The 124,760-nt window shown below is 36.2% G+C and overlaps 10 protein-coding genes and 1 long non-coding RNA gene across 21 annotated transcripts; 5 read left to right on the top strand and 6 right to left on the bottom strand.

The window, feature by feature from the left end:
• The first annotated feature begins 3,587 nt into the window (after nt 1–3,587).
• Nucleotides 3,588–17,002, top strand: LOC131003737 (mediator of RNA polymerase II transcription subunit 23). 4 transcript variants are annotated; one of them, XM_057930281.1, is made up of 22 exons: nt 3,588–3,880; nt 3,977–4,165; nt 4,240–4,283; nt 4,998–5,097; nt 5,200–6,171; nt 6,508–6,742; nt 6,968–7,185; nt 7,392–7,599; nt 9,290–9,567; nt 9,853–9,936; nt 11,051–11,145; nt 11,272–11,434; nt 11,527–11,772; nt 12,135–12,305; nt 12,429–12,542; nt 12,649–12,774; nt 13,779–13,927; nt 14,459–14,699; nt 14,782–15,538; nt 15,948–16,129; nt 16,428–16,531; nt 16,610–17,002. In XM_057930281.1, exons 2-22 carry the CDS (start codon nt 4,019–4,021, stop codon nt 16,809–16,811), a joined length of 4,836 nt encoding a protein of 1,611 aa, XP_057786264.1. In that variant the 5' UTR covers nt 3,588–3,880; nt 3,977–4,018; the 3' UTR covers nt 16,812–17,002. The 4 variants fall into 4 exon arrangements, with proteins under 4 accessions (XP_057786264.1, XP_057786263.1, XP_057786265.1 ...); XM_057930280.1 differs by having other exon boundaries at nt 3,967–4,165; XM_057930282.1 differs by having other exon boundaries at nt 3,588–3,902.
• A 316-nt stretch (nt 17,003–17,318) lies between these two features.
• On the bottom strand, nt 17,319–21,132 carry LOC131003740 (plasmodesmata-located protein 6-like). 4 transcript variants are annotated; one of them, XM_057930288.1, is made up of 4 exons: nt 20,050–21,132; nt 17,878–17,994; nt 17,750–17,795; nt 17,319–17,669 (listed from the first exon to the last, which is right to left on the bottom strand). In XM_057930288.1, exons 1-3 carry the CDS (start codon nt 20,777–20,779, stop codon nt 17,785–17,787), a joined length of 858 nt encoding a protein of 285 aa, XP_057786271.1. In that variant the 5' UTR covers nt 20,780–21,132; the 3' UTR covers nt 17,319–17,669; nt 17,750–17,784. The 4 variants fall into 4 exon arrangements, with proteins under 4 accessions (XP_057786271.1, XP_057786272.1, XP_057786269.1 ...); XM_057930289.1 differs by having other exon boundaries at nt 17,319–17,795; nt 20,050–20,795; nt 21,016–21,103; XM_057930286.1 differs by having other exon boundaries at nt 17,319–17,994; nt 20,050–20,795; nt 21,016–21,120.
• Nucleotides 21,133–25,221: 4,089 nt separating this feature from the next.
• On the bottom strand, nt 25,222–30,804 carry LOC131003739 (protein WEAK CHLOROPLAST MOVEMENT UNDER BLUE LIGHT 1-like). 2 transcript variants are annotated; one of them, XM_057930283.1, is made up of 3 exons: nt 30,670–30,804; nt 27,818–29,126; nt 25,222–27,345 (listed from the first exon to the last, which is right to left on the bottom strand). In XM_057930283.1, exons 2-3 carry the CDS (start codon nt 29,090–29,092, stop codon nt 25,525–25,527), a joined length of 3,096 nt encoding a protein of 1,031 aa, XP_057786266.1. In that variant the 5' UTR covers nt 29,093–29,126; nt 30,670–30,804; the 3' UTR covers nt 25,222–25,524. The 2 variants fall into 2 exon arrangements, with proteins under 2 accessions (XP_057786266.1, XP_057786267.1); XM_057930284.1 differs by having other exon boundaries at nt 27,818–29,122; nt 30,670–30,782.
• Nucleotides 30,805–43,947: 13,143 nt separating this feature from the next.
• Nucleotides 43,948–53,565, bottom strand: LOC131003736 (lysine-specific demethylase JMJ21). 2 transcript variants are annotated; one of them, XM_057930278.1, is made up of 16 exons: nt 53,196–53,565; nt 52,117–52,227; nt 51,954–52,009; nt 51,715–51,857; nt 51,030–51,227; nt 50,740–50,939; nt 49,235–49,334; nt 48,567–49,133; nt 48,031–48,153; nt 47,552–47,632; nt 47,125–47,450; nt 46,767–47,030; nt 45,960–46,044; nt 45,635–45,848; nt 44,713–44,878; nt 43,948–44,255 (listed from the first exon to the last, which is right to left on the bottom strand). In XM_057930278.1, exons 1-16 carry the CDS (start codon nt 53,363–53,365, stop codon nt 44,126–44,128), a joined length of 2,934 nt encoding a protein of 977 aa, XP_057786261.1. In that variant the 5' UTR covers nt 53,366–53,565; the 3' UTR covers nt 43,948–44,125. The 2 variants fall into 2 exon arrangements, 1 of the variants encoding a protein (XP_057786261.1); XR_009094781.1 differs by lacking the exons at nt 43,948–44,255; nt 44,713–44,878 and having other exon boundaries at nt 45,710–45,848; nt 46,738–47,030.
• A 2,672-nt stretch (nt 53,566–56,237) lies between these two features.
• LOC131003735 (uncharacterized) lies at nt 56,238–60,551 on the bottom strand. 2 transcript variants are annotated; one of them, XM_057930276.1, is made up of 4 exons: nt 60,245–60,551; nt 57,921–58,317; nt 56,998–57,355; nt 56,238–56,533 (listed from the first exon to the last, which is right to left on the bottom strand). In XM_057930276.1, the coding sequence occupies exons 2-4, from the start codon at nt 58,293–58,295 to the stop codon at nt 56,352–56,354; spliced, it is 915 nt and encodes a 304-aa protein (XP_057786259.1). In that variant the 5' UTR covers nt 58,296–58,317; nt 60,245–60,551; the 3' UTR covers nt 56,238–56,351. The 2 variants fall into 2 exon arrangements, with proteins under 2 accessions (XP_057786259.1, XP_057786260.1); XM_057930277.1 differs by having other exon boundaries at nt 57,921–58,314; nt 60,245–60,437.
• A 735-nt stretch (nt 60,552–61,286) lies between these two features.
• On the bottom strand, nt 61,287–63,058 carry LOC131003768 (14-3-3-like protein B). Its single transcript, XM_057930317.1, has 4 exons — nt 62,357–63,058; nt 62,158–62,280; nt 61,941–62,057; nt 61,287–61,597 (listed from the first exon to the last, which is right to left on the bottom strand). The coding sequence occupies exons 1-4, from the start codon at nt 62,837–62,839 to the stop codon at nt 61,538–61,540; spliced, it is 783 nt and encodes a 260-aa protein (XP_057786300.1). The 5' UTR covers nt 62,840–63,058; the 3' UTR covers nt 61,287–61,537.
• A 4,076-nt stretch (nt 63,059–67,134) lies between these two features.
• On the top strand, nt 67,135–68,256 carry LOC131003755 (uncharacterized). Its single transcript, XM_057930304.1, has 2 exons — nt 67,135–67,405; nt 67,548–68,256. The coding sequence occupies exons 1-2, from the start codon at nt 67,244–67,246 to the stop codon at nt 67,956–67,958; spliced, it is 573 nt and encodes a 190-aa protein (XP_057786287.1). The 5' UTR covers nt 67,135–67,243; the 3' UTR covers nt 67,959–68,256.
• Nucleotides 68,257–90,431: 22,175 nt separating this feature from the next.
• LOC131003759 (probable carboxylesterase 2) lies at nt 90,432–91,702 on the top strand. The gene has a single exon (XM_057930308.1). It carries the CDS (start codon nt 90,721–90,723, stop codon nt 91,678–91,680), a length of 960 nt encoding a protein of 319 aa, XP_057786291.1. The 5' UTR covers nt 90,432–90,720; the 3' UTR covers nt 91,681–91,702.
• Nucleotides 91,703–94,857: 3,155 nt separating this feature from the next.
• Nucleotides 94,858–96,360, bottom strand: LOC131003748 (uncharacterized). Its single transcript, XM_057930295.1, has 2 exons — nt 95,554–96,360; nt 94,858–95,454 (listed from the first exon to the last, which is right to left on the bottom strand). Exons 1-2 carry the CDS (start codon nt 96,358–96,360, stop codon nt 94,858–94,860), a joined length of 1,404 nt encoding a protein of 467 aa, XP_057786278.1.
• A 10,692-nt stretch (nt 96,361–107,052) lies between these two features.
• LOC131003765 (probable mitochondrial adenine nucleotide transporter BTL3) lies at nt 107,053–111,296 on the top strand. Of its 2 annotated transcripts, XM_057930315.1 has the most exons (4): nt 107,053–107,642; nt 107,949–108,252; nt 108,937–109,404; nt 110,511–111,296. In XM_057930315.1, exons 1-4 carry the CDS (start codon nt 107,239–107,241, stop codon nt 110,577–110,579), a joined length of 1,245 nt encoding a protein of 414 aa, XP_057786298.1. In that variant the 5' UTR covers nt 107,053–107,238; the 3' UTR covers nt 110,580–111,296. The 2 variants fall into 2 exon arrangements, with proteins under 2 accessions (XP_057786298.1, XP_057786297.1); XM_057930314.1 differs by having other exon boundaries at nt 107,059–107,642; nt 108,937–111,296.
• A 4,419-nt stretch (nt 111,297–115,715) lies between these two features.
• On the top strand, nt 115,716–117,857 carry LOC131003758 (uncharacterized). The gene is made up of 2 exons (XR_009094785.1): nt 115,716–115,928; nt 117,110–117,857. It is a non-coding gene; the product is annotated as an uncharacterized LOC131003758 (long non-coding RNA).
• Nucleotides 117,858–124,760: the final 6,903 nt, after the last annotated feature.

Raw genomic sequence — 124,760 nt, 5'->3', positions numbered from 1 at the left:
TTGGACTAGGGAAGAGTATTGGACCAGAGGAGTTAATGATAATTGGGCCAACTCTCCACATGGACGCCACAAAAATCAAGCTAGCAAATTAAGTGTTTCAATGAAGAAATTAGCAGAGAGATAATAACCTTGAGATTGACGATCTCATCATGGTCTTCATTCCGAGCATCGGACGTGGGAGGTCAGTTTATGCATGGAATGCCTTTTACTCCTATTCCATCGAAATCCAAAATTAAGAGATCACAATTGGTTGACTGATGTTTGGCGATGAGACTAGTGTTGGACAACACTTTTGCATTCCTTTTCCAATTCTAACCCACTTTACCCTTAGGCTGCGCTTAGGGTTGACAATTTTTGACACGATACGAAAGCACGATACGAAATCGCACGAAATTAATGGGTTAGTGACACGCACGATAAAGGTTCGGATCCTTATCGGGTCGACCTAATAAGGGCCTGATAATTTCGTGTCGGGTTCAGGTAACCCGATAGAATTAAATTTTTATTAAATATTTATTTTTAATTTTTTATTCATGATTTCTTTCTACATTTTAGTTTAGACTTTATTAAATTTTTACTTGTATTTTTTATTATTATTATTGATGTGAATGAACTTGGGCAAATCAAATCAGGTTGTTATCAGATCAGCTCCAAATTCGTGTTGTTATCAGGTTGTAATCAGATCGTATCGCTATCGTGTCGTGTCAACACGCTTTGAATAAGATTGTTATCGGGTTTGTGTCGGGTTCGTGTCAGATCCGGGTTTAGGTAAATCATGTCGGGTTTGGGCATTCCCTTAACATGTCGTGTTCGGGTTTGGCCTAATCAGGTCGGATCGATATCAGGTCAATTCGATAACGATCCGACCCGCACGGTTTGCCAGCCCTAGCTGCGTTTACTTTTATGGATAAATTTATTTATGGAAAATGATGGATAACACAAATTTATGCCTTTAAATGTCTCATTTCTTTTTCAACATTTGACACACAAGAGATGCTCACCATTTTTCCTTCCTTATTTTTACTTCAAGGATGGATAATATTATCACACCCAAATCTATAAATTCACAACTAAATATTCTTGAATTCACAACCAGATCTATGAATTCACAACTAAATGTTCTTGAATTCACAACCGACTTTATTGCTAGTTGTGAATTCAAATTTTAAAATTTGATTCACAACTAGTTGTTTTGGTTGTAAATTCAAACTTTAAAATTCAAAATCACGATTACTTGAATTCACAATCAAAATAAATCATGGTTGTGAATTCGAGTTTTAAAACTCGAATTCACAACTAGTTGTTTTGGTTGTGAATTCAAACTTTAAAATTCAAATTCACGACTACTTGAATTCACAACCAAAATAAATCATAGTTGAATTTAACAATAATGGCCAACTTTACTGGGTTCGAATTCTCGAGAGAACAAAAATTTTACTAATTTTTTAATATCATTATTCAACACTATATACTGCATTATTCATCATTATATACTAACTTATTAGCTAGTCTCATATCTCACGAAAAAATAGCAATCTCACTAGAACCTAACCATATATATATATATATATATATATATATATATATATGTGTGTGTGTGTGTGTGTGTGTGTGTGTGTGGTTGAGTTCCGGTAGTACTGTGTCCTTAGTTAGTAGTAGTACCAAATTTGGAACAAACATTATGTACATGTGGCGCATTAAGAACGCGATATGTAGCCGAAAACTTTCAAAACAAAATATACGCAGAGGTAAAATAGGAATACAATTTGAGATATTAAAAAAATTATTTCTTTTTTATTCGATTTTTTTAAGGCATGTATATAAGAGTGGATTTTGAAAATAACCTATTTCTTTTGATAAACTTAAAAATTACCCACTAAAATAAAAACTTAAAAAAAATACTCACACTTACCATTTTACCCTTGAATATAGAAAAATTTAAACACCACCCTTTAAAAAATTCGCGTATATTTTCTAGTTCGATTACGGTTATGATCGATTAACCGAACCCATTTTACCAGCCCTAATTACTACAGTGAATTTAGTATAATAATGCATGACGTAAATTTGATAAAAAGTCACCAACTAATTTATATTGGCATACAAATACAATCGGAGAAAAAAAAATCAACAAACAAGAAAGCGCGTTTTGAGTTGAATTGAAGAAGGTTTGAGGCTACACAAAAACAGAAAAGAGATAAACATTCGTATTATAGCTTAATTTATGGTATGATAATCATGTCTGTAATTGATATAGAAATTGAGCATGAATTACATGTGTGGTGAATTAATATGATATTCGTGAAGGGGTAATAGTCTAAAAATACATAAGATTTTTTCATTTTATAGTTTATATTATAACCTTTTAATTTGACATTAAAATACATCAATTTATAATTTATTCGCAATTTTCCTATAAATTTCAAGTTTGGCCAAATCAAATCTTATTTGGCAGCCAGAATGCTAACGTAGCAGTCAAAATATCAATGTGGCAGTTGGGATCACCAAATCACACACACACACACACCACTCTATCTCTTTCACACGTGAAATTAACACACACACACACACACACACGTCACACCCATATCCACCCCCACCCCACACCCACTCCCGGCAAACCTCCCCCCTACTCCAGCAGACCCTTCACGGTCGCCCCTCCCAGATTAAGCAAAGGTGGTAGAACCATCACTAGAGTTGCAGAGGACTTCTGTCACGTCTTCCTCCGTTGGCGAACCCTCTCCCTTCCTCCACGACCTCCCCCACCTCCCCCCAACAAACCCTCATCCTCCTCCGCCTTCCCCAGCAAACTCTCCTTCTCATCCGCTACCTCATATCTAGCCTTGCGAACCATCTCATTTTCCCACGACCTCCACCGTGTTTTCTCCAATCAACGAACCCTCCCTCTTCTTCCATGACCTCCGTTGCTCAATAAGATCTGCAAGACCCAAGTAACTAAGAAAAACAACAAAAAATTCAATATTTTCCGATTGAAAATTTTTAAATCACAAAAATCAAACTTATCTTACAAACCAATCCAACATCGCTTCATCACAGAAATTCAATCTTCACAGAAAAAGTCAATTTCTCTTTATGAGTAGAAGATTGGGTGAAGGCGACAAAGATCGAGAGGGGATTCAGGGCTCGACTTTGAGTGAAGGTGGGGGTGGAAGAGTGGCAATAGGGGAGGTCGTGGATGAATGGGGGATTTGCTAGTTGAAGAAGACGCGGCGACACAGTGGTGGAGGAGGGGAGGGAGAGAGTGAATATATTATGTTTTAAATTTTTAATGAAACGTCGTTTTGTCTAAAAAATTGATACATCATTTTCGATTTTGCCATGTCTGTAGATATCAGTTTCAATTTTGACGGAGGCTTTTGCCGTGGGATAATTACGAATAAATTATAAATTAATATATTTATTGATCAAATTTAATTCTTTATGTAAATTAATACTCCCTCCGTCCCATTATAAACACGAACATCAAGAAATATATAGAAAGTAAATAAAGTGAGTTGGTGAAAATTATTTAAATATTAAAAAAAAAAAGAATATATTCCATTATAGAAAGTTGAACATTTTGTTAATGGTCCGGATGGAGTACAAGAAAAACCAACACCAACTAATTATACGGCGCTTATCAGTCGACGGCGTCTTCTCCAGCTCCTCCGCCAATTAAGAATACAAAATCAAAAGAAAAATCAGCCTCGCCCTGCCGCCGACCGCCGCCGCTCAGTCTTTTCTTCGCCACCCAACCTCGCTCTGTCGCGTCCGTCCCTATTCGCCTCAACTGAAATTCCGAAATCAGAAATAATCCAAGGGCGCCGCTGCGCTGCACAGTCTCGCCCTGTCGCCGAGCGTCGCCGCCGCCAGTTTGACGGTTAGGAAAATCCAACAGTTTGGTAACTCATAGCAGAGTAGGTGTGGTGTGTGAATTGTGATCGGAGTAATACTTGATATTTCCAGTATGATGCAGCGGGCTCCAACTCCGGGCCTCCCGTCCCAGCCCTTGCCAGAGATGGAACAACTCAACAATACGCCGCCGCCGCCGCCGCCGCAGCAGCAGCAGCAGCAACACCGACCTTCTTCCTCCTCCTCTTCCCGTGCCCACCACTTCCATCCCGCCCGGCCCGCCATTCTCGACCTCTTCAATCTCTACCTGGGCGTCTGTATATACTATTTTCTTTATTGCTTTTGCGTTCCGATTTTACATTCTAATTTTGTTTTTCGTCTTCGCAGAGGAGTTCGCGGCAGAAAACAGATGAATCAGTTAGAGAACCCCCGTGAGTAATTATTAATTATATCATTCTCAGTATTCGCACAAGCTCCTACTTGTTTCCCTGAAAATTCGTAAAAAAAATTATCATTATAAAAGTTACATGCTGCTGTTGGTTGTTGGCTAAGTATATGTGATGCACAATGTTCTATTTTGATAATCCACTATGTTTCTTCGTTAATTCTGTAATTCATATAGCTGTACTGCTCAAAGTGATGAAATGAGGAAAAATGATCTATTGATGTTTAGCGATTGAAAAGGAATGATTACAACTACGAAATATGAATGAACAATTACTTTCCTTCAACATGATACAACCCTTCGACAATCAGAAAGTAACTATATGTATAAGCTGGTTTCTGACTCTATTAGCAAACTTTCAGGGGATCACTAAATATGAACATAATTATGCACATGAGATGTTCAAGCATTGCAGAAATGAGAAGCATTAGTGAAGTCCCATTATTGGATAAGAAACACGTATTAATATACTTATAAATTTATATACATCAATATGACATAATTTGGGGATGTTACACATTGATGCTTCAAAACGCAGAACTCATCAAGTTTTGCTTTTATCTTTTACTTGTTTTTTATTGACTACATCAAAGAACATATTCTTGCTGGAAGCCATTCTATGTCCTCAGTGCTCCTTAAATTTATGGGCTATCATATGAGTTATTCTCCTGATAGATTTGTTTGTTAATGGAAATTACAGGAACAAGACACAGAAACGGGTTACTGCTATTAACAGAGAGCTTCCTCCCCCTAATGAACAGTTCCTCGTTGATTTTGAGCAGATACAGAGCCAATTTCCTGTAAGCTTTTAGTAGTTGCTTCAAACTTCATAAAATGTTAACTTTCAAAATTCGAACTTTGGTTGGTTGATATAGTCTCTTCTCTGATGTATTTTTTTTCAGGACCAGGAACAACTACGCGCTGTAACAGAATCTGTCCTAATATTTCTTGTTATTCAATGCTGTAATCATGCTCCTAGGGCAGAGTTTCTGCTATTTGCTTTGCGTAGTTTGTGCAATATAGGATACATAAACTGGGATGCATTCTTGCCATCTCTTCTTTCTTCAGTTTCATCTGCAGAGACCCCAGTTGGTCAGGGCAGTCAAGCTATGGCGGCTGTTGCTTCTGCAACTTCATCACAGTCAGGAGTCCCACCACCTTCAAATGCCATTCCTAATTCCGCTAATTTCCAGTCATCAAATCCTACATCTCCTTTGCCTTCAATTCATGGTATTGGATCCCCTGCACAATCAGCTGCTGAGCCATCCACGTTGTCTCCTATGAAGTCAAATGATGTCATGTGTGCTGGTCAACAGTCAGCCAGGGTGAATATGTCTGTCAGGGAAAATGTTATGAGCAGTTTACGTCAACTTTCCTGCAAGATAATTTTGATAGGCCTTGAGTCTAATCTAATGCCAGTCACACGCTTTGATATCTTTAACCACATGTTGCATTGGCTAGTCAATTGGGATCAAAAACAGCAAGGGCTTGATGAATTTGATAGTGCACAGTTCTGGAAGCCTGATAAAGCCCTAATTGAATGGTTACATGATTGTTTAGATGTGATTTGGCTGTTAGTTGATGATAATAAATGCCGTGTGCCCTTTTATGAGCTCATACGCAGCGGCTTGCAATTTATTGATAACATACCAGATGATGAGGCACTCTTTACCCTTATTTTGGAAATTCATAGAAGGAGAGATATGATGGCGACCCACATGCAAATGTTAGATCAACATCTGCATTGCCCTACATTTGGAACTCCTCGACTCTTACCGCAGGCAACTACCAATATCTCTGGTGAGACAGGGACAAACATGAGATATTCACCAATCACATATCCAAGTGTACTTGGAGAACCTTTGCATGGAGAGGTATGCCAATTGTTAATTGTTGGGAATTTATACTGTATCTTTCATTTGAAATATAATATATTTGCAACTGTCAAAATGAGGGCATGCGGACCTGATGAATTTGAAAATGAACCTACAATAACTTTGGTCTGAAAAATGAAACATAATGATAGTGTTTTGCTTCTTTCTGAAGCTATTTAATAATTTGTGTAGGCTTCATAAAAAGTTGGGTCATTAATATGTTGGTGATTGTGATTCCTTGTCAGTTAACTGTAGCAAAATGAAAATCAGCTGTCGCAAAGATCATAGTATCAGTAAATACAACTTGTTAGACCACTCTTTTCATTACCTGGATAGGAACTTGCAGCATCCATTCAGAGAGGAAGTATTGACTGGGAGCGAGCTATGCGATGTCTGAGACATGCCTTTCGCAACACTCCATCTCCAGACTGGTGGAGACGTGTGCTGCTTGTAGCACCCTGCCACAGGGTTGTTGCACAAGGACTTACCCCAGGTGCTGTTTTTACTTCCGAAATGATTAGTGAGGCAACAATTGATAGAATTGTGGAATTGCTGAAGCTGACTAATGCAGGCAAGTTTTAATGTTATTGTATTAATCAAGTATTGCAAATGTATATTTTTCTTACATGTGACTCTGTGAGTGTAACCATGCTTTGTTGTGTTTATAATCTCTCCAAAAGAACTCTTTTACATGCTTTTTTGGAGAGATGGAACACATTGTTTGTCTGAGATGTTATTATTGTTTGTTTTTTTATTAATTGTCCTATTTATAATTTTCCATACTGTTAACTTGCAGAAACAAATTGCTGGCAGGAGTGGCTTATTATTTCTGATGTATTCTTTTTTCTCATGAAGCATGGGTGCATTGATTTTGTTGATTTTGTTGACAAACTAGTGTCTCGACTTCAAGACGGTGATCAACATATCCTCAGGACCAATCATGTTACATGGTTGCTTGCACAAGTTATCCGTGTTGAGCTTGTGATGAATGCTCTAAATACAGACTCAAGAAAGGTAGTCCCTCATTTTACTGTGCCATGGCATACTTTCCCGTCGTGTTGTGTCCTCTTGTTATTTTGGTGCTTATTTGGATTGAACTTCAGCGCTTACCGTCTAATTTATGTTTTCTGTCTTATTTGTTAATTGTCAAGGTAGTTGATCATCTACTATTCAATCAATGAATATTCTGATTTAACATATTCTCACAATCTGCTGGGTAGGTGGAGACAACCCGGAAAATTCTTTCATTCCATAAAGAAGACCGAAGTTCTGACCCTAATAACCCCCAAAGTATCTTGCTGGACTTCATTAGCAGTTGTCAGAATTTGCGTATTTGGTCATTAAATACATCAACAAGAGAATATTTGAACAACGAACAGCTTCAAAAAGGAAAACAAATTGATGAATGGTGGAGGCAAGTTAGCAAAGGTACTTATCCCTTATTGTGCAAGCCATTTATCTTTTCTTCCAAGGATATTTTTATAGCTTACTATCAATATCAATTGAATGTTGATTATGCAATATGGCTGTCCTAATTAGAGAGTTACTCTAGGGGAATAATACAACAGAAACGCAGCTAGTGCTTTCAATTTAAGAAGTAATTATACATTTGCCATCTGAACTAACACCATTTTTAGATAATACCTTCCGAACTTGTCATCTTCTTGTTATTCTGTCTTTCTATCTTTTTATCTTTCATCCTTTATTTCTTTCTTGCTTTGGGTTTACACTTTGACATTCGAACTATAAATATTTTACTTTTTTCCTTTCATTGTCCAATGGTAGCGACTATAGCCACTATACCATTGAGATTCATGCATGTGTATTGTGTGCATTACCTGCAATTCTCTAGGAAAAAATATCCTATAAAGTCAAAACTAGTGCACTTTTCCAACCAAACTGCGTAAAATTTCTCACTTCACCACTTAAAAAATGTATTGCATGCATTTTATTTTTGTTCAACCTCCCTTACTAATTGACAAAAACTAAATCTTACTAATCCATTTTCATTTCCAAATATTGTAGTAAAATACACTTCGCTAACTGAACTTTTTAACGATTTGCCCTTTCCACTATAAAGTTGTATTTATGTGCATTCATCCTTTACCTTACTCACTTACTCATTGACAAAAGCTGAATCTAGCTAATACTTGTGTCCACTTGTAAATTTTATTGTGAATGAGCAATGCATTTATTAGATACTGTTGTTATAATAATATTTATCCTGAGGTGACAAGGACTTTAGGTGGCAAGTCCAACAATTTTGACATGAAATCACAGTTTTACTTTTGGAATTTCATGTGCCCTCACCATGCATGTGATAGAATCATTGCCAGTGGAAAATATATGACAAATTGCAAAGTTCATACATTTGAGAAGGCATAGTGTAAATTAAAAAAATAATGCTAAATTACTTTACTGATATGTGAATTGCTGTTTATATAACAAGAGACAAATTGCACAACTTTCTCTCCCTCTTGCTCTCCAAAATGCCGCACACTCTCTCCATACAACAATAAGCTAACATTTTTTCCATCTTCTCCCCCCATTCCTTCTCCTGGGAGAACGGGGAAAGTTGGTTGAGTAAATTAAGTTCTTGCATTTTTCTTTCTTGCCTTTTATTCTAGTATTCTCATTATCCCCCTTTTGTGGGAGTTGTTTCCTTCTTTTTTTCTTTTTGAGTTGTCAGTAGAATTTTATTTCTCCCCTTTTTTTGTGAGAGAGTTCTCTTTGTTTCGATTCATATGAATTGGTTCTTTCATCAGGAAGGTTTCGATCTTGAATTGATTGTTTCTCATGTGGAGCTGGAAACAGTGACTCTACCAGCTCAAAATATAGAGCCCCATGTTTTAAAATTTCATAGGCTTTCATCTAATACATTTTTCTTTTGTCCTTGTCGTCCGTCATTTGTTTGTTGGATATGTTTTAATCTGCTGAATTTGTGCTTGTAGATTTTTCTGATATTTTTTTTAGAACGATTTTTCTGATATTTATATCAATACTATTTCTATATCTAAAGAACACATCCTATAAATTTTACGTCACTCAGTTAGGCGCTTCTTGAAATCTAGTTAGTTTTTTGTTAATAGTGCCTTAACAAAAATGTGTTGTCTCTCAGGTGAACGGATCATGGACTATATGAATATGGATGAAAGGTCAATTGGGATGTTTTGGGTTGTCTCATACACCATGGCACAGCCCGCTTGTGAAACAGTCATGAACTGGTTAACCTCTGCTGGAGTAACAGAGATACCAGGAACAAATCTGCAGTCAAATGAAAGGTTGATGGTGATGCAGGAAGTCAGCCCATTGCCATTATCGTTGTTATCTGGGTTTTCAATAAATTTATGTCTGAAACTTGCATATCAGATGGAAGAGTCTATGTTTTCTGGACAGGTAAAATGATGTCAGCATTACTTACGTGAAAGCATATTAAAGTGGATGAACGCCAATATAAGTTTCCTTCGGATGGTTCGAACATCCTTTGGAAAAGAGTAATTTGGTGGGTTCTACCTTGTTGACAAGTTGTCTGCTCCTGTGTGCCTCTTACTTCCATTATAAGTTGATGATATTCCTTGAGTTCATTTCATTTTTTATGATGATGCATACTTTGATGGACGCATACAATATTTAATGGCTTAATCGCTAGGCTAAATTTGACTATGTTGTACATTTGAACAGGTTGTGCCTAGCATTGCAATGGTAGAAACATATGTTCGAGTAATGCTCATTGCACCTCATGCATTATTTCGTTCACTCATGGCGGTAAGTTTTCCCTGCACTCCAACTATTTTTGTGCTTTACATCAATCTCTGTCTCAGATAATGGTGTTTTTCAGTACATATAGTAAATGCCCGGTATTTTTATTTATATTTCATTATATTTTTAACATTGTTATGCTATCCCGTGGCTTTCATTTGGTATACAAGGAATTGATTCCACCTGGAAATAGGATGGGATTTTATCAGCTGATATCAATTCCAATTAGGGGTGAGCATTTGGCTTGTTCAGTTAAAAACCAAACTGGAAACTAAAAACCGAACAATCTGAGTTCTTTTTGAACAGTCAACTCTGCCAACCAGCTATTTTCTTCAAATTGAACCTATCCAAACCTAACTTCCAACTTCGGTTGACTGAAGTTTTACAATGCATGTCAATTTTTTAAATCAAAACCTGTTGTGAAAAATAGCCCAAAATCCATATAAAATTAAAAACAAATCAAGTGTCTCTATCACCATATCAATTAAACAACCAAACCATCAATCCAGCAACAATGAAACCATAAATCCAAGTCCAATTATCCAAGATTAATTAAAAAACTATTATTATCCTATCCATAATTATGCCAGTTCGTTTTGGACCGAATTTCTTAGGTTGAAAACCATATTGATCCAAAAAAAATTGATTTTGAAAATTTCAACCGAGCAGAAACCAAATCAAGGTTTTGAAAGGTGTTTTTAAGCCTTGAGGCGTTACCAATGGCCCTGCGAGGCATAAGCCTCAAGGCTCGAGCATTAAAAGCAAAAAAACAGAAAGAAATTGGCTAGGAAGACCTAAACGCGAGCCGTGCGCGTCGTTCGCAGCGGTGAGTCACTGCCTCCTAGGCCTTTTCAGGGTATCTCGCGCGCGCCTCAAGAACACCTTTTAAAACCATGGACCAAATTAGCTAGAAACTGAACCAAACTGACCAAAGTGTTATGGATTGGTTTGGCTTGGATTTTCAAATTGTGAATATTTGTTCTTAGAATTGATTTGGTCTGAGGGTATCAATAACCAGCATATGACTTTATTTCGTATTCAACAAAATAAAATTTTATACTCATACTTTTGTTTTCTCGTAGTATAAGCATTAACTAGCTGTCTTCATATTCAATTGCAGCTACTGTCACAGAAAAATCAAAACCCACTGAACAAACCTGCTGCTTCTATTTTGGTGTTTGAAATTCTGAACTATCGTTTACTTTCACTCTACAGGTAACGAAATTTACCCGGTTTCTTGTGTTTGTTCAGTGCTTTATGTTCTTACTGAAGCAGAGAGTTTTTTGGCATGCTGTCAAATGGAAATGGTGAATTCTTCTTCTTACATTTATGCTTTTTTAGGTACCAAGGGAAGAACAAAGGCTTAATTCATGACGTCACAAAAATTATTGCTACACTGAAGGGAAAACGTGGTGACCATCGTGCTTTTAGGCTGGCTGAGAATTTATGCATGAATCTTATATTATCAATGAGGGAATTTTTCTCAGTGAAGAGGGATGGAAAGGTGGTAGACAATATTAATTTATTTTGCTTTTATAGATTGCCTTGGCAATCCCAGGTCAGACTTACTTTTGTTTTGTCAATGCACTCTCTCAGGGTCCAACCGAGTTCACAGAAACTATAAATCGGATAACAATAACTACTCTTGCCATCATTATTAAAACTCATGGGATTGCGGAGGTTGAACATCTGCTATACCTTCAAACGATTCTGGAACAGATACTTGCCACCAGCCAACATGCATGGTCAGAGAAGACCCTCCGCCACTTCCCTCCTATTTTGCGAGATGCCTTAGCTGGACGGATAGATAATAGGGGCTTGGCCATTCAAACATGGCAACAGGTACTTGATATGGTGTCTCTCTCTTAACCACCCACCCACTTGCAGTCTATAGAGGCAATAATTAGCCTTGAAGCCTTCCTGATGCAAATCCAATAGGCTCCGGTTAATTCCCTGAAGAGGTTTCCAATGGTTGCAAGATGTTCTTCAGCTTATGCTAAAAGTTGTTAATGCTTTTCAGTTTCTTTACTGTCATCATCCTTTTTTCTTTTTTTTCTTTTTTTTTGTGGTGGGAGGGTAGTTGTCCATTCATCATTTTGGAGGCACCATGGTTATATCTTTGTATGATTCGCTGTCTTCTCTTTATAATTCTGAAATCTATGCCTTATGGTTATATAATTCTAATTATATATGGCCATTGACAGGCAGAAACAACTGTGATTAATCAATGCACCCAGCTTCTTTCTTCATCTGCTGATCCCACGTATGTCATGACTTACATTAATCACAGTTTTCCTCAACACCGTCAATATCTTTGTGCTGGTGCATGGATACTGATGTATGGCCACCCCGAGAGCATTAACAGTTTACATCTTGTAAGTTTCTTTAGGTATAAAAATGTAAGAAATATATTGTTTTTGTAAGCATTGCAAGAAATATATTATTATTGTAAGTTTGCTGTCTCACGTGCACGCATATAATTGTTTGATGTCATACAGGGTCGCGTCCTGAGGGAATTTTCCCCTGAAGAAGTTACTGCTAATATCTATACAATGGTGGATGTCCTGTTGCATCACTTTAATTTAGAACTTCAGCGCGGACGGTCTTTGCAGGTCTGTTCTCTCCTTCCTGAAATTCCAACTCCAATGCTCTACTTTTTGCTGCTATTGGTATGATGTCAAGTATATGTGTTCAAGGTACAATTTTCTCTCTGATCAGGATCTTATGCTAAAAGCTTGCGCCAACCTTGCATTCTTCATTTGGACCCATGAGCTATTGCCTTTAGACATTTTACTTCTTGCACTTATTGATAGAGATGACGACCCCCATGCTCTGCGAATTGTGGTATGTTCACTTCATTGGCTTGTTTCGTATTTTCGTATTGTTTCTGATTTGTACTCCACTAAAACACTACTATTAATGATGCTGGTATTTATTTAAATTTTAATCTTGATTTCCACCAAAGCTAACATTTGTAACTATACTAGAAGTGTTTGCTGGAAGTCTATGTTTCTCTTCTCGGATGTAGAGCTCTCTCTCTCTCTCTCTCTCTCTCTCTCTCTCCCCCCCCCCCCTCCTTCTCTAAATCATATGGATTAGATGTGGCTGAAAAACATAATATGTTGGCATTCAACATTGCATCCTTTCGTTTGAAATCGAACTTTGAAAGGATAGGCTTTTTGCTGCTTGTAAAGCATCTGATTGTGGTAACAGAGACCAAGATGTAGATGAGTCATGTTAGGCCCCACTTGAGCATGATTTGTAGTATACAAAAACTATGTTAGATCAATTCATTATATCTTGATTCTTGGTACTTCGGTACTGTTTTATCTATTATTCTTAGATAATAACTGCAAAGAAGCTGAGTCTTGTTCTCCAGTTCTGAGATTTATGTTATATATGTTCTTTTCTTTCTCCTTTATAGCATTGATACTTCCATTATTATTAGGTAGTTGGTCTTCGGGATAGTAGGGCACTGGTAGTTCTGAGATATTGCTTAGGGTTACATAAGAATTTGTTGAGTTTATGACATGGTTGCCGTTGTCGTGCTGGAATTTGTTAAACATCGCTTTCATTGAAGATTGTCAAGGTAGATTTTGAACAATTGTCTGTGGGAACAATAGCTTGTGGCTGGGATGACTAATTCTACCTTTTTAGATTTTCTTGTCTGCCATGGATACCTTCAGTCTGTGGATTCTCTCGTTCTCTATCTCTCTTTGATGTTACTAGAGATTGAGATTCCATACGTTTTTCGATTTATGGACTTCTTTTTCCAAATTTTTAAGGTTGCGACTTACAAGATGTGCTGACAGAGATATGTAACAAAATTTCCTTTTTTCCTCCAATAGATAAGCATACTTGACAGCAAAGAGCTTCAACAAAGGGTGAAACTGTATCTTATGAATCGTGGCCCAGCCGAGCATTGGCTCTTCTCTGGAGTCTTTAAGCGTGCTGAATTGCAAAAGGCCCTTGGAAATCATCTGTCATGGAAGGAAAGGTGATATTCTTCATATTATTACTTTGATTGTAAAATATGCAATCTAATTGGTGATGATATTTCCTTCAAGCTATTGGGTTTTAGGGGAAAGTAGCTTAGTTTTGTGAGTTTTTCTATGTTAAATTTGGGAATATCTGAGCTCATGTTGTTTCCTGGAGAGAAAGTGCGGCGGCATGGAGAATTCTGAAAGCTGGGGTAGCATGGTCGGTTCTAACTTTAGAGAACTCAAAGCCTACCTTGTGTCTGATAGTACAAGACTTTGTATTCCTCATCCCTTTGTACTCAATCTTTCTTCTTGTTCATTACCCCCCTCTCCCCTTCCCGTAAACTTTTTTAAGAAGGGTTAGGTACTGCAATGCATATCTGCCTCTGCCTGCTTTGTATTGGCTGCAACTTTTTGCACCTTAGGTTATAGACCATATGTTTTTATCTTATTACTAAAGGCCAGCTGTCACCTCATTGCTCATACAGTCTGATTTCTCACTTTCAGTTTATAGAATCCAGTATTTTGACATTATCTAATGTTACCAGGTACCCGACATTTTTTGATGATATTGCTGCAAGATTGCTCCCGGTGATTCCCTTAATCATTTATAGGCTTATCGAGAATGATGCTATTGATGCTGCTGACAGAGTTCTGCAAGTTTATTCAACATTCCTTCATTATTATCCTTTGAATTTCACGTTTGTGCGTGATATACTTGCCTATTTCTATGGTCATCTTCCAGGCAAACTTATCATTCGGATATTAACTGTTTTAGACGTGAAAAAGGTGATGATGGCTCCTTATCCTAGATCTATTTAATCTTTTTTAAGGGATCATTGTTATCATCTTCCTGTATTTCTTTTTTCAGATTCCATTTTCTGAATCCTTCCCTCAGCATATCAACTCATCTAATGCTCCTCCACTAGACTATTTTGCTACCCTTCTACTGGGCCTGGTGAATCATGTAATTCCTCCCCTAAATAATTCCTCCAAGAATGGGCAAGTTGGAGAAGCCTCACACGGCTCTGTGCGAGCACCACATAACAAGGCTCAAGTAACATCACAGGGTGGTCCATCTGTTGCTCCTGAAGGTCAGAAACCATTCTATCAGCTCCAGGATCCTGGCACACATACACAGTTGATTCTTGAAACAGCTGTCATGGAAATCCTCTCTCTTCCTATAACTGCATCCCAGATTGTATCATCACTTGTTCAAATAGTTGTTCACATACAACCAACTCTAGTTCAATCCAGCAATGGGTTACACCCCACTAGCGTTGGCCAAAGTTCTGTGTTGCCTACTTCTCCATCAGGGGGAAGCACTGATTCCTTGGGCGCGAGTAGGACTTCTTCAGCAGCAGGATTGAGTACGTCTAACTTTGTTTGGCGAAGTGGTTATACATGTCAACAGTTGTCTTGCTTGTTGATCCAAGCTTGTGGTCTTCTTTTGGCTCAGCTTCCTCCTGAGTTTCATATTCAACTCTATATAGAGGCGGCACGTGTAATAAAGGAGAGTTGGTGGCTTTCTGATGGGAAAAGATCAGTCACTGAATTAGAATCCGCTGTTTGCTATGCTTTATTAGATCCAACATGGGCTGCCCAGGACAACACCTCTACAGCCATTGGTATGAGTACTACTTCTCAAGTTGGCCATTCTGAGTTGCCAGGCATATCATCATTTTAGTTATTCTTACTGGTTATACCTGTTGCCCAGTCTTTTATTGATTTTCCTGATTAAATGAAGGAAAAAGCTATTTTACAATGAACTGCATAAGTGATAGGTATTATCTTAGTCTCACTTATGTGATGGAACCAACTGACTTGAACTGGTGAAAGCTAGACATTTTCGTCTGGCAGTCAGTTCATATATACAAGTCCAAAGTTTATACAAAAGAGGTTAATCAAGAAGTTCAAAATGGTTGTTACTTTTTTGTGCCAATCTAGTGTAGCTATCACGGAAAGAATTAAATTATAGGACTTATTTTCAGATTGCATGACTAGAGCTCAGATCATTGTTCATATTGGTATATACAGGTAATGTGGTGGCACTGCTACATGCTTTCTTCAGTAACCTTCCTCTAGAGTGGCTAGAGGGGACACATCTCATTATTAAGCATCTCAGACCTGTGACTTCAATAGCTGGATTGAGAATAGCTTTCCGTATTATGGGCCCTTTGCTCCCCCGGTTGGCCAATGCTCACACCCTCTTCAGTAAGGTATGTGTGTATGTTTGCTCATTCATGAGTTTCAAATTCTTGTTGCTAAACTTTGAAAGAAAGATTCGTGTGGTACAGGTTATGCCTTTATTTTGGCATTTACTCGTAGAGGCAAAAGTTGTATCTACTTTAACTCACATCATTTTAAACTACATACTATTCTGGATTTTTATTTGACCTTTCTCTGTTTCATATATGGTAGAACTCATACTTTGAAATGCTACACTTGTGTCGGATTATATTAGTCTTGTGTTGATTGTAGAAATAGCCATTACTTACATTTCAACATTATTGGCAGACGCTATCAGTGCTCTTAAGTGTAATGGCTGATGTGTTTGGAAGGAATTCACAGCCGTCAGCTCCTGTTGAAGCGTCGGAGATAGCTGATATTATAGACTTCCTGTAAGCGGATGGTTTAAAGTAAGAGTAGGAAATTCCAGAGTTTATGGATGATGAAATAATGAGCGGATTTGTGTGCAGGCATCATGTAGTTCATTATGAAGGGCAAGGAGGCCCCGTGCAAGCAAGCAGCAAACCAAGAGCGGAAGTGCTGGCTCTCATTGGAAGAGCAGCTGAAAATTTCTGCCCGGATGTACAGCATCTTATGACTCACTTAAAAGCTGATGTCAACTCTTCAATATATGCAGCTACACACCCCAAGTTTGTTCACAACACCAATTAACTCGCGCTAACAATCATGCCCATGTCTCAACTTTTGATCTTCTCACCCAACCCAACCCAACCCAGTAGGTGTATTCCTTGAGAATGTATGTGCCAAGAGAATTAAGTCTAGTTCTTGGGAGGATATAATGCTCATCATATCATGTAATTAATAACAAGCGCTGCAATGATCCTAAACTAAGTACGACTTCAGTTGTATATAATGTTTCACACACACACACACACACACACACACACACTATATCCTTGTTGAGAATACTGTGGATGCAACTGAAGTAACGTTAGAAAAATTTATCAAAATAAATCTTATCCCATCATTTACTGCTTTAATTATAGACATAATCACACCAAATAACTTCACGGGAAAAAATATGTGCGCTCAGAGATGTTTTTGTCTGTAATATGGATGAGAAAGTAATATTATGATGTAGCTCTAGGCCCACTTATATACAGCGCTCGAAAGAATACACTCAATTCACATCAAACAAGTACTCTAGACAAGTGAGGCTAAAACTCTGTAAAAATCAGAGAATTACTGATCACTTTTAATTTCATGGTTTATTCACCAAGAGCATTCATATGATGATGGATCTACGGAAATCAAGAATCTTTGTGATTCTATAGTACGCATATTAATTACTGATCACTTTTAATTTCATGGTTTACAACATCATTGGTATTGGTGTATATATAGGAAACAACGCTTTTTTAATTTATACACAATGAGTCAAGACGCAAGTCTGCAACAGGGAAAATTAAAGTGGTATTGAGCGTGGGAATCTTTGCCTCTTTTACTTTTGTTTTATTGCACTATGAATGTACATCAACTTGGTGTATAAGCTTTCTTTGGGGGTCCAAACTGCACCAAAGTTAAAGCAAAGAAAAGAAAATAATAAAAAGAAAGAAAAGCAGTCACCAGATCAAGCCAAAGCAACTTACCAGATCAGATAACACTTTCCGTTCCGACTCCTCATTTACGTACCATCTGAGTTACAATGTAAACATTCAGCTATTTTTTAGTTGTCAAACATTTCCAGTCACTCTAACTATGAGAGAGAGAGAGTTACCTTCGCTGTTTAAACTTTTACTCAAGTAAGAGAGGAAAATAATGAGTAAGGTAACACCAGCTATAACTCCTATAATGATAGCAAGTGTTTTCTCTGTCTCATCATTTTCATCGCTTTCTATATAAGACCACAAAACAAAGAAACACCATTTGTCAGCACACCACAGTCTTTAAAATCAATGAACGTACAAATTGAATCATGCATTACCTCATCATTCTAAAAACTGGATTGAGTAATATGTACCTAGAACTACTCAAGTTTTTCTCCATGACTTCGTTTATATATATACTTGACATATAAAATCCACTTATGTTGGTAAATCATGTATGAAGAAAGCCAAATAAAATTACACTGCCCGAGACAGCAGTGATGACGCCCAACAATTTCTTCCATCAGTTTTAGCTTCTATATATTTATATTGTACCCAGTTGATCTATAGCATATACTCCCTCCGTCCCACTAGAATTGGCACACTTGCCTTTTTTGTTTGTCTCACTAAAATTGACACTTTCCTAAAATAGTACGTGATCCCTACTTTCTCTATTCATATAAAATAAGTGGATCCTACCTACTTTACACTCTTAACCCTTTATTCTTAATCTTTGTGCCCAACTCAAAAGTGTCAATTCTAGTGGGACGGAGGGAGTATATTCTTCAATACATCCGTCACAAGAATCAAATAAATAAGGGATTAACACATTGGATTTCCCCCCTCTTAGCAGCTTATTATGGTTATGTACTCCCTCCGTCCATGAAAGAACTTCCTAGGAGGAAGTGGCACGAGTTTTAATAAAATGTTGTATAGTGTATTGAGAGTGGAGAAAAAGTTGTAAAGTGTATTGGGGATTGTGAAAAAGTATTAATAATTTATTGTGTTGTTTTAATTAATGTTATTTGAGTGGTGGGAATTGTCTTAAAAGGGGAGTATTTTTTAAGTGGTGGGGTATTGTCCCAAAATAGGAAAAAGTAGGAAGTTCTTTCGTGGACGTCCCGAAATAGAAAAATAGGAAGTTCTTTCGTGGACGGAGGGAGTATATGGTTATACATATATACCAACTGCTGTATACAATTAATCTCTTTGATTCATCATCTACATTGTGCTTCCTGTCCAGTTATATACTCTCGCGTCCCCAAATAATAGTATTAGTAAATTTTGATATGTTCACAAAAATAGTTATTTTTCATTTACTGACACTACCTCACAACATATTATCCTCAAAATATCAACTTATTTACTCATTATGGTGAAACCATTTCTTCTTTCACAATTCAGTCAATCACTTTTATTAAAACTCATAACACCTCTTCTAGAATTTTTTTTTTTTTGTCGAGGGAGGAGCATGTTCTTTTGTTTCCCCCAAAACTAGTTTGAAAAATTTAATGAAATTCATTAACTTTCCCCAATTACCGACCCTTTTGTCTCCATATATATATATATATATATATATATATATATATATAGGGGTGGACTACCGTGATAGCACATTTTAAAATAAGAAATAAGAGCAATTTTTAATGTATGAAATGAATTGTGAAAAATAAATTTTTGCTACCTTTGGGATTCGAACTCAGGACCATAAATCCATCCAACAGGATTACGAATCAACAGTAGATCTTAATGATCTAAATGCTGAAAATAATTTTTATTTTATATATTAAGAAATGATCTTATTTTAGCCCTTCCCTATATACGAATTCAAAATAAATAAGGTCAACAAAAGCAAAAAAGGTGCAACCTTTTCCTTTTCACTGAAGGACGCTGATTCAAAAATGACCTAAGCACGACTAGCAATATAAGTAATTAAAGGCTGTATCTGTATTACATGGGGGCCATTTGGTTTGGTGGATAAAATAGATAAAATTGATAGGATTCGAAAATAATTATAATTCACTTAACTAATCACTCGAATCCTCCTACGTGTATAAGCAGTTAGTATTGGCAAAAGGAAAAAAAAAAAGCGTGACTTGTTTGTTATCAAATCAAGAAAGTAGTAGCATGAATGAAAGATCCCAATACATGAGTTGATACATTGAAGAAAGACAGATCATGCAAGAGCAGTATAATCACAGTGTTGTGCAGAAAAGAAATAAATTAGGGCAGGCCAAGCAAAAGAAGGAAAGTAGAAATAAAGAGGAAGAGGAAGCAGCGGCCACAGCGGCAGTTGAGCTTACCGCTTTTGGAATCAGTCGTGTAGCCGGTGGCGGCGGTCTGAGTCTGAGAGAGAGAGTAGCGAGCGTAACACTTGGCCAAGAACATATCCCCCCAGGAAGACGTGGCACACTCTGTCCTGAGGCGTTGGATCGCCTCCGACAAGCAATCCCCGCACTGCCCCGTGCTCAGATCCTGCACGCACTGGGCCATGCCCTGCACCTTCCCGGATCCACCCACCCGAAAATACTGCCCTCCGCCGCCGCCCAGATACGCCAGCACCGCGTCCCTTCGACTCTCCAAGTCCCACTCATACGCACCAGCGGGCGCCCCGCATTTACTCCACACCACAGTTTTGTCTTGGGCGCCCACGAACGACGTGTTGTCGAACTTGACGAAGCAGCCCTCCAACTGCAAGGCGCCTCCGCACGTCCCCATACAGTAGCTTCCTATCCTCGACACTGCATTCGCCACGCAGCTGTGGCAGTCGGAGTTGCTTAGGTCGCCGCGGCACTGGAACAGGCCGTAGACGCCGTCGATCTTGAAATTGTTGTAGGTGGACATGGAGGCTGAGTTGACGAGCGAGGCCAGCACCGAGTTGAGGTTGGACTCGTAGGGGCTGCCCGGGTTGTACTTGAGCTGGGTGCACCCCACGTATATGAACGACTCCGGAGAAGAAGTTGAGAGCTCCGGGAATAAGGACGCTAACAGAGCACAGCCCACCCAAAGCCGCATCATCTTCGACTTTATCATCAATGTCTACCTATCTCTTCATGTGATGGAGAGTTCAACAAAGCTTATATCTCTATTAATTGCTATATTATTGTACAAATTATATTATTGCTACGGGCTACTGCTGCTACATGTGTGCTAACAAGTATATATATGCATCCAAACCTACTATCTACGTCGATGACAAACTAACAATAATTTTGAAAGGGAAAAATATAACTAGTTGGTGTTTATGGTGTATATTTGTTCCAACTTACAATTAGCTAGGCTGACTTTGTGGATGTTGTTTGTGGGGGCTCTCTCTTGGATCCCTCATGTGCGCGCCTTATCTGTATTTTCATGCTATTGCTATTGCTATAGAGCCTCGTCGCCATATATATTACTAGTATTGCAACTTTAATTTTCTTTTCTTTTTGTTTCTTTTCTTGCTGCAAAAAGGAGACCGACCATATTTTCTACCATATTCTATAAATTGTCTTTAATTTTCTGACTTAGCCTATATTAAAGCAACGAAGAAAGTTTGTTTATTCCAATCTTGGACAAAATTTAATTTATATCAATCAGATAATTGGGGATAAATATATTGGCGTGAATACGAACTCGTAGGAAAAGCGGATCGAAGATGGAAATTAAAATGAAAGAGAATGAGCCGAAATGACAAAAGCGCGCGCCTCGGAGGAGGAGTGAAGGATTTTCTGAAGGTTCCAGCAGCCGAGGCCTGAGACGCTGCCGCCTGCTGATTTCCTCTCCATCCAAATAAACCAAGTCATAAGGCAAGGAATTGAGAAATAAATGTGTGCTCGAGGGAACAAGCGTATGGTCATGCTCTCAAGTCACATGTTATCTTTTAAGATCTAAATGAGATGAGTTTCATGTTTGAAAGTAAGATACGGTTTTACAAGCTCCAAATTAATATGATGATGCTCAAAAGTTCAATACTTCAAGCTCCAAATGAGATGATTATCATAAGTCCAATACTTAAAAAGCAGATGGAGTCTTTCCAAATAACACCATGCTTTCGACATCCAATGACCAATGTTCAACATTCAGATGTGATCTTTTGAGCTCCGATATTCAAAAATTCAATGGTCAAAAGTTAGTTTTGATCTTTCAAGCTACAATGGAATAATGTTAATGTTCAAAATTCTAATGCTAAAGAAGAGACATGAGGTGAACAGCTAGCCATTGGAATCTCTTTCAAAGGCGAAAAGATCATATTTCCTAGATGTGATCCAAAGGAGATCGTTTAATGGCACAAACTGGACTCTAAATTATTCTAAACGTGGTTTTTTTAATTAGTAAAATATATAAAATGACGTAGTTTAATATCATGTAAGTAAAATAAAAAAAATTCTAAATACGTCGTAGCATCCGGCGAGCCACGTTTTAGCCCGATTTATTGAAACAATTATTAAAGTCAAGTACAATATACATACAATGCTCAAGCAAACAAATATATGTACTATAATAAACGCCAAATAATTCAATAGTTGCAATTTGAATTTTTTTTAGTGAACTAGCTAATTAATTAATTAAGTCTGTGCACTTATCCCATAAGTTAATAACAAAGTCAAATTAACTGCGGTTCCCTCTAAAAAATCACATAAATAGTCTTTATGCTCTACTGTAGAATTTTGCACGACATAAGTGGAGTTCCAACCAGTTGATACGTCATTGAAAAAAATTGTATAAGGATTTTTTTTGTGACGATGATATTTTTGTCATTTTTAGCCATAAATATCTATTATGCAAAATTTTAACAACTTTTCTTATTTGCTAACACTATCATTAAAAAGTCCAATAACATCTTGAACATATAAATTCAAAATATGACAATACACCTACTATGAAAAATATTTTTCATTAAAAGGACCACATGCTTGAATAAGTTCGAAACATTAAATATGAATATGGGACTAGAACAAATAGTAAATTAAACATTTTATTGAATTTAAGACAATCACATGTATATAAATTCTAAACGGATTTGAACATTAATCTACATGTCTACGTGAAATTTATATAAAATCACCTTTTAATCAAGTTTGAGACGATACGAGATGAGATGGTGCTCAACACTTGATTTTGACATTTCAAATTTCAAACAAGATGATGCTCAAAAGATAGAGATGGTTTATTATGCTATAGGCGAGATGATGATCATAATTTAATTATGATTTTTTAAACTCCAGACGAAATGATCGTGATGATTACAAGTAGTTCTAGTCTTTCAAATTTCAAACGACGTGATGCTCAAACTTAGTTCTAATCTTTCAAACTCGAAATAAGATGATGCTCTTAAATAAATTCTGATCTTTCAAGCTTTAAACGTGATGATGCTCATAAGTCAGTTGTGATCTTAAAAGCTCCAAATGATATGATGCTTACCAATTAGTTCTGATCCTTCAAACTCCAAAAAAGATGACCCTCAGAAGTTAACTATGTCTAGATAGTGATGAAAATGCTCAGAAATCCGACGCTCAAAAGTCAAATGTGGTATTTCAAGTTCCAAACGAGATGATGATGTTCAGCAGTCCGAAACTTAAAAGTCAAATTTTGTCCATTGAGCTTCATATAATAATGGTCTTACAAGGCGTGGATGTGATTATGTTTAGATGATACATGTAGCTTAAATTATTTTTTATATGTCAATTTAAAAAATTTGTACAAAATTAATAAATTTTGTTTATATACGATTAACAGCAAATGTTGCACATTAATCCTCCATTATATAATTTACATTTTTTTTCTTCTTCTTATGTTTTTAAAATCTTTAATTCGACATCGATTTTTGCAAAACTCCCTCCGTCCGCGATATCGTTTCCACATTTGCTATTTCGGTGCGTCCGCAATATCGTTCCCACTTCCATTTATAGAAGTAGGGTCCACAAACTTCCTCTCACAACAATAGTGAGACCAAAACTCCATTCACTATAATATTCACTACTTTTCTTAAAACTCGCGCCGTCCACAATATGGAAACAATATCGCGGACGGAGAGAATATAAAAGAGTATTTATATTATTTCAATAAAAAAATACACATTTAATCAAAGAAAATGATTGAGATTAATATAATGTGAAAGGTACCACCGATTTAATTTGATCAAATAAGTTAATTAAAAAATAAATTATATAAAAACTATTCATAAACTATGACATTAAAAATATTATAAAGAGATTATAAATCACGACATAAAGTGATTCCTCCATAAGTTACACGCTAGCTAGTTTCAAAACGGTGGGATACTTTGAATTCGAAACCCTAGGAATTATTGAATCCATCAAGCATAAACACTTAATTATCGATTGGGAGATACAAAAAATTTATCGATTGGATCATCTGCCCCAACATTTATTGAGTCGTGCTATTAATTTCATTGTTTTAAAATTATTTATTACTAATATAAAAATTATTCCACCGGTTCCATTATTTATGAGTTATCCCATGTAATATGATTTGTTTTCCTCTTGAGCCATAATTGGAGCTTAATTTAAGTTCTTCATATCAACCTCTTATTATACTCTCTCTCTACCCTTTTTTTTTTTTTTGATGAAATTACATTATAAATAATACAAACCACACACACCCCACCTAGTGGTTATTGTGGCCGAGAGTACTCGAACCTGTGACCTATTGGACAACAGGCAACCACCCCAACCACTAGGCCATCCCAAGGGGAAGACGACCGTGACGAAGATGCCAAGCACCCCAGCATCGTTTTGCTGGAGTCAACTGCTCTATCCTCGTTCTCTTGCTCTATCCCAAGGCTATCACTTTAGCCATCCATCGCCGCCTCCACCTCCATCCTCGGCTGGTTCTCCACCCGCCACAATACCCCTCTCTACCCCTCCTTGAAAGATTCCATTGCTTCTCTCTTTTTCTCATCCACGATCCACCCCCTCCTTTCTCTCTTTGTCACCACGCCGTTTCAGGATCAGCGAATCCGAATTCACACACACAAATACAAGGCATTTCGATACAAAGGCAACTGCTTCGAGCCTAAGAGCTTAAATGTCAATTGTCAACAGTGGGCCCTCCTTTCAATTGCAATATGATTCATTCAGCCTTTTTTCACAATTTTCGATGATGGATTGTGAATTGAGGGGGTCGAAATAATAATACTCCATTCGTCCCACTTTAATAGACTCGTTTTCCTTTTTGGGACGTCAGATTAGAATAGACTTGTTTTTCATTTTGAATAAATGTAATTAATTGGTGTGGATCACACCACTTTCCTCCTAAAAAGTAAGTTTATTAATTTATATGGAGAAAAGAAATGAGCCTATTAGAGTGAGACGGAGGGAGTACTATACACACTAATTTTGGATTAACTAACCTTAATAATAAATTATTAATTCAAAAATATAAATATAAGAAAATAATCATAAACTCTAAGAGGGCGTTTACTAAGCATGATTGAGTATTTTTATCCTCAAGAGTAAATCTCACCCTTTACATGGGATAAGAATCAAGTAAAATTAGCTTGAATGATAAAAAATAATCAAGGGCCTTGTGATATCCCAAAGTTGCAATCCATCAAAGTAAACAAAGGATTAATAAGCCTTACTATTTTTATCTATCAAGGCTAATCCTACAAAGTAAACGCCCCCTAAATGAATTAGTGAATCCTAATTAATTATCTTAAAATAACACTAAAATATAATGAATTAAAATTAAAAAAAATTAAAAGTGGGACACCACTAAAAAAGGGATAGAGGGTCCCATCCCATGTGAGATACGAAAAATTTGAAGAGATGATTACTCTACTCTCCCTTGGACGAATGCGATGATTTCTTTCTTCCAAGGAACATGAAGATTCTTGGGAAGAATGATTTCTTCTTCTTCTTAGCTTTCCCGTCTGCAGTGGAGTCTCCGCCTTTGGTGGTAGTGCCTTTGGGAGACTTTTGATGGTGGTCATGATTCTTAGATTCTTTCCCATCTTTTGAACTTCTACCAGTATTTATAGGTGGTGGACCAAGGGATTCAGCATTCTTCCGTTTGTACTCGTGATCAGCTCTCCACTTTCTGAGTTCTTGTTCAACACCGAGTTTCCTCTCCGTGGCTTGCTCGGCCTTCTGCAAGGCAACCTCGAGCGCATCCTTTCTCCTTGACATATCGCGGCTCACTTCCTCGAGTTTACTCAAGCTCTTGAGCTCCGACTCCTTGGCCGCCTCGATCTGAGACATAGCTGCGGCCACCCTCGCGTTTGCTTGCTCCTCGGCCTCGTGAGCCCTCTTGCTGAGCTCGTAGTACTCTTCTAAAGATAGTGTGATTCCGTTTGCTGAATCCTCTTCGACGTTCCTTTGAGCAGACTCGCTCTCCTGCAATGCACTTATAGCTGCCAGTGCCAGCCTCTCGGCCGCCTTTGCAGCTTCGATTTCTTTCTGAACTGCGCGTAGTTTACCTTCCCTCGTGCTTACCTCCGCCTTGGCCTCCTCTGCTTCGTCTCTTGCTCTCTTGAGCTCCTCGCCGGCTGTTCGTGCAAGCTCCTTTGCCTGTTCCGCCTCTTGAGCTGCCTTCTGTAGTTGCATGGGAAGCTCAACCAGTTTCTCTCTCTCCTCTTGCTCCTTCGTCTGCATGATGCCAATTTCTGACTTCACCCTATTCAGCTCTGCTTCGAGGGATGCAGCTGCAGCCGACGCCGTCCCTTCCCTCTCTTGGATGGCCTGAAGCTCCACGCTTTCATTCTCCAGCTGCGATTTCAACGACGCCGAGGCCACCTTCAAGATGTTCACTTCCTTGGTTGCTTTCTCTATTTTGAGCTTTACGTCTGATAGCTCCTTCTTCGCTGCATTGATGGCGGTCTCAATGTCCGCGCGAGTTTTTGTCACGGGCTCTTTCAGTGGATCCCCGTTACCGGTTTCCTCCGATTTGGATTCCATATAAGCAGCCAATTCAGCCTTCAAATCCTGCAGCAACCTCTTCGCTTCAGCCAGCTTCGATTTCAATTCTTTCGTTGTGATCATTTGCCGGTTTAGTTTCTCGAGCTCTTCCTCAGCCTGTTTTAGCTCCACCTCCCAGTTAAGACTGTCTTGCTCTTTAGCCATAACCGCTCCGATTCTATGCTCCTCCGCCTCCAAATGTGCGGAATGTGCAGAATCCAACGATTGTTTCAGAGTAATAAGTTCGATTGTCAAGCTCTCCACTGACTTCTCAACTTGTTTAGATGCAAAGAGAGCTTCTTCGGCTTTTCTCTCAGCTGCTTCTTTCTCAGCTATCAGCAAGTCATAATCTCGTCTGAGTTGCTCGAGTTCGTCTTTAACAGATTTGAGCTCCGAAACTGCAGCTGCGTGTCGTGCCTTGGCGACCTCAAGCTGCGCCTTGGCAGCAAAGCTAGCCTCATCAGCGATCCCTTGCTCCATCTCTTCCACCCTCAGCTTCGCAAGTTCGGAATCCTGTTTTGCTTGTTGCTCTTCTGTTTGTGCTCTTTCAAGATTAAGCTTTAGTTCTTCTATTAGTCTTTTAGTGCTTTCTAGCTTCTTCAGGACTTGGATTTTCGCCTCGTTGGCCGCCTGACATTGTTGCTTATACGACGGCATTTCCTCCTGCGCTTTGTCGAGCTCTTGCTCTATGAACTTCCGTCTCTGCATTCACAACCAGATCTCTTTACTAATCATTGCTTATTTGTATAGGGTTAAGCATAGTTTGTGTCACCAAGTTTCAACATTTTTTTAAAAATGTTCCAAATTTATGTTCACATCATATGTCCGGCCTTACAGAATCCAATGACGAAATAATGAGTCACCTAGCCAGAATCTGCATTATTCAATCTAAAATTGTAGAAAAAACCCGTAACTCTAAGAATCCACTTAAGAATCTAGCGAGATTACTCATCATTCATCGCCGAATTCTGTAAGACACATAAATCAAACTTTTTGTAAAGTTGAGGGCTTTTGAAGTGAAAACATAAGCTGGGGGCATTTCCTAACAAATGCTGAAAGTTAGGGATTAAGCCTTTTGTATGCAACAAGGTATGAAAGCATGATTCAGTGTGGCTAGTCGTAAATAAGTGCAAAATACCTGAACGAGAAAAGCTACAGAGAAAGGAAACTATACCTCGACAGTATGCACGCGGTGGGCCTTCCAGTCGACAATCCCCCCAAACTTTGAAACGGCGGCCTTGACAGACTCGAAGGGTGCTGCTGTGTCGATTTGTGTTCTGGTTAAGCCGCCGGGATTGTCAGTCCCTTTGGCAGAATCAGTGGTTTTTGGACTTGGAGTACTGCTACTATAATTAGCAGGAACTTTGGCAATGATATCAACACTAACACATCTTCTGTGGTACGGAGATGAAACCGAAGGCACGCAGTCATCATCTGTTGTTGGTCGCGCAACTATCTTGCCTTCTGCCTTGTCATCTCCAAGTGTATGTCCATTGGAAACGTCGTTTCTACTCGTTTTCACTTCCAACGCGCTCGAGGACTTGGATTCTCCATAAGTTGCGTAACTATAATGGTTAGCCCCTCCCCCTCCGGGAGGATCTCCATCTTCCGGTACCATGAGTATGCTGTCTATAGGCGCGCCCAAGTTCTGCGGTGGAGCATCTTTTTCAGCAGAAGGCGAAACGTCGGCTGACTTGGGTGCTTCTGATTGAGAATTACTACTCTGTTCGGCTGTTGAAACCGAAACCGCAGTAGCTGATTTGTTCTCATCTTCGGAGGACATTAGTGCCACTGCAGGGGAAGCTTTACCTTTAGCCGTTGGATCTGATTCGTTCGAATGCGTAGAAGGAGCAGTGTCTTCAGCCGTTGAAACAACATCACTTGATCTCTTCTGGTCTTCTACAGGAGAGGCTTTATCTTCAGCAGCAGCAGCAGCAGCTGTGTTGTGATCATCTTCCAAAGACTTAAGCGGAGCTGGCGAAGCTCTGTCTTCAGTGGGTGAAACGGCAGCAGGTGGCGTGTTCTCGTCTTCTAAAGACTTGACCGCCAATGCAGGATAAGCTCCATCTTCACGACTTGGAACAGCGGCAGATGATGCGTCCGTTTTCTCATCTTCTACTGCCGGTGCAGGAGAAGCTCTATCTCCGACACCTGATATGTTCGTATTCTCATCTTCTAAAGACGCGGCTGCTACTGCAGGAGAAGCTCTATCTTCGGAACCGGAAGCAGCAGCAACATCTGATTTGTTCTCGTCTTCTAGAGACGCGACTGCCCGTGCAAAAGCAGCTCTACCTTCCGAACTTGAGAAAATAGCAGCTGGCCTGTTCTCCTCATCTGCCGCTAGTGGTGAAGTTCTACTTCCAGGTGATGAAACATTAGTAGTTGACGCGTTGTCGTCGACAGAAGCATACGGGGAATCGTCATCGTCGGAATTTATAGCTCCCTCCATCCGGATAGAATGCTAAGAGAAGCTAACCAACTATCTGAAATATGATTAGTTAGAGTTTTCTACTATCAAGGTTTTGAAATGCGTTTTAATGGCCCTCAAAGGCATGAGCCTCGAGGCGGTCCGAGACGTAAATCATAAAGTTATAGTAACTAATATAATAAAACACATATACATAGCAAATATATGAAAACACATAAACATAAGTTCTTTCTTGAGTACAATCAATTCTACTTGCTATATCTAGTAGATAATTCCTTGAGCACAACTTAAGGAATCTCAGAACAAGGAAATCAATCCCACAAATCAATCATATATCATCTTAAAAAATAATCTTATTTTGGATTCTCATGAATGCAAACCTATTCTATCCAGAAAACACGAAGTGCTACATCAACATTCTATCATGAGAAATTATACAACAGTTGAAATCTAGATGCGCAGTTACACTATCTGAATCTTATCATCTATTCACTGTGACTCTATGTGTAACTTGAGCACTGAAAAGATAGCCATTGTTCATATTGATTAGGTGTAATTGTGCCTATATACACAAACTTTCACCCAATTCTTATCATGGCTAGTTGAAGTAGTAGTGTAAACATCCAATTAAATTAGTTAGTTTATCGGTTGTTTAAGCCATGTAGACATTTCAGGAGTTCACCTCAGCATTAATTTGGAGCAATTGACAATCGGGTGAAAAATCAGAACAATTAAAACTCTGTGCATTTGCCATTAGAATTCTAATTCATATACAAAACTAAAATTTGATGAAAGTTCTTGTATTTAGACGCAGTTACTATACACCTATTGATAGATCAACTCCTATTCCTTTTTTCCTCTCTTTATCTATTTATAACCTGAAATTGAAAAGTATAAATTATCAATTGTATGCGAAGTACTGAATCTTTTGTTCAATAACATGCCTAGGCGCATATTGCCATCAACTAATTGTTTAATTTATGTTCAAAAAGTTAGGCATTATATATATTGTACCTAAAGTTGTGTAGTAATAAGCTAGAGTATTTCGTGTCTGAAATAATGAATTAACAATACTTTATGCGATGAGGTTGCAAGTAAAGATCAAGATTCAAGACCCCAATTCTGACATAAATCGCTCAAAACATTATTTTATTTCCAATCTAAATTAGGAGCTATCAATCACGAACAAATGACACAAGATTCCTACAATACATTTTCCATTAATTATAGCTGTTTAACAGATGAGGAAATCGGATTGCCTAGTTGTTTCAAGAAAATAAATAATTCCCTTCAAACCCTGCTACGAGATTGTAGTTTCTCATATTATCTCCACAATAAAAGCGCTCATTAATTGATATAATCATAGTTAAGTCGGCATTCAGAAAATTTCAAAACAAGCAGATGATTAGTTATAATATAACACAATCTCTTACTCGCTGAATAAATCCCATAAATTAATGATTAATTAACCAAGAGCTCATCATATCGCCATTTCTGCAATGTATAAAGCAAAATGCAACAGCTAGGCAATGTAAATAAATGAAGAAAACAAAAAGGAAACATTAAAAAAAGCTAACCGTAAAGAGAGAAGAACGTACCAAGAATCACGAGAAAACGACAATGAAGACGAAAGTCAAATGAAAAGATTAGAAGATAAAGACAAAAACTTTTTATTGTCATTTTTTGGCTCCTAAAATAACTCTCAGCTCCCAGAAATACTCTCTCCCCAAAAATAGTAAATTAATTAAATAAAGCTACAGCGCATATTGTCGGTGCTCGGTGCGCGTGTACGATGTAATAATAATGATTATAGTGTAAGGAACAAGTGGATGTAGCTTAGGCTCTCGTATTAACATCAATTCTAACCGGTTTTTACAATATTCGGTATTGGATCGATTTTGACCGATTTTTATTGGGTTGCGCTTTGGACTGCAACATTAAAGTAGGTTATCCGACCCAATCCTCCATGTGGCAGGAGACGAGTGATTGAGGATGCGGGTGCGAAACTGAGAGCATGCCGATGAGTGCGGTGGCGGATCCAGGATTTTTAAATTGAGGGTACGAAAAAATAATCTCATAAACATAAATACAAAAAATACTTAATTTAATGTTAAGAATTGTGTGTTCCGAAATATTGTTAGAACAAGAAAAATAAATTACATAACTATCACTCTCCCTCTAATTCTTTTGTGTGATTCTTACATCATTTATTAATTTTAGTTGGGCCTAAAGCCCAAGCTAAAGCTAAATTAATTCACTTGAGTGACTTGGCCGGTGGGAAGTGGGAACTTCGGGGTACAAATACAAGTCAAATACATATTAATCCCCTAAATGCATAATATTATTAGTATAAATTTTCTTTTTTTGGGGGTACAGCTGTACCCCCACCGCCCTTGCCTGGATCTGCTACTGGATGAGTGACTGGCAAAGCAGCAACACGGGTGCGATAGAGTAGGTTAATTTGAGTTGCACATTACAGTGGGTCAACTTGAACAATAGAATAGGTTACCCGACCCAATCATCCATGTGGCACGAGGTGAGTGATTGAGGGCGCGGGTGCGGAACTGAGAGCATGCCCACAAGTGGCTGGCAAAGCAGCAACACAAGTGTGATATAGGAGACGCATCAACTGAAAGGAGAGGTGACTCAGACGCTAGGCAGAGGTGCGCTCATTGAAAGGAGAGGCGGTACAGGCGCAAAGTAGGGGACGTAGGGCTTGAGGCGCACCGGCGGGAAGGTAAGGCGGTAGAATCATTGCGGCTAGGGTTGTCAAACGGTTCGAATTTAGGTGTACCGAATCAAAATTTTCGATTACCCGAACCCGAAATTCACCTAATAATTAATACTATCCGAACTCGTACTAAAATTTTAGTTCGATTATTCGATAACCGACTCTGTTAACCAAGTCGCTTATTTGGATAACCGAACAACCAAAAATTGAACTCAAAATTTGTATTCAACACAGCCCAATCTCAAAAAAGAAAAATCAGCAGGAACCCAGAAATTGAAAAAACATGTTTTCTATTAATGTAAAAGCAAGAGCTGGAGAAGAACAAATGTACATGAGAAGAATAATGTTACATATTTCAATTTGAGTAAAACTAAAAAGATGAATGAGATTTAATTCAACATAAACAATGAGGTTTAAACACTTGAGCATTCAACAAATAATCCCCAACTCAGCTGGTGAATTCAAAATTCTGAATCCTAAATGTTTAAGCTTCCACACAATGATAATAATGAAAAACATTCTAAATTTTATATACTTTTACTCTTACATAGATGTAAGAACATATTGAGAAGAACACACAAGATAAGTTTCTAGCGGGTGGCGGGGCAACAGTGTGGCTGAAGGTCGCACTGGAGAGCGGCAACAACTTGAGTTGTTGTTGCGGCCTGCGGTGTGGCGACGATAGCGCACAGCTGGGCGGTGCGGCTAGAGGGCGGTGGCCGGCGGCAACAACCGAGTTTGAGAGACGAGTGTGTGAGTCTTGGTTAATCGTGAATTAGGGATTAGAATTTAGAAATTAGAAATTAGAAATTAAAAAGTATATATATATATATATATATATATATATATAGGGGGCCGCTCCAATGAGACCCCCTAATTTTAGTGAGATCTAGGGCACGATTTGGTGCGTTTATTTTATCAATCCTATGGCTGATATTGTATCTGGAGGGTGATTTTTTTTCGCAGGGTTCGAATCCTGGAGGGAGCATAATATTTTAAATTTTGTTATTCATTAGTATATACTGCATTGTTCATCAGTATATACGGTCCTGTTCATCAGTATATATGTCTTATTCATTACGAATTTTTTAAATTTTAATTTTCATCAGTATATACATCTTGTTCATTAGATATACGTTTTGTTCATTAGTATTATATGTCTTATTCATTGTCCTAGTGTTTCACGAAAAATAAGGGGTCTCACTGGAGCGCGCCCCTATATATATATATATATATATATATAGGCCAAGGTTCAATGAAGAAGGCCTAAATGTAAGAAAGAATAAAGAAGTAATCTCATCCGTTGATCTTATCTAATCTAACGGACATGATTTGTTCACGCCATGTTCAACGGATTTTTTCGTTGAACATATGGGGGGTCGAAACCCATAACCCCCAAAAATATTGTATATGTTCACGAATGTTCAACGAAAAAATTCGTTGAACATGGCGTGAACAAATCATGTCCGTTAGATTAGATAAGATCAACGGATGAGATTACTTCTCTCTTCTTTCTTACATTTAGGCCTTTTTCATTGAACCTAACCCTATATATATATATATATATATATATATATATATATATATATATATATAGGGGGCCGCTCCAATGAGACCCCCTAATTTTAGTGAGATCTAGGGCACGATCTGGTGCGTTTATTTTATCAATCTTATGGCTGATATTGTATCTGGAGGGTGATTTTTTTTCGCAGGGTTCGAATCCTGGAGGGAGCAGAATATTTTAAATTTTGTTATTCATCAGTAATACTGCATTGTTCATCAGTATATACGGCCCTGTTCATCAGTATACATGTCTTATTCATTACGAATTTTTTAAATTTTATTTTTCACCAGTATATACATCTTGTTCATTAGATATACGTTTTGTTCATTAGTATTATATGTCTTATTCATTGTACTCATGTTACACGAAAAATAGGGGGTCTCACTGGAGCGCGCCCCTATATATATATATATATATATATATAGGGACACGCTCCAGTGAGACCCTTCATTTTTTGTGTAACATGAGGACAATGAATAAGACATATAATACTAATGAACAAAACGTATATCTAACGAACAAGATGTATATACTGATGAAAAACAAAATTTAAAAAATTGGTAATGAATAAGACATATATACTGATGAACAAGACAATATATACTGATGAAGAATGCAGTATATACTAATGAATAACAAAATTTAAAATATTCTGCTCCCTCCAGGATTCGAACCATGTGAAAAAAAATCTCTCTCCAGATACAATATCAGCCATAGGATTGATAAAATAAACGCACCAGATCGTGCCTCATATTACACGAAAATTAGGGGGTCTCATTGGAGCGGCCCCCTATATATATATATATATATATAATATGAACCATTATTAACCAATGGATCTACGACTAGATTTGATCACAAGAATTATACTTAAAATCTCTCTGACTACATATTTAGGATAGAAAGGTAATTTGTGATTTTCGGTTATTATTATTTCCTTAATTAAAGGGATTGTGTTATTCAATCACAATTAAGGGTTTTATCTCTATATTTCTTTTGAACTCCTTAACACGCAAACATAGAAACATAATTAAAAAAAAAAACACAATTTGTCAAAGGAGTTTCACAGACTGCTCATTATTCACATGGAGAATGAAGGTATGTTTTTTTTTTCTATACACGCAAACAACCAACTAGAATTTGACTTATTTCACTTATTTTTTATTCACCGACAATTACATAATGATTCATACAAGAATCACAGGTATTCGTTCGAATCTTATAAACATATTCATAATCTATAATGAACAAGTCCTTGTTTCGTTGCTAATACTTTGACGAAGTACACATACTTTTTTATTCATCCACATTTATAAAGCGATTCATACATCGATACCTTTTTGTTCGTTCAATTGGTATGCACATGCTCATACTTTTGTGATTGACACATTAATTGTACTGTTGAACAATCATATGAATTGACGTATGAATCGACATGAATAGGATGCATTGGCACATGAATAATTTAGTGTATGCGCATGAATATGATACATCAGTATGTGAATAATACAGTATATGCGCGTGAATGAAATGCATTAGTACATGAATAATTGTATGCGCATGAATAGGATGCCATTAATAATTTTAAAGTTTCATGTATAATTTTTGTAGCTCGATATGTATCTTTGTAGTTCGACATGAATAGGATGCATTACTTGAAGCTAGGCGATTACTTCTTCATGTACCACTGAATTAACTTATGTTCATCATATTATTGGATAGTATGGATACAATTGCATCCTATTAATTAATTCAATATAGAAAAAACATCATTTACCATCTTGATTGCTCGAAATGAATACGAAGTATTACTGTGTGAATCATTCTGATTACGAATGTAAATGTTATTATATTGTGACGTATAATGGTATCTAATTTTTTATTGCTAAAATATTTGAACAATTTCTTGACATTTAATGAATTTATAGACTGTGCATGAATTTTGGCAGTCCTTGTCTTCTTCGCAGGAGCTACCGGAGATCCCAAACCAACTACGGGGATTGCCGAATTTTCAGCGGGGCCTGCGTTAGATGTCTCCTTGATCTTCCTCTTCAGTTTTTCACCTAATGCAACAATAAAATATGAATCATCAAACAATCTTAAATATAAATGAAACTGCACATCTAAACAACACAATACGATGAACAAATTGTCCTTAAATATGACATACCATTGACCATCAACCGCAAAAAGCCTGTTAAAGTTGGGTCATTCCGAAGCTTAGTACGTACTGTAAAACATATTTCATATATACATTAGTTGTGAGCACAAAATTCAGAATCAAAATACCCATAGACTTATATAAAATTAATAAATTATAGAGACATTCAATCAAGTTTGCTCGACTGGAACTATCAATATTACTTCCACAGTTTGTAACTAGCTCACCCTTCTCCTTGACACTAGCTGCATACATATATATACACCAATCATCAATCTTAACCACCCCACGTCTATTCGGAATAAATATAACATACTTTCAATTCATGAGATGTGTATATCAAATCAAGAAACAATTAAATTAATGTTAATATGATAAACACCCTAAATCGAAACACCTTTGTAGATCCAACACACGTGCAATTATAGGGATGTCAATTCAACCCGAAACCTGTGGCTGGCCCGATTAACCCGTCAATTCGAGAGGGCTAGGGTTGAAAATTTTCAACCCGATAAAAATTACAACCCGACTAACCCGTAACCGAATAGCCCGACACCCGATAGGGTCGGCCCGACTAACCCGATGGGCTAGCCCGAAACCCGAATACATAACATAAAATATTTAGATATAAAAATTAAAAAATGACAAAATATTATAAAGTCTCATCATTTCACTTTTCTGTATTTTTGAGATGCTTTGATTTTATGAGTTCAAACTATTGTTTGATATTTTATTGTTTTTCTTTAACAAAGTTGAACATTTTATTGTTACCAACTTATTTTATATGTTATGTAATCTTGATTTTTTTCTTCAATACCTTATATTTTTGCATTTCATGCTTGCTATATAATTTATATATTTGATTTCTATGTATATTTTATACATTATACATTAGATCGTTAAGAATAAAAAAAATAAAAATAGTTATTTTATTTTTACGCCTTTAACTCGATTAGCCCGATGGGCTAGCCCAAAACCCGAACGTTTAGGGTTAGGGGTGAAAATTTATAACCCGACAAAATCCTCAACCCGATTAGCCCGCACCCAATTAACCCGAAATCCGATAGGGCTTGCCCGAAATCCGGTGGGTTGGCCCGATTGACATCCTTACGTGCAAATCGATGGTTAACGAGGTTTCAACTTTGAATTATAATACTTAAATTTGACAGGGATGCATATTGATACACACGTATTTGAAAACGAAAAATAGGGACCACACAAAAGAGTACCACCCAAAAAAAATTGTATACAAATCCAACCCTATTTCGTTTCATTCCACATATGCGAACACACCCAAACCTCAAAAAGGTGCAAAGAGCTTTAACCCAAATCAAAAAAATAACACAACCAAATAAATTTCACATGAATTCAAACTAATAATTCATAAATCATAGCAACTCAAATCTCACTCGATTGATTCGGTTTAGTTTGTGTCATTGTTAAACCGGATTGTTGTAAATGTTCTGTGAACGTCGCCGGAAAATCGTAGCTATTCAAGCCTGTGCCGCCTTGAGTTGATTCAAAAAAATACGTCAAACATTCAAAAAAATTCAAATGAATTCAAATTGATAATTCGTAAATCATAGCAAATCAGATGTCACCCGAATGATTCGGTTAGTTCGTGCCATTGCTAAGCCGGAATATTGTAAAGGTTCTGTTGATGTCGCCGGAAAATCATAGCTATTCAAGCCTTTGCCGCCTCCAGTTGATGCAAATAGGGATTGAACCCTACTTATTTTTCTTTTTAAATGAAGTTCTATCTACAAAAGTCAACCGGTTCATCTATATAAAAGTAATTAGGTTGGATGCATTTAATTGTTTCAGTCATTCGAAATCTTTAATAACAAATAAATTTAGACGCAAAAATTGATAGAATTTTGTTACCAACATGGAAAGTCAAATATCAATTGCAAATTTTCAAGTTTAGAATTAGGTTGTAAAATATGTACAAAAAGTCAAACTCAATGCCAATTGCAAATTTTCTTATGCAGATTTCAGGTTCGAAATTTTATATATGTTGACTTGCCGATTTTCAAGTTCAGAATTTGGTTCTTCACTTGCTGATTGTTGTACAATTTTATATATGTTTGGTACTTGGGTTTGAAAAAAATAAGGACAATCGGGTACTGATTACTTGTTTAATCTTGAGGAGATTTTGAAAATTAAAATAAATCAGGTAATTTAGAGTATCTGAATATCCGATTCGGGTATTAGGGTACCCGATTTAAATATCGGTACCGGTACCGATACAAGCATTTCCACATTTTTCGGGTTCGGGTACCCAATTTTTTTCAGGTAGGGTACCCGAACCCGACCTGATTGCCACCCCTAGACTCGTCCACCACAAAATCCTGGTCGTCGAAACTGCGCAAGGTGATCTTCTTGCTCCCCGCGGACGACGACATCGTCTCAAAATTCAATATTGATATGAGCAAAGGAGACTTGGGCATCATTTTCAACGGCCCGTATATATTGCGGGCTGGCTCGACCCGGCCCGAAAATGTAAAGCAAATCACCAGAATTGAACGCAGCCAAACTCCTTTCTACCAAGATCAATAGAACAGTAACCAAGAAAACGAAAAATGAAAAATGAAAAATGAGCAAGGCGATTTTACGTGGTTCGGTGATAATCACCTACATCCACGGTAGACAACGTATTTCTTATTGATGATTTGAGATTAGTACAATTCACAACTGAGCTTCGAGCTCCACTCACACAGCTACGCTTAGCTCTCTGTTCACACTCTCTCAATCCTCTTTTCACTCTCTCTCATGGAATGAAAGCTTTTCGTAACCGAAAACTAATGGAGATCTTGGGAGATTTATACTCCTCTACAATCACAACTAATCACAAGAATGGATGGCTCAGATTAGTTTCATAACAACTAGTCTACAACTAAAAGCTATAACCTCACTGTAGCCGATTGCTCCCCATGCATGCAATATTTGTGAAGTAGTTAGATGAAAGCATATCTCACAAATCTCCACCTTGCTTCATCAACTCGAACACTGCTATCTACAAACCAACGTCCAAACATCACATCATCTTCACCAATTTGAGACAATGCTCAAACTTGGCTCTAGGTAAAGCTTTCGTTAAAGTATCTGCTGCATTCTCCTCTGTTGGAACCTTTGACACTTGAATAACTCCTTTATTCACCAAATCACGAACAAAATGATAACGCACATCAATGTGCTTAGATCGTTCATGAAAAACCTGATGCTTTGCTAGATACAAAACACTTTGATTATCGCATAATATCTCAACATAACTCTGTGTAATCCCAAAATCTGCCAAAATTCCCTTAAGCCAAACCCCTTCTTTAATAGCTTCAGTCATCGCCATATACTCTGCCTCAGTGGTTGATAAAGCAACAACATGTTGCAAGAGAGATCTCCAAGAAACAGCAGTACCATACAAAGTGAAAATATACCATGTTTGAGATCTTCTACTGTGTATGTTTGCTGCATAATCAGCATCCACAAATCCAATTAATGGATTTCCTTTGTAGTCAGCTTTCTTTTCAAACATGATTCCTAGATTAGCTGAACCTTTAGCATACCTGAAAACTTGCTTTAATGCCTCCCAATGAGGCCTTCCAGGATCAGCCATAAACCTACTCAAAACACTGATAGAATATGCTAAATCTGGTCTGGTACATATCATCAGATACATAATGCTTCCAACAGCATTAGAGTAAGGTATTCCTCTCATGTCTTCCTTTTCAGCTCGAGTCTCCGGCCTTTGCTTGTACTCAACTTCAGCTGTTGATTCATGGGAATAGTTGCAGACTTTGCTTCATTCATTTTGAATTTCTTCAAAACTTTGAGAATGTAGTCTTTCTGTAGTATGCATATACTCCAATGATCCTTGTTTCTAATGATGTCTATTCCCAAAATCCTCCTGGCCTCACCTAATTCCTTCATCTCAAAAACAGATTTCAGTTCAGCTTTTATCAGATTGATCTGTCCTCTTTCTCTACTGGCTATTAAGATATCATCTACATATAGAAGTAGTTATACCATTGGTTTTCTTCCTTCCCTTTTCAAATACACACAGCTGTCATGCTTAGATTTGATAAATCCTGATTTCATCATGAAATCATCAATTCTAATGTACTACTGCCTTGAACTTTGCTTTAAACCATATAATGATCTCTTTAACAGACAAACTTTTCCATCTCCTTCACTAAAACCTTCTGGTTGTTACATGAATATAGTTTCCTCTAGACTCCCATTCAAGAAAGCAGTCTTAACATCCAATTGCTCAAGATACATTTCATGCTGTACAACCAAGGACAAGAGCAGCCTTATGGAACAATGCTTTACTACCGGGGAAAACACCTCATTAAAATCTATCCCTTCCTTTTGTGTGAATCCTTTTGCTACTAGCCTAGCCTTATATCTTGTTGTCTCATTTCCATTCACTATCTAAAACTTTCTCTTGTAAATCCACTTACACCCAACAGGCTTTTGATGCTTTGGCCTCTTAACCAGTATCCAAGTATTATTTTTGTGAAGTGATTCAAGTTCTTCCTTCATTGCCTGAATCCAGTGTTCCTTTTCAGGGCTCTTCATAACATCTTTAAAAGTTGATGGCTCATGATACTCTATGTTTTCTGCTACACTTAATGCATAAGCAATTAAGTCAGCATGGCCATACCTGTCTGGTGGCTTGATTCTCCTGCTCTCCCTGTCCCTTGTAAGTTGATAGCCTTGTATCTCGGTGTTGGATGTAATTTTAGATGAGTCATCAACATCTTCCTGTGTATCTTCATCTAAATCAGTCTGAGGCATTGAGCTTTTGGACTCCACCTCAACTTCTGCACTGCAATCACCCTTGTTGCTGTTAAAACCTTTTTGAGTGTTATTCTCTTCTTTCTTATATGGCATAATATCCTCACTAAAAACCACATCTCTGCTGATCATGATCTTTTCAAGCCTCTTTTCAGTGCACCACAATCTATAGCCTTTAACACTAGCAGGGTATCCCACCATAATACATCTATAAGCCCTTGGAGCAAGCTTGTCCTGCTTGACATGGACAAAGGCCTGACAACCAAACACTTTAATGACTGAATAGTCTGAGATATAACTGTAATTAGGGTTGTCAATTGGGCCCAAAATGGCCTGGCCTGACGGGTTAGCAAGGCTCACCGTAGTTTTGGCCGGGCTGGGCTACAAATTTAAAGCCCCAAAAATATCTAGCCCACCTGGCCCGACCTGTGTGGCTCGGTTGGCCAAGCAGGCTACGGACCAAAAAAGTTCGTCGGACTTTCGGGCCAAATTAGCCCGTCATTTTGTTTTATAATTAAGTAAAGATTTGTGGTATTGAGTTGTTACTTATTAGTCATGGATTTTCTTTTCGCTATTTTAGATTTGTTCGAGACTTGAAATGTTTGTTATTAGTTGAATTATAATATTTTTGCAGTGGTTGTGTATTTATACGTTGTTAATAGGTTTTATAAAATTGAGCATATTTTATATAAGTTTTGTCCAACTTTGACCAGTTTTGGCCCAACCCGCTCAGCGGCTCTGTAGGGCCGAGCTGGGCATCATTTTCAATGGCCCGTATATATTGCGGGCTGGCTCGACCCTACCCGAAAATATATATTTGGCTCGCTGGGCAGGGCCGAGCTGGCCCGACGCAAAGATTTTAATAGCCCTAACTGTAACACTTTCGTAATGTCTTTCCCAATGCAACCTCCGCTCTCTGAAAAAGGTAAGGTCCAATCAGTAAGTGTTCTTTCCCCTCAATCTCACGTGTCTTAACAACATAATCTTCGGAATAAGGTAAGGTCCAATCAGTCAGTGATCTTTCCCCTTCAATCTCACGTGTCTTAACAACATAATCTTCGGAATAAGTTATCCTTATCTGATATTGTATTGAGATAAATCTCGAATACGTATGACTCTCTGCCTATATGATAAAAGACACAAATGAATTTATCGGGCACGAGGAAAGTTTTCAGCCGATATACCATTTCAATGAATTTAAATGGAACAAGTTCAGAAAAACAAAAAATAAACAAACATAGAACAAAGTAAACAGAGAGAACTAAAAACCCCTAATACCTTGAAAACAACGAAATAAGGTCGACGACCAGAGAAATCAAACAAGAACATGAAGGAGAATCGTTCGCTAAAGAGAGAAGACTAGAGCGACACAAATTCGTCCGCTGAGGTGGATCTGAAATATAGAGACCAGAGAAACAATAAATTACGAAAAATAAAAAGGAAACAAAATTACAACAAACTAAAAACAGAGAACTTAAAAAACCCTAAAAACTTGAAGGAGAATCAAAAATCGAAGTCAACCAGAAAACCCTAATACCTGGATCGGGTTGGGTGGACTCGGCCGCACGCAAGTTTTTGCATTTTTTTATTTATATTTTTGACGAGAAAGTCCAAACTTAAATTAAAACAACAAAAACTCTATATTTCTCTCTTTTAAAAACCCTACAAACTTAAATTAACCATGTTGCACATCTTCTCCCTTCCCTTATCTACGTGCGGCTGCTTGTTCAGGTGTGTATTTTCTTTTTCTTTTCTTTTTTTAAGCGCGTGTAGTGCACGTGATTTCAAAAATGGACGAATGAGCCTGGCTCATATGGATGAGCCTGGCTCATATGGATGAGCCGAGACTTGAGTTTTAACTACACATTTGACTCAAACTCAACATTGGAAATTAACTAAGAAAGAGAAATGGAATAAAAATAATATCTTTATATATATAAAGAGCAAATTAAATGTAATTTCATTCAATTTAAAGGACATAATTGGAATTGGAAAAAAAAGGTACACAACCCATGCCATGAAACTGTCGAAAAATGTTAATTAAAAAAAACAAAAAACTGCCAACTCTTTTTTAGGGGAAAAATGTTAATCCAAAAAAACTGCCAACAATTCGAAATATGTTAAATTTGTAATTCCTTTTCTTTTTTCTCATTTTAATGATAAAGTATATTGTTCGCATTTTTATAAAATTATAATTTGGATAAAATATGTAATATACATCTTGAATGAAAGACCATGAAATTACCTTTAATTTGATATATAATATGTAATAATAAATTCAAAATGAGAAAGTTGTGATAATTTAAAGTCTTAACGCATTAAAAATTTATATTTTAAGAAGTGATATTTTCCTTAAGACGAGAAACCATAATTCAACTTTTTTATTTTTTTTTCTTAATACTAATATTTTAAAATTTCAAATTATATATTTATATTTATTTTATATTATACATAAATTATTAATATTATATTTTGTAATCTTTATAAAATAATATCATAGTATTATATATTATAATTTATTTAAGAAACACTAACTCAATAATCTTATCCAACTAATTGAAAATTAAGCTCTTTTTAAAATTATAAATTACAATCCATATACACATACTTTCTCAAACTCTCATCCAATTAATTGATTATATAATTTATTCTTCAAATTGTATACAAAAAGATGTGCACGCATACATTTTCAATACTCTCGTCTCTGTAATTGATTATTAAATCATACTCTACATAAAAATAGAAATGTTATTTTTTTTAAATATGGACGATATAGTAAAATATATACTAATAAAATTAAAGAGATGAAATAATATTTTTGAGAGTATATTAGTTAAAAAGAAAAAGTAAAAGAGATAATGAAGATATTACTCCCTCCGTCCTACTACTATAAGTGGCTCAAAAATTTTGGACACGCAAATTAAGGTGAAAGCGTAAATTGGTTAAAGTGATATGGCATACACTTTTTAAGGGATAATTTTTGTCATTTATGGAAACATGTCACTTATAGAGAAACAATTCAAAATGAAATACAGATCACTTTTAGTAGGTCAGAGAGAATATTTTTTAAGTGAAAAGATAGATAATTATTTGTGAGCCACATGATATTTGATGTAATAATAAGAAAATGTTGCATATTAAATTGAAATGAGAGTAAAAAATTATAATCACCGTGCATAGCGCGGGAGGTACACTAGTAAATTTAACAAACTAATATAAAAAATCACTATAAACAATAATAAACAATTAATATTAATATTAATATTATGATTATTAAAATAATGTATTATGTTCTCTATCTCAATTCGTCTTGATGAACAAGATTTTATCTCAATTGTGTACGTTAGTTACATGCGAACCCCACCTGAAATAAAGAAAAAGAAATTCGAAACTTCATTTGGGATATCTAGCTTATTCTTTTGTGAACAATAGGGAGCAGGTTAAAAAAGAACATAACAGTAGAAAATTAGTTGTTTTTCATGTAAACCTTAGAAATATACTTGCTACTAAACCCAACATAAATAAGCTGGCATGCAGCCTACTTTTTCGCTTATAGTTAACCATTCCAACTTATTTATATTGTCCTTTCAATTGTAGTTAGTAATAATACTATGAAGCACGTCTCATTAAATTACACATTCCAATATCGGGATTGGGGTATTACACACTTACTGTTGTTACACGTTGTAATTCTAGTATTAAAAATCAATAAATCAGAAAAGCAGAAAATCTTCATAAAAGATAGAACAAAAGATATGGTAGAGCAAGGACAATTACTAAATGAGGTGTATATCCAATAAGCTAAATGTAACTGTTGAGATCACCCCAAACTGTCTCCTCAACCTCCTCCCATGTTGTTGCTGACTTTAATTCTTTCCAGATGCTGAAAATAGCTCCCAAGACGTTGTCATCATGCAAAATACAATAACACCTGCAAATCAAAAGGTTCAAACAAATGAAATAATGGACACCACAAGAGGGTGTTTGGCTGAGCTTATAAGCTCCTTAAAACATCTTATAATACCCAGTGTGAAGTTGGTATCATGTGGTTGCCTCTAACTTTCAGCAAACCTTCAGCCTAATTTTGAGCATCTAACTAGAAATTTAGGCAATGATATCTAAAGCTCCAACTTGAGGGATGATGCAGAAAATAGGTTATCGATAACAAATTTTCCAGAGATAATGAGCACTTATCTATTTTTGTGTATCCGCTTCTTCTAGATTCTCAGACAGTGTCATCTCTATTTGATTTAGTAATATGGAGGCCTTTAGATATCATGCAGAAAATTATTCTTGCTCTAATTTCTCCATTGTGATTTGTGAGAAATAGCAAGACATACTAAATATATGAACTTCATGAAGAACCAGTAGAATTATATTGAACTTACATTGCTCGATAAGAAAGCTGATCCAATCTGTTGCTGTTTACCACCTCCACCATGGATTTTCTCCTCTTAAATGGAAGCTTATAACTAGTGAGGAACTGTTTCAGGAGATGAGGATCTCCACGAAAAATATCAAGGTATATTGGAATCAGGTCAAGTATGGGTTCGCCTGCAGAAGGAAAGTGTCAATTTACAGAATCTGGCATAAAGCTGTGAAACTCAGTATGTAATCTACCATACTTAGCTACCACGGGTTTAAGGTGATTTCTTTCTAAGGCTTGTGTGAATAGAACAAGAAAGCTCTTGATTCTCAAAAGGTAGCTACAATACGTAAGCAAGACTGCTGATTCTTTAAGCCTATTAGTGATCTTTTTAAATGGACACATTTTTCTACATATACGGTAGTCGGTAGGACATGACTCTTTCCAAGTTAAGGATCCAAATAAAGAGGAAAGGAGACAAAAATCAACCAGATATCCAAGTGTCATTAAAAAAGCCACTTTACATTCCTAAACCATACAAGAAATTCATCCAGACCCTTCCAATCTCAGATAAGCAATAAAAAGTATAGATACTCAATTCCAATCCGCTAAGTAATCATGTGATCTGTTATTGATCCTATACAATTCTTTGTTGCAAATTCTCATTTGAGGTGATTCATTTTATAATCTTAAATAGATAAATTAAGTGCAAACCATCAATTTTTTTTCCCGATACCCTTAATGCATTTTTTATTGCATTTCAACTAAAAGTAAGTTTATGATCAAAATCTAAACTAATGTATCATGCCACAAAAAGAATACGCAGAACAGGCTTACACGTTACTAGAAAAAACAAAGAAATGAAAAAGGATGGACAAAGATGAATAAGAAGATGATTAAGAAATAAGCAAGCTAGCCACTTTAATATTTGGCAAAGAACTCACCAGCAGACAAATTACTAAAATCAAGGATGTAGCTTGGAACCCAAGAAAGCTTATGATTATTGCTGTTGTTAGATCTGCTAATATACGTGCCCTCTTCCACACAAGGCTCAGAAAGCTTTTTCTCCAATGTAGAATCTGAATAAGGCATCATGTAAATATTATCGTCCATAACATCAGAGTGTATCCAGGTGTAAGATCTGCATTCTGCCTCATGCTGCATACAAAGAGAAGAAATGTAAGTATATACAGCAATCCACAGTAGCTGCGAAAGGATAATAAGTGCGAAGGATTGGAAAATTTCTTTGAAACTGTAAATGAGAATCACCTCCAATTGATCAAATAATACATGTAAGTCACGAGGGATGTAGTCATCAACTTTCTCTATCAGTTTACTAGGTATCGGATCACCCCTGCAAGGAATAGGCGAAGAAGAAATTGTCCATCGGAATAACACTCAATCATAAACATTAAGGAAATTTAGAAGAAGACGAATGATTCTGCAGGCTCCATCTCATAGACGATGTATATAAATAAGTGTCCTGATAGAGATACGTTTGACTTTCACAACTGAGAGTTCAGAGTCATTGGACATGTCTTGACAAATAAAAGATAAAAGTTTTATTACAATTGACTGTCAATTGAGTCATATAGCACATACTGATGTCCCGAGATTTCAGGATAATGGACATCTTATCTCTAAAATGAGCTTAGCCGATTACCCTCTTTGGTTCTTAATAAGAAGGATACAAATCCACATAGAATTTAGTGTTCTCTTATCTCCTAGTTCAGACAACAATGAAACTTGTTTCTGCATATAATTTGATAGGGAAAGACGAAAAGAATTTTGGCAGACACTCGACATATTGAGGTTTAATTTTTCCATGAAGATATTCCTGCATCACTAAACAGAAGATCTTAGCAATATAAGCTCCCGCTGATATAGGGAGGAGAGCAAAATATCATATGACAACAAGAAAAAGGCTATAACCATTATGGTCTTCCCATAATAACCTTCCTGCGTGCGTGAGATATTAATACGCCTCTTAAAGAATATGCATATGACAAACAAAAAATATGCAAAATAACCAACATGCTTGCCATACATTTATAAATTACTTGAAGATGTTCATACCACTCAGCCAAGCGTCTCACAACATTCTCCCTTTTTCTGTTTAGGATGCTTATAAATAACTCCAAATCAGCTGGATGGCCAATCTTATCCAGACCATTTTCTGATAACCCACTACAACATAATGGCTGAATATGATCTTCTCTGACCATGGGAACTGAGTCATTACAAGACTGATGGGGAACAGGTAATAGGTGGAGATCATGCAGCTGCTTGCCTAGGAAACAAGCCAGATTGAGTTCATCTTCTGATGAGAGTGTATCTCTCCTGCAAATTAAACATTGTAAAAGTTGCATCTGCTGTCATAACATAGCTTTTCTCTTAGCAGCACGAAATTATACATATGAGGATATACACTTACAGTTCAGCAAACATTTTCCCCCTGCACCTTCTTGTCACAATATAGGGCCACACTGAAGAGGGTTTAGCACAATTTCCTGATTCATGCAACAGCCTTCCAGCATTTTGATATTCAAAATTCTTTTTGGCGCAGAGACCAAATGGATAATCACCTTCTTCATGCTTTATTGATGTGAAACTGGCAATCAGCTCAGGTATGCCTCTACCATCCCAGGGCAATACTCTATATGACCCATTTTCAGAAAGAAGAATCCCACTTGCTAAGACAGAAGGAATGTAATTCTTCAAGGAGTAGTTGGACTTATGTACTATACTGTAGAACTCAAGCTAAAAGGAAGAAAGGTTTCAGAGCAAGGACCAGGAGGGGACAAAAACATACACACAAAAACACACTGTTAGCCAAAAAATTTCAAGAAATGAAATCATACCTCGGTGCCTAAACAATAAAGAGAAGCTTCCAGCCCTCCTTCAGCAAATATTTTTATCACATAGTCGTCAATAAGGTACACCTATCAGAAAATTACAGCACCTGCTTCTTAGCAACTCATGTTACTCACTGAAACTCTCATATCAAAGCAAAAGCACAAGTAGTACAAGAAGCATGGCAATGTATCAAATTTGAAAGTCTACACAATGAGGAGTGGTCTCATTGTGCATAATACATCTACACATATATACCTATAGAAACATTTTCCAAAATTCTCTGTTTGCTTTTTGGTGAGGAAGGGGCAGAAGGGGCATTTTAAAAATAGACATTTTAAGCACCATTTTATTCTGGAAAAAGATATACTAGTACAAAGAATAGCGCTCCGGAAAGTTGCTTTAAAATCAAGCAAACTCAAGAGGTGGAATAAAAAAACCAGCTGTTTCTCGTGGCCCACAACAAAATAGTTAGCATAGAGCTTACAGGATTACTGCCTGTGCCAACAGGAAGTTTCTCATCAAGTGAAGGTCCTGGGAATTCATGAAAGTTGCAAATGGCTCCCACACGTTCATACCATTTTCCAGCATTTAGCGCAAGACAGGCACCCTGAGGCATGGTATAAAATAATTAGGTTCAAAAGAGGATCCAGCCAAATAAGAAAGTAATATAAACCACTAGTATCTGATATGGTTGAGAAAATCTGTATCTAACCCAGCTATCCTGTTGCTAACAATGTATGATAATTTCATTGAATGACCAAATATGAAAACTGTAAAAGGCCCACTATAAACAAAATTTGATTAAGGTTAATCAATGGATAGACTAAATTGTATTAAAACAAAGATTATCAAAATTATTAGGATAAATAACTACTACTAAGTTACTTCTACTCATGTTCCGGAATCTTGAAAATTGTTTGTAACCCACATACAAGAAACCAACCTCCGAAATCCAATAGATAAGGTGACCTAAAAGACAGCTCATCAAACAATGAATAACTGAATGAGAAAAAGCGATACCTTCCATATTAGGTCTCTAAGTTCTGGCCTTTGGACCCAAAGCTTCCATAACCAATCTCGCATTTCTCGCTGTCCTATGCAGTTACCAGAGCTCCACAGAGAACTATAATGGTCCCTCTCATTATCCAGAAACATAGTCAAGAAACTTATGTCATAAGAGTATTCTAAATCACCACCAAACCCATCACTCATAGACATGTCATTTGTACAATTCTCAGAGCACTTGTCCTCTATCCTTACCCTCTTCTCTCTCCTATTGAGGTCAAAATAGCTTGAACCATTTTCAATACACAGGGAATTCTTTTCAATATCCACAAAGCTACTGTCATCAAGAGCAAGCAACCCTGCACGGCAGATGCCTTTATGACGGTAACCAGGAGCCATGTCCAAACACACAAATTCGAAGTTTTTGGAGTTAACAAAATTTTGTGTGACTGCAATAGTTGTCTCCAAATTTAGCACACAGTGCCACCAGCCACTTGGGACATATATTGTCTCTCCAGGAAGTTGCGTGCACTCTATCGGCTTGTCATTGTCAGCAAGCAGGGGATAGAAATCCAGCCACCACTAGGGGAATTACATATTAATGGAACCATTGCTTAGAAACTGCATCAAACGTTGGGGGGCTAAAGGAAAACTAAATGATACAGAAATTTATACAGAACTACCTGCAAAGAAGATGGAGTTTCAATATTGACATCACCATCATCCTCATTTACATGCATTGTCACTCCTAAAGGAACTCTTCCTGGAGGATACAATGCCCACCTGCAGAAAATGTTATGTTATTTTTTAAACTCAGGTGTAAATTCAAGGTTAGCTAAATAGATACATTCAAACAAACCTATATGGATAACTAAATCTACCAAAGACAATGAAACTGAATTCAGGCTGGTTATCCCTTCAAAAGAAAACAGCAATGATGGATTTAGTCAATGACATATTTCTAGAGATAATGGGACTAGTATATACTAATGGAAAGTTATCCTGTCCGATGCATGCCATGAGCATAATAATCATTAATAACTAAATCAATATCATAAGGGCCATTATCATCAACTTCATAGCGGAAATATTATGTAACATTTTCCGCGATGTCAAATTAGGTTTTTAAGGTGTAAAAGAGCTTAGGAAATGGGGAATGTTCTTAGTTAATTCTGCATGAGGTTCCAAGTAATGAATTATTTGCATCATCTGTCCCCAAAAGACTTTGAGAATATGGTCAATATTCTGAGTCCCATAGTCAATCCAGTCAGTTTAAGGGACAAATGTTTTTGTTTCAGTTCCAAATCTTGCCACCTCTCATCACCCAAAATGAGAATTAAAGTCAGTTTATCTGTTCATTTTAGCATATACAACAGAACTTAGATGACCCTGGGCAGTTCATATCAATTCTCATTCTCACGAAAGATAGCATTCTCACCGGATCCTCTCTCTCTCTCTCTCTCTCTCTCTCTCTCTCTCTCTCTATATATATATATATATATATATATATATATATATATATAGGGAATGGTTTCAATGAGATCCCTCATATATGGTGAGATCTTAGATTGATTTGTAGCTATTGATTTAATGTATCCTATGGCTGATATTTATCTGGAGGGGGAAAAATTTTACATGGGTTCAAATCCTAGAGGGAGCGAAAATTTTACTAATTTTTTGAATATCGTTATTCAACACTATATACTGCCTAGTCTGCCTTATTCATCACTATATACTGGCTTATTCACTAGTCTCACATCTCACGAAAAATTGCAATCTCACTAGAACCTAACCCTATATATATATATATATATATATATATATATATATATATATATATATATATAGAGAGAGAGAGAGAGAGAGAGAAAGGTTCAATTGAGAAGCTCAAATGTGTTGAGAAGCTGAGAAGCAATCTAAAAGGTGTGAACAAGTTAGTACATTTTGATGAACATGTCAATTAATTTTTATGAACGCGCGTTTGATATGGGGTTCGATCCCTGGCGGTGGCGTGTTTTTTAACAAATTAAATAGATTCGTATGTTCATAAGTTATATTGATATGTTCAAAGAATTTATTGATATGTTCATTAATCTCATTTCCAGCTTCTCAATAGAACCTAATATATATATATATACTAGTATATTATTATTTGAATCATGGAATTTGGCATTACACAAATTCTGACCTTTTTCGACCACAGAGGAGGGTATTCCATGCGCTAGTCAGACCTGGATCAACATGCCAAGAGGCCCCAGATCTTTCAGGCCCAATAATAAGCCATCTGTAAGGTGGTCGCTGATCAGTATCCAGCACATCAAAGTAATCTTCTTGAAATATATGTGGCACACTATAATCCTTTAACAAATCTGGTGCGACTTCCCCAAACTGCAATAAGTATTATGTTTATATCAGTTATACTAATACGGTATACCAAATTCAGAAATTCAAATTGACAAACACAAGCATCGAAAATACCTTATCATCAAAAATGTAAAGAGGATCCTCATCATGTTGGATTTGCGTGTAAGAAACATAATCCTTAAATTTCATACTGACTTTCTTTGAACTTCTCTGTGATATTCTGAACTTTGTTTCTGGATACTTCATTAAAAGTTCTTCACTTGTCCATGACTTTCTTGCTGGCCAATGATCAGCCAATCCACTTATCATAACCTGTCACAAAACTAGTAATTATATCAGCACATACAAAAAGCTATGTTTTGGCAAAATCATTAATCAGCCAACAGATTAGCCAAACCAAACCAACACGATGGTACAAGGCAAGTTGTTTATTCCACAATTTACCATGATTCATAAAATATTAAAGATAAGTTTTGTTTTCAAAAGTAGCAAAACAAATATTAAGCCATACCATATGTCCCATATTATAGCTCCTAATTCCTTCTAACGTGTCAAATCAAAGTTCCGTTTATATAAAACTGCTAGGCTATTTTTCCTTAAAGTACAGTTCTCTTAAAATTATAATGAAAAAACTACTAAATCTCAGTAACTTTCTGCGTTGCGTAGACACTTTAAGTTTTCATTAGTCTCATATGAAAACCATGAGTTTAGTCAAAAGGACAGGCAACGCTGGGGCTTATGAAGTAAGTAGATTTATTCAGTTTCATTGCTATTGTGATATTATATGTTGATGATATACCGGTTTTTGACAATCATACTCCATAAGAAACTCTTCGAAGGGGATGTTCTCCTTTCTCTCCACATTACCATCATCAAAAGAGAATCCATTTAATGAAGTATGGCATCTGTACAGTCTTCTATAGAGAAACAACGAACTGAATCCTGCGTCAGGTGATACAAATATCCAAGTAAGAAATGCAGGGAAGAATCCTTGAAGAATGCCAAACTCAAAAAGAACTCCATGCAGAAATTAGATACCGTCAAATTGCAATGTTCTTCTGGAAGCTTCAATATATTTGTGTAGAAAATCTAGTCTATAATCACCATCGAACATGAAATTCGATCAATATGTCAGGTTTAACAAATATCTAAATCTAATAAAAAAATCTTCAGAGAGAGAAAGGAGGTCAAAGAAACATACTGATCCAAGGCTGTTTTCTTCCATGAGCCTTTGTACTCAATCGGACGATTTACAATGCCAAGGCACAGGCTCATCCAGAGAGGCTCCTCATTGCACAGTATGTACATCACGCTACATTCAACAACTAAATTAAAAGAAATGAACCAGACAAAGGCAGGCAGTACGAAGCTAACATAGCACAGACCATCAGATTTTTACAGCTCCAGTTAGACTCAACCAGTGGTAAATGAACAAACATAGGTCTAGCCAACTAATAAGAATGCAGTTGGACTGTATATGAATGACAGAGAACTGTATTTAGCATAACAATCCTTCAAGTAACTATCGTGATATATAAAGTAGAAAACTGAACTCAATTTCATTTTCTACACTTCTTTCTTTCTTTGGTACACAAGCATCAACTCCAACCACGTATAGCATCAAAGGAGATCTAAGTATCTACAAAACATCATTTTATTTAATACAATACCAGAATGATATCAATGTAAGGTGTCATTCCAGAAAGTTCAACCTACTAAGCAACAGTTCAACCTACTAAGCAACAACAAAATAAAGAAATGTGGCCCATCCAACTTTATCTTGGTACGAGATATTTCCCCATTCCATAGCTATGAAAGTTGGCTTTTCCAATGACCTTGAAACATTTATAGGCAAATCAGAATGTCTAAACCGTGTATAACAAGAAAACACTTCTCAAGCACATAGCAAATGTCAGTGATGTTTGCAATCTGAACCATGGCATCGTAGATTTAATTATTTACATCCGAACTAATATTCTTGCCGCTTTGCTTTCTCCCAAGACAACGCTACTGAATGTCATGTATTAGTCTAATCTGATAACTAAACCATAAAAAATGTGAATTTGTCAATCAGGTCAACTCTTGATTGTGGATAAGGCACGGTTGTATTAGAAGAACGAATCTTTCATACCAAACTGCAGCAGAATTTTGATCAATTTGCACTCAAACAAAGAGAATAAGCATTTAGGCACAGTTATTTGATTTAGCCAGCACAACTGTTGCCGCCATACGCCATCAATTCCATAATTTCAGAGCAATCGGAAGGAGGATAAGAATTACCTGCTGACGCAGGAGAGGCGAGCAACATCGTGCGGCGTAAGCCTAGTCAAGATAGCACATAAGATTTCGTCGGGGATAACGCGCAGGTCGCCGAGCGCATCTGTCCGGCGATCTTTCGCGGCAGCAACCGACCGTAATTCTCCATTAGTGTTACACGGCGCGGACTCCATTGGAACAGCGTTTAGAAGGAAGTGGATATTCGAATTCAGATATGTGGAGCATTCCTATTATTTATGCCACCGGTGATCGCGCGTTAAATTTCCTTCCCAATTTTGTTGCGGGGGAGGTTGGGGGTGGGGGAATTTCCCGGGTGCAGATTCTTTGCTTCAGCGTGGTAACAACGCGTGCACGTGGCATGGTCAACCACGCTTACACAATCCAAATTGTATTTTTTTTTTATATATATAAATAACATAATTGAATAAAAAAAATTAAAGATCGCACCTTTAAACATTAATCATCTATCGCAAAACCAACACAAACACACTCTCAAATTATTTGTTGAACTAGTATACCCTACCCCGACAACCATAAAAATTAAGAGATATTTTCAGTAAGTAATTATATATAATATTTTTGAAGAAGGCTACACAATATTTATCACTAATTGACAAAACACAAAATCTGGTCATTTTTTACGTTTTAGAACTGTTTTGCCCCTAAATAGGGCGGACTAGATTCGGATTTGCCGCGCTCCAACTCCGGCGTCGACACACGCACACATGTTTCCAACGTCCGGCGATCTGATTCTGAAGGTAAGTTTTTAATTTTTTTCATAGTTCTTCAGTTCTCAGCCTGCTTTCTTCAGCCTCTTCTTCCTTCTTAGTGTCAATATGTCATGTTCATTTAATCCTTTCATGTTTCCACTATACAAATTACAACAATGGTAGAAAATTGAAAAAAAAAAAACAATAGGAAAAATTGCAAAAAAAATCGGGTAGGCGGGTACCCTAATATCCGGGGTCGGGTACCCGCATCAGGTATTAGGGTACCAGACAGAATGCAGCGGGTCGGGATCGGGTTTCGTCTTGGCTTCAAAATCGGGGTCGGGTACCCGCTAAAATCGGGTAGGGTACCCGACCCGCCCCGAATAGACACCCCTAGCGACGGCGACGATGGCGGCGCCAGATTGAGGGAGAGGTGACCGACGGCGCCGAGGCAAATGTTGGTAGTGGATGAATTGGAATTGGGGTAGAAATTGGAAGAAGAAAGAAATTTGGGGGTAATTTTTTTTTTGACTAACAGCGATTAGTCAAACGGGCTTAATTGATCAATTTTTCGGACTTTAAGGGCCTATTTGCACACATAGTGACTATGGAGAGCAATACACTATAATGGCCTATATTATAGGGGTCTATCTGCACCTTAATTAACCCTTATAAATATGATAATTGAGTTGGTATCTGGTGAAACAAGAATTAACACCCTAAATAAAACGATAAAGAATGAGAGGATTTTACGTAGTTCGATCGAATGATCTACATCTACGGGAGATTGTCGGAGTTTTTCACTATATTTTTAGAGAGCTTATATTTACAAATTTTCTGCTGATCCAAACAGAATGAATTGAAAAGAGATCTTCCATTTACAAATAAAGATGCTATTTATATTTTACAAATAAATTCTAGTTTTAAAGGCCCATTCATTTAAGTGTTAATCAGCTGGGCCCAAGCCTCACAACAATAGTCCTATTTTCGGAGCTGATCGGTCATGTATGGGCAACGCTGATTATTTATTCCACAACAATAGTCCTATTTTGAACAACAATAGTCCTCTTCCACCATATTCCAAAAATATGCTATATTATATTATTGATTCTCTTTGAAAAAAATAAAATAAAAAATCAAAGGATATTTATTTTTTATATTATTTTAAAATATAAAGTATAAAAGTAAAAGTAAGTGATGCCATATTAATCAATTTTAATTCACTTTTATCTTTGTCTCTATTTATTTTATACAATCCTATGAATTAAATCGATCGAAATGAATCACATCGATTGGTTTTCGATCGATTTTGAAATAGTTGTCGGTCAGTTCAATTTTTTTTTTAATTTTTTTTTTATTTTTACAGTCTATTTGATTTTAGGGAATTGTGTTCGATTTTCGACTGAATATGTGTAAATTAGAAAATCCCATTCCCCCCCCCCAACCCTTTTCAGTTCAGACTACTCCCTTCTATCCTGACGATATTATTTTTGCCTCAAATTATTATCTCAATCTCAACACAAGTAGATTCCTCCAAATCTTCCAGCATATTTGAGTTTGCTATCATCTACTCTAAAAAAATGCCCTCTCAAGTCTCAATCCCTCTGCCGGCCAGCCTCCCTCCGCCCGTGCTCTACCCCACGTCGCCGCCGGCCACGCTCTGCCCTCTAGCCGCACCGTTGCTCCCTTACGCTGCCGCGCCTTCCTCCTCCCCCTGCCGCTCCTTTTTTCAAGTCGAAGTATGCACACAAGATGCAGCCAATTCAATCCGATCGACCAAAAACCGACATCTCAATGATTTAGTTTTCCGTCGGTTTATATTTTCAAAATTGACCGATCGATGCCGAACCAACTGGTGGCAGGTTCACACCCCTATGTGCGATCGTTCACACAGTGTAGACTACTTACATACTCTAATAGTCCACTTATAAGTGTCATATTAGAATAAAACACTTACAAATGTCCTATTAGGGTGCGTTCTCTTTGGTTGTAAATTTATCATGGGAAAATGAAGGATAAACAAAATTTCACCATTTAAATCATTCCTTTCTTTTCCCACATATCCTACTTGACCCTTACTAATTTCTCCCTTACTCATTTCTCATTTACACTACAAATGAAAATGAAAATGAGAAATGAGTAAGGGTCAAGTAGGATATGTGGGAAAAGAAAGGAATGATTTAAATAGTGAAATTTTATTTATCCTTCCTTTTCTCATGATAAATTTACAACCAAAGAGAATGCACCTTTAGGGTATATGAGTGATCCGTACTGTATGAACATCCGCACGAAAGAATTCTTTTTGGTGGGCAATAATTTAATATTTATATAATATCACATATAAATAGAGAATATATAAGAGATGGGCGCAAAAAATTGAACGTGAAAATATCTGATAAAAAGATAGTATCAAGGTAAAAAATATCTCATAACACGATATCTATGTTGGTTATGTTCTCTCAATTGGAAATGGACTAAGGATTCTCAACTTTATGCAAAAATCTAGCGCAACACCAGCGAACAGAAAAATCAAAAGACTTTCAGAAACATAGACCGCACCATCAAAAGCATGGGACACAATGCTGCTGGCGTCCAACTCCAACGGCGCTCCACTTTCTAGCATTGCTAGCCCTGCATCAGGAAACATAATAATGAGTAAAAAGAATATAATTGTGTTCTCCAACCATCTGTTTGTTCAAAAAATATAAGGCTTATTCTTAAATACTGTAATAGTCTAAAGCCAACTTAATTCCAAAAAAAAAAAGAGTCTAAAGCCAACTTTAGCTGACGTGCCTTCAAAAACATGCATTACACCAGTGAACCGCCTACAAACAACCTAAAATGTTTTTTAAGTACCGAAAAACCAACAAAAACTTTCTCAAGTTACCTGTGACTCGGGCTATTATGTGACTATATTTGTAATATTTTTAAATTTGGGCTAAAAAGTCCTATGGGGTTAATTCTCGGGCTATAATTTAAGAATAATGCAGAATATAATTCTATGAAAAGAAATTCTCATTAAACAGTCTTATTTTCGTATAAGCATCACTTAGCAGCAGCATATTTAGGGTAAGAGGTAAGTTTTTTACCAGTACCTTTTACAAAGCCAAATGCTGCAGATGTCCCTGCTTTTAGCTGAAAATTATCCAAGTCTCTTCTGATTGCATAGCGGAAAGTTACTCCAAATAACGCACAGCTAACAAAGGTGATAGCCAGAGGAAGTATCAGTTGGGAATTGCTCGAAACCCGGGATAAGGAGATAGGAAGTTCTGCAAGAGTGCCGATGACAGCAGATACTGACGCAGCTCTAACAGACTGCAATCTCTCCTTGTCATTGTTTGAGATTCCGGTTTCCATCTCTTTCGAAGCATAGCCGCCAGCGCCGTTCAATGATAGCTCTGCTTCTTCCACCATAGCTCTTGCTTCTGAGATTTCTTTCTGGCATTCAGCAATCTTCAATTACAAAACCAATAAGCATCCTTCAGTATATAGTATACATAATAGCTAACTTTAGAAGTATGCAGTTGCTACTATCAACAACAAGGCATGTGCTAACTCTAGGAACATGAACGTTTAAATGCATGATTTCCAAAGTAGTCGAGGTATCCCTTTTAGAAAAGAGTGAACTAATAAAATATCCATTTTGCTATTGTAAACATAAAAAATAGCCACTAGAATAAAAAAGATAAAAAGATGGCTACTCTTACAATTATACCATTATTATTATAATAATTCACAACCACAAAACTCCTTAGTTGTGAATTAACCATATTTTTCATTAACACTCAATTTAACATGTAGTTCAATTTGCTATATTATTCTTTCAGTTATTAACCATCCAAGCCCCTGATTCATTACCTGGACTTATATACGATGAATAACCACTAGACCACAATCAAGTCTATTATGTAATTTGCTCAAAGTATGAATTGGTGATGCTACTCTTTCACTACAGTCATTTCTTCAGCAATCAATAATGACAGCACTACAAATTTTCCTAACTATAAAATGATGATACCTCAGATGCCTTTGATTCAAGCTGATCAATATATTCCCTCATGATCATGGCCTCTGCTTCTTGCTTTTGAATCTCGGCGAGCTGTCTCTTGGCGATTTCAACTCTGGATGAGGCTTGTTCCAATCCTTGTAAAAGAGCCTTGTTCTCCTCTTTGTTCAAAAGTTGCTCAACTCTCTCATCCACTATACCGGACAAGATGTCCTTCAAACTGCCTTCATCGCTAGCTGGGCTGCCATTTTTACTGCATTTTACAACCAGAGCTGCTGCTGCTAATGAAGGAAACTGAGCCAATCTGGCTGAATGGACTATGTGATGGAAGCAAATTCGGGGGATCGGACATGGGTTTCTGGTGCTTGTTGTGGTGATAGTTACCATGAGGGCGATCAAATTTGTGCTGCTGATCATCAGAATGAGATACATATCAGTATTATGTTGCAGTAGCACCCACCTAATTGCTTATCTACTTTCTCTATTGTCATTCATTCTCATGCTCAAGAAAACTCGAAGAAAAATAAACATTCAGCAGATTTAGTGATTAGCTTTTACGATCTTATTTATGTTTTTTCGTCAGAGTCCAGCAAAAAGAAATGACAAACAATCAAACCACATCAATACTTAATCAAGACCATACTCATGGTAATGTGTATTACTCCTCACTATACAAAATAAATGTCATTTTGGACATTTTCAATTTTTCAAAATAAATGTCATTCTAGTTTTGTTCCTCTCTTGAATCCATTATTTACCCCTAGTAGGCAGTAGCTCACCTCTAAACTCACATTCTGCACTCTTCATTAATTACAAATTCATAATTTATTAGGGATAACCTTTGCAAAATAGAATTTCTCTAATTTGTGTGCGCAAGGCTAGAATGACATATATTTTGAATAGGAAGGAGTATCGAATTGAAGAGTATTATCAAAAGGGTGTTTGGTTGAGCATAACATTGTTTGGAAAAATAAGCTTAAAGAATAAGTTACCAAAATCATCTTACTGTTATTTTCAACATATACTCTTCTCATTTTATCTGTCCTCTCACAAATCTCTCTATAAATTATAATTTCAATTATCCAAATACTTTAATAACTTATAAGCTCTTGTTGAGACATGTAAATATTTTATAAGATGTTGGAGCTTATAAGCTGTGTAAAATAAACTTAGCCAAACACCGTCCAAATCTAGTGTAAAAAGTGACCTAAAGAATCTAATGTGACAACAAATGAAACACAATAGAAGGGGTGTTTGGCTGAGCTTATAACCTCTTTCAAACAACTTATAAGCTAAGTTCTTGAGAAGTGTTTGGTACAATAAGCCCCTAAACATCTTATAAACTGTAAAAATAAGCTCCAACAACTTATAAACTATCCAAAAAATAAGTTCTCCAACACCAACTTATTTTATCATAATCATATAAGCAACAATCCTAATGTAGTTTGTTATTTCCATTATATACCCTTCCAATTTCATCTCTATTCAGTTTTCTCTCTATAATTAGGATTTTCTCTCTTTAGCTCACAATTATCTCACTAGCTTATGAGCTCATTCATCCAAACACTTTGACAATTTATAAGCTCTTTAAAATGAACTTAGCCAAACACCCTCATGGGTGTATTAATAAGAGGTGAGGGAGGACTTAAGTCCCCACCATGCAAGCTTTTCTTTAATTCTTACAAAATCGTCAAATTATTGGTTTTTTTAGCGAATTTTTGTGCAAAAAAGCCCCTATCATCAAACCGAATCCTAGGAAAATTGTCTTTTGAAAATTTCAAAATCAAAATTTAAAAGATACAACCCCTATCAAGAACCTTTTTTTTGCATCAGCCCATGAACACCCTCATAGTACCATAACAGGCAGGAACTTCCACAACTTTTAGGAGTATATGCACATAATTGTGCTTTGAGTTCCTATAAGTACAAAATAAAAATTGAAAATAAAAGATAAAAACTCGAGTAACATTAATTCAGAGTACTAATGGAAAAGCTCTACGATATGATGAATTATTCGAAGAATCAAGATCATCTTAACCAGCAAATATACCATCCATTGAACATGAACAAAACGAATTTCACGGCTTAATCTCTCACTCATAAAGCAGCAAATGAAACCAATGTAAGCATGGGTGGGCTTAGTAAGACTGCGTTAGCATGTAGCAAGCCATACATTTCGAAAATTCAATAAAAATATCAAAATTATTCAGCTTCAATGAGAAGTAGAATAGCCTCAATTTTGAACGCAAAGCATTTGATAAACAACGATAAGACTCATGTAACTGAAAAAAAAAAAAGAAAAAAAAGGGAAAGAAATAGATTCAAAAGGAACTCACAATCCAAGCAGAGTAAGAAGGGTAAAGGAAAAAGAGAAACACAAGAGAGTAGATCCCTCAATCGGCGCCGGCGGATTACGGAGCAGATATCCGACTTTAGGCCATCTTCTTCTTCTGGCAGGAGCTTACCGATATAAGATAGAGAGCGAGTGATTTTGCAAGAGGATAAGTCACAAATTTGAATAAAGAATCAATCATTTATATACTCCATCACAATAAAATTTTATAAATTTCATTTTCGAAATATTCACAAAAATAAATTCATTTTTATTTTCCATTCTAATTTTGGATACGGATGATTAGGTGTATAATTTACTTATGAGTTATGACACCTTTCAATAAAAATTAATGTCACGAAACTTTATTATTATTTTTTTTTTTGAAACCGAAACTTTATTATTTTTGAAAAAATAATGTTTCTCCTTCTAGTTTTAAATTCTACAATTTCAATAAAAATTAATGTCCCGAAACTTTTCCCTATTACCCTATTTTTAAATCTATTTATTTAATATTATTAATTTATCAAAAAAAAATATCACATAAACTTTTTTGTTTTTGAAAGGATAATGCATGTCTATGATAAACTCCATTAATAATTAGTACTCCCTCCGTCCTAAACGAAATGTCCCATTTCTTTTCGGCACGGAGATTAAGAAATGTGTATAAAGTAGATAAAGTGAGTTGGTGAAAATTATTTAAATATTAAGTATAAAGAGAGAGTGTATTGCCAAAAAAGGAAACATGACATTTCATTTGGGACAGTCCAAAAAGAAAAACAGGACATTTCGTTTGGGACGGAAAGAGTACTAGCTAGCTGTTTTAAATTGTTTTTGAAATATTACTATTAGTGAGGATAATACAACACGTCAACCGATATAATTTACCATCAGATATGTCGTTCATCGAACAGGATTAAAACATGCCAACTATTGATTTCTATATGGTTCTTTTTGTCCTTTCTAATTAAATTAGCACACTCATAATTAAACATGCAAGAAGTAAAATAAAATAAATAAAAAAAAGACGAAAAAGCTATAGCCACTGCAGGAAGGACTCCCAGTACCCTCTCTTCGAAGTTCATCATTAGAAAAAAAACAGTTGCAGTTATGAGATACTTCATGAGAAGTTTATATATAACTTGGCATAGCCAAGAAACTAAATGACTCCTACAAACCAGAAACAGCAGCTAAAACGGAAATTTAAAGTTGTACAATAATAATGAAATAACACCAAACAAACTAGTGATCATATCAACCTCCAATGGTGATCGACACTTAATTTAGTAGGAGCTCCTCACTGCTGCTGTCCTTCTTCAGCTTTGGGGGCTTCCTTTATCTCATCAGCTCCTTCCTCCTGCACCCAACTCCAAACCACCACAGTTAAAATTCCATCTAGCTAAGGCATACATGGTGTTTGGTTGAGCTTATAAGTTCTTGAAAAATGTTTGGCAAAATAAGTTCCTAAACACCTTACAACATGTGGGAATAATCTCCAACAACTTATAAGTTCTCTACAAAATAAGTTCCTCAACCCCAAGTATTTTTTTCATAATCTTATAGGCAATAATTAGTTTACAAAAATAACCCTAATTAGTAGTTCCAACATATACTCTTTCATTCTCATTTCTTTTCAATTTTGTGTCTAGCTTATAATTAAGCTGAATTATTCAAACACCCTCAGTTAGTGAAAGTCAGACCTGCACGTCGGAGGTCCATAAAGTGAGGTTGTCGCGAAGGAGCTGCATGATCAAGGTGCTGTCTTTGTAGGACTCCTCGCCTAAGGTATCCAACTCAGCAATCGCTTCATCAAAGGCCTGATGAACAAGGCAACCATGCATGGAGCTGAATTCATATATGCTTTGATTAAACAAAATAAAAGGCCTTAATTAGTCATGTATTGATATATGTACGTACTTGTTTTGCAAGACTACAAGCGCGGTCTGGGGAGTTGAGAATCTCGTAGTAGAAAACAGAGAAGTTGAGAGCCAATCCAAGTCGGATTGGATGCGTGGGGGCCAGCTCGGTGTTAGCAATGTCCTGCGGCACAATCAAAATTCATTTTCTCATCTTGAAAATGTATAAATGTAATTAATTGGATAAGAAATATAATGACCTGAGCAGCCTTGTAAGCAGAGAGAGTGCTCTCAGCGGCCTCTTTCCTTTCAGCGCCGGTCTTGAACTCAGCCAAGTACCTGTGGTAGTCTCCCTTCATCTTGAGGTAGAAGACCTTGGAGTCGCCGGAGGAGGCGGAAGGCACGAGGCGGTCGTCGAGCATCTTGAGGATGCCGTCGCAGATGTTGCAGAGCTCCTTCTCGATCTTGGAGCGGTAGCTCTTGATGGTGGCCACGTGGTCCTCGTTTCCCTTGGACTCCTCCTTCTGCTCTATGGAGGAGATGATCCGCCACGACGCCCGCCTCGCCCCGATCACGTTCTTGTACGCCACCGACAGCAGGTTCCGCTCCTCCACGCTCAGCTCCTCCTTCTCCGGCAGCGATCCGGACACCTTCTCCATGAACTCCACCATCTCCTCGTACCTCTCGGCCTGCTCCGCCAGCTTCGCCATGTAAACGTTCTCCTCGCGCGATGCCTCCGCCATGACGTCGATCTCAGATCTGCCAAAAATATCCAACGGGGTGTGGGAAGCTACAAGTCACCATCCGCGCCAACTATAAATACAATGGAGATGAGAGGGAGAGAGGGAATTAAGGAATGTTAGAGGTCACGCTGAATATACGCTCATCATTTCCCTAGTCCTGGGGCTCATCATCCTTTCATATTTTTCTTACTTTTCTATGACAGACTAATTAATTTGTTTTATTTTTATTTTAGGACCCCGTGCAATTCATCACACATATATATACTTTACAGCTCACATAAATGAGTATAATTAATCGTATACTAGTATTTTTAACCATAAATCCTATAAGTGTGTGTGAAAATCAATCATTCATCAATCAAAAATTTGAGCACTAGATTAGTTTTTAGTTAACATCATGTAATGAGGCACCACCTTGACGTAGCCAAAACGTTGTACTTGTCGGAAATTCTAGCCATTTGAATAAAATTATGGAAATAGTAATATTTATTATCAAAAATTCAAAATACAATTTTACTTGTGTAACATTGTAAAAATACACAGTTACACACTTTTTAATCGCGAAAAGTGTGTAATAGTGTATTTTACACTGTTACACTTTTTCTCGCAATTACACACTTTTATTATTATTATTATTATTATTATTATTATTATTATTATTATTATTATTATTATTTGCAAAAAAATTTAGCAGTGTTAATACACTATATATTACATGATTTTCGTGATTATTACACGATTTTATGAAAATTGTTTTTACACAATTACACACTTTTGCAAAAGCGTGTAATACTCGCGATTTTGGAGGTGGTAGCAGGGAGGCAGGAGTAGGGCTGTAAATGAACAGAACTACTTGCAAGCTATTCAAGATTCGACTCGAAAAAAGCTCGTTCGAAGCTCAATTCAATAGTAAACGAGTTGAGCTCGAGCCTGTTTTCGAGCTTATGAAGATTTTTATTGAGCCGAGCTCAAGCCTAACAGTACTCGGCTCGTTGAGCTTGCAAATATGTTTGAATTTGATTGTTCGCCAACATGTTTGCGCCTATTCACAAACCTTCAGTCGAGCCTTCAATCGAATTAGTGCACGAGCCTTAAACGAATCGAACTCGAGCTTGAGCAACATATTAATTAAAGAAGTTTTTCCTAAATTTATAATGAATTCAAGCTCGAACATCATATATACGAACATTTGACGAGCCGAGCTCGAGTTCGAGCTTGAATTCAACATTATCGAGCATCACCCGAGTCGAGCTCGAGCTTGGTAAGTGGGTGACGAATCGAGCTCGATCAACAAGATAAAAGCTCAAATTGAGCTCGAGCCGAGTTCGAACACCTGAATATTTAAATGAGTTGAGCTCGAGCCCGCTAGTATTCGGCTCACTCGGCTTGTTTACAGCCCTAGGCAGGAGGTGGCAGTGGTGAGGAGAATCGAGAGAGAGAGAAGGGTTATAGCGGGCGGCACATCGCGGCGGCGACGAGGCAGTTGGGTGTTGGGGACTTGCTGGGAATTGGGGAAGGGGATCTGTTGTTGCGACAGCGGCACAAAATCGTGTGAGGGCTGGCAACTGGGAAAATTGGGTAGGGGGTGACAGCAGCGATGATGCTAGTTTTGGATGAGGGGTTGCTAGGAATTGGAGCGGGGGATGCGATGGCGCGGCGATGGCGCATGCAGAGACGCGGGAGGGCCAACAACTAGTGTTTTACTTAATTCGTCTCAATTCAATAGGTCATAGGCCTTGGACACAGATATTAACAAATCGAACAGTTTATAATAAAATAGAAAAGTAAAAATATATTTTTGTTGGTATACTTGTCAAAAAAAAAGTAGGAAAGAGAATAGATATATTCTTTTTTATATGAAAAGACAGAAAATTATTTGTGGCTCCAGAGACATTTGGTGTAAATAATGAGTTGAGTGAGAGTGTTCCTTGTGTATTGATTTTTTATTTTAGAAATTGATGACCTATTGAATTGAGACATCCAAATAAGGAAATGTGGTCTACTAAATTGAGACGGATAAGATAGTGAGAATGTAAAATAAGGGATTTGTGATGAGTCACGTGTGGTAAAATTGTGAATAAGTTGAGAAAGTGAAATAAAAAAAATAAAGAATTTGTCGTGGAGCAGTGTCTTAAAATGAAAAAAGTGCATATTATTTCAAGATAGAGAGAGTATTATATAATTTGTGAAATGTACCGAAATGGAAAAAAGTGCATACTTCTAAAATTTGTAAAAAAGTACACACTTTATTTACAATACAAACTAATTTAAACATGTGCATTCTTTTATGAGACGTATCAAAATGATAAAAAAAAGTACATATTATTTGAGAATCGAAGGAGTATTATATATTCTCTCCATTTCAATAATCATGTCATGTTTCTTTTTGGCACGAGTATTAAGGAGAGTTGTATTAGACAAAAATTGTATGGCTCACATATTTATGTTATTGTTAATAAAGCAACACTCTTTGCTTCAAGATTTTGCTGCTGCCGCAGCTCTCAACACCAGCGAGCCCGTCGGAACAATGAACAGAGGAGAGGGATTATGAAAAAGTTAAAGAGACTCATAAATTAAAAAAAAAAAAAAAAAGGACAGAAATCTTTCAATACTTGAGAGAAACAGAGGAGAGAGATGGAGGCGGGCAAGCCCTAATTTTCGACAATTCCTAATTTCAGAAAAAAAAAAAAAAAAAAAAAAAAAGAAGAGGTAGGCAAGCCCTAATTTCTGGGGAGCCCTAATTTCCCGAATTTAATATTTTAATTTAGTTTGATTCCATAATTTAAATTTTTGAATATTTTATTCATCCCTATTGTGAGCCTAGCTCATCTATTTTAGTAAACAAGACAAACCTCTTTTCACAAATTTGAAAGCATTCTTCCCCGCCTATATAGTATGATCGATCGGCCAACCAAATTTCCCTATTCCTACAACGCCTCACTTATGTTCACAAATTCACTCTTCTTTCTTCTACTCCAATTTCTTTTTGCGCAAATTGTAATTGAATTTAGTGCATACTAATCATTCATACTTAATTTTAATTAAATTTCATTAATTTTTATATCAATCAAAATATCACATTTTCGTTGCCGAACTCAAAAGCGAAGAAGATATGTTGCAACTCCAACTTTTCCTCCACCAAGAACAAGAAGGCTGTCACGCCGTAGCAAACTGATTATATTTTTGCTCGTCCTCAAGAGGAGGCTGATTGGTGTGCATATGCCTAAGATTAGGAGTTGCTATGGGAATCAGAACAACAATATATCAATTCCTTCTTCACTGCAAGCCAAATGAGATCAACAATTAATAAGATGAAATGCCGAATAAGCCAACTCGTGGGAAAAAAATTACTATCTTATGTGGTTACAAACAAAACCCGTAGTATACTAAGAAAAAAAGTAGTATTATATGTTGTATACATGTAAATACTTTGAATTATTAGCCCTGAGAGATAAAAATAGTAAGGTCAATCCACTGTTTATTATAATGGATTGAAACTTTAGGATAATATCACAAGGCCTTGGATTGTTTCTATTATTCAAACTACTTTTACTTGATTTTTATCTCATTAAAAGAGTGAGATTGGAGAAATCTACTCTTGAGAATAAAAATACTCAATCATGCAAAATAAACAGCCTATGATGATATAAAGCTATTACTCCCTCCGTCCCATTAGTAGTGTCCCACTTTCTTTTTTGGGTTGTTGTCCCATGTAGTAGTGTCTCATTCCATTTATGGCAATATTCTCTCTCTATATACCTAATATTTAAATAATTTACACCAATCCACTTTATCTACTTTCTACACACTTCTTAATCTCCGTGCCCAAAAGAAATGAGACATTAATAATGAGACGGAGGGAGTATTTGTTAACCTTCCTTCACTTCTTTTTGGATACAATACACAGTCATTAATTTTTTATATTCTATTCTTTCCCCATAGTTGAAGCTAGTTTAATAGTACTAAAGTGTTTTGTCGTTTTCCGTTCTGTTCAAAGATAAAGGAGTGATGATCATCGAAGAATTTACTTCATTAAACATGCAGAAACATTTACAGGTAAAATAACAATAAAAAAAAATGCATTTGTCTAACGATTGAAGCACGAAACCATCACATTCACATGGTAAGATTAATTAGGATTTAATTTCAAAAAACGAGGAAATGTGATGTTCCATTTTCAATTGATCAAAAAAGTTTGGCTCATATTGGTGAACTTTCTTATCTACGTGTAACTTAGCCTTCACCCCAAAGACAAATATACCAAAAAGTTAAATAGGATAGGATGAGAGGCCAATGTCAATAAGAAGATTTAACATATAATAGTATCTTCATCACATTTATAAATAATAGGAGTACTAGTATTCAAAAGATAGCAATTATTTCATTTCAAATTAGTTTTCCATCATGAGCATTTTTTACCAAGAAGTGGAAGAACCTACCAAAAAATGCAAATGCCTTGCTTCAGTTCTCAAGCATACATTTGCGAAATGCCATTTTTTACGAGGAAATCTGCATTCGACGCCTGAACCAGAAGAGCCCCCCAACGACTTCGACCAAGAAGAGGAGGTAAATCAAAATATTAACTCATTTTTATAAATCTATTTAATTCCGACAAGTAGCTTATGCATATTTGCTTTGATATTAGAATTGGGTTTTCAATAAATTAATTTCATTTATGGTTGAAGAACGTGTTTGAAAGTGTTGGCAGATATTCGTTTCAGCAATCATAAGCAAGTATATGGAGTCGAAAAGCAAACGGAAATCAAGCAATTTTGGAATAGATAGCATTTACTGGGCAGCAGCAGGAGAAATCGAGAGAGGCGAAAATGGTGTGGAGAATGCAGAGGAGTATTTCTCCGCCGGCAGCGGTGTATCGAGTTTTGATGCATTCGTCACTGCCAAGACCACGTGTTTGTCACGATGCTCGAGCTTCAACGCCGTCGATTTTCAAGATTTCGATAAACGAAGATCGTTAATTCTTGAGTTGATTCACTGCCAAGGCTGGCCTTTCGGGCTTTGGAGGAAGGCGTTGTTGCTACCTCCTTTGCCCAAATCTCCTTCTGATTCTTGGCTGTGGACCAAGAGTGGCAGAATCGTTAAAATAATTGGATCATTTTAAAAAACCATTATAAGCTATTTTTTTTATCAAATTTTACTACGAACTTTCAATCACTAGCTGAGAGTATTTTAATAAATAATTTTTTATAAATGTAAATTTATATTTTATTTTAGGGATTATAGCCCAAAAATACACAAACTTTGACAAAAGTTGCAATTTTCACGTGAACTTGAATTAGAATCATTACAAATCAATAATGAAGTTTACAACTCTTGTTTTTCGTTGGATGTAAATTGTGTAGTTGCAAACATCTGTGGTCTTTTTGTGGCTATGGGCAGTAATGAAACATATTTTAAGCATATTTTTGTTATTTAATTCCGATTCAAGTTTGAATTGCAATTTTAATTAGGCATGAATAAAGAATGAAAACAAAAATCGAGAACCCTAATTTTGTGAGATGCATTTTTTTGGCTTAATGTAAACATTTAGGTGAAAATCGCAACTAAAATATAACTTCATGTGAAAATTTGCAACTAAAGTATAAGTTCAGGTGAAAAATTACAACTTTTATCAAAGTTCGTGTATTTTTTAGCCATTGTTCATTGTACGTTTTAGATACCGGCGCCACGTAGGAATTTTCGTCTGCCAACTAAGCTCTAATATCACCGGAAGTCAAAAGTTGGGTGAAAATTGCAACAAAAATATAAGTTCATGTATATTTTGGCTGATTTTAAAGTTCAGGTGAAAATTGTAACTTTTATCAAAGTTCGTGTATTTTTTTGCCATAATTCAATTGTTTTATAATAATATTTATTTTTTAAAATATTTTTTGAACCAATTATTGAATAACGTTTGAAAATATAATATTATAAAACTCATAATAATTGAAACAAGTCATCTGGATTTAATATAAAAATAATTAATAATTTTAATTAATTAAGCATCATCTAATTTTATCGTCATTAGAAAAAAAATATTATACACTTCATGTTTATTTTCTAGGTTTCATTTTTACATAATTAATTTTAATTTCAAATATTAATTTTTTAAATTATTAGAATTACAGAATAAAAATAGGATTAATGGCACCTAAATACACGAACTTTGGGTCCATTTTAGTGTTTCCCACGAATTTTAAAAATTGTCAAAAAAATACACGAACTGTGACTCATTTTGTTTTTCCACAAACTTTGAGAATTGTAAAAAAATACACAAACTTTGACCCGTTTTGTTTTTTCCCACAAAATATATTGTAATAAAAAATAATTCAAACAATTCTTTTATAATTAACTAGCTAGCTTAATTAATTTAATAATGATAGATGACAATTATTCATGGTGACATGATTTTCTTTTTAAAATTTTAAAATATATTTCTTAATTACAACGACGTTGTCTTGAAAAAAAAACTAAAATAAGAATTATTTGGATTATTTTTTATAACAATATATTTCGTGGCAAAAATAAAATGAGCCAAAATTTGTGTATTTTTCGATAATTCTCAGAGTTCGTGGGAAAAAATCAAAATGGGCCCAAAGTTCGTGTATTTAGGTGCCAATGAAGAGTAGATTCTAGTAATTTTAAACTTCTAATAAATAAATCATTTGTATTGTAATTCTAAATTATTAGATTTATAGAAATAAAGATTGGAACTTATGTGGATGAAGAATTCTAATGGATGCTACTACTTTATTAAAATTTAAAACATAAATTTTACATATATTTTTAGATTTATTATATGTATAATATGTTAAATTACCCAATTGGCATAAATTAAGTATATATGAGGAGTATACTAGACAAATTAAATTTTATAAAATAAAGCACTTTTATAATAGGTATAGATTATGATTTTTACACAATTGTCAATTATTTTTAAATTAATGTTCAAGTGGATGTCTGAAATATGCACATAATTTAAACAATTAATATATTAAATGACATAATTATATATTTGTGCTACTTCAGCTAATCAAAATAACATTAATTCGTAAAAAATTGACAATAACCTGAAAATTCTAATAAATGAGAATTTGTGTATGTGGAGGTAAAACTTTCAACCTATACGCACAACTATGTGGTATAATGACATGGTCGGGCTTAGGTGAGGGATGCGACTGCCTAGGACCCAGGGAAAAACGGGGCCCCAATTTTTTATTTTTATTTGTACTACTATAGAGAAATAATTTTTTTTCCAGTTATACATTGGGCCCCAATCAGTAAAAAAACGCATACAAGCCCAAAAGTTCCAATCATATTCCATTTATAAAAAAAAGGCCAACAAGCACACAATCATATACAATTAAAAAATTAAAAATTTTAATATTTCGTCCCCGAACCACACCGTACTGCGAGAGGTTCGGCTCTGATATCACCTATAACAGCCTGGCCCCAAACTTGACGATTGTCCCCACAAACCAACACGAGTCTTTTATAGCGTATTTTGTCCTCACTCGCATGCTCCCCGAGAAACTTTTCAAGGGTTACCCATCCTGTAATTGCTCTAAGCCAAGCACGCTTAACCTTGGAGTTTCTTCCATATGGTCACCAGAAAAGAAGATGCATCTTATTAGTATGAGTAACACCTATCAAATCGTTTAAGCTCTCCTCGAATATGAAGTCACATACCTACATATTCTAGGAATCCCTCTATTTCTGGTATGTTTTCGGTTCGTTCATGTACCCCTCCGCTTCAAAGCACTTATAAGAGCCACTCTTTGTCTGTGCCTTGTACACCGACGATCACTCCTTACTTCTGCATCGGGCATCACAGGTTGCGATTCTCTGATTCAGCTCTTCAAATGATATATGCTCTTGTCTCCAAGAATGCCTTGAATACCCAAGAACGCCTTGAATACTTAAGAATAGTTTGAAAATTTAAAGGAATGTTTGAGTTCGCCAAATGATTTATGATCTTGTTTTCAAGAACACCTTGAATACCCAAGAACGCCTTGAAGATTTGAAGGATGTTTGAGTATTTGGAGTGAAAGAGAATTCCCTCGTGTCTCCAACTTATGCTTCCTCTAAATTATCCTAACTTCACTTGTGCCTTATGCCTACCCCAACACCCTTATTTATATGGGCTTTGGGCCTCTATGTAATGTGCTTTAGAGTTTAGGTGACAAATGGGCCAATAAAATTATTTATATTAAATATTAATTAGAGTGAAAATTTAAAATGCCCACTTCCTTAAGTTTTATGGTAAAAATGCCCTAAGTTATAAAACAAAGCATTCTATGCCCTAAATGTCTATCCTACCCCTACATATCAAAATCAATGTTAAGCTCTTACACATGTCAGTTTTTTTTCTTTAAGTTTCCAATAAAAAACATGGCAGTTGACCGAATTTGGTTTTCCAAATTTGATGGAAATTTTAACTTTTGAATTAATTTTAAATTTCCACTCATGCATGCATAAAAGTCAACCCTATTTTGAATTTAACTTTTAAATTTTGAATGCATGCAATGTGTCCGACCCTATTTTGAATGCATGCAATTTTAACTTTTTTTGTTTCTTTTTTTTTAATTATTTTTTTCTTTCTATCCAAGCATGAAGCTGACCCATAAAAAGACAAAATATTGAGTGTTAATAGGCAAATATTTACCACTTTATATTTGTTATGATTTCCAAGGCTACATTGTATCTGTTGGGAACTTAATGAAATATCATAGCCCTAGTTTTGATGATACCAAAATCCTTAGGTTTTCTTTGTAATAGACTAGAACTTTCCAAACTCAACTGTTGGAGTTCATTTTCTAGTTTGTCTAGTGTTCTGAAGACTGAAGACTGAAGACCGGAGGACTAAAGACTGAAGAGTGAAGAACTCAACTGAAGTTGAATTGAAAGGCCAAGTCAAATACTGATGTTTTGACTGAACGAGTTTCTCAACTGAAGAATCAATTATGACTGATTAATAAATGCTGGCTACGTGGACTTAGCAGTCTGATACTAAAGTCAAGTATCAATTGACATTCTTCCTCGAACTGGAACTCCAAAGTTTAAAAGGAAGCCACACACTTTCAAGTACAACCGCATTAAATGCAGAGATATTGAGGATCATCTTTTTTCTGCAAAGCATTCCTTTTTGGTGATTACTTTTCAGGGGCGCCTTACCTCTTGTACCTGAGACGACGATTCTCACCAAACAAGGAACCTCGAAGATTGAAGCCTCAGCCAAATTCGAATTACTCTCACAACGGATGAATTCTTGAAGACCATCTCCGCCAACGGATCTATTCAAGACCTCTCTATATAAATAGAGCTCGAGGATCACTTCAACCTTCACCGATTCAAAAATACAAGCTGAAACGCTGCCAAAATTGCAACACAGCCATTCAAAGCATTCAAAGATTTGAATCGAATAAGAGAATACCCAAAGCCCAAAATCAGACTACTAATTTCATACATTTTCTTAGATCCTTAGGCAAATACATTGTATATCCAAAGCCTAAGTTCCAATTATAGAGAGTCTGTTCTCTGTGATCTAGTTGGTACTTCGAACCTCCTTTCAACTGAGCGAAAATAGTGTTTGAGTAGAGCGGAGTTCAGACCAGTGTTCTGACTCCAAGAGATCTTAACCATCCGCTGAAAAGGCATTGTTGTGTCTTAGCGTGCTAAGAGTGAGCGAGAAATCCAACCCAGTGTGTTGGTACTGAAAATCTGATTCAGTTGTAAGGTTTGTTGTGCACCCGTAAGCACTAGCCCAGAGTGTTTGTCAGTGTGATCAACTAACCGTGGATGCAGGAACTTGTTATGAACAACGTAAAAATCCTTTGTCGTTTATCGCTTTCAGCTTTACTTTCTTATTTGTGCACAAACGTCTCTTTAACTGAAACTGATTAACTGCAAAGTGAAACTATAATCTGACAACGTGATAATCAAAGGCTATTTCAAAAGTTAAATTTTCTGCTGCTAATGTTATTAGTCTAATTGATAAATCTTCGGATAATCAGTAAGATTCATAACACTCATCTGTTTTAAAATCAAGACTGAAGCTCTACGCCAATATCAGTTAAAGCTCAATCGACATGGCTGGCTAAACTTCATATATTCAGTGCCAACCTTCCTACTCGGAGATCAGATCATCAAAGAGTTCTACGACTCCATTGCTCTGAATGAAGCCACTGGAGAATGCACCGCAGAAATCAATATCTTCACTGCTGCAGATTTCTCATCCTCAGAGAAACATATCATAAATGTCTCTCAAGTGGTAAGAAAAATATTTCATCTCCCTTCCGATGGTCCAGCCCCAACATTCTCAGACGAAGATGCAACCAGACTTATGGTAAATGCCCTGAAAGACGAGGCCCCCTCAGGGTTAAGTATCAAAAATGTATTGAGCATGTCACTACTTCACTCTTATCTTAGACCAATTGCCAAGATAATCAAGAAATGTTAGTTTGACATTCGAGGGTCACCGGATCACATGTCAAGACCCCACAAGATTCTGCTGATTACACTTATGCAAGAAGGCCCCTACAATTGGGAACACGCCTATCTACGAGTATTGGGAGAAGAAAAAGATGAAATTCATTCCACCAAGCACCTTCGGCAAGGATCCAGAATGTCGTCGATCATCCTTCACAGCACTAGTCAAATTCAATGCTTCTGGAAGGATACGACTGAAGTCCCTTCATCCATCTACCTGTTCGACAGTCAGAAGAGTTCAATCAAGGCAACTCCCATTGTGATCAGCTCAACCCATATTCCAACAAATGGTGTTCACAACCGAACACGAAGCTCATCATGAAAGACTACAGTCAGCATTAAAGGTCCAATTAAAATTGACCTTATCACTCCAAGCTCTCCAATCGAAGTTTTACCCAAAATAATTTCTGAGAAATCTCATGTTGGTTCACCTGTTCCATTTGCTGAATCATTTCAAACACTATCACGGTCGCCAGATTTGCCTCCATCGAATCAAGAAAAACAAGCTCCTGATGAGTCACTAGTCAATCTTGCAGTGAAAGATTCAAATGAGGAAGCTCTCCCTTCTCTTATAGGATATTTTCAACATTGCGTTGAAACTTTCCAAGAAAGGGTCATCTTCACCGACCCAGATGCATCTTCCTCCTTCTCTGCTACACCGACAACAGAGCTGAGGAACCACTTCCTAAAGCTAGCCCAACATAGCGTCAATATCTCACTGCCTTCAGTCATGGCGGAAAGATATCTAGAGGTGTATCAGGATCTTGTTAGATATCACTTCTACACTTTTGTCAAGACTGCTCCCAAATCCCAATTTCAATGGATTGATGAAATGACGTCTGCCTCGGAGATGGACTCTATTGAGGCTGATATTCTTGAAAAATTCAATGTCACAAATCTGTGGGATGTCATTCATGATTGGGTGCCCAACTTCAAGCAATTCTTGCTTGCCAGAGGCTTGCTCAACATTCCTCAAAACGTAGAGGATCCTACCAACGATGAGGAATCTCTCTTGGAGACACTGAAATCCCCTCCGACCTCTGATGGCATGAGAACTGAAAAAAGACTGAAGATACACCAGTTGTTATTCAATCAACTGATGCAGAGATTCAATTAATGAAGAAGAGACTTCAAGCCCAAGAGATGGAGATAACTGATCTCAAAGCCAAGTTTGTCATTCTTGAGTCAGCAGTAATGAATCTTCAACATCAAAGTGGACATCAAACAACGGATTCAACTGTAACTGAAACTCAAGGCCATTAGGAGGAAAGCGCAAAGAGGAAAGAGAAAGGAAGAAGTGTGAAGAAAATCAAACAACTGAAAAGGACCCTGAAGAAAGGTCTGCCAAGAGATCACGCACTGACTAATCTTGGTGGTATGGTAAGATGATGAGAAAATTGTGTTTTGTTTGCTGAACTTGTTTGGTGAGATAGATGAAAGGAGATAGTTTTGTCGTTTTGACTAATTAGTATCTTCGCGTGTTTCTGAAGGATTATTAGCCCCAACGAGATTGTTTCTTGGATATCTTAATTTGCCATACAACGATTAATCCTAACATGCTCCTATGAATTTAAGTGCTGCACATAGAAGTTAGAATGACTTACTTGAAAAACTTATGCAAAGGCTGTCGATGATCGAGTTGAACTACTCCAGCTCTGACCTTCTGAACTGTATTCCGCTCAGCTTTCACCGTTGGATGGACAACGAGCTATGAAAGCCCCAAGAGAGAATTCTGCTTTCACGATGGCGCCGCTCTACTGCTCTCAAAACCCTAATTTTGTGTGTGTTTTTCCTGAGAGCAGACAGCTGTATTTAAATAATTAAAACACAGCGTTGGGCGCCAGTTTCTGTGCTGCTCGAATTCTCCAGCTAGGGCAATGAGACTTTGGGCCAGTCCAGGGACCAGATACAAGGAATAAAGATGGGCCTCCAATGAATTAATTTCTATGATCAACCCAGATCATAATTAATTCATAAGTATTAATTCATTCCACTAGAGAATCAATACTGACTTACCCCTTTATTGTCGGTGATGAATCGGGGCTTGTATTTAGACTTATTAAATCTCCATATTTAAAATATCCGACATCCATTAATTAATTAGAGCTCTGACAGCTTAAATTAATTAATATCTTTGTAATCCTTAAGCAGTACCACTCAAACTTTATTATTGCATCTGAACTTAATCAACCTGCAGGGTTTAATGCAATAAACCTTATTGAGCTCCTTAAAGGGATGTCATTATCCTATACCGGATACGGGTACTAATACAGATAATCAAATATCATATATTGACCGCTATCACTCAAGATACAGAGTACTCAAGTTACTATATAACTCTCACCCATAGTAAGTCAAAGTGATATACGAATCAACATATATATTTGAAATCTTATTAGTATTAAGATTCTATTAAGTCACCGAGATCTTGATTCTTCACTTAAGTCAGAAAGAAGAATACATCTCATTGTGGTCCTATCAATACATTATGACGTACCAGTATAGACAAGTAGTCAAGACAAACTACTTCCATCTATACTGCAGCCTAAACCACTCGTCCTAAAGTCATCTCAGTTGTGATCATTTTATTTATCTTAAGGTTATTCCAATTATATGGTCTTCTGTGATCTACAACACACCATATAATCTACTTATATAGAGATAAGGAACATACATATGCAATCATGAACACAATCAGATAGGAGATTAAATAGTGAACATAGGAATCATTGTATACAAGCATAAAAGGTTCTTGCTTTCAGTATATAAATCCAACAGTTTCCAATCGCGCTTTTAACTTATTTTGTTCTGTAACTGCTGATTACACACATTCTCTTAGACCTTAGGCAAACCTCTGTTTACCCAGAAGCCTAGGTCAAACTTGCTCCAAAGAACTTGTTCTTTGAAGTATAGTTGGCAAGTTTTCAAACCTCCTTTCGAGAGATAGAATCGAGTGTTTGAGTGGTAAAGGAGTTCAGGAAGGTACTCTGACTCTGTGAGATCCTAGCGCGGGTTGTGCTAGGAGTGAGAAATCCAACACGAGTGAAGTGTCGGTACTGAAGAGTGGAATCTTCAGTGGTACGGTTGTGTGCACCCGGCAAGCACACAGTTCGGTTTGCAGTGCACCAGTTAAGCACTTGCGGAGTGGATTGTTGGTCTGATCAACCGACTGTGCATGTAGGAAGTGCTTTCCGAACCACGTAAAAGTCTCTGTGTTATTTACAGCTTTCAGTTTTACATTCTTACTTGTGTTCTTTCATTTTATAAACTGAATTCTGATTAACTGCAAAGAGAAACCTAAGACTAACAACGTGCTCAACCGAGGCTATTACGAAACAAAGTTATTTCTGCTGCGTATGATATTAGTCTGACTGATCTATCATCCGATAGTCAGGAAGAGTGATATCATCTCTGTTTTAGCAAACTCGACTGAAGTCTTTATGTGCATCAGTTAAGTTCCAGAAACTTAACTGATAACTCCTTACTGAAGAGTTGTTCAGTATCAGTCGTTAACCCTGTTTGGTCAAAACTCCTTTCTGTTAACAGGTGTCTTAGTTTGCTTGTAAAGTTTCATTTTGATCTCTATCTTGAGATCCCTCTGTTTTAGAAGAGAAAAATAGCCCATAGGTTTTTTTCCGCCCCCATACACCTATTCGAGACCCTCCGGACCTAACAGTTTCCCTCTTGAATGAATTGAAATTCTTTGTCAAAAGACAAACTCTCATTATCTCTATCATGTTTAATGTCCTGTTACCTTGCTGTGATAGTCATGAGAAATATAAGGTTATATCTTTGAGGGGGAACCAAACTCATATGTTCAATTAATGATGTGGAATTGACTGACTACGATGATCAGTCTACTAGAGAGTAACTCAAATTTATGCATTAAATAAGAGTTTATCAGTTAAATCAGTTATGAACATTTATGTTTAAAAATTCTTTTATCTAACTGATTAGAAATGTTTGAAGCCTTAACTGATTGTTGGGAATTGAGACTGAAACATTCTTGCTGAACAAGTCTTTTAAATTGGGTTTAAAAAATGCTTTAATTTGTCCCGCCTTTAGTAAAATTTATTCAGTTATTCCCTTTGTAAAGCTTAAATAAAATAATCTATATCGCATAAATCTCTTAATTTAAGGAATTTCACTGACGGGTATTTAATACGGATCTCAAATTTCATTAAATACACCTTGGCGCGCGGATTTCAAACCACCGATGTCGTTTCAAAGCCCTAAGTAACTATTCATCTCCCATGATCACACATCATCTTTAGTCTTTCTCTCATCCACGCCTAATCATTTTCTCTTCTATCTCTTACATGCAAACTAATCCTTCATTCCACAGTAATCAACTGTGAGAATTCCTGCTCAAATCTTTTGTTCTTTCAGAATCACAGATATGGCGAAATCAAATTCAAAGAAAATAATAGATTGTAGTAACATGGAAGTACGGTATGAACATTCGATGGATGTACCCTCCTTCCAAATAAAACCAGGGTACATGGAGGCCGAAGAAATTATGTCAAGGCACCAATGACTTTCTTTAGTCATCAAAGAGGCGCCCTATCTTCTGACTTCTCCGATCAAACAGTGCTACCAAGAACTGCACTATAACTACTCCGATGAACTCTTCACCAAAGTTCATGTCTTTACCTCTCCTGACTTCGAAGTGCAAGAAGAAGTACCAATCAATGTCTCCAAAGTTGTTCGTGAACTATCCGCCTTATCGAGCAGTGGTCCTAAACCCTCATATTTCACTGATGAGGAAGCGAACAAAACCTTGAAGGAGACAATGCTCAAGGTGAGTGATTCCACTGAAGGAACCCTCAAGATCTCGCTCTTCATGCCATGCCACAACTTACTGGCCGCAATTATTATTAAGAATTGTTGGGTCGGTGCCACAGGATCCCCAGACAAGGCTTTACAGCCACAGAAGATTGTGTTGGCCACTCTAATGTAACCCGATCCTTTTAACTAGGAGCAAACCTACCTTAACTTGCTCTGCAGCGAGCCACACAACACAAAACTGACAAATATGCTCCGTCAAGAAAACAGAGTATCTCAAATCATCATTGCTGGCACCAATCACCTCCAAGTCTACTGGCCGGAGACTTTGCTAGTAACTGATCACATCCGCCTCTTCAAAGTGGCGAAGGGAGGACCCAAAACCTCCAAGACAACAAAGGGTACTGTCATCCCTTCACCTCAAACAGTTGAGACTGAACCCCTTGAGTCTCCAACTGAATCTTGTCCCAGGCCTTCATCAACCTCTACTCAAATTCCATCTGTTTTCCCTACTGTCTCTACCACAAACGTGTCTCGTCGCCCACGCTCTACACCCAAAAAGACCTATACCAAATCCGCCTCAAAGTCAACATCCAAACTTACTTCCAAACACACCTCCAAGCCTCAGCCCAAACCTAAATCCAAGGGAAAAGAAGTACAATCATCCTCCCTTGTGCCAGTTTTGGCAATATAGAACAACAGAAGGCTATTGCAGCCTTGAGAGCAGAAGCCAAGTGGGATGCTACTCAACACCTAAATCTATTGCTCCCCTGCTTTGATACACCTCTCGAAGTCTATAAAAACTTTCACAGACTTCTCACTTTCACTTTCCTCAAAAATGTACCTTGCTCTCAGATCAACGAACTCAATCTCGTTGAGAATGATTACTCATTTGCTTTTGAAGAAGCCAGATTGTACAGCATCTTCGACTTTCCCAAGTTATCGAATGCCATCTATGGTTTTGATCAATTTTCCTTAGACTATCTTAAGTCACAAGGCTTTACAAGAGGTCCCTTGATCACTTACACAGATGCAGGGACTTCCACTTCCAAAGCTGTCGAAGAGCCCACTGATGCTTCTCTTCAAAAAACTCATGTTTTGCTGATCATGATCAACAAACTCCGGTTTCTGCAGCCATTCCTCAAGAAACTCCTGCCTCATAACCTACTCTTCAAGAAACCCCAATTTCTACAACACAAGATTATCCGATGACTGAACCCATCGGTCATCCAACTGAAGCAGAGCCCTCTGAAACCCTTGTATCTACTGAATCTGCAGCCCCAGATCAGCCAGCTTCACCGATAACTGAACCCATCCGTTATCCCACTAATGAAGAACAACAGCTGATGGACATTGATCAAGATGAAGTCTCTTCTGATCCTCCAGTGATGGAGAATATACCACTTAAGGATCCATCAACTCCAAAAGGTTATGTTGAGGACATAACTGATAACCTTATGCAATCGCCTACACACCGACAGCTCAATACTGATGCTACACTAGAAGAGGAAGTCACTCGAATCTATAGACTTCCATATCTTCCATTCAACTATTCTGTTGATGAGAAGGACGCCCCCTACTGGTCAAGCATCATCTGTTCCTCCTAAGGATGCTCCGTCTGTCATAGCAACTGAAGCTGCTCCTTTCGCTTCATCTCAAGGAGCTTCGTCATCCAAGAAGAAATCCAGGACACCACACATCCCTCTAGAGCTGCACGTGGAGCACATTGACATCACACAAAAGCCTTATCTGATTTATGACTCTGATGACGAGACAGATGGTTGGATCACTGTTTGGAAAGCAAAATAACCGAAAAATCTATCTTTGAGATTCCTGAAGGAACTGAAGATCCAATTCAGATGATGTTGGATATAATCTCAGACCAACAAATTGAGATCGAGTAACTAAAGCATGAGAAAGAGCGCCAAGACATCTACGGCGCCAAGTTCTTGAAAAAGTTGCTTGAAGTGGAGTCCACCCTAACTGCTGACATGGTAGAACACGATGTTCGACTAGGTGGGTTACGTAAAATCTAGCAAGAACACTTCTCTCATATTGAAGAACTTATACCCATCAAGGTCACTATCCCCAAACTCCAAAAGGACCTCAAGGAACTACAAACACAAGTACTGGTTGCAGAACTTCAGTCAAAAGAACAACTTCTTGACACTCAACGTCATCTCGACAATCTTCGCATCGAATTTATAAAGGAATTCCTGACTGCAACCGACGCTAAACTCCTTATTGCAGAAGAACTTCGACTAGTCAATATCAGAATTGCTCAACTTGAAGGCGAGCTCCATGCAGTTCGTGAGCCATCCAACAATGCTCTAATCTAAAAAATGATCACTGACATCCAGGACCTACAAGAGAAAATTAGCTCTCTCCCTGGTGATGATGCCAAAAAGAGGGAAGAATACTGGGGTCCTGAACCAGTTTCGGAAGAGTATTGGGGTCTTGAACTTCCTGAATTTCCTCAGCTTCCATTTCAACTTCCATCTGAACCTGCAAAAGCTCATGCTCCCTCTGTATCGAAAGAATACAGAAAAAGATCCAGAGAGGACGATGCATCAAGTGTGCATGAGCCAAAAGCCAAGAAAGCACTCAAACTTGGCGACTCAACTCCTCCTCTTCACTTCTTCTTACAAATCAAAGAAAATCAGCAGCTGGAGCACTACATTAAAGAAGATCTTTTTGTATCCCATCTGGCAAAATGTGATAGAATTGACAAGTGAGTACCTGAAGATATAAATAACTGGTGGAAAAGGACAAATGAAATATACACCAAATGGATTGTCTTTAGTAATTTCAGCCTGGATCCAGAATGTCAAAGATAAGCCTGGAGACACTTCCTCAACAACTGGTATGAAAGAGGAATGATCCAGAGACTACAAAAAGCTGCTGAGAAAGCAAGAATTCAGATGATCCGCTACCCTCTGAAGGAATTCGTGAGCCCTCCAAGAATCAGGAATCTTACCAACCGAGAGGCCATCAAGAGGGAAGCCAATGCTCTATGCAGAATCTGGGGAGTAACTGAGAGAAATCATCCTGGAAACTTCAAAAACATCAGAAAAACTATTTTTGATTTGTATAGGGAAAAGCCTTATAATGTTTTTCCTTGTTTTTGTTTCTGTTTGCTCTGTACAACAACTGATTTCTCATCAGTTATTTTGAAATGAAAACGTATCCTCTTTTGATCTCAACCTGAAGACAATTTCCTTTTGTCCAGGCTCTGATTACTTTTTAGTTATGTCTTCGTTCTGTTATGTTTTTCATCTGAGTGCAAGTTTTTAGGTTATTTTATTAAGGGGGAATAGTATTCACCCTGTTTAGTAACTTGCCTTTTGTTTTCAGTCGCTTCCTGTCTTAGAACTGATTATACGGTTTGGCATCATCAAAAAGGAGAAAATTTTTGGAACTTAATGGAATATCCTAACCCTTGTTTTGATTATACCAAAATGCTTAGGTTTTCCTTGTAATAGACTAGAACCTTTCGAACTCAAGTGTTGGAGTTCACCTTCTAGTTTAGTTAGTGTTCTGAAGACTGAAGAATGAAGACCAGAGGAATGAAGAATAAAGAACGAAGGACTAAAGACTGAAGAACTCGACTGTTGTTCGCGATTAAAGGCAGAGTCAAATACTGATATTTGACTAAACAAGTTTATCAACTGAAGAATCAGTTATAACTGATTCACTAATGCAGGACACGTGGATTCAGCGGACTGATACTAAAGTTAACTATTAATTAAACTTCTTCCTCGGACTGATACTCCAAAAGTTAAAAGGAAGCCATGCACTCCAAGTACAACCGCATTAAATGCAGAGATTTTAAGGATCGTCCTTTCTCTGCAGAGCATTCATCTTTGGTGATTACCTTCTCAGAGACGTCTTAATTATCTCTTGTACTTGAGTAGTTGTTTCTCACCAAATAAGGTACCTCGAAGATTGAAACCTCAGCCAAGTTCGAATTTCTCTCCAACGGATGAATTCTTGAAGACCATCTCTGACAACGGATCTATTCAAGATCTCTCCTATAAATAGAGCTCGAGGAACATTTCAATCTTCACCAATTCAAATACACAAGCTGAAACGCTTCCGAAATCGCCACTCAGCAATCAAAGCCTTCCAAAGTTTAAATCGAATAAGAGAATCCTAAAGCCAAAATCAATCTACTACTAATTACATATATTCTTTTAGAACCTTAGGCAAATATTGTATATTTGAAGCCTAAGTTGCCGATTACAGAGAGCCTGTTCTATGTGATCTTGTTGGTAGTTTTCGAACCTCCTTTCAACTGATCGAAAAGAGAGTTTGAGCCGAGAGGAGTTCAGACCAGTGTTCTGACTCCAAGAGATCTTAGCAGTCGCAGAGGAGACATTGTTGTGTCTTAGCGAGCTAAGAGTGTTTGAGAAATCCAACCCAGTGTGTTGGTACTGAAAATCTGATTTTCAGTTGTAAGGTTTGTTGTGCACCCGTAAGCACAAGCCCAGAGTGTAGTGTGATCAACTGACCGTGGACGTAGGAATTGGATTCCGAACCACATAAAAATTCCTCTGTCGTTTATCGCTTTCAGTATTTACTTTTTTATCTGCGCACAAACTCTTAGTTAACTAAAACTGATTAATTGCAAAAGTAAAACCAAAATCTTGACAACGTGTTAATCACAAAGGCTATTTTAAAAGAAAAGTTTTCCGCTGACAATGTTATAAGTCTAACTGATAAATTTTCGGATAGTCAGTAAGATTCATAACACTCCTATGTTTTATAACTAAGACCGAAGCCTCCCACTTATCAGTTAAAGTCTTGCACTTAACTGATATCTCTTTACTGAAGAGAGATTCAGTATCAGTCTTCAACCTTTGGAATCAAAGTTTTCCTTAACTCTTTCAATAGTCAAAAGGTTGTGTTTGTTTTGAAAAATAGCCTATAGGTGTATTCTCCCCCCCCCATACACCTATTCTAGACCTTCCGGGACCTGACATATAATCATACAAAATTGGTGGCCAATCAATAAAGTAAACAATAAGCACAAGAACATAAAAAGGATAAAACAAGTCTTGATTAATTGAATTAAATAAAGTTAGAAAACCATCACATGTTTACTACCAAAACCCTAGGATAAAAGATTACTAGTCACACATAGATATATGAACTAGCAATGAATCATCCAACAATAAAACCCGAAAAGTTGTGATGAATATTCAATTCTTGCTTTCAATCTTCAAGTCTGTTGTCTCTTCGAGTTCTCCAAGTGTAAATATGAGCAAAGGTGAAGTCTAGGGTGTTTTCTTGAAGCTTTAAGTCAAAGTGTCAAATATAGTAAAGGACTCGAAAATACTGATAAAAGCCTAAAATTTCGCAAAATCACGGAGAAAACAATGAGTTTGGTGACCCTGTCGGCGACCGCCGCTTAGGTCGCCGTCACTAAGCCAAAATTCCTTCTTAGGCCGTCGGTCGCCACATGATCGTCGTGATTCTGTTGCTGCGTGTGATTTTCTTGTTTATGTCATATCTCTCTCGTTTGAACTCCGATTCGCAGTCCGTTTGTGTTCACAAACTCATATCGAGATGATGTACAATTTTTATATCAGATCATTCTTTCAAATTCTGCTTCAATATGACTAAAAATTCGCTCAAACAACAAGAAAGCAACAAGTTATTGACAATAAACCAATATGCGCTCCAATAAACCATCAAACACACAAAATTCTCACAAGTAAACATCTTTATATATATAAAAAGCAAAGTAAATGTAATTTAATTCAATTGGAAGGGTGTAATTGGAATTGGAAAAAAAAAGCACTATCTACACTAATACCTAACTGCCAAATATTTCAATTGGAAAAAAAACTGCCCATTATTTAATGATACAATTATTGTTCTTCCTTTTCTATTTTCATTAAATTATATTTTAGATAAAATACGAATTATACATCTTGATGGAAGGTCATGAAATTACCTTTAATTTTATATATAATATGTAAAAAATAAATTTAATAATAATTTAAAACTTTAATATATTAAATAATTTATATTTAGAATAGTAATATTTTCCCTAAAATTTGGAATTGCGTTTTAGCTTGCTCTATCATAATTCATAAGAAATTTTTCATTCATGCATGAAATGAAGTAGGATAATTTTATGCTTTTTATTTTTTATGTTTTTCTTAATGATTATATTTTAATTTTTTATATTTTGCATCTATATTTATTTTTGAAAAAAAAATGTAGAGACTGTAACTTTTTATATTTTTATTTTCTTTATTCTTTACACAAAACACAATTTTACTATTTTGTGTGATTTCATATGGATAATATATGCATCTTAAATTAAAGATCAAGGAAAGTTATAACATAGTATATATTTAATCTGATATAAATAAATATATAAAATATAATGATAAAAATTGAACAACATATGAATATGTTATAATAGTTTAAATTTTCAGCATATTATTTGAATTAAATAATTTTTTATTTTTATTGTTTATAATTTTATTTTTAATATTTTTCTTATATAGCATTGTATATATTACTAGATTTGATTATTAATTACAACTTTGAATTTAAAAGTAGTTATAAATGTCACATATTTTTAAAATGCTCCCATATTAAAATTAAAAAAAATGTTAGTTTACTCTTTACAAAAATAGAACAATGAATAATTTGTTTTAAAATAATTAATATTATAAACTAACTACTAATTAATCCATTACTTACAAACTTCAAGTTCTCAAGAAAAAAAAAATCATTTTTTCAAGATAAAATATGCGATATGTAATTATACATCTTAAATTTAATACAGGTATAAATCAATTTAAAATGAGCAAGTTATTTTTTTCAAGTCAAAATGAGCAAGTTGACTGTTAATAATCTCTCTCTCTCTCTCTCTCTATATATATATATATATATATATATATATTAACACTGTTAATTTCTTGAAAGTTGAGAATAGTACAACACTGAAACATCTTAACATTTTGTTATTCTTCTCATCATTATTTTTATATATTTATGATATTTTGAATTTTCGTATCTAATTATTTTACATTGAAAATTTGTTAATATGAAACAATGTCATTATTATAAGAAGATAGTATAATACTTCCACCATCTACGAAAACACTTTTATCATTTTGGGTGTCCAGAAAACTATAATACTTTTCATTTTAAGACATGATCTCACATCTTTTCTTTATCTTTTATTTTTACAAATACCACTTATTTATAAAACATATCATCCTTAATTTAATCTCAAGTGCTCATTTTTTATAATGGTAGAACCTTTTTCCACTACATAAAAATCACCACTCATTTTATGAAAAATTATGTCTACCGATAGTGTCATATTTTTGTTTGAATTGAGGAAGTATATTGTATGTGTAGATCGCGCAAGTTTAGAATCATAACCACCGCGCATCGCGCGGGAGATACACTAGTTAAATATGACATACCAAAAAACAAAAATAATATTTATCAATATTTATTCATAAATTTACACATGATCAGTGGCGGATCCAGGATTAAAAAACTGGGGGTGCAAAAAATAATCTTATAAACATTGACGGAGCTAGGATTTTTTTAAGGGGGTTGAACTTTTATGGGGGTTCGGGGGCGGTAGCCCCCGAGAAATTTTTTTTAGGCCTTCAATATATTTTAGACATTTTTTTTTACTAAAATACAAATATAATTAGTAATAACTCTGCATTCCAAATACAAAATGTGTACGTTCAATTTTTTTATTTAATTAAGAATTGAGGTAAAGGATTGATTATACTATGTTAATTTGGCGGAGCTAGGATTTTTTTGGGGTATGGGGATTAGAGAAAGGGAGTTAAAATATGTTAATTTGGTGTTTGGTGTCTGTAGGCGTGTAACTTGTAAGTTGCTTAGGGAACACTCCAATCTTTGTATCTAAATATATTATACTATGTATATATACTAAAAAAAAAAATTTTTTTTTTGGGGTACAACTGTACCCCCTTGCACCCATCTGCGTCCGCCCCTGCACATGATACGATATAATTCGATGAAATTTAATTATTTACTGTTCAAATGAAAAAATATTAATAATAAATTATAAAAGATATGTCGCATAATCTCATTACAAAGAAATATTTTTCTTCGACACCAGAGGCGGATCATGAGAATAATATTATTAACAAGCACTATTTGAGCCAATCAGTGGAATAATAAAGTCACAAATAGCTCAGCATTATATAACTCAACGATACTTTCAAAATAAACACTATTTGAGCCCATCAGTAGAATAATAAAATCACAAATATCTCTCTCAGCACTGTATAACTCAACCATACTTTCAATGGCGTAAATGATAATTATATAATTACTGGACTTTCTCAATATAATAAGAGAGGTTATTTTCCAGTTAGGGCGGCTGCCTGCTGTTTGCACTTGAAGCTCGTAGTCTTCGCACTTAATAACTTTTCTATCGGCCCCATATTACGGATGACAGTCCCTCCATCCCAATCAATAGGTCATACGACTTTGATACAGATATTAAAAAATAAATAATTTATAATAAAATATAAGAAAAAAATATTCTTTTTAAAGAATATATTTATCCAAAGAAGAGACGGCTAATGAAGAGATAATTATATGGGGCACAATGACATTTGTTGTAAATAATAAATTATGTGAAGAACATGACCTATTGAATTGAGACGGGAGAGTAATAATGTACTCCCTTCATCCATAAAAATGGTGTATAAATTTTTTGGGGGTATTTTAATCTATTTATAATAAACAAAGTATTTCTACTTTGATATATATACTTCTATATTTTTAACTTCAATTCATTCATTAATATTTACTAAAAACCAAAAATACTTAAAATATTCAAAACCCTATTTATATAGAACCTTTTTTATGAGATTCTTATCCATTCAAAATACATCTTCTAATAGTTTATTAAAATCGATATCCTCTAAACCACATCATATTTTTAAAAATAATTTTATTAACTAGCATTACTTTCTTTGATTTATACTCTTTTTTTATTCACCAAATATATAATTTACTTTTCTTAAAACTCATATCTATTCTTTTTTAGAAAAATATTTGGTTGACTATGGGAGTACATAATAAATTGGATTTGCAAACAAAAATTATTACTATTAAATTAAAATTTAATGTATTTATTTTACCCAAGACATACCTTTAACGCTCCACTTTAAAAAAATTAAAGAAGGCCAACAGTTGGTTTTAAATATTTTTTCTTCACCGTCCACATCTTATCAAAAAGTGATGTTAGCCATTTCACTATCACCGCCATTATCAAAAGAGGTCTCAGAAAGATAAATAAAAAAATGATAAGAGGAAAGGAAAGAAAATCACTACAGACCTAATTAATAATAAAATATAGTGATATGATTTGCCAGCTTTGACCATGGATTGTTCTAGATGTGCATTCATATTTTATTTGTCAATGCATGTGTTTCTACATTATTTTTCCTCAAACCTAATAAATGTATTTAGAATTAATCATACTCCCTTCGTCCCACAAAAATGTGCATCATTTTTTATGACACATGCTTAATAAAATATTAAATGAGTGTTTTTTTTTTTTTGAGTAGACGAAGATATATTATTAATCACAAGAACATGGTACATGGAAATGACCCACCACAAACTCCGAAGGTTCATTCCAAACATGAAGTAAAGAAATATCTTGTGCCGCTTTCGCTAAATCATGAAATCTGTTTAAAGGATGATTGCCTCTTCTTTTGTCGTGCCTCTCCTGCTGAATGTGCCAGTTTAAAGAATGTTCTCAGGGTGTATGAATTGGCTTCCGGTCAGGCGATTAACAATCAGAAATCTGGCATATTTTATAGTTCTAATGTTCATCAAGGTGACCGTGAGCTGCTGTCCAACATCTTAGGTGTGTCGGTGCCGTTGAATACGGGCAGATATCTTGGGCTCCCATCTCTTCTTGGCAGAAAGAAGCGTGAGATCAGTTTTCTTCGGGAACGGGTGTGGTCGTGTATTCAATGTTGGAATGGGAATAAACTCTCTAAAGCCGGAAAAGAGATTTTGATTAAAGGGGTGGCGCAAGCTATTCCCTCTTATACTATGGCTATCTATGCTCTCCCCATTAGTTTAACAGATGAGCTCGAGAGACTTATGAATTCCTTTTGGTGGGGGAATAAATTGGATGAAATGGGAAAGGTTATGTGTGGATAAGGCTCTTGGTGGCATGGGGTTTCGAAGTTTTCAACTTCTTAATGTTGTTTTGCTTGGCAAGACGGGATGAAGATTGATTGAAGATCATGGTGCGCTTGTTTGCCGCGTTCTTAAGGCGAAATATTTTCCAAATTTTGATTTTCTTACAGCCACTTTGGGTCACAGTCCAAGCTTTTCCTGGAGAAGTATCATGTCTGCTCAAGACTTGGTCAAGAGAGGGGTGAGATGGCACATTGGTGATGGCTCTAGGGTTCGTGTGTTCAACGACCCGTGGTTGCGAAGTAAAGAGAACTTTCGTGTGGCTGCTGCTTGCCCACTGGAACTTTCAAGGATGTGAGTCAATGAATTATTGTTACCTGATTCTTTCTAGTGGGATTCTACTTACGTGAAACATATTGTTGGCGAGGAGGAGGCTACGCATATTTTGGGAGTTCCTATTTTTTCGAACTCGGGGGATGACAAACTGATATGGCATTATACGGATAATGGTAGATACTCTGTGAAATCTGCTTACAAGTTAGCAAGTTCTCTTATCATTGATGAGTTGCATGGCGTGGATCGGGATCGGCCCAAGATCTGGAAATTACACATTCCCCCAAAGGTAAAGCATTTTCTTTGGCGTGCGGCCCGGAACAATCTACCCACCAAGGAAAACTTGTTATCTGGGGGGATGAATGTTGGTGGCGAGTGTGCTACCTGTGGGGGCGGGTTTGAAAATCTCTATCATGCCTTCTTTCACCGTGTCTTTGCGAAAGCGTGCTGGAGGGAGAGTCGTCTTTTTGATATTGTCAATTCTATTTCTTCGACAAGTGAGTCTTTTCATTAGGCTCTCTTTCGAATTGTTGTGGAGCTCAAGGGTGACGTTCGAGTGCGGGTGTGTATGATCATGTGGCAAATATGGAAGGACCGGAATGTGGTGGTTTGGAAGAATCTCTTCCCTTCTCCGGTTCAATCTGTGGTCAAGGCAGATAGATGCCGCGAGGATTAGGTGTTTGCACGTCAAAGGTCTATGAATCGGCCTTCTGCTCCGGCGAGTTCTGGGCGTTGTCTTGCTTGGCACGCTCTCCTGAAGGTACCATTAAATGTGGTGTTGATGCAGCATTTTTCAGAGAAGAGAACGCCATTGGGATCGGTATCATCATTAGAAACCACGATGGAGAGTTTATCAGAGGGAAGTCCATCAAGATTCCGAGCTGCTATAATGTTCGTGAGGGTGAACTTATCGGCATCAAAGAAGCTCTCTCTTGGTTGAAAGTTTTGGGTTTTGGTAATGGATGGTTGGAAGCCGACAATCAGGTGGCGTGTGCAACGATTCGGTCTAAAGAGATGAATTTTACCGAGTTTGGGATTATCGCTCAACATTGCCGTGAGCTTCTTTCTCTTCTTCCCGGCATTCATGTTAGGCATATCAAAAGAGATCATAATGATATCGCTCATGATTTAGCGAAAGCGGCGCGAGATATTTCTTCACTTTATGTTTGGAATGAACCTCTGGAGTTTGTGGTGGGTCATTTCCATGTACCATGTTCTTGTGATTAATAATATATCTTCGCCTTCTCAAAAAAAATACTCCATCCGTCCACGAAATGAGTACCCATATTTCCTTTTTCGTCCGTCCACGAAATGAGTACCCATTTCCCTTTTTGGCAAATGTATCTCACACATCTCTTTAATTAATACACTCAAAAAGTGGGACTACACTTCATACATTTCTTAAAACCCGTGCCGTCCACAAATGGGTACTCATTTCGTTGACGGAGGGAGTATATATATATTTCGTGAAACGAGGAATTAATTATTTGATGGGAAAATTGTACTCCCTCCGTCCCTAAAATAACTTCCTCTTTTTCCATTTTGGGACGTCCCAAATAACTTCCTCTTTCTTTATTTCCATTTTTGGAAACCTACCCCACCACTAATAATACTTTATTTATTCTTACTTTTCACTTTTCACCACTCTCAATACTAATTATAACACTTTTCACAACTTCCAATAATAATTATATCACTTTTTATCCACTATCAATACACTTTACAACTTTTTATTAAAACTCGTGCCGTCCCCAAAGAGGAAGCCATTTCAGGGACGGAGGGAGTATATAATTAGATCACGTCTATATCGTAATTTGTAATTTTGATAGGATTTTTAAAAGTTGAAAGTCAATTACTTGATTTATAGTATTTTTTTTGCAAGTTGAAATCAGATCCTATTTTGGACCACCACAAAAATCAAGCATTGTCCGTAATCAGCTCGGAACACTGATATTGTAAGGAAAATCATTTAGCCAAGCTAACTCTCAAGACAACGGGCTGAAAATGTTTGAAGTCCCAATATAAAGGCTGCATTCTTATGCAGTTCAACTCTGTGCATACTCTTTCCTCTCTATCTCTCTCTCTGAGAAACTCAAATGAATCCGAAGACTGTAGTCGATGAGGTTCCACCATACCTACGCGTACACCAAGATGGAACCATAGAGAGACTCGTAGGCACAGATTTCGCCCCACCAACTCTCGACCCCGAAACCGGCGTTTCCTCAAAAGACGTCCTCTTCCACCCGGAAACCGGCGTCTCCGCCCGTCTCTACCGCCCCAACCTCGCCGCCGACCACCAAACCAAACTCCCCCTCGTGATCTACTTCCACGGCGGCGCATTCTGCATCTCCTCCACCGCCGATCCCAAGTACCACGCCATGCTCAACATCCTTGTAAACCACGCCCAAATCATCCTCGTCTCAGTCGATTACCGCCTCGCCCCCGAGCACCCTCTCCCGGCGGCCTACCACGACTCCTGGGCCGCCTTACAATGGGTCGCCGCTCACCTTTCCGGCGCCGCCTCCGAAAACTGGATCACGGAACACGTGGATTTCGATAGAGTGTTCTTAGCCGGCGACAGCGCCGGCGCCAACATCTCTCACCATCTCTCCATTCGGGCCGGGTCTCCGGGTCGTGCGCTGGGGGAGCTGAAGATCCGCGGCGTCTTGATGATTCAACCCTACTTTTGGGGCGAGGAAGCGATCGGAGCGGAGGCCGAGAATCCGGTTTTCAAAGCGGTGGTGGACAAGTGGTGGCGATTCGTATGCCCCTCCGACCTCGGCTGCGACGACCCGCTGATCAACCCGTTTGCGAGCGGAGCTCCGAGCCTCGATGGGTTGGGTTGTGGGAGGGTTCTTGTGTGTGTAGCTGGGAATGATATTCTGCGCGAGAGAGGAAGGCTTTATTACTCGGTTTTGACAAAAAGCAAATGGGAGGGGAAACCGGAGTTCTTCGAGACTCAAGGGGAGGACCATGTTTTCCACATCATGGACCCCACTTCCCTAAATTCCACAAATTTGATCACTCGCTGTGCACAATTCATTCATCAATCATGAACTACGCTTCTTCGTTTTCAAACTCCCAAACCCTTCTGTCATTTGTGTTTATTGTCGTGTAAAATACTCCGTCCGTCCCAATAATGAAGACACATTTCATTTGGACACGGAGATTAAGGAGAGGTAGTTTAAGTGATAAAGTGTTATAGCCCACCTTATTAGTGTATTTGATTAAGGAATTGATTAGGAGTTGTATTTACTTTTATTTTAAAAATATTCTGGAAATATAAATATTTAAATTAATAAAATTTGAATTGTTTAATTAATTAAATAAAATTAATTTTTTTATTTACTGTTATACTTTTTTTTTTATTCTTCTACTTTCAACAATTCAAAGCCAAATTCTAAAATGAAAGCTGGTTTCAGTTGCTTTGAATCTGAAATTAAAATGGAACCCAAAAAGAAAACGAAAATGGAACCAAAAATTCATAAATGGAACCAAAATGGAACAAATTCATTAAATCGAACAAATTCATAAATGGAACAGATTAATTAAATGGAACCAACAAATTCATTAAATCGAACAAATTCATAAATGGAACAGATTAATTAAATGGAACCAACAAATTCATAAATCGAACAAATTCATAAATGGAACCAACAGATTAATTAAATTCTCAGAATCGAACTCAAAATCGAATCCAAAAGAAAACTTAAAAACTGGAAGGAAGCGGTGCAGTCGTGACATGCTGCTGCTTACCGGAGATCTGGAAGGAAGCGGCAGGCGCCGGAAGAGGCTGGGGCGGCAGGCGCCGGAAGTCAGCCATCGTCGTTGTCCCCCCACCCCCTTTCCCTTCACCTCTCTTTTTCTCTTCACAAACGCGATGGCGCCGCCGCCCTGCAAACCTTAGCCCCCAGATCCGCCGCCCTGCAACCCCTAGCCCCTAGAACCAGAAACAGATCCGCCGCGCCTACAAACCAAACCAGATTTCGTCGGGGGAAGAAGAAGAAGCAGGCGGCGGTGGAGGACGGCAGATCAGATCGGAGAAGGGCGGCGGCGTAGTGGAGGACGACAGATCAGATCGGAGAAGAAATGATGAAGGAGAAGAGAGAACATTCGAGTGAGAGAGATGAGGCTGATATGATCGGGTCTTTTTTTTATATTTATATTAGTGATTAAGGTTAAGTTAATTATAATTTGGTAAGCCCTAATTATTTCCATATATAGAAACGTGTCTTCATTATTGGGACAACCCATTAAGGAAAGTGTGTCTTCATTATTGGGACGGAGGGAGTATTAAAATAATAAGAGGACAGATTATTTCGTTGTATCTTTTCGAGGTTGCAATGTCATGTCGTGTTGATTTTTGACTAACGCCAAATTATAATCACAAAAATTAAACTTGGTTAGAACATTGACCCGCACCTTGATCGATATTCTCTTCCAAACTTGCCTATTGATCTAAATTATGTAAATGATACTATTATTTTATGGGGTTATTGTCGGAAAATACATGTAATTTGTTAATTTTCTGGTTTATAACATGACTTTATAATTTGACCAGAAAATACATCAATTTTCAATTTAATCGCAATTATAACATGACTTTATAGTCTAACAAGAAAATACACCAAGTTTCAATTTATTCTCAATTATAACACGACCTTGTAATTAATTTAGTATAATAATATCAAAGTTTAATACATTAAATATTTTTAATTTTCTTTTCATCTCACAATATACTATATATATATACATATATATTTGATAAATATACGTCTATATGTAAATAATACTCCCTCCGTCCCATTATTGAAGACCTACTTTCCTTATTGGGGTGTCCCAAGAATAAAGACTCATTTCCAAATAAGGAAAGAATTAGCCTTTAAAATACACTAATTAATTTAACCTTAATTACACTATAAATAAGAAACAATAAAAAAACCCTATCATAATTCCTACTCTCTCGGCCTATCCGCCTCTCTCTCTCTCTCTCAAGTTCTCTCGGCCTCTCCGCCTCTCTCACTCTCTGAAACCCTAGGATTCCTCCGTCCTCATCCTCCATCCGCGCCGCCCTCTTCCGAAACCCGCGATTCCGCCGTCCTCACTCTCTATCCGCGCCGCCCTCCTCCGAAACTCTAATCGGCCTCCGTCCTCAGCCTCCATCCGCGCCGCCCTCCTCCAAAACCCCAATTGGCCTCTCCGCCTCTCTCTGGAACCCTAGATCTACGCGTTTATGGCTGATAATAGCAGTTGGTTGGCATATTTGAACTCTGAATTCGTCCCCGATTCGGAGGACGAAGAATTCTTTGCTAATATACCTCCGTTGCCGTCACCGCCGTCTGGTTTTTTCTATGATGGGAGCGGCGGAGTCCAGGGTTCTGAGGAGTCCGCCGGTGGTGCTTTGATGGAGGATTCGAGGATTCCAAGGAGTCCGATCCGGTGGCCCATCTATCGCCGCCCCTCTACCGCGATGAAGGCGCAAGATTCAGATCTAGACGCTCTCCTATGCACGGAGAGTTGGGATGACGTCGTGCGCGAGCGGGAAGAGGTCGTCAGCGGCGACTGGTGGCTCCGGTGCTCCCCCTTGTTGCGAAGGATGGTCTATACCATGTTTCCGGGATTGAAAGGGTGAGATTTTTCTTTTTTGTTGCGATATTTGTGATCGTATATGCGTTGTTGGTATGAGGGGTGTGACCCTCTGTGTTGTTTCCATGAGTGCAATTGTGGTAGATGGACTGAATGCTGAGATGATGAAGTTGCTGCTAATTTTTTTTTTCCCTAAAATGCTAAGAATCTATGATTAAAACTATGAAAAAATGAGATTGTGGACTGTGTCCCCATTTGGTTTATTGATGGTTGCTTCCCTGGTTCCCTCTTGTGACTAATTGTTTGTGATTGCATATGGTGTGTGCCCTAGTTCAAGATTTGTGAGTAATTGTATTGTGTATGTGGGCAGTGTCCATCTTGTTTGAGTGTTATTGCTGGTATGAGGGTTGTGTCCCTCTTGTTTGAGTGTTATTGCTGGTATGAGGGTTGTGTCCCTCTTGTTTGTCCTGCCAAAAACTGATCTGCACAAAAAACTGAAAACAACATCTTTAGAAGCATTCCTATGCATTAAACTGAAAACAACATCTTTACAAGCATTTCTTGCACTATAGCTTTACAAAAACTATGCATTCACACAAGCTGTACAAAAACTATGCTCCTACTCTTGCATATGTTGCTGCCTGGTGCTAAGTGGGGGCAGTCTCAATCATGCTCAATTGATTGAAGGCTCCCTCCATTGCCCCATATGCATCATCATGTAATCCCAATTGCTCCTTCAGTTGGTCTATGCCTTCAACAACTCCTTTTTCAATCAAATATCCAATACACTCTTCCACAAGTTCTTTTGGCACCTCTAATGACATTGGAAGTGCACATTGCCTTGAAAACATTCCTTTCTTCATGTGTGGAAGCTTATAATAGTTTTGCCCTCTTACTTTCATGATTTCAATTAGACATCCTTGTAGGCTCAAGAAAACTGCATTTAAAGTATGAGGACTTAGCTCCTCGAATGATTTTTCAACTGCTTGTACTAGCTCATGCTCAGTTGTGGCCACTGATTGTACTTGCAAGCTCTGAATGGGCCTAAACCAACCCAAGTCATTGATGTTGGTGTCTGAGCTATTTGGAGGTTGATGTATAATCTTGATATCAAATCCATTGGCTGTTGCAGCAGCTCTCCAATCTGGATCATTGTCCTTAATATGTGGCCTTGCATTATCTTGCTGTATATATATAGTTTTGCTTGCAAATTGAGGCCATTTGTCCCAAATTGCAGGAATTAACTGTATATAAAGGCAATAAACTGTAATGAACTGGAATGAACTTCAATTAACTGGATTTAGGTACATTTGAATGCAAATATTTGCTACATTTGGCTATACCTTGGAGATATAGCAGGCCTTCACCACTTCTTTGGTGATGGATTGGATTTGCTTCTCCTCCATTGTTCCAGCCAGCCTGTTCTTGCTTGTTCTCTTGGCTGGTACCATCTCTGTGAAAGGAAAAATCCCTATCTTGCCATCGAATAACACACTCCCATCTTCATTAAATAGAGGTCTGCCCACTGCACAACTAAACATAACTTTTTTGATAAACTTCTTACTCTTGCAAGTGCAATGTGGATCAGTTTCCTCTGGAGTTAAGTAAAATTTGTGGTTTGCTTTGGTGATGTAGAACCACTTCTCATCAATGTGCACTACATTGTGCATATTCTTGAACTTTAGGACATTGCATATCCTATCATATTCAATCTGTTCAAGAGAGAATCGTAGCCTCAATAACTTGTTGGGAGCCATCAAATCGGGTCGGATAGCACTTGAATGAGCTCTGATCAGCCCCTTTGAGATCCATCTGCCCACTGTACTCTTCGAGCAATTCATACCTGTTGCTAGTCTTCGAATGGTTCCCCTTTTATGCAACTCTAGACTAGATATGAGTTCTAAATCTATTTGCACTCTTTTTCTTCTACATTTGTTGATTTTTTTGCTTTGAACGGATACTAATTGACCTTGTGCTTGCTCCTTTTTTGCAGCCTGCCATAAACGCGAGACGGAGCTCCGACAACACCCCCATTTCGCCATGGCAGCAGTGATAGTCCCATGGTGGAGCTTCCCATCTGTTGAATTTTGAAGAAGAAAGAAGGCCATGGCTTGCCTTTCCTCACTTGTTAAATCCTTCCTTCTACCCATCTTTTTTTTTTTTTTGGTGTTTGGAGCTTCTAATCACAGCTTTTGTGTGAAAAACTGATCTGGAAGAACCGCACCTTTATAAGGTTGTAATCCCAAATTTTGGTGGGAAATTAAACTAATGAATGAAAAATGAAGGTTGGCGCCCATTTTTGGAGATTAACACTTTTACTTTTGTTTCCAACAGCTCAGCCGCCTATTTTAATGCTGTATTGACTGCTCAATAAATGAACTTTAGGTTTAATAAAAAATCAACCAAAATAAATAATCTGGATTAAAAAAAAATTAATTAAATTAAATGAATTAAATTTTTTGAATTTTTTGGAAATTAAATTCAAAATTGAAGTAAAGCATTAAATAGAAAGATTCCAAAATTAATCACCTACACTAATAGTGGTGGGCCACAACACTTTAACAACTAATCTACCTCTCCTTAATCTCCGTGCCCAAAAGACCTATGTCTTAAATAATGGGACGGAGGGAGTATATAATTATTAATTATTTTTTAACATAGTTTCTATTATATATGTACTTAAATTATTTATTGGTCCTAATATTTTATAATTTCATAACTTAAATAAATAAATACTTATTATATATGTAATATATTAATAGAATATTAAAATCAAATTTATATATATATATATATATATATATGTGTGCGCATTTGTGTGTTGAAAATGTAGATATATATATATATATATGTGTGTGTGTGTGTGTGTGTGTGTGTGTGTATTATATATATATATATTGTTAAACCATCAATATAATATCTTGATATATATATATATATATATATATATATATATATATATATATATTAATTATTATGAAATAATTAATCATCTAACTTAATTTTTATAAAAATTAATCAATTAATTAACAATATTTTATACATAACAATTTAATATAAATACAATAAATATTAATACATCTATGATGAAAAATAATCTAAATAAGGTCATGTTATAATTGAGAATAAATTGAAACTTGGTGAATTTTCTTATCAGACTATAAAGTCATGTTATAAACTTATAATTGCGATTAAGTTGAAAATTGATGTATTTTCTGGTCAAATTATAAAGTCATGTTATAAACCAGAAAATTGACAAACTACATGTATTTTCCGGCAATAACCCCTTATTTTATTTATACAAATGATATTGTCAATAATTGATGTTATTCGATTATATATAAATGATACCGTAATATTTTAAAATATAATTATATCATTAAAATATTATAATATTATTTACAATTTTATAGCGTCATTTACAATATTATATTGTGTCTTTTAGACGCAGTATCATTTATATCACATAATAGTGTCAATTACAAGCATTGCCATTTATATACTCGAATAGTGTCATTTACACCATTCAAGTCAGGATACATGTTTGAATCAGGATGTGAATCATAATTTGGATGCAGTTCAATCTGATGGTACGGTACACTCAGTTGTACCCAAGACCACCTTAATTATAATCTGGTTTTGGTTAGTCTATCCCATTTTTCCTGTGCCACTATCAATTTTTTTTTAGTTTTAAATTATTTAATTTTTCTTTAATGTTAGTTAGTTATATTTTGCTACAATTTTAAAATAATCATCTAGGGTTCACTTTTATAATTACTATCTTTTATAGTATTTATTTTTTGATTTTTGAATTAATAATTTATTACTAATTAACTCTAATTATCTAAAGTTAGTGTATATAAAAATTTTAGTGATAAATATTAGTTAAGATTCATTATATAATATCATTATTTCTTTTGTAATAAATAGTTATAAAATAGAGGGACATGGTGTATGAAAGGTCTCTCATCCTTTTGTTTTGTGACAACCTCCATTTATTGATATTGATCGATGTTTAGGGTTAAATGTCAATTAATGCACAGAAATTTGTATAATTTGTCATTTTGATAACACATTGCAATAATGTCACTATCTTTTCCATATATTGGAAAATTAACACATGGAGAATCGACATGGCAGCCTCACCGAAGCCGACATTGCCAAAATACGGTTTTCACAATCTTGGTATTATTTTCAAGTCAGTTTGTATTGCAAACATTTCGATAATTTCAATAAATTCAAAAGCTGATGACATTATTGCAATATCTTAAAGATAGTGTTAAAATGATAAAAATAAGTGGAATTTCGTATATTAATTGGAAACTAATCCATTGTTTTTGTAGATTTCTTTCAACTATGTGAAGAGTGATTTGGGAGCAGGCACATTTAATTCAGTCCATCAAATTATATTCTTTTCTTTGGGATAAGCATGATGGGAGGATAGGAGTTATATATTTATATATATAAGGAATCAGAGACGGGTCTACAGACTCTACACCACCTTCTATGGGGGCACGTGCCCCCACATTTTTTTAATATATATATATATATATATATATATATTATATATATATATATAATATATATATATATATGGTGTGGTTTTAGAGAGAACTACATTATTTGTGAGAACGTGAGAACCATCAAATCTAATGCATTCATTCGCTGTTAAAATTAATGCACTCAAAAAAATAAAAAAAATTGCTTCCTTCAGGATTCGAACCCAGGATCTGCATTCATCCAACAAGATGATACATCCACCGTAGATCTTGATAATCGAATGGCTGAAAATGGTTCTCCGTTCTTTTTTTATTTATGGTTCTTTCTTGAACCTCTCCCTATATATATATATATATGTATATATATATGAAAGAGTTCAATGGAATCCACTATCTTAGATAAAGAATAAAGATCAAATTCTGTGCGTTGATTTTGCTTAATCTAATGGACCAAAAAATTGTAGATTTTTCTTGTATTTAAATTTGTAAAGGTCAAATAAGTAAATGCATAATATTCTGTAACTGATATCGTCCATAATTAAATTCATTCAGCACTATTTTATATTTGGCAAGATATACCAAATCCCTAAAAATTGGCTAAATAGTGTGTATCAGCCGTTTTTGTATATTTTTTAGTCACTCCTAACAAATGAACATACTAATATTCGTCGATATGTTCGTATAAAAACAAATGAACTTATTAATGTTCATCGAAATAGATCATGTCCCAGAATGGGGAGAGAGGAATTTTCGGGATTTGTTCAACGGGATGAATTCGATCAATTTATTTTTTACACATTTGACCTTTTTCGATTAAATAAATACTAATCACCAATTTTTAATTACATAAAAAATTAAATCCGGATGCAATCTAGATCGTTGATTGAGATTCAATGAATGGCCTTGATTTGGTCTTTATTCTCTATCTAGAAGAGTGGTTGTCATAGAATGCAACCTTATATATGGGTTAAAGTACATATTCACCCCTGAAGTCCACACCCCTAGAGCGTTCCGCTCCCCACACTCGGCTCAGGCCCAAATAACTCCTCATAGCCCATAAAAATACTACACTTAAGCCCACCCGTTTGACGGCCCAAAGACGCCGTTTCTTAAATAATTTTTTTGTATTTTATTTTCGCGTGGGGCCCACCTTCCAACTATTTACGCGGGTTGGTGTAAATACCTAAGGATACGAAGAGTTTTTCTTCCATCTTTCAAACTCACAATCTGCAGACGAAATCGAAGGAGAAGAAGATTGTTCCGACGATTTCTTCAAGTGATACGAGTGTTCCGACGACGAAACTAATCCAGTTCCGAAAATAGGTAAGTCATGCCTTAACATTGATATTTATTTTTCCAGAGCATGCAAACCGATTCTACACTATTTCTCTGTTAGATGAATCATCAATAGCATGTCTTGAATGTTTATATTGTGTTCTTTTTGTGTGTTTTGGTTGTGCAGAATGTTTGATGCAAAGGTCAACTTTGTGTTTAATTTTTGGGGTTATTGGAAACAGATGAAGAAACTGGTAAATTGTTATATGATGGCTGGAACTCGACGGAAATAGAAGATACATTAGGAAATATGACTTTGGAAAGAATAATGAATGAATTCGAGCTATGCATAAAATTTAAACCTAGGGCAGTCTATGCGCTTGATGAGGATTATTCTATAGAAGATGGCCTAGTACTCCTTAAGGATGAAAAACATTGTGCAAAAGTGTTAGATTACCTTGAACTGATTGGGCAAGATGAAATTCAGTTTTTTGCTGACCATGAATCTGATCATATGCCTAGTATAACACCACTTCAATTGTTTTCAGAAGATGATATTGGGCGCATGAATAGGGCAGGGCAGGGCAGTAGGGTAGGAGCATAGGGATTAGAATCAGGGAATGACAATGTTGCTACTTAAAATTGGTTTGGAGGCAAAGGGTGTTGTGGTTGAGAATGAGGGATTAGAATCAGGGAATGGTATTGTTGTTACAGAAATTGATTTAAGGGCAGAGTTAGATGTGGATGAGAATGAGGGATTAGACTCAGGGAATGGTTTAGAGGCAGAGGGAGTTGGTACTGAAATTGGTTTAGAAGAAGATGGTGTTGAGGATGATGAGGGAATTAGGGGTCTTGAGAGCTTAGAACATAATGATCAGGCAGAGGGCAATGAGGTAGATGATGATGACTCGAGTGTGTATAGTGCTGATTCTGGTGAGAGTGATGGTGAAGAAGTTAAAATAGGGCAGTTTATGGCTAGTATTGATGATGGAGCAGTAGGTATGTTTGAATTGGGTCAAACCTTTGCAGGGGCAAATGAGGCTAGGGAAGCAATCAATGCATATGGTGTTAGATTTGGATACAAAATCAAGTTTGTTAAGAATGAACCTACTAGGATTAGAGTAGTATGTATGAATGAGAAGGATTGCCCATTTTTGATGCATGTGTCTAAGGATGGAGATGTAAGTGGACTAATGGTGAAAACTCTTCCAAGGTTGTTGGATTAGGGTTATATGTCAATCTTGAGACTGGAAAGAAGGTCCTCAATGTAAGTCAAAAGTTTATACTTTGTCATGCAATTATCTATACTTGTTATCTGATTTTATGAGGATGTTGGTGATATTTCTTATACAGCCCGGAAGGTCTTCATCCATTGTGATAGATGAAGGCTCACAAAGGGTGAGTGATCCAAACACCCAGTTCCCTATACCAAATGAAGCCAAAATCAGGAAGGAAAAGAGGAAGAGAGGACTAAACAATGCAAGTGGGGGGCCTTCAAAAGTGAAGAAAGATGCTGCTGCAAAGCCATTTAAGGCACCAAGGGGGAAAGAAACACAGGTTGAGAAGCAACAACAAATTCTGAGAAGATCACCAAGAGGGAAATAGAATAATGTCATTTCAACTGTTGAATCAACAACAACTAGTTGAAATGGCATACTGCATTGTGTTTTGAGCAAAAAAAAACTGATGAAATTTGTCTTTTTTTTTTGTTGAAGTTCATCTTTTTTTGCTACCACAACTACTGGTTGTATACTGCATAGACAAATGTGGTTTTTGGTTTGTTTTTGGGGATGTATACTGCATAGACAGTTGTTTAAGCTTAAATTTGGTTAATGAAATGCAGGTTCTTTTATGAAAATCTCTGAATTTTTGTAAGATTAACATATCCTTTAATTGCACATGTATTATTGGATTCTGATTTTTGGTAAGATTGGAGCAAGAGTATGTTAATCAAACTCATTTCATTCATTCATTGCTACAAAGTAGAGCATACAGTAGATACAAAAACAATGAAAACCTACCAAGCCTTCCATTACATTTCAAATATTGCCAATTTCATGCTAGAACAACATAGCCTATCATCAACCAAGATACAATCAAAACCATCACAACAATTGTATTTTTCCTTCTAACTTTCCTGGATTCTTCCTTTAAGCCTTCCATTACATTCCAAAGGTTGTCAATTTCATTCTCCACATCCAGGGGAGAGGCCGAACTTTGATGGATCCTTAAGAGCTTCATATTTTCATTCTTCAAGTAATTTATCACTTCTCTAGCTCTCACACACATGGGCTCGTCATACCAGACGAAAAAACCACAGTTTTTCGTCTACAAAGAAAACAACAAAGTATGAAATTTAAGAAAACCACAGTTTTCTCGTCTACAACCAAGTAAAACAAGAAATGACATACTATCCAATTTCTACATCCGTAGAACCTTCTCCCGGGGTTGTCGTCTGTCCATGAGGTAATTCTCGGAGCTTGAAGCCTCCTGCCTTCAAACTCGCAACGACAATACACGTAATTACTCTCATGCTCAGCATCCATCTGCCTTCGACCACGTGATGATGAGGACCCAAATCCTGAGTTCAAACTCATGTTCTTACCTCGATTTCTTATATCCAAAAGAAACCCTAAGCTAATTTGACAAATTTTCTTCTACTTCTGCCAATTCGTCGCCCCTGTAATCGCAAGTTAGGGTTCATACTATTTGAACCCTAATTTCTAATTAAAGAACCGTTGGAAGGTGGGCCCCACGCGAAAATAAAATACAAAAAAAATTATTTAAGAAACGGCATTTTTGGGCCGTCAAACGGGTGAGCTTAAGTGTAGTATTTTTATGGGCTATGGGGAGTTATTTGGGCCTGAACCGAGTGTGGGGAGCGGAACGCTCTAGGGGTGTGGACTTCAGGGGTGAATATGTACTTTAACCCTATATATATATATATATATATATATATATATATATATATATATATATATACATAGCGTGTGAGACCAGAGAGAGAGGGGGAGTTGGGAATTTTAGGCGGTGATCTGGTGGCGGCGGCGGGTGGGGGAAGGGAGATTAAGGTTTGGGAGTGGGGAAGATTGGGGAAGATGACGATGTGGTTTTTTTTTCTGTTTTTTTTTTATTATTTTTTTTTTCACATGTCATAAATGTGCCAAGTGGAGAATTTCAGCTGCCATTGTGTCAATTCCGATTGCCACCGTGTCGTTTCCGGCGCCGGCGTAAGAAAAAAATCGATCACCGCACAAAAATGAAAGCTTATATATTTAGAGGCAGATTTTTTAAAATAGTAGTAAAAATCAATTTCGTGTAAACGTTATGGATTTACATGTAATTACCCTATTATTTTTTAAAGTTTAAACTTTAGTTACACTATTAAGAAATATAGATAATTGTAATGAAATTATATTGATTATTATTGGTCTGCAAGTTCTGAAGGGGAGACTTTAAAGTGGACATAATGTTGAACATAAGGTTTTAATACTTCAATTATCGTTAACGTCGTCAGATCTAAAATTACTGTTCAAGTTTCAATGTCGACAATTTTCATTAGTTGTGTCTTATGTAATGACGATTAATACAAATTAAGTCAATATGTATCAAGAGTTACTAATCATTGAGGTCTTAAAATTATGATATATATGGAGATGATGATGAAAATAGTACTCATAATATTGTACATAGGTAAGTTTTCCACGTTGTTTTATATAGGTATCTTTAATATATTACTTCATCTATTCACAAAAAAAAAAAAAATCTTTTGGAAAACTACTCATTATTTTTAAATTCATTCACAATTAATATTTACAAAAAACTACTCCCCCCGTCCCAAACGAAATGTCCTGTTTCTTTTGGGCACGATTATTAAGGAGCAAGTTAATTAGAGTACTAAGTGGTGTTGTATAAAGTTAAAATTTAGTGGGTCCTACAATAAAGTAACTTAATTAAGGTTTAAAAGATTAAGATTTTAATTAAGACTAAATTAGTAATTTAATTAGACACTTATTATCCATTATTTTTTCCCAAAAAGGAAACAGGACATTTCATTTGGGACAACCCAAAAAGGAAAAACAGGACATTTCATTTGGAACGGAGGGAGTACTATTTAACACATCAACTTTGATTTGTCTCTTTCTCCATTTAATTTTGGTGGATCTCTCTTTTACTTTAAACATATATCGCAATCTATTTATTAAAACTTGTGCCCTAAATCATACTACAATTTTCGTGAACGGAGCTAGAGATCATTTTATTAAATATATATATATATATATATATATTTAAATATATTATATTTGTCTTTTTATATTTAGGGTTAATAGCCGGAAAATACATGAACTTTCACCAGATTTGCATATTGCGTATGACCTTCAAAAATAGCCCCATAATACACCACCTTTTAATTTAATTGCAAATTGCACTCACGTTAACTATCATCTTGATCGGTGGTGATGTGGCTGTCGGATTTTGTTGACGTGGATGATTTTCCGATATAGGAATACGACATCGTTTTGTTGTTACATTACAACATTCAAAACGACATCGTTTCATGAGTATAATTTTAAAAAAAATTAAAAAAGAAGAAGAAGAAATTTGGGTCTTCTTCTCCCGAGCAATCGCCGACTCGCCGAGATCCATCCGCCGCCTCACCGCCATCCTCCATCCTCCATCTCCGCCCCTTTCTCTGAACAATGGCTGACTGATGTGTGTATTCTAGTTGTTCATATTATTAGATTATTTTGTATTTTAATAGAATTTAATATACATAATTAGGTGAATTTTGGTGCAGGAATTGAAGAGATTGATGTTGACGGAGTAGAAAAGAATAAAGTAGAAGAAAAGCTATTTTTGTTGCAATTTTAGAAGATCCAAAGACGAAGAATTAAGATTTTAGCTTGAGGAGTTTAATTATCTTAATTGAAGAACTATTATTTAATTAGTGGATTTACTCCACTAATGCAGCTATTAGTTGGGCTAGGAGCTTACTTTATCTCTATATTTTCATTTGCCATGAACTAGTAGATAGTAGGAATTAGGGATTAAATCAACTTGTGGACTTTGGATTAATTCACTTTTACTTTCATCTGGCGGCTGAACATCTTGGGGACTCGAAGGCATTGGCGGCGATAATGAGGATTGGAAGCTTGGGAGTTCTAGACGGCAAGGCTAGAAGTTTAGCGGCGGAAATTTTAGTTTATTTGTTAGATTAACTTTGGCTGGAGACAGTGGATTAGCGTTTGATTTCGGTGACAATTTTATTTATTCCAGTTCATTCGATTATTAATTATGTTTGCTTTATTTAATTTTATTGTGCTAAATTCTTAATTCGGCGAGAATAATGAATCACTAATTTATTAATATGTGAGACCTAATTGATTTTAAAATTGGTTCTTATTGATTCCAATTAATTCATTGTGTTTAAAGATAGCTCTGATTTTATTTAAGCCTGATCAACTTAGATTTAATTGGATTACAGTCAATTAGCACCTCCAATCTGTAATTGTTGGAATAAGGCTGATTAGTGATAAAACTATCGTATTCGTAGTAGGAATAAATTTGTAGATTAATTATTACTAGCGTATCTAGGATAATTGGTCTAAATTGGATTCCTTCTTCTTAATGGTAGTATTAGAATATTAAATTTAGTATGACGAATCCAGTTAGGTTATATTTTAATAAGGAAAATAGGCAGGACTGAGGTATCCAGCCGTCTATCGACACAGTAAGTAGGAATTGGGGTATGTCAGTGCGTATCACGGTATCCTATAACTAGTTGGTTGATAGGGATTAATTAATCTTTGCGTCGATAATCAGAGCTTTGAATTAGTGTGGATTTATTTGAGCCGAGTTACCTTTTATTGATTAATTTCTAGATTGTTATTTGAGTTATTTGATTTTTTAGTTATAATTAATTTTCTCAAAATTAAGGCGTGGTGGCTACACCAATTTAGATCTCTAGGAAATTGATTGCAATTACCCGTTCTCTGTGGTTCGACCCTGCTTGCTACTAAACTATACTAATTCTTAGCTATTGCAGGAATTATATGGTGGTATACGACGTCCACCACTGACCAATTTGTGCATTAGGGCTTTCGTGAGATTTAGAACTGTAATAAGAAATTATGCAAATTTGGCATACGAAATTAGGGCTGCCACTAATTTGTCCAGACTCGCCGCGCCGAATCTCAGAAGGAGTGCGGCGGACCTACGCTCCAGTCGAAAATCAAAGACCAAAATCCCCAATCAATTTCTCATCTCCATCGACTTGGACCTGTTCGAGGCAAAATCAGAATCGAAACCTCGATACTAGCTTATAGTTACTGCTTCTTCAGCGCCGCCGTGAATGAGGCGTGGTGGGCTGGATTGTGGGCGGCAGCAGTGGCGTCCTTGGACGCCATTGTACAAATCGATGGCGGATTCTTGCTGCTGAGTTTCTCAGAGGGAGGCCGGGACGATAACGGATTCTTACTATTGGGGTTTCTCATACGGAGGGCACGGCGATGGCGGAGGCCATGGAGGCACTTGATCTGTGTTTGGGGGTGGCGCCGGATTCAGCGAGAAGGGAGAGGAGCTGGGGTCGGGATGAGGCGGTGGAAGGGTTCTTCAAAAAAAATTTGGTGTTGGAGAGAAGGATTCTACAATTTTATTTTATTTTATTATTTTTTTAAAGAAAATTCTTCAAAATATCAAGAGAGAAGACAACTTAATTTCTATTCAAAACGACGTCGTTTTGAACACGTGTGTTGCCAGTGTGTTAAAAAAGCCATGTGTCATGCCATGTAATCTTTAATGTTGTTCACGTCATTGCAGTCAAACTTAAGAGTTGTCGGAACTTTTGTTGTGTGCAAATTGCAATTAAATTAAAAGGTTATGTATTCTATTCTGGAGCAATTTTTTAAAATGATGTGTAAAATGCAAATTCGAGAATAGTTCGTGTATTTTCCGACTATTAATCCTTATATTTATTATACTTTTTTATATATTTGTATATCTTACAGATCGTGGAAAATTAGTTGTAATAACCAAGAGAGCCTCTGAAAAGTACAACATTACTTTGTTAAAATAAGTGGTTTGCAACAAGAAGAACATTGTGATTTGTGATATACTGATGCAGGCTGAGAGCTCTGCTAGCTGTTTTATACCGTTCGATGATTATTCACTAAAATTTCGATTTTCAAGCATTAACATCCCAAATGCCTGACATCATTCATCACTCCCCAAGTTTATACGAATTCAAATCACAAAATGTTTGAATCCAGTATTCGGCTGAACGATTCTACTCAGCTCATACCCGATAACTCGAATAACTCATTTTTCTTTCCCGGTGGAATATTCCTGGATTCTAGCGCTATTCCTTCGTCAATTATCAATAAAGTTGTCGGCGAAGTTTCTTGTTACAGTCGCCCCGTGCAATCTCGGAGAAAACGGGGCGAGTTTTTGTGTTTAAGTTTGTCTGTTAAAGGGAATGATAGAGCAATTAGCAACTCGACGGAATCTGCGGGAAGTAGTGAGCGTAATGAGGCGGTTGGCAGCGCCGCAGCCGCCGTGACGAAGCCGGAAAAGGGGGTCAAGATGAGGTTAAGGGGGCAGGGGGCGATGAACACCACCAAGCATTTGTGCGCTGGTGCTGTTGCTGCAATGGTTTCAAGGTATGTCCCTTATCCTTTTTCTGTGTTCTAGTTTTTTAATTTTTAATTATGTTTTTGTAATGTTACTTAGTTATTCTACTTCTGCAAAGTTATAGTATAAAGAGTTGGAAACCTTATTGGATATTATAATATGATGAAAAAGCAAGTCATTATAATTTCACCAACATTTTTGTTTCCAGTAATGTCCTGCAAGAAACAGATTGTGTCTAATTTAACATGTAGAAGAAGATATTGGGATGCCAGACCTACAATTTGCATTTGTATTGCTAGAGCAGCATTTGTGCTGATGAAATGTTGTTCAAACAGAACTTGCCTTGCTCCACTCGAGAGGCTGAAGTTGGAGTATATAGTTCGTGGCGAGAAGGGAGACTTGTACATGCTCATCAAAAGAATAGCAACCACGCAAGGCTTGAGAGGCTTTTGGAAGGGAAATTTTGTTAACATACTGCGCACTGCACCTTTCAAGGCAATTAATTTCTGTGCTTATGATACATACAGAAAGCAGCTTCTAAAATTATCCGGAAATGAGGAAACCACGAATTCTGAGAGATTTATTGCGGGTGCTGCAGCTGGTATCACAGCTACTGTCCTCTGCTTGCCCCTGGATACTGTGAGTGGCAATCCTTAAAGAGCTCTAGTCATGTAGTTTTAATTATTCGGGTCAATAATTCTGTCACAAGTTGTAACACTCCTCTTTCCTAAGCCGCTTTGTTTCTACAGGAGAAATCTGAGTGTCCCTTAAGCAAAATGATTTCAGAAATAAGTCTAGTTTTCTGCTCATAAGCACCACCACTTTTTATTGTGGAATCCATCCTTTTGTTGTTGGTAAATACAGGTGTTTCAAGAAATTTGAACTACATACACGTGTATATTTGTTGCAAAATGGATTGAAAGGAAGCCTAGGAGATAATATAAACCAGAGAGCATGTTTTCTGCAATTTGATGTAAAAGAAGAGAGTTTAGTGAAGTCGGTGGAAGAAATTCACTTTATTGCCTTCTCTCTCTCTTTCTCTCTAACAAATACTCTGCATCTGTCAATGAATGAAACCATAGTCAAACTATGTTAGCAAAGTGTTTCTATATAATGCAAAGTACAAAAAGGTAAATGGCTCTACTCCCATCAGAGAATGGAAGGTGGGATGAAATTGTTCATGTGCTACTTTTTGTCCTACCTGAATAGAATTTACAATTATGTATGTTATTCTCTTTATCAAGAGAAAAATCCTTGACGTTACATAGAAATCAAAATTTTGTATCTGGTCAAGAGGTGACACTTATACTATACTTGCTTCAGATCCGGACCAGGCTTGTGGCACCTGGAGGGGAAGTACTGGGTGGAGTCATTGGCGCTTTTCGACACGTTGTTCAAAATGAAGGGGCTCTTTCTCTTTACAAGGGATTATTGCCCTCAATTCTAAGCATGGCACCCTCAGGCGCAGTGTTTTATGGCGTATATGACATATTGAAATCAGCTTATCTGCATTCACCTGATGGAAGAAAGAGAATTCAGAATTTGAAAAAACAGCATCAAGAATTGAATGCTTTTGAGCAGCTGGAATTGGGACCTGTGAGAACTTTATTACACGGTGCCATTGCAGGTGCTTGTGCTGAAGCTGCTACCTACCCGTTTGAGGTCGTGAGAAGGCAGCTCCAACTGCAAGGCCGTGCAACTAGGATGGGTACATTTGCAACTTGTGCCAAGATAGTTGAGCAAGGTGGTGTCCCTGCTCTTTATGCAGGTCTTATTCCCAGCTTATTACAGGTATATCTTACAGTATTTACCTTATTTCTCCCCTTCTTTCAAATGTCGACAAAAAGCATCTCCTCATTAGTCATTATGCCTAAGATCATTTGTTTCTCTTTGTTGGGACTCTTCCATAATTTTCTTGAATATCAGAAAGGAAATCTACGGATATTGTTTTCATGGTTCTGTTTATCCTTCTTATTTTGCATCTGTATGAGTTCAGACACAAATGTACTTGTTATATGACAGCACAGGCTTCGTTAAGTAACATGCTTATGGTTTGGGATACCCAGAGAAAGTAAGAAACCTAGGCAGCAGATAGCTAGAATTCCATCACATTACCTCATGGATTTGAATATAGTGTCAATTGAATGAATGAATCATCAAAACTCAATTAGCTAATTTTTATTCAACATACTTATTGATGACTGCGTGTTACACTGTATCAGAAAATTCTATATGGAATATCTGTTTCGATCTGTGCTTGCATACTCTTTTGCACCTCCAACGGGAGAGGTAAAATAGCGTTCAGCACTTTTTTGCAGATTGAGACCATTCCAACTCTGCGCTATTTCTGTGTTGTAAAATACATACAGTGCCTGCGCAATATATATATAGTGAAGCACTGCAGCTGAGCTATTCTTAATACCTTTTTCTTTTAATATTTACTGATGCATGATTGCATGGTATATTCGTGGAGTGAAGTCGGATGTACCTTTTGATGCGAGGCTCAGATTTGCTATTAGAATATATTATTTGTAACTTATATTTTTTGCATTAATATAAATGAATAATTTTTTAATTCTATTTAAATAAGTTTGACATATTATTAAGATTACAATAAATAAACAACAATATTTTGTAATATTCCTTTTGTACAGTAAAATAGAGTTTATGGTTGGAAATAGAGTTTAAATTCTGCTGTAAAATAGAGATGTCTACTGTGAAATAAGTACAACTTTGATTGTTGCGTTGTTCCTGTCTGGCTTGAATTATTTAATCATTCTCTATGGTTTGTTAATTGATTTGAGGAGAATTAATAATTGGGTATTAATGATGATTTCTTTAAAATATTGTGCATATAGATCATATGTTGATCTCATACCTTATTGGTTGTATGTCAGGTATTACCTTCGGCTTCAATAAGCTTCTTTGTTTACGAGTTCATGAAGATTGTTCTAAAGGTAGGATGAAGTGACAAATTAGTGACAGGAATTTAATTTGGAAATTCATATATTATTGGCGGTGAAGAAAAGCGGGAAGGAGGGTGTTTGGATGAGCTTATAAGCTCTTTAAAACAACTTATAAGCTGCTTAAAAGCTTATAAGCTCCTTCAAAGTGTTTGGTAAAATAAGCACTTAAACAACTTATAAGCTATAAAATTAATTTCTAAGAGCTTATAAGCTCCCCAAAAAATAAGTTCATTTACCCCAACTTATTTTCACATTTTCTTATTAGAAACACTCATTTTACAAAAATAACTCAACTATTATTTTTTATTTTCATTATATATCATTTTAATTTTATTTCTTTTCGATTTATTCTTTCTAACAAAAATTTTCTCTCTCTATTTTTTTCTTTTTTTCTAGCTTATAAGCTTAATTATCCAAACACTTTGACAACTTATAAGATCTTAAAAAACTACATCTTATGTCCCCAAGGGGACACCAAGCGGTTCGACCTCCTGTCTGTGAACAGTGAGGTCAGGCTTATAAGCTCTTTAAAATAAGCTTAGCCAAACACCCTTTAAATGTTATTCTCGCTGCTGAAATCTCTTTCAGCATGATTAAGGGATTCATTATGACTGTTCTAGTGCTTTTCTTGTTGATTTGGTGTACTCTGAAATGTATAGTTCTCACTCCGGCGATTAGGGTTGAGCATTCGAGCAATTTTAATTTAACAACATAAAACCACTCCATAAGAAATTGAAACCGTAGATTTTTTTTGAAATAAGTTGTTGTATCCGATACTAAAAACCATGTCTCATTAAGAACAGTGGCTTACTTTCACTCCGTGAGTCCAATTTTTTTAATGAAATTAATAATTAAATTAAAATAAAAAATTAAATTAAATTAGATTAAATTAAATATGAATAATAATCATTAATAGAATTATAATATCATTTAAATTATAAAAAAAATCTTTCAAAATTAACGTTTAAGTTCATACAAAGCAACTTTGAAAAATTAAGAAGAATAAAATTTTGGAAGGCAAAGTGGTTTTCAATATAAAATTCAAAAAATGAATCTTTAGGCTCCAAGCATGACATGTATAAATTAATTATGTGTTCACTTTATTAAAATGTCGATTCAACTTTATTTTTATGTTAATCACAATGTAAAATAACTCAATTCCATAACTCTGGAGATAAAATCATATTTTTTCTATTTTTTATAACGATATTTATAAAATTACAAAAAATACTTCTAATTTTTTTTTTTGAAAATTTCAAAGAGATCCAATAACTAGGGGTGAGTAAAATAACCGAAACCGAACTGATCCAAATCGAAATTTTGAAATATGGTTCGATTTTTTGATTCGATTCAGTTTGGTTCTGTAAAAACCGAACAAAATCGAAAAACAATTATATTTATTTAATAATATATTAATACATATATATAATTTTGATATTCAATACAATTTTATTTTATTTTTTTTCTTATTTTTCATTTTCTTTCTTTGATTTTTTAGGTTTTTTTGGACTATTTTGGTTTGGTTCGTTTTTATTCGAAATTTTTTGATTTTGGGGTTCAGTTTATTCGGTTCGGTTCGTTATTTTTTATTTTTATTTATTTCTTTTAAAAGTCAAATAAAAATTAGTTTGGTTTGGTTTTAGCAAAAATCAAACTGAAACGAAAAAAAATTGAAGAAAAAAACATTTATTAATCGCGATCGTCAGGCCCCCAGTGAACGCCTTTATCAAGATTACATCGCTTACGATCCGCTATGGGGTGAAACAGTTTTTCAGCAACATTTTCGTATGAGGAGATCTTTGGTGATCACGGCAAGCTCAAGATTATTCTCGAGACGGTTGCATCCCAAGATCTGTGGATCTAGCATGCTTATTTTGGGGTCCCCGACTTAAACAACGACATCAATGTGCTTTAACCAGTCGTCGTTATTTAATAATGTTCTTATGGGAAGCACTTCGCCGTTGCAATTCGAGGCCAATGACTCTCTTTACAGTATGGGGTACTACTTAAGTGATGACATCTACCCAGATTGCACAACGTTCGTGAAGAGTCCTCCATTCCCGACTAACGAGAAAAAAAAGAGGTTTAAAGTGGTGCAAGAAGCTGCAATGAAGGACATAGAATGAGCTTTTGGCGTTCTTCAATCACGTTGGGCTATTATCAAAGGTCTTGCTCGACTTTGAAAAAAAGAGCAACTCAACAATATCATATTTGCATGCATTATTTTTCACAACATGACTTTGAAAGAAGGCATCGAGCAACACTCATGAAGCTACACAAGGATCTCCACCGGAATTTTGAGCGAGATAAACAAGTCTATCATCGCCTCCAATAAGATTTAATCGAGCATATTTGAGCACGATTCACTCCTATCCCATCGTAATTTAAATTTAAAATTTAATTATTGTAATTTTTTATTTTAAATTTAATGGAAATTTCAGTTTTAAAATTCAATTTTTAAAAATAGGATGAAAAATCTATAGAGCTCTTATATAGAGCCTCCATTGTGAAGGGGATGACTCTAAGGAGAGGCCCACCTCTATACAGCTCTAAAGGGGTTCTTGCATTGTGGATGCTCTAACAAGCTCTATCATTGTGGATGCTCCAATGACCTAAAATTTGATAAATTATTTAAGTTGTAAACATAAACAAACTATATAATTTTCCTTGTTTGATTTTGATGATTGAAGAACTCTTCTTCTTCTTCTTCTTCTTCTTCTTCTTCTTGATTTTGATGTAAACATAAACGAACTATAAAATCTTGTCTTGATGCGTCGAGTTGATCATCCTCTTGAAGTGCTAATAAAGTTTATTGTAGAAATCTGACCGATTGGAATTAATCCTAAATATAATAATAATGTTAGAGCAGTTAAAACTCTTGGATAATATATTGATTAATTAAAGTTATCTGATAGTTTAAATTAATTAATGGATATGAACTATCTTACATACGAGAAATAATTAAATAAAAATGAGCCATATTCTTAAAATGGATGAGGATAGATAGCGTAATATTAATTCTTTAATTGAATGAATTAATATTGATAGACATAAATTTAAACTATAATTAACTTATACTACATTCGTCCATGAAAGAACTTCATATCTTTCATTTTTGGGACGTCCACAAAAAAACTTCCTACCTATTTTTGGATTATATCCCATCACTTATAATTACTCTTACTTTCACTTTTCACAACTCTCAATATTCATTATAATACTTTTTCACCACTCCCAATACATTCAACTTACCTTTAATCCACTCTCAATACACTCAACAACATTTTTTTTTAAAACCCGTGTCACTCCATCCTAGGAAATTCTTTCATGGACGGAGGGAGTAATTATTTAAGCCTATCGGGAGGTCTTATCCTAATCCTTTTATGAATCTCTAGTTTAGCTCATCGACACCTATAAATAAGGGAATAGGAGAACACAAATTACACGTCAAGAAATTTCACCTCTCTGCAATAGGGATCAATATTTTCTTGTTCCTTATTTTTGTGTTTGTATCCCGTTGATTAGGCTTGTCATTATTCATCCAACCTTCGAGCTACGTTCTAATTGTGAGCTATTATCCAAGAAATTAAAAGGCTGTATATTGAAGTTCAAGGGCCTTCTGTGTCAAAGTATGAAACAGAGGGGTTTATTTGCAATTTTTGAGGTCTATTAGTTAGTTAAGATCTGAGCCGTTGATTTGATGAAGGGCCGAGATATTTTCTTTAGTAATTAGACCGTTATAACTAATTGCAGTCTTCTTCAACCTTGCGTTGCTAGGGTTATTCACAGTTAGTGTTATAGCGTGTGTTTTCATCTCAAAGTCTGATTGATTTCTCATGCATCTTTGTATTCGAAGCTCGATCACAGTTCAATAATATTCATACTTCTTTGTCCCGTGGATGTAGACCAAATTGGTTGAACCACGTAATTCTCGTCTTGCATTTACTTCTCTGTTCTTGCGTAATATTGCGGTTGGTTTGTGTTGAGTTTTGAGCTGGTTTGCACTACATTAATTATAAGAGAAAATAAATTAGAAGACTCTCAGGTCAAATTTATAATTATAGGAAGATAAGCTGGAGGCAATACGCTATAAATTTTTCAAGTCGAATTCATAGCCGCTAAAGTATTCAAAGGGTCAATATAAAAATCAAATCTCAAGTCTCAAATCTCTAAGAAAATGCTAGAATTTGGTAGTCCATTTTGCTATAATTATAATATTTATTATGTGATAGTTACAAAATTATTTAATTATCACTCTATAAAATCCTTGATAGATAAACTCTTCATTCGGGTTCCATCAGCAGCTGCTTCGAATTGCCGGAACAGGAATTCAGATCAGCCACTGCACATGCTCTCAGCATATCCTAACTCTCGGATCCTAATCATCAAAATATTTGTTCTCTCCAAGAAAATTAAAATTAAATTAAAGTATTTAGACCTCTTTGGGCCACATATTCTACAACTTTGAGTGGAGTGGAAGACAAAATAGAGATAGAAAAAGGAAAAGAAAAAAAATGTTACTGTTGTTATAATATTTTTTTTTTACTTGGGGGAGTTGGGGAGGGGGAGCAGTGGAGTTTGAACTCGGGACCTCACTGTTCACATACAGGAGGTCGCACCGCTTGGTGTCCCCTTAGGGACATTGTTGTTATAATATTAGTAACTTGGATTGCGCCTTTAAAAAAAAAACTTGGATTTGGTATTAACTACAGAGCTATGTAATGTAATTATTGGACGGTGACACTATATTCCCCTTTAGTTGAAATAATTGGTCATGGTTTATATGTCACATCAGTAGCTGAAGTAGCAGCAAATAAAATCAAGAGAATATTTGTTAACGCAACAAACCAATAGAATAGGTGCATATAATAATGGTCCACTTAATAATTATTGAATACCGACTAATGGAAGGGCAAACCAAGGCCATATATTAATATTTTTACTAATTTCACAATTCTCACACAGAAAAGCATAACCTATTAGAAATATTATCTTTATAAACTCGCACTAACATCACATTACATTGGGAGATGATTTTTCTTTTTCTTTTGAATTTTGTTCCTGATTTGAGAATAGAAAACAAGAAATGAGGTGGAGCAACATACAGTGACGAGTTAGTTGGATGATCATAAGGTTAGTTTCCACACATTTCCTTGTACTCCAATTTACTCTCAAAGTTTTGATGGAAATTTCTATTGCATATATGATTACTAGCTATTTTCAGCCTTGAATTATCAGGACATTCTAGGATTCTATTTTTTGCATTTTCACTTGTGGATTTTATGTAATCCAATTACTTGTATATGTTTCCTTGAGCAGATGTTGGGTTTGGAGATGATATGTATGAAGGTGAAATATGTAGTTGGTAAATGATAAATTTTGTTGATTGTGAGATTATGATGTGAAATTGATGCTGAATTCCCTCTTTAATGCTTATGCTCGTGAATTTCTTCAACATTTCCCTTTTGCTCCAGGGATAAATTTTATGTGATTCTTGTACAAAGAATTTTCAGCTTCTTACATGAACAACTTTCATTAAGCATAAAAACTTTGAGTGGTACCTCAAAGTTATATGGAACCTAGAATTATTTGATTGAAGGGGAGACAATATTTGGCTTATGATTTTGATATGTATGAAGGAAGGACATACTTGGGTTGTTTCTGATTGTTGTGTTTATTTATTTATGGGTTATTCTTAAATTATAAGCTCGAGCTTTGACTCTATGGTGACTTTTTAGCCCAAACTTGAAAATATTTGTTCACTTATAACCTGAGTCTCAATTTTCTTCACCGTATAACTTAAGAATAATCCTTTATTTATCTATCTATTTCTATAGTAGAAGCATATACTTAAAGTTTAAACTCTGATGAGCTGTGTTGTAGAACTCCTTTTCTTTTATTTGAAGTAGTTGGTGTAGTGAGTGGCTGTAGACTTCAAATTTGTTGTGTTTCTCATTGTCACCGTTCTGAGACGGCTTCTCGTTTGGACATCTAGAGCCCATCTGCCTTATTCAGTTTGGGAGCATTTACTTTTTATGATTTTTGAAGGATTTAGATGATCATGACAAGTTCAATATTCAATTCATCAAAGTAAATGATAGTCAAGTCTCGATTATTTTTATTTATCTATCCTATCACTCAAAGTAGAACACTCCCTTGGTATCTTATTGCTGTGGGACTTGCTTTTCCGCATTGCTGGCTAATTTTTGTATAGCCTGGGTATGCCCCAAGTACTTTTTCTAAGAAGTTTATTATTAATGAAATTTCCTTTTATCGATGAATGAATTCTTAGTTTTTTGGTAGCTGTTTCAGTGGAGGAGATAGGTTGCATTTTGGGAATTGTTGTTTATCTTAACTAGTTCTTGTTCTTGGATCATAATTTAAGATTCCTATAAATGGTGTTAATTGTTTGTTCTTGTTCTCTTTTGAAGTGCAGACATTTGATTCATTTAAGCGTTTTGTTGTTTTCGAGCTTTAAGTTTGTTAACAATTCATCTGAGCATGCTGCATATATGATGGGCCTTTTGCAGGATTGACAAAAATGGTTAATGAAATGCAGACAATCAGCTCTAAGAATACTATGCTCATAGTTTCTTGACAGTATTAACATTAGTATTTAAGGATGAGTTCTAGCGGAGAAAGGCCTAAATGGAGTGTGTTTGAAGATATAAAGAATATATCTGCAGCTCCCGAGGCACTTATGGCCGATATCAATGCTGCTATCAGCGCCCTCGAGCATGCTCGTGCTGCGGCTGCTACCTTCTTACACTCGTCTCCTTCCTCTTCAAAAACAAAAACGCTGATAAAAAGTTGATTCATGTGATGCTGAAAAGGCCGGTGAAGCTACAATACTGGATTGAGCTTTGAACGTCTCGTTTAAGTGTGGATAACTTCGGATAAAAAGTTATGGCTTTGAACGTCTCGTTTAAGTGCGGATAAAAAGTTATCCACACTCATCTCTTTAAGTGTGGATAACTTTGAACGTCTCGTTTCTCTTACATCGATGACTCAGGAAGCCCGAGTGTCGCACCTGAAGGTTGGGGATGGACTCGAAATTGGATCGTGGCAGCTGGTATGTTTTCCTATCAGTCAGAAAATGACTTGGTTTATCAAGATGTGAAAGATATGCAGAAATATGTTGGAGTTGATAATGTTATAGGCTAGTTTCTATATAATATGAATATGATGCATATTATTCAAGAAACCGAAAACAGAGTAGACAAACATTTGTGAGGAGTGTTTTGCATTCAAAAGGTGATTGCTTTTATTAAAAGAAAAGCTATCTATAGAAACTTGACTCAGCTAAGACTTATAAGATACAAACCTAATTGATTACAATTAACCATCTCCAATTATGTTTCTATTTCAGAAGCCATTAAATCGTCATCACTTTCACCTTTTCATGTTTGTTTCTCTTGTTTCTTTTCTTTTCTTCGTTTGCATATCAAATATATAATTTTAATATTTTAAAATTAGCTCAAGAGCTTATTCCTGAGTTTATGAGCCTCAAGCTCAAGTTTGAGCCACATACTAAACGAGCTTGACAAGCCTTTTGTTCAACTAATAAAAATTTGAATACCTCGACTTATTTACAACGGTTCAATAAATACAAATACTTTTGTTGGCCCAAAAAAAATAGGTTTTTTGTTGCCAGTTTTAGACATACATATATATTTCTACTTAGTTATTTACATTTTTTTTAGACAAGCTATTTACATTTATTAAATATTACTTCTATGTATTTTTAATCTAATATTTAACATAACACATTTAGATGTAAAAGTTAGAAAATCATGATAATCATTTAAGAGAATTGTGTGCATCCTATCCCTCTAAGAATTGCGTATTAGTTCATAAGTAAATCGATGTTAAAATATCACTTATTTATGCGTGTATTTGTATATATGTTCTAAATATAAAACTGTTAAGAAAAATATATTAGTTGAAAATTTCGAATCCAACTAGCCCGACAGGCTAGTTGAAAATCCGAAAGTTTAGGGTTAGGATTGAGAATATGTAGTCCGAAATTTTTTTAACTCGAATAGCTCGCAATCCGATAAGATTGACCCGAAACTCGATGGATTAACCCGATTGACACCCTTAAAAACAAGAATGTTGGATATCATTCAAAAGTATTATTTGTAATAATATATTTCAATAAATTCTTTATTTTTATACACTTGTCAATAATAAATTTGAACAATTTTGAGATAACCAAGTTATACAATATGTTAAAAAAAATTATAATATTACAAAAATAATAAGATGAATATAAAATACACATAGTAAAATTCAGGGAAAATTGCACGTAAATACACAAACTTTGTTCAAAATCCATATTTGACGCGAAGTTAGGATTTTACAATTAAATACACCAACTTTGTAAGTTGTTCAATTTTGACGCCGATTTCATTATCCCCAAATTTTAAAATGACGTAGATCCTACGTGGCTCGCCGGCACACGCCTTCTAGTTCACCGGACAAATAACAAAACAACATCGTTTTCTTTTACATGAAACAATGTCGTTTTATAGTTTAGTTGTATTAGTTCACATGAACCCTGATTTCTTAGTTCACATGAGGTGGAGAGGAGGGAATAATCGAGGAAGAATAGCATGGAGGCGACGACAAAGAAGACATCCAACAGGAGAGGAAGGAGCGACGTGGCGTCGAAGAGGAGGAGGGCGAGGGCGAGGAAGAGGAAGGCGAAGAGCAAGGCGCCGAATTGGAGAGAGGTGGACGGCGGTGTGGCCTTTGACGAGTAGGTCGGTGTTGGAGGAGACAATGAACTGGTGGATGATTGCAATGATGAGGCAGAGGATGATGAGGTAGAGCTGCAGATGCTGCCACCGGTGGTGGTGGTGGTGGTGGCCGGCGGCGGTGAAGGGGAGGGGATGATAAGGTTTGGTGATGAGAAGATCTAGTAATTAGGGCTGCCATTTGCACAACCTTATTCGAGATTTGCTGCAGCTAATGATGCAAATTAATTAAATAAAAATGACGGATGTTTTCATCTACTAGAATCACGTCATTGAGATTTAGGTGTAGCAGTAATTTAACAAAACGACGTCGTTTTATCTTGTTTAAAACGACGTTGTTTTGTTTCACTCTAATAAGACGCTGTCATTTTATTTCCACACGAGATAATTAACTTGATAACACGTAGGCGCCACGTCATTTTTTCTGATCACCGAAAATGAAATCGGCCTCAAAATTGAACAACTTACAAAATTGGTGTATTTAATTGTAAAATCCTAACTTCGCGTCAAATATAGATTTTGAACAAAATTTGTGAATTTACATGTAATTTTCCCTAAAATTCACTCATTAGCGTGTCATTTTTCAGCACATGAACGAACTTAGACGAGAAAGAAATGATGAAAAGAATGAAATGAAACAAGCATAGAATTTTTATGGGAATAAATGAGATAGTACTATGATTAATTAATTAATTATTATTATTATTATTAGATTGGGGTAATAGCCGAAAAATACATAGGATGTTTTCCATTTTCTAATTTATATCATTACCTTCTAATTTGACGACGAAATACATCATTTTATAATTTGTTTGCAATTATCCCACGGTGAGGGCCTCCAGCAAAATCAAAGTTGATGTGTCACTTACATAGAAAAATCAAAACTGATGTGCCAATATATTAATAAGTTTTTTTTTCGATTTTCTTTAGTGAAACGATGTCGTTTCATTCCCCATCTTCCGGTCATCCACCGCAGACCCTCCCCATCTTCACGTCTCTCAGCCTCTTCATCGCCATTCGCCACCACCAAACATGCCCTTCCCCAAAACGTCCACAGACAACCATTTCTTCAGCTCTCTTCCAAGCACCACCACCAATCCTTCTAATCCTCAATCATCCTCGCCTCCCAATCCTCAATCATCCACAATCGCCTTTTGTAAATAATAATAATAAAAATAAAAAATCAAAGAAGAACTTCAGAGGAAGGTAGAGGAAGATCAAGAAATCGAAGAAAAAATCGAGTCCGTGGTCAACCCCTGCCTCTTTGCCCGCTTCAAGTCTGTCACGAAGCTCTATGGCCTATCGCCCTTATCTCGCTCCTCCCCCCAATCAAAACCTTACCTTACAATAGCCTCGGTGACGCGCCCGCCGCCAGGCCTCAACATCACCAGAGCCCTAATTAAGCGTTGTCTAGGAATTCGAGGCCAACGAAGGTATGCGGAGGTGGGGGGGGGGGTTGGGAAAAGGGGGAAGGTCTGTGGATGGAGCGAAGGGGACATGCGTGCGTGCGTGTGTGTGTGTGTGTGTGTGTGAGAGAGAGAGAGAGAGAGAGAGAGAGCGTGTGATTTGGCGATTTTGGCTGTCACATTGGCAATTTCGGAGGCTACATTAGATTTAATTTGTGCAAACTTGCAATACGTGGGATAATTACAAACATTATAAAATGATGTATTTCGTGACCTGAAGGCGGAGAAGCTTAAGCGCAGCATCCGCCTTTGGAAATTTCATCCTATTTTTTCAACGACAAATCCGCCCCGCTCCCACCCAGACTCAGACACAAGAGATTGACTCTTTCAAGACATGGTCGGGAAAACTCGAGAGGCACTGGAGGGACCAGAATTGGACGTCTTGCGTGTATGTTACTGATTAATGGTCGCAACCGTTAGAGGAGATACTCCTGCCGGAGGATAAGGTGTGGTCGTTCTTTTTCCAGTTTCCGATCTCGTCGTTCGGTATCAGCCTGGGGTGAGAAGCCAATCTAAAATGTGAAATCATTGTTTGAGTTGAAAGATGTGTTTCCGGCGAGTTTGGTGAAGAAGAAGGCGTGGGTTCCACCACCAACAAAATAAATAAATAAAATTAAAATAGTTATTAACGGTGTTAAATGGCCGTTAAGTCGGAGGGGCTAATTGCACGAATTAAGGAATTTGAGGGTTTAGTTGAACCGACCTCGACTATAGGGTGCTAGACATGATAAAGAGCCTCTATGTTAGGAACGTATTTGATACTTAATCATTAATGGTATGAGACCGTCTGTCCCTCCATGACATATTTGTATGTTTTCAATAGCATATTTGTAATGACATTTGTAGGAGATTTGATTCTAATTTATATTTTAATTAATGACATATTTATAATTTTTGTATTAAAAATATATAATATTTGAATTTAAATATTGATAGACTCGTAATAAAGTGGTGTCGCACAAGATTTCTCATGAACCAATGTATTAAACTAGTTTGAGAGAAAATGATATGCTAAAATTAAGATATATATAGATAATCTAAGTAATATTAATTGTGTATAAACTATCTGTTGATAGTTAATTGCATATCTACGCAGTTAAAGAGATGTAGGATTGTATTAGCATGAGTTGTGAAAGTCAGTTACAAAGTCAGCTTCAGCTTACTGGCATGCTGGCGTTGAAACGGATCAGCATAACTTAGGTGTTTTAGCTCATGACAGATTAACTTAGCTGACGGACCAACTTACGGATCAGTCTAGCTGATGGATCAACTTTGCTGACACTTCTGTTCAACGAAACGTTTCAGCTCACAATCAGTAGCGCGTTGTTATTTTCTTATTTTTACCGTTGGATTACGCGGATGTATCTTGCATTGTATCTTAACTAAATTCATTCTCTCTATTCATGGTGTTAGAAATAGTTGTGTTCTTCATTGTTGCTAATTGTAATCTTCTGTTGCAATTGTTCATCTTTGTTGATTGATAGTGGAGTTTAGTTGATCTGTCCGTAGATGTAAATCCGTCAGGATCGATTCACGTAAATCTTTGTATCGTTAGTTATTTATATTTTTCATTCCGACAATTACGGTTCAATTTGTTATTGATTGCATGACACTATTAAATAGACCTTAATTTACCTTTGCTTCTTGAATTTAAAACTAATATAATATGTATATAATTATGTAAACTGAAAATTTATGAAACCAGACAGCGGATATATAAATGTACACGACTTTTGAAACACAAATATACACTGTTCACATGTAAACATATTCTATATCTGAATATATTAGTAGAATCACTACTGATGTCGTATGAATTAAATATCGAAATTACTACTAGCTAGCAGCATATATACTACTGGATAACGTAACGCATGCATGCAACATAAACCCCCTACTTACATGATCTATATGTATATAAACATCAAAGTGGTTCAAATAAAAACCTCGTATCGTGAGAACTCTTGCACTGAACTTATAAAGTAACTGCACCAAACTCCACACTCAGCAAATATCACAAAGTAGGTTCAGGACAGTTACTTAGTTTATAAGTTTATTGCAAGAATTCTTATAAGGGTTTTCATATTTGAATATGATCTAAGATCTTGGCCCCATGCTTGATGGCCCGTTAGAATGGCCTATACCAGGGCTGTGGCCTGGTGTTGTAGGAGGAAATTCTGCTGCTACTTCATCATCGACTGTCTTACTTTGCGATACTTCGAGGTCCTTTACTGGTTTATGAATTGAGCATTTGTTGCACTTGCTCATGTGGACTAGTGGCCTTCCCTGCGTACAGATAATTTCATTAGATAGAATTAGTAGAAGAAGAGAAGCACAAGTGCAAATGAGTTTGGCTTTAGTCATTCTAGCTAAGCTGAATTTTATGGAAGAATATTGTGTAATGTGTATGTTGCTTGCTTGCATTGTGATATGGGCTTTGTTTTTTCCTAGTATTTATAGTTACAAAATACTATAATGCGCTCCATCGACTTGTGACACAAACACTAAAAGTGCGCTCCATCGACTTTAGGATGCGTGAGAAAATCTCACAGTAAAAGTCAGCACTACTATTTTTTAAGGGACGACAAGTTCTCACTGAAAATTGTGAGAACACAAACTTATTCTATAAAGTAACTGTACTATAATAATGAATTAAGGGGGTGTTTACTTTGCATGAGTGATAAAATGCACGATTTGTACTTTTATCCTCAAGAGTGGGATCTTTCAATGGGATAAGAATCAAGCAAAACTAGTTTGAATGATAAAAATAATCAATGAATATCCCAAATTAAGTTACAATTCATCCAAGTAAACAAGGGACTAGCCTTACTATTTTTATCTATCAAGATTAATCCTCCGAAGTAAATTAAACGTCCCTTGAACATATAATATTATCGTAGAGCAATTACTTTATATATGTCGTATTTTTCACGATGAAAAGTTTTTATGCTATACATGAAAATGTCGTAATATTAAGAATTTGACATCGCGAAGGAGTAATTTGGTTCCAAGAATTTGACAAGATTATATTGTACAGAAAAAATCAAATCTTGACATATAGGTTTACATTACGGCGAATAAGAGTGGCTTTCCCCAAACATTAATTTTGACACATTAAAGTTTAGTAAAGTAGAGATTTCATTTCGACCAACATACACATACACTATATGAATATATATGAGTCTATGCGTAGGAAGGACAAAGCGTTACAACATAATATATGTGTTCGGAAATAATTAATCCATGCAAAAAAAAAGCGTTGGTAGGATCGGAATCCTACATTATCCTATGAATTAGTGGAATTCTTGATTCTTTGAATGTACCTCTCAACAATCGAAGTTTGATATTCTTCGTTGAATATGAAAGAAACTCTAGTTAGTCAACTTCTGCTAGGTGCATGTCAAATCCAACACCTACACCTTCCAATTTTATAATAACTTCGATCGTGTTTTATTAGGTACATTGTCGGATTGTCTACTTATATTTTCTGCGCAACAGCATATATCAAAATATTATTTTGCTATTGTAAAGATAAAATTAGTTATAAAAATATACAAAAAGGTAAAAAAATAGTTACTATTTTTTACTTAAAGTACAATTTTACCCTTAATTCATAATGCATGGGAGTGTCTAGTCTATTGATTAAGATTCAAAAAATACTAGAAATTGATATATAGCTCAGATAATATTCCCTCCGTCCCAAACGAAATGTCCTATTTCTTTTTAGCACGGAGATTAAGAAATGTGTATAAAGTAGATAAAGTGGGTTTGTGGAAATTATTTAAATATTAACTATAGAGAGAAAGTGTATTGCTAAAAAAGGAAACGGGACATTTCGTTTGGGACAGCCCAAAAAGGAAAACAGGACATTTCGTTTGGGACGGAGGGAGTATCGTAATAGTGAAATTCTGTTGATTCTTTATTGAATACGGGAAGAGCACAAGAGAAGGGAAAAT

Source organism: Salvia miltiorrhiza, unplaced genomic scaffold (genome assembly GCF_028751815.1).
Source record: "Salvia miltiorrhiza cultivar Shanhuang (shh) unplaced genomic scaffold, IMPLAD_Smil_shh original_scaffold_266, whole genome shotgun sequence".
NCBI lineage: Eukaryota > Viridiplantae > Streptophyta > Magnoliopsida > Lamiales > Lamiaceae > Salvia > Salvia miltiorrhiza.
The sequence above is the reverse complement of the archived record's forward strand: the minus strand, read 5'-3'. Positions and strand labels throughout refer to the sequence as shown.

Excerpts from the sequence above, each read along its gene's own strand:
- LOC131003740 (XM_057930285.1), bottom strand. The coding sequence starts at position 20,779 with ATGATAAAGTCGAAGATGATGCGGCTTTGGGTGGGCTGTGCTCTGTTA. Across the intron at positions 17,995-20,049 it reads CACGACTGATTCCAAAAGCG|AAAGCGATGAAAATGATGAG; the intron begins GTAAGCTCAACT and ends GGTCTTATATAG.
- LOC131003755 (XM_057930304.1), top strand. The coding sequence starts at position 67,244 with ATGAGCATTTTTTACCAAGAAGTGGAAGAACCTACCAAAAAATGCAAA. Across the intron at positions 67,406-67,547 it reads ACTTCGACCAAGAAGAGGAG|ATATTCGTTTCAGCAATCAT; the intron begins GTAAATCAAAAT and ends AAGTGTTGGCAG.
- LOC131003736 (XM_057930278.1), bottom strand. The coding sequence starts at position 53,365 with ATGGAGTCCGCGCCGTGTAACACTAATGGAGAATTACGGTCGGTTGCT. Across the intron at positions 51,228-51,714 it reads AGTATGATTGTCAAAAACCG|GTTATGATAAGTGGATTGGC; the intron begins GTATATCATCAA and ends GTTTTGTGACAG. Across the intron at positions 50,940-51,029 it reads TTTACATTTTTGATGATAAG|TTTGGGGAAGTCGCACCAGA; the intron begins GTATTTTCGATG and ends TACTTATTGCAG.
- LOC131003739 (XM_057930283.1), bottom strand. The coding sequence starts at position 29,092 with ATGGAGGGAGCTATAAATTCCGACGATGACGATTCCCCGTATGCTTCT. Across the intron at positions 27,346-27,817 it reads ACCGCGTGCATACTGTCGAG|AGACGGAAGTTCATAGAGCA; the intron begins GTATAGTTTCCT and ends TTGTGAATGCAG.
- LOC131003737 (XM_057930280.1), top strand. The coding sequence starts at position 3,968 with ATGATGCAGCGGGCTCCAACTCCGGGCCTCCCGTCCCAGCCCTTGCCA. Across the intron at positions 5,098-5,199 it reads AGATACAGAGCCAATTTCCT|GACCAGGAACAACTACGCGC; the intron begins GTAAGCTTTTAG and ends ATTTTTTTTCAG. Across the intron at positions 11,773-12,134 it reads CCATTCAAACATGGCAACAG|GCAGAAACAACTGTGATTAA; the intron begins GTACTTGATATG and ends GGCCATTGACAG.
- LOC131003748 (XM_057930295.1), bottom strand. The coding sequence starts at position 96,360 with ATGGGTAGAAGGAAGGATTTAACAAGTGAGGAAAGGCAAGCCATGGCC. Across the intron at positions 95,455-95,553 it reads AGGCCTGCTATATCTCCAAG|TTAATTCCTGCAATTTGGGA; the intron begins GTATAGCCAAAT and ends CTTTATATACAG.
- LOC131003768 (XM_057930317.1), bottom strand. The coding sequence starts at position 62,839 with ATGGCGGAGGCATCGCGCGAGGAGAACGTTTACATGGCGAAGCTGGCG. Across the intron at positions 62,281-62,356 it reads CTGCTTACAAGGCTGCTCAG|GACATTGCTAACACCGAGCT; the intron begins GTCATTATATTT and ends ATTGTGCCGCAG. Across the intron at positions 61,598-61,940 it reads TATGGACCTCCGACGTGCAG|GAGGAAGGAGCTGATGAGAT; the intron begins GTCTGACTTTCA and ends AGTTGGGTGCAG.
- LOC131003759 (XM_057930308.1), top strand. The coding sequence starts at position 90,721 with ATGAATCCGAAGACTGTAGTCGATGAGGTTCCACCATACCTACGCGTA.
- LOC131003765 (XM_057930314.1), top strand. The coding sequence starts at position 107,239 with ATGTTTGAATCCAGTATTCGGCTGAACGATTCTACTCAGCTCATACCC. Across the intron at positions 107,643-107,948 it reads GTTGCTGCAATGGTTTCAAG|AACTTGCCTTGCTCCACTCG; the intron begins GTATGTCCCTTA and ends TTGTTCAAACAG. Across the intron at positions 108,253-108,936 it reads TCTGCTTGCCCCTGGATACT|ATCCGGACCAGGCTTGTGGC; the intron begins GTGAGTGGCAAT and ends TACTTGCTTCAG.
- LOC131003735 (XM_057930276.1), bottom strand. The coding sequence starts at position 58,295 with ATGGTAACTATCACCACAACAAGCACCAGAAACCCATGTCCGATCCCC. Across the intron at positions 57,356-57,920 it reads TTGAATCAAAGGCATCTGAG|ATTGCTGAATGCCAGAAAGA; the intron begins GTATCATCATTT and ends TTGTAATTGAAG. Across the intron at positions 56,534-56,997 it reads AGCATTTGGCTTTGTAAAAG|GGCTAGCAATGCTAGAAAGT; the intron begins GTACTGGTAAAA and ends TTCCTGATGCAG.